We start from the raw sequence: 144179 nt of genomic DNA on the forward strand, positions 1-144179 counted from the left end.
CAAAACATCTCTTGAAGCTAGATTGTGATAATTTAAAGATGTCATCTATAAACCCTGATTCAATCACTAAAATACCAAAACAATGAGTTATAGTTAATGATCCAACAATGGAGATAAAATGGAATTTTTAAAAATGTTCAATTAATTAATCCAAAAGAAGATAGAAAGAAAAGTAAACTAAAAAAGAAAAAGAAAGAAAAAAGTATAGGTGAGACAAGTAGAAAACAAAAAGCAAGAAGATAAATTTAAATATCATGAAAAGGACATGAAGACCACCTGAAAGAAGCCAGGCACAGAAAGACAAATACTGTGTGATTTCACTCACAGGTAGAATCTAAAAAAGTTCACCTCACAGAAGTCAAGAGCAAAATAGTGGCTATCAGAGGCCAGAAAAGAAAGCGGAGAGTGAGGGATGGGGAAAGACTGATTAACAGATACAAAATTATAGGCAGATAAGAGGAATATGTTCTGCTGTTCCATTATAAAGAGAGCAATTAAAACATTATATATCATATATCTCAAAGTAGGAGAGAATCTTTTCAGTGTTCTCATCACAAAGAAATTATAAGTATTTGGGATGATGGATAACCTAAGTATCCTGAGTTGATCATTATTCAATGTATATATATTCTAAATCATTATTAAATGTTGATGGAGAACTAAAATTTTAAAAAATGTGTATATAAGTCCTCAGCTTCCTCCTGCCCGGCGCTGGGGTCAGCGTTTCCTGGGAGCATGGCCCCCAAGCGCCCGTCTTCGCTCCTTCCTCACGCGAAGAAGCCAAGAGCAGCTCCTGGCCCGAGGCCGGCGGACACATCGGCCTCTCGGGGTTTGTTGACCGGAGAAAAAGAACAACAAGAAGCAATTGAACATATTGATGAAGTACAAAATGAAATAGACAGACTTAATGAACAAGCCAGTGAGGAGATTTTGAAAGTAGAACAGAAATATAACAAACTCCGCCAACCATTTTTTCAGAAGAGGTCAGAACTGATCGCCAAAATCCCAAATTTTTGGGTAACAACATTTGTCAACCATCCACAAGTGTCTGCACTGCTTGGGGAGGAGGATGAAGAGGCGCTGCATTATCTGACCAGAGTGGAAGTGACAGAATTTGAAGATATTAAATCAGGTTACAGAATAGATTTTTATTTTGATGAAAATCCTTACTTTGAAAATAAAGTTCTCTCCAAAGAATTCCATCTGAATGAGAGTGGTGACCCGTCTTCGAAGTCCACCGAAATCAAGTGGAAATCTGGGAAGGATTTGACGAAACGTTCAAGTCAAACGCAGAACAAAGCCAGCAGGAAGAGGCAGCACGAGGAGCCAGAGAGCTTCTTCACCTGGTTCACTGACCATTCTGACGCGGGTGCGGATGAGTTAGGAGAGGTCATCAAGGATGATATCTGGCCGAATCCATTACAGTACTACCTGGTTCCTGATATGGATGATGAAGAAGGGGAAGGAGAAGAAGATGATGATGATGATGAAGAAGAAGAAGGGTTGGAAGACATTGATGAGGAAGGCGACGAGGATGAAGGGGAGGAAGACAAGGATGAGGATGAAGGGGAAGAAGGGGAGGAGGATGAAGGAGAAGATGACTAATAGAAAACACTGATGGATTCCAACTTTTTTTTTTTTTTAATTTTCTCCAGTCCCTGGGAGCAAATTGCCGTCTTCTTTTTATTTTTTTCCCTCTTGTGCTCAGTCTCCCTGTTTTTGAGGTCTCTTTTCTCTACACCATGGTTCTCACCTTATTGTGGGGAAAATTCCTGAAGCAGAATACAATGGGAAAAGAATCTCTACCCCTTTCTGTTCCAAATTCATTTTATCCCTCTCGTCTCGACAAAAACTGTATGGAATCAACACCACCGTGCTCTGCAGGAAAAAGAAACCCCCCTGCTCCCGGCTCTGCTGGAAGCTGGAGGGTGCCAGGCCCCTGTGTAGTAGTGCATAGAATTCTAGCTTTTCTCCTCCTTTCTCTGTATATTGGGCTCAGAGATTACACTGTGTCTCTATGTGAATACGGACAGTTAGCATTTACCAACATGTATCTGTCTACTTTCTCTTGTTTAAAAAAAGAAAAAAAAAAAACCTTAAAAAAATGGGGTTATAGAAGGTCAGCAAAGGGTGGGTTTGAGATGTTTGGGTGGGTTAAGTGGGCATTTTGACAACATGGCTTCTCCTTTGGCATGTTTAATTGTGATGTTTAACGGACATCCTTGCAGTTGAAGATGACACTTTTAAATAAAATTCTCTCCTAATGATGAAAAAAAAAAATGTGTATATACATACATACACACATATATATAAACATGTCAACAATCATAGTAAATGTAAATCATCTAGATGACTTAATATAAAAGACAGATTGTCTTACTGATTAAAAGGGAAAACTCAACTAAACACTGCCTTTGGGAAAAGCATTTTACGTATTACAGTACATTTAAATTTCAAAATAGGGGGCTAGTGTTGTGGCGTAGAAGGTTAAACCTCTGCCTTCAGTGCCATTATCCCAAGTCCCAGCTGCTCTACTTCCGATCCAGCTCTCTGCTGTGGCCTGGGAAAGTAGTAGATGATGGCCCAAGTCCTTGGGCCCCTGCACCCATGTGGGAGACCTGGAAAAAGCTCCTGGCTCCTGATTTCTGATCTACCCAGCTGCAGCCGTTCAGGTCATTTGGGGAGTGAGCCAGCAGATGAAGCTTCTCTCTCTCTCCGCCCCCCATATCTCTGCCTTTAAAATAAATAAATAAATAAATCTTTTTTTAAATTTTCAAAATAAGTATGAGGGAAAAGATACCAGCAAGAAAAACACATATTATATGATTTTATATATATAAAAATCTATACAATGTGAAGTAATATATAATATATAATAAGTAATATATGAGTAATATTTTATATATAATATAATGGCAGAAAATAGGTAGTTTCTGGGAATGAAGGTGGGGAGGTATTTGAGATGGAGTATAGAAGGGCAAAAGAGTAAACTTTTTGGAGTGATAGCTATGTTCATTATCTTGACTGTGGTGACGGTTTCACAGGTGAATTTGTATGCCAAAATTACCTAATTTTTCAATTTTACCTCAATAATACAGCCCAAAATGTTAATTAAATGCTTGAAAAATTTGGTAGATCTGCTTTCCAGTTTTCAATTTAATGAAATTGAAATACATATCAAATATTATAGAAAAAAGTTAACATTCAATTTGAGATACATCTTAACTGTAAATACAAATTAATTTGGAAGACTGTAAAAGAATGTTAAATATCTGCTAAAATAATTTGTGTTGAAATGATCATTTCTGGGGCCGGCGCCGTGGCGCAGTGGGTTAATCCTCCACCTGCAGCATAGCCATCCTATATGAGCGCCGGATCTGGTCCCAGCTGCCACTTTTCCAATCCAGCTCTCTGCTATGACCTGAGAAAGCAGTAGAGGGTGGCCTAGGTTCTTGGGCCCCTACACCCGAGTGGGAGACCCAGAGGAGGCTCCTGGCTCCTGGCTTCGGATCAGCACAGTTCTGGCCGAGTGAACCATCAGAGGCGGGACCTTTCTCTCTGTCTCTCCAGCTCACTGTCTCTAACTCTACCTCTCAAATAAATAAATAAAATCTTTAAAAATAAAGAAATGATAATTTCTTTGGTATATTGGGTAAAAGTATGTATAATTAACTTCACTTGTTTCTTTTTACGTGTTTAATGCAGTTCACAAAACTTAAAATTAAAGATGCAGCCCACAATAACTTTCTATTGGACAGTACTGTACTTGAAAGGAAGATTAATTGGAGTACTTAGGAAACATTATATTCTTCATATTTCTGCTCAAAAAAGGGTAGCCATACTATATGTCATAGAAAGATAATGGTCTCTAAAAGATGTCCACATTTAAACCCTACAGCCTATAAATATGCTAACTTACATGACAAACAGACTATGAAGTGATAGATCTTGAGACAAGTCTATTACTCTCATTTATTTCAGTGGACCCATATGGTTACATGGGCCCTGGTAAGGGGTCTTTAAAAAAAAAAAAAAAAGGAGGGGAGGGTAGAAGGTCAGCATCAGAGAAGACAATGTGATGACAGAAGCACAGAGACGAAAGGAAATCTGATAACAGAAACAGACAGGGGAGTGATGAAGCCATAAAACAAGAAATGGAGCAGCTTCTGTCAGCTGTAAAAGACACAGCTCTACCAACACCTTGATCTCAGCCACGTAAAGTTCACTGTAAAACAATGAACTCCAGAACAGTAAGATAATTTGTTCAAGTTACTAAATTTATTACTATCTGCACATATTTTCTGTACCTAGAAGTGGGATGCTGCTGTAACAAACATGCACACCTAAAAATGTGAAAGAGGCTTTGGCACTGAGTAATGTGTGGAGCCTGGAAAAAACTTTAAGGAACATGATACAAAAAGCCTAAATTGTCCTAAACAGACTGTTAGTAGAAATCGGGATGCTAACAACTCTGCTAGTGAAGATTCAGGAGGAAAAGCATGGTAGAGAAAGCCTCCTTTTGCCCAAGAGAATATTTAAATCATTTTTCTTTTTCTTTGTTTTAAGATTTATTTAAGAGGTAGAGTTACAGACAGAGAGGAAGAAATAAAGAAAGGTCTTCCATCTGCTGGTTTACTCCACAAATGGCCGCAATAGCCAGAGCTGGGCCTATCCAAAGCCAGGAGCCAGAAGCTTCTTCTGGGTCTCGCCCAAGGGTACAGGGGCCCAAGCACTTGGGCAATCTTCTGTTGCCTTCTCAGGCCATAAGCAGAGAGCTGGATCAGAAGAAGAGCAGCCAGGACACTAACTGGCATCCATTTGGGATGCTGGCACCTCAGGCGGAAGCTTAGCCTACCATATCACAGCACCAGCCCCCAAAACCAATTTTTAAGCTGAGTCCAATATTGCCTGAGTCTCTGATGTTCTTATTCCAAAGTCCAGTGGTAGCTATCTGTGCATCTCTGCATGTAATAATTCCTTCCACAAGGTAGGAAGAAATGGCTTTGTAATCCACTGCTCACAGTGGATTCTCAGAGAGAACTCCACAGTCACCCACTTACTTTTACTTTAGCCTGGGGAGATCACTGGGGTCTGAGCCATGGCCAACCTTGAAGCAGCGAAACCGCCTTGCTACCTTCCCCTCCCTGACTCCTGCGGAGTGCCATACTTGCCAAGGAAAAGTTAAGTGGTGCTCCCCTTTTCTGCTCCTACCAGCGTGGGAATCAGCATCGAGGAGAGATGCCATCTTCTTAAAGAGAAATGAAAGGAGACTCTGGCAGCCTGTGTTGCTGGTGATATTGCCTGAGGGAGAACCTTGTAGCCTGCACAGATTTTGAGTGCAGCCAGGAATGCTAGTGAGGGGAGGGTGCCCACCTACACCCATGAAGCCAGAGCACATTGCCTGCTTCACATGTCCCCTACAAGGGCTCCCAGAGTTTAGTAGCACCATTTTTTTGTTTTTTGGGGTTTTTTATCTTTTTTTATTTTTATTTATTTTTTATTTAATAAATGCATTTTTTCATAGATACAACTTTAGGAACACAGTGGTTCTTTCCCCTCTACCCCACCCTGCCCCCAACTCCCATCCCACCTCCTTCTTCCTCTCATCTCCTTCTTCATTATGGTTTTTTTTGTTTGTTTGTTTGTTTGTTTGTTTTGTGGCAGGCAGAGTGGACAGTGAGAGAGAGAGACAGAGAGAAAGGTCTTCCTTTTTCTGTTGGTTCACCCCCCAGTGGCCGCTGCAGCCAATGCGCTGCAGCCGGTGCACCACGCTGATCTGAAGCCAGGAGCCAGGTGCTTCTCCTGGTCTCCCATGTGGGTGCAGGGCCCAAGCACTTGAGCCATCCTCCACTGCACTCCCGGGCCACAGCAGAGAGCTGGACAGGAAGAGGAGCGACCGGGACAGAATCCAGCACCCTGACCGGGACTAGAACCCGGTGTGCCGGCACTGCAGGCGGAGGATTAGTTTATTGAGCCGTGGCGCTGGCTATGGTTCATTTTTAGTTTGACTTTATATGCAGAGGACCAATTCCAAGTAGCACCATCTTAAAAGACAAGTACAGACTGCCATGGCTTGCATGCAAGTGATAAGGAGGTTTTATCTGAGGGGTAAATATACAGTCCCCACTGACTTTAAGTCTGACCCAAAGTGTTGGCAGGGGATAGGGTGTCCACTTAAACCTGTGAGGTGTTTCATGGATATTCCATGGTAACAGAAAGCCAAAAAGAGCTGGAGTACCCATACAATATCAGACAAAACAGACTAACACAAAAAGAATATTAAAAGGATAAAGAAAGATATTCTGTAATGATTAAGGGACCAATTCAACAGGAAGATGTGACTATAGGAAAAGTATATGCATCCAATGCATATTTCCTATTTAAAATCAATGAAAATGGCTCTAAAGGGAGATACAAACTCCAATACAACAATAATGAGGAACTTCAACACCTAACTTTTATAAGTAGACAGATCTACTAGACAAAAAAAAAGATCAAGAAAGAAATAATAGAGCTAATCAACAGTACAGATCAAATGGAACTAATTGATATCTACAGAATATTTCACTCCACAGGAGCAGAATACACATTCTTTTCATCAGTGCATGGAACTTTCTCTAGGATAGACCTTAAGTTAGGCCATAAAGCAAGTCTCAACAAATTAAAAAAAAAAAAAAAACTGAAATCATACCATGTATTTTTTTCTGACTACAATGGAATGAAGCTGGAAATTAACAATTTCAGAAACTCCAGAAATATGCAAATACATATAGACTGAACAACAGACTCCTGAATGAACAGTGGGTTACAGAAGAAATCAAAAAGGAAATCAAAAAATTCCTGGAAACAAATGAAGATGACAACACATCAAAACTTATAATAGGATACAGCAATAGCAGTGTGAAGAGGAGAGATTATAGTAATTAGTGTCTACATCCAGAAATTCAAAAGGCATCAACTAGGGGCTGGAAGTGTGGCATAGTGGATAAGGCTGCTGCCTGAGATGCTGGCATCCCATATGGGCACCAGTTTGAGTACTGGTTGCTCTACTTCTGATCCAGCTCCCTGCTAATGCACCTGGGAAAGCAGCAGAAGATGGCCCAAGTGTTTGGGCCTCTGCCAACCATGTGGGAGACCTGAGAGAAACTCATGGCTCCTGGCTTTGGCCTGGCCCAGCCCTATAGCAGCCATTTGGGAATTGAACCAGTGGATGGAAGACCTCTCTCTCTCTTTCTGATTCGGTCTCCCTCCCCACCACCCCACCATGTAACTCAGCCTTTCAAATAAATAAACAAAATAAATCTTTTAAAAAGGCATCAAATAAATTATCTAACAACACATCTCAAGGACTTAGAAAAACAAGAACAAAACAAATCCAAATTTAGTAGGAGGAAAGAATAATTAAAGTTAGAGAATAAATAAAATTGAGACTAAAAAAATGATACAAAAGATCAGTGAAATGTTGAGCTGGTCTTTTGAAAAAAATACACAAAATTGAAACACCACTGGCCCAACTAACAGAAAAAAAAAGGGAGGAGACCCATATTAATAAAATCAGAGATGAAATACAAGATGTCATAATGGATACCACAAAAATAAAAAAGAATCATCAGGAATTGCTATATAAACAGATATATGCCAACAAATTGGAAAATTTAGAAGAAATGGATAAATTTCTGAACACATGAAACCTACCAAAATTGACTTTTGAAGACATAGAAAACCTAAATAGACCAATAACCAAGACAGAGGTTGAACCATTAATAAACAGCCTCCCAACAAAGAAAAGCCCAGAACCAGATGGCTTCACTGCTGAATTCTACCTGACTTTTAAAGAACTAATTCCAATTCTTCTCAAACTATTCAAAATGACTGAAAGGGTGAGAATCCTCTCAAACTCCTTCTGTGATGCCAGTATCGACTTAATCCCAAAACCGGGGAAAAAAAAAATAAAGATGTAGACCAATATCCTTGATGAACACAGATGCAAAAATCCTCAACAAAATACTAGCTAATCAAATCCAACAACACATAGGAAAGATCATTCACCTGAACCATGCAGGATATATCTCTGGTATACAGGGATGGTTCAACATAGGCAAATCAATAAATATGATACATCACATTAACAAATTGAAGAATGAAAATCATATGATTATCTCAATAGATTCAGAGAAAGCATTTGATAAAATACAACATCTTTCTATGATAAAAAACAAAAAAACCTTAACCAAATTGGATACAGAGGGAACATTTCCTTAATACAGTTGAGACAATATATGACAAACCTACAGCCATCATCATTTTGAATAGGAAAAAGTTGATCTGGAACCAAACAAGGATGCCCACCTTCACAATTGTTATTCAATATAGTTTTGGAAGTTTTAGCCAAATCTGTATACAAGAAAAGAAATCAGAGGGATACAAATTGGAAAGGAGGAAGTCAAATTATTCCTACTTGCGGAAGACATGATCCATATAGAGAAAAACCAAAAGATTCCAATAACAGACTATTGGAACTTATAAAAGAGTTTGGAAAAGTTGCAGGATATAAAATCAACACACAAAAATCAATAGCCTTTGTGTACATAGATAATGCTTTGTCTGAGAAAGAACTTATGAGATTAGTCCTGTTCACAGTAGGTGCAAAATCTCTAAACACCTGAATAAATTTAACCAAGGAGGTCAAAGATCTCTACAATGAAAATTAAAAGACATTAAAGAGAAAAATAAAAGGAGACACAAAGAAATAGAAGAGTCTTCCATGTTCATAAATTTGAAGAATTAATACCAACAGAATGTCCATATCACCCAAAGCAAATTACAGATTCAATATGATCCCAATCAAAATACTCAGGAGATTCTTCTTGGATCTAGAAAAAACAATGCTGAAATTCATATGGAAACACAAGAGGCCCTAAAGACCTTAAGTAATCTTAACAAAAACAAAGATGGACACATCACAATACCAAATTTCAAGACACACTACAGTGCAGTTATAATCAAAACAGCCTGGTACTGGCAAAAAATAGACATGTAGGGGGTTGGCACTGTGGCACAGTGGGTTAACACCCTGGCCTGAAGCACCAGCATCCCATATGGGTGCTGGTTCAAGTCCTGGCTGCTCCTCTTCCAATCCAGCTCTCTCTGCTATGGCCTGAGAAAGCAGTGGAAAATAGCCCAAGTCCTTGGGCCCCTGTACCCACGTGGGAGACTCAGAAGATGCTCCTGGCTCCTGGCTTCAGATCGGTGCATCTACAGCCATTGCAGCCAATTGGGGAGTGAACCATTGGATGGAAGACCTCTCTCTCTCTCTCTGCCTTTCCTCTCTCTGTATAACTCTGACTTTCAAATAAATAAATAAATCTTTAAAAAAAATAGACACGTAGACTAATAGAACAGAATAGAATCCCCAGAAATAAACTCATGCATCTACAACCAACAAATTTTGACAAAGGAGCGAAAATAAATCCCTGGATAAAGGACAATCTCCTCAATAGATGATGATAGGAAAATTGTATCTCCATGTGCAAAAGTATGAAACAAGACCCCTACCTTACATTTTATACAAAAATCAGCTCAAAATGAATCAAGAATCTAAATCTCTAACCTGATACCTTCAAATTACTGGAGGAGAACCTTGGGAGAAACTCTGCAAGACATTGACATTGGCAGAGTCTTCTTGGAAAAGACCCCAGAAGCACAGGCAATCAAAGCAAAAATAGACAAATGGTATTACAGCAAGCTAACAAACTTCTGCACTACAAAGGAAACACTTAACAAAGTGAAGAGACAACTGACAGAATAGGAGAAAATATTTACAAAATATACAACTGATAAAGGATTAATATCCAGAATCTATGAATAGCTTAATAAATTCAACAATCAAGTTAAGAATGGGCAAATGACATGAACAGGCATTTTTAAAAGGAAAAAATTCAAATAGCCAACAGATGCCTTAAGAAATGCTCAGGATCACCAGCTCTCAGGGAAATGAAAACAAAAACTACATAAGGTTTCACCTTAGTCCAGTTAGAATGGCTATCATATAGAAATCAAAAAACAATAAATGCTAGTGCAAACATAGGGGGAAAGGTACCCTAATCCACTGTTGGTGGGAATATAATATAGTACAACCATTAAGGAAGATGGTATGGCAATTCCTCAGAAATCTGAAAATAGATCTAACATATGACCCAGCCATCCCACTCCTGAGAATTCACCTAAACAAGATGAAATCAGCATATGAAAGAGTTATCTGTATCCCACATTTATTATAGCTCAATTCACAATTGCTAAGATATGGAATCAACCCAGATGTTCATCAGCCAATGACTGCATAAAGAAAATGTGATATATGTACACTATGGTATAGTACTCAGAAATAAAAAATGAAATCCTATATTTTGTAACAAAATGGATGCAACTGGAAACCACTAGGCTTAGTAAAATAAGCCAGTCTGTAAAAGACAAATACCACATGCTATCTTTGATCTGTAATAACTAATAGAGTACTAAAAAATGTGATGTCTATGAGTGAAATTGACATTTTGAGATTTGATTATTGTTTAGAGCTCTTGTCTATACTGTTGAGGAACAGTGGTATTTTTCATCTTACTCTTTGTTGAATTCTTTCCTTATGGAGAGTTAAGCTTATGATTATAAAATAAACTTAAAGTATGTGATTGTAAAAATTAAAAGGGGCCAGTGCTGTGGCACAGCGGGTTAACACCCTAGCCTGAAGCACCATCATCCCATATGAGCGCCAGCTTGAGACCCAGCTGCTCCACTTCCAATCCAGCTCTCTCTGCTATGGTCTGGGAAAGCAGTGGAAGATGGCCCAAGTCCTTGGGCCCCTACATCCACTCCAGGGAGACCTGAAAGAAGTTCCCGGCTCCCGGCTTTGGATTAGCGCAGCTCCACCCATTGCAGCCAATTGGGAGTGAACTATTACATGGAAGATCGATCTCTCTCTCTCCCTCTCCCTCTCCCTCTCTCTCTCCCTCTCCTTTCTGTGTGTAACTCTTTCAAATAAATAAATAAATATTTAAAAATTAAAAGAAAAAATAAGAAAGTAAGGTAGAGGGAAGGTGGGAATAATAAGTACCAGAAGGTGGATAGGTTGGGATTTATCTCTATGCTCCTATATCTATATATAAAATACATGAAATTTGTTCACATTGTATCAATTTTTTAAAAAATAAAGAAAAAAGTAGGTTAGTAGAGTAACTTTACAGTGGAAAAAAATTAATTAATTAAAAGGATTCTTAAGAGGGTTATTCCAACAGAAACATTGCTAACTTGCACTGAAGGGATGGCAGTGAACAAAATGAAATAGGATTGACAAATTTCCAAAATTCTACAGGCAGAAAGTAAGCTAATAAAACCATTCAAGTGCAAACACAATCCTTCATGAATAAAGAAAGATGTCTCAAAGAAATTAGCTACAAGCCCAAAGGGCAGCAGATTATTCACAAGTCTTGACATCCAAGAGAATTTGTATCACTAGGTGTCAAAATGGACCATTTTCTTCTTTGCATTTTGTCTTCTGAATGTCTATAACTGGAAGCAGAATATTTGTTTTCCAGATTCACAGGTCCACAGATAGAAGAATATTTTTTGCCCAAAAATGGATAATACCCAGAATCTCACCCACCCACTGATTTAGATTTAGATAATGATATTCAGAAATTTTCAACTAAAGATATTAGAAGACATTTTGGATTTTTGACTGATGCTGTGATGAATTAAGACTTTGAGATACTGTGATGTGGAGAAAATAAGTTGCACATGGCACAGAAATGGATGTTTGGGGCCAGAGGGCAGATTTTGAGGGAAGCAGAATAATGCTGCCTCAGGATATCTTGTCTACTCCATTTTCTGTTGCTAATGACATAATGCCACAGACTAGGTAGTTTATGAAGGAAAAGGACTTCATTTTGGCTCATATTTCTGTTCCAAGGTTGAGGGCCTCATCTGGTGATGGCTGACAGAGTCCTGAGGTATACAGGGCATCACATGCAGAGAAGCAGAAAGCACACTAGAGATTTAGCAAACTGGCGTCTATATTAGACCCATTCCTAAGATAACAGCATTAACCCAATAACCTATTAATCTACTAATGACATGAGTGAACCCATTAATCCATACATGACAGTGAATCCAATCACCTCATGGAGGTTACACCTGGTCCCACTTCTTGATATCACATAATGGGAATTAAATTTCAACATCAGTTTCAGTAGGAACAAATCATATTCAAACAATGGCAAGGTCCATGTGCTGATCTCCAGAATCTGTGAATATGCTACCTAAGGTGGCAAAAGGGACTTGCACATACTATTAGAGGTATTTTGCTGGGGAGCTCAGGAGCCAGTGTTGTGGCACAGTAGGTTAAGCCCCTGTCTACAACCAAAGCATTCATAGGAGCACTGGTTTGAGTCCCTACTGCTTCACTTGAAATCCAACTCATGGCCAATGTGCCTGAGAAAGCAGCAAAAGATGGCCCAGGTTCTTGGTCCCCTGCCACTCATGTGGGAGACCTAAATGGAGTTCTAGGCTCCTGGCCTTAGACTGGCACAGTCCTTGTTGTTTTGGTCATTTGAGAAGTAAATCAGTGTATGGAGGATTTGTCTCTCTGTCTCTCACTCTCTCTCTCTGTAACTCTTTCAAATAAATAAATCTTTAAATAAATAAATAAAATGGGCAGATTATGCTGGACTGTGTGGATGAGCCAAATGTAATCATAGTGGATGAAGACATAAGGGAAAGTCCTCCTGAGTCCAATTGTCATAAGGAAATTCTTCTTCCCACCAAAGAAGCTGCCAACCCCTTCATGTTGCTGCAGCCCCATAGACATCCCAGAGACAAGTTGTCCAAACAGAGAACACCCAGAGAGCAGAGTTCCAGCCCAAGGGACCCACACTTGTAAATCAATGAATGAATGATGAATAAAGCAGGCTGTAAGTCTTTCATAGAGCACATAGGACAAGAAAACTTAATTCAATTCAAAATGTTTGTTAATCATCTATTATCTGCCATGCACAATAGGTGGTTCTGGGAATCTATGAGTGTCTAGACAGGCAGGACACCTGTCCTCCTGAAGTCTACAGTCCAGATTTCCACAGTAGTTCCATCCTCAGAGTGTCAACAGCCTTCCTCAGAAAGAGAATGTCCAGGGCGTGCAATAGTAAGCAAGCAGCCCTACACAAAGCAAAGAGAAAAGTCGTCCAGTTTGTATTCTCTTAACCATAGCCAGCTTAACCACTTTACCAACTCCTTAAAAAGGAATTAGTGGAAATTAACACATTTGTAGTCATATATCACAGCATAAAACCTGTAAATATTCTATATATCATTAATAAGCCTATCCACACAGTAGATAGGTAAAACTCATTCCATAATGATGCTTCAGTCATTCTAAAATAATCCTTTTCTCTTTAAAAAAATTTTATTTATATATTTGAGGGGTAGAGTTACAGACAATGAGAGGGAGAGAGAGAGAAAGTTCTTCCATCTACTGGTTCACTCCCCAAATGGCTGCAACAGCTGGAGCTGAGACCATACAAAGCCAGGAGCCAGGAGCTTCTTCTGGGTCTCCCACATGATTGCAGGGGCCTAAGCACTGTGCCATCTTGTACTGCTTTCCCAGGCCATAGCAAAGAGCTGGATCTGAAGAGGAACAGCCAGGACTAGAACCAACGCCCATATCCAATGCCAGAGACACAGAGAATTAACCTACTGCACCCCGGCGCCAGACCCTCTAAGATGATCCTTCTCAGGGCCGATGCTGTGGTGCAGTGGGTTAAAGCCCTGGCCTGAAGTGCTGGCACCCCGTTGGGGCACCAGTTTTAGTCCCAGCTGCTCCACTTCCGATCCAGCTCTCTGCTATGACCTGGGAAAGCAGTAGAAGATGGCTCAAGTCCTTGGACCCCTACACCTATGTGGGAGACCTGGCAGAAGCTCCTGGCTCCTGGCTTCAGATCATTGCAGCTCCAGACATTGCAGTCATCTGGGGAGTGAACCAGCAGGTGGAAGACCTCTCTCTCTGTCTCGACCTCTCTCTGTAACTCTGTCTTTCACATAAGTAAATCTTTAAATAAAAAAGGGGGGAGTCTCTTTACCATCTAGAAAAAAAAAGATAATCCTTCTCTTATCTTCATAAAAGGCTGAGTTAAAAGTATCCTGCTAGGAATTCTCATAGAGGACTATCCAAGTTTGCTCAGTATGGATCTAACCAGTTCTCTCTCCTGCTTTACCCTCTACAAAGACCCCTACTGCTCTAAGAATAAAACACAAAGCCGTTAATGTGGCCTAGGCAGGGGTAATAGAAACAACAGTTAAAAACAAGTAAGCACATGGCTTCCTACCTATAAGAATGGACACTTGTTATAAATCACCAACATATCCAAACACATGCACACTAGCTGAATCAGCTCTGCCCATAGCATCCAGTGAAACCTAGCCCTTTCCCACCTCTCCAGCTACTCACCAACCAACAGATATCTTTCTGTTAATGTCTGCCTTAATACTTAATACATCCAGTTCCCCAGCTCAAAATGCTCAGGATCCTCACCCTTTCTATACCAGGCATTCGGTTGACACGCACTATGTCAAGGTAAGCTCTCTCTGATTGCCACCATCTCCTACCCCAATTAATCAGCTCTCCTTGTGCAAGGGTACTTCCAAAAGCTTGCAGAAAATTGAATTAAAAGCTGTTTATTTTAGTACAAAAAAAATTTGTTGTAGAGAGTTGTATGTTTGTAAGGCATAAAAAGGAGATTTTTTCATTTGAGGTTTCACTTTCCAAATGGCTCCAACAGCCAGGTCTGGGCCATGCAGAAGCCACAAGCCAGAAACTCCATCCTGGTTTCCCCACATGGATGGCAGAAGCCCAAGTTCTTGGGCCAATCCCAGCTACCTTCCGAAGTGCATTAGCAGGAAGCTGGATAAGAAGCAAAGTAGCAGGACTTGAACTAGCTCTCTGATAGGGGATGCTTCCAATTGTAGCAGAGGCTTAATCCACTGGAACACACTGGCAGCCCCTGGAGCATGTCTATGACAAAGTGTTAAGAAGTACATGGAAAATTCATATTATGAAAAACTATGCATCGAGTTCAAAATTCACTCTTGTTTGGCAGCCTACACATCCCTTTCATCATAAGCATGCAATTATAATTCAAAAATTGCTATGCGATTACTATTTTCCTCATATTTTAGAGCGGGGACTGTATCTCATGTACTGGTAACCCTACTATTAGTTGTTGCCTAGGACACAAAGGAATTCCAACATGATAGTATTCATGGAGCATTTATGATGTATCACACACTGTTCTTTTTTTTTTTTTTTTTCTATTTATTCAAGAGACAGGGCAAGGAAAAAAAAGAGAGCAGTCCCCTCTGCTAGTTCACTCCCCAATGGCCACAACAACTAGGGCTTGGCTGAGCCACAGCTAGGAACTGGAAATCAACCAGGGTCTAAAATTTGCATGGCAGGAACCCAATCACTTGAGCCATCACTGCTGCTTTGAAGAATCTGCATTAATAGGAAGTTGGAATCGGAAGCCCGAGCCTAGAATCAAACCCAGGCACTCAGATAAGGGATGTAGACATCTTAACTATCTTAACTGCCCAAACTCCTGCTCCCACACATTGTGTTAATCAGTTTAATAGATGATCTCCTTTAATCCTACAACAGGTCCATGAGGTAACTGTTATTAGGATAGATTATTTTAGATGAGGACCCTGAGATACAATCAAGCTAAGTAATTATCCAAAGTCTCAAAGCCAGTAAGCGCCACAGCCACAAGCAGTAGGGCTCCCTAGCGCACACTTTTTAAGAATGACACCACACTGCCTTCATAAATGCTTGCAGAATGAATCAGTGTCAAGTTTACAGTGGGCAAAACCAAGTAAACTACACCCTGAATAGAAAGCAGCCCAGAGGCATCATCCGAGCTCTGTGTTCTTGGCCTCCCCAACAGGTGACAGCCACGGATATAGCTATAGCTATAGTAAAGATATAGTTAATAGCTAAAGAAATATCCTGTGAAAATAATATGCTTGCCAATAGCTTTCAAAGAGCTTTGCAAAATTCATTCCACTTTAGATCCACACCAAAATCCCCAAGGAAATAGTCTTCTGTCATACAAAACATCTCCCCACTGTACCTCTGGTGCCTCTCTCCTACTCCTGGGACACCTCTTGCCTCTCAGACACCCTGCAGGACAGTAGTAGCACAAAGGAAACAGCAAAGCCGATCCCAACACTCACCAGAAGAGCACTTTCCCAGACAGATCACCGCCCCTTCCCCACCAACCTTCACCCTATGCAAAGGAGGAGGTGCCTTTACCTTGAAATAAAAATGCCTTGCTGGTGTTGTGCAGTCCAGACACCTGGGTGACTCCAAGGGTGGTGTTCACAAGGTCGAGCTCGGTGATGATATCCATCTGAAGGTCAGGGTCCATCCCAAAGCCCAGCACTGGAGAGGAAGAGAGAGCTGTTTCAGCTTAAAAGGCAGACTGGCAGCAGCAGTAGCAGAGCAAAGATTACAGAGGTGTGCTGTGGCAAGAGATACTGGGGAGCCAGTGACAAGTGTTTGGAGACTCTCTCCATGGAGAGAAAAGGAAAGTAACTATGCTCTATCACCCAAGGGTAGTGGAGTTTCTTTCCCCACACCTGTTCCTCATTATAGAGGACTAATCCTTTCTCCAAAACCCTTGTGTCAAATCTATGTCAGAACTCAGAATGCAACATGGATTAGAAAGGCAACATGGCCTACATACCACATGCTAGGCAATATCCCCAATGAAGTCAGAATCAGTACCCCATAACCAATACAGTGTTTCTGGAGTAAAGAGCATGAGGTTTTCCTCAAAATGGCATTAAAACAAAGACTGTAAAGCCACAGCTCAGTTTTGGGTCAAATTTTGCCATCATATGAGTTCAACTCAGGATAGATATGACTGTCAGGTAAATTATGAAAAGATAGTTTTCTAAGCTTTTTTATTTGCAAAATGAGTGTACAGGATTGTGACCTTGATCTCCAAGCCTCAGAGACAGGTACAATAGCAACATCTGACACCCCACCACCACCAGTAAAGACCTCTATGGAACATACCCTATTAATCAGGCACAATCACCTGTAACAAAGTAGAAGGGAGTGGAGAGGGAACCTGTCCTTGTTGGAAAAGGTGGCGGAGGGACAGGCCAGGAAAGAGAATCCCTGGAGTGACAGATGTACATTTCCACCCAGGAGATTCCTGAGTAGAAAGTTAGATACCTTGACAACTCTTGTTGGAGGGAACCTTAACACCGAGAAACATGGCCCTGCGCCGCCTATTTCCTCATCTGAGAAATTCAGATCCCTAAGGATGTCGGTCTCTCACCCAGGGGGTGTTCGGAATGAATGATTCATTCATGACTACAAAGTGATTTCCAATTATATATCTATGGCAGGAGATCACTCTAAGGGACTGTGTTTAAGCTATTCACGGAGGCTGGGTCTATCTGTACTTAGCATCTCAATAGTGCAATTTTGATTGCGCAGTTGGAAATGTTTTAATCAGCAACAGCTGTCAACTTTCGTCTGATGGCAATGCAGTTGCTGAGGCAGGATCGGGAGAGCTTGCACCCAATTTGTCCCACAGCAGCTGCCTGAATATTCATCAGGACACTGGGAGTTATCACAGCCTCACCTGTCCTCCCACCTTCATCCCTGGCCCTACACACTTGGGAAATGAAACCCACCCTCTCCTTCCTCTTTTCCTTTAGGAAACAGGAGCTGTTGTAGCAATCTAGGCTTCTGTCAACAGATTGGTCAGAACGGGCACTTTGGAGCTGAAACCTGTCATTGCCAAGACAGAAAAAAAGGTTAAATTGGAGGGACAGTGCACTTGGCTGCCTTCTAAGCTTTTGTCAGTTTTCTCCTTGCCTCCTGAACTGAAGGTTTAAATTTTCCCCCTCCCAAATGCAGCCAGTAATGGGACCAATTTATCCAAAGACAACTCTTCCCATCATTCACTCTGTACTTATTGCATTTAACGTTTTATCGGGTATTGCTAAGTATTTACTATGGAACACTCATATTGCTAGGAAATGGCCTCAGAGAACTTGCAGGCCTATGGAAAAGGGGAGGTGGAGAAGGATCAAAAAATTAAAAAAAAAAAAACCATACATGCCATGAGGAAAACAGAACAGGGTAATGGCAGAGAAACCAACTTGGGTAGGGGGCATATTCTAGATAAGGGGTTGGAGGAGGTTCTTCTGAGCTGAAACCTGAATGACTAAAAGGGGTAAAATCTGAGGGGGAAACTCTCCATGCCCAGAGAACAGTGAGTGCAAATCAGTAACACACTCAGAGTGCTCACGGAGCAAAGAAATATCTAGTGCAGCTGCAGTGGAACAGGCAGGAAAGGTCAGGAGATAGGCAAATGCCAGATCTTATAAGGTCTTGTGATGCACAACGGAGATGGATGGTGTTCTAATTCCAATGAGGTTTTGAGGTTTATGTTTAAGTAAAGGAAAGGTGATATGCTCTGACACTTTATTGTTATTTTTTATTTTATTTGAGAGATAGACAGAATGTCTCACTGGTTCATTTCCTAAATTCTGCAATGAGTCCACGACTGGGTCAGGTGGAAGCTGGGAGCTAGAAACTCAGTTCAGGTCTCCCACATGGATGGCAGAGACCCAAGTACTTGAGCCATCAACTGCTGCTTTCCAGGGTGCACATTAGCAGGAAGTTGCAATCAAATGCACTGCCAAGACTCGAGCTCACATACTCTAATATGGAATCCAAGTATCCAACTGGGCAGCTCAGGCCAAAGTCCTATCCCTCCAATTTACATTTAAAATATGATCTAACTTTCTTTGTATACCTTCCTCATGCTGATTATCTCATACATAGACTCCGTTCACAAGGACTCACAAAGAGCCTACTCTGTGCATCTGAGCTATAGCAGTCCAAGTCACAGCACCAAGACCCTGTTTCTGAGACTGGTGCTGTTTTCCTCCAACTGAGCTCCCATGCCAGCAGTTCTGTGATCACCTTGAAAAGACAGGAAAGGAAGTAATATTTCAGTTTGATCTATAGTGTTCTACACCTCTATGGCAGAAATTAAATCAAGGGTGATCTCATAGGACCTCCAAGCCAGTCTTTTGCAGGCCAGGAATTTGTAAAGTAGTCTTGGGAATGTGCCCTTAGCTAGCCATGAGGGCAAGGAAGCATTCCCATAGCCACAGTGCCTTGCACAGAATCTGACACATGGTACACCCTGAATTTATGACCCGATTAATTACCTAATAAGTGGACACATGATCACTGCTTTGAATGCAAAGACCTCAGAGCATCATGCAAGTCTGGGGATGCCATGAGAGTATAGGATGGCATGCAGGCCGAGGAAACTTCCTAAAGGGAATGTGGTTGACTGAGTTATCAACCCCAAATTTTTACACACGCACACACACACACACACACACACACCCCATGTTGATACCCTATGCTGTCAGCTTTGCAATTCCTTCCACTAGAGTGAAAGTAAACCTCCCCATCCCTTGACTCTGAGCTTAGCCATATAACTTGTATGGGCCATTAGTATGTTAGTAACATTGCACAAGCTGACACTTGAGCATGTTTGTACAGCAGGGCTGATATTCTTGTACTTCTGCCAAAGGGAAGGAACCTGGCCTTGGTGGCCCACAGGTCTAAGAAGACTGAGACGTACGGGACAGACATCCTACCTGAGTTTAGAACCAAGCCCAGTCAACAGATGAGCCAACACCAAATCAACCTACTTATATGTGAGGCAAAATAGTGATGATTGCTTTAAGCCTTAGACTTTTGGGTGATTTGCTATGCAGCATTGTTGAGGCAATAGTTTAACTTATGCAGAGACTTAAGACTCATTATGATGGCTATTTTTAAGAAGCCCAAATCTGGCCGGCGCCGTGGCTCACTAGGCTAATCCTCCGCCTAGCGGCGCCGGCACACCGGGTTCTAGTCCCGGTTGGGGCGCCGGATTCTGTCCCGGTTGCCCCTCTTCCAGGCCAGCTCTCTGCTGTGGCCAGGGAGTGCGGTGGAGGATGGCCCAGGTGCTTGGGCCCTGCACCCCATGGGAGACCAGGATAAGTACCTGGCTCCTGGCTCCTGCCACCGGATCAGCGCGGTGCGACGGCCGCAGCGCGCCTCCGCGGCGGCCATTGGAGGGTGAACCAACGGCAAAGGAAGACCTTTCTCTCTGTCTCTTTCTCTCACTGTCCACTCTGCCTGTGAAAAAAAAAAAAAAAAAAAAAAAAGAAGCCCAAATCTTCCAGATGAGGACCCCTGCAGCTGGGTAGAGTTAAGGCATCCTAATAGGCTTTGCAGAACTGAGAAAACCCCTCAGTGTTACCATGGGATCCCCATCTCCAAGGAAGAGAACAGTACTCTCAATCCAAGAAGTGTTGGGAGAAGACTGCACTTCAAGGCAGTTTTAGTCCTAACTCTTCCCCATACAAATTCTGTGTTCATGTGTTCTGTGTTCAGCTCCTCACTCCTCAGAGTCAATTTCTTCCTTTGTGAAAGGAGATGGTAATTCCTGCCCCCCAGACTCATGAGTTCTCGGTGACCATGCCACAAGCCCTCTAACAGCTCACCCTGGAACATAGGTGGTACCCAGCTGGGGTTTACTTCATCTGTCTTTCATAAGACTATTTGTCCAAGCCATTCCCACTCCCTGATCCTCATTTCCACTGGAATCATACAAAAGGCACAGATGGCCTCCTTCCTCTCAACCCCTTTCCATGCTCAATTGACCTAGAAGGGCTTTTCTCCCTGGGTTTGATTTATGAAATCTGCATATTCGATCTGTATTCACTTCCCCAGCCCCTCACAAGAGAAGGTGCTCCTCGGGTTTTAAGATAACTCTACTACTCTTGTTATGAAAACACTCCATAAAAACAGACCAAGAAAGAAGAAATCAATTCGGCTTCTAGACACTGTTCTCTTCTCTCTCTCTAATTGGTCCCCTTCAGAATGAAAATGTTGGTGCCAACAGCAAGATGTGTAAAGGATAGCATTTTGCACACTGCCTAGGGAATCGGAAAACCTATTAATAAGGCAGCATTTACATGGCCTCTCCTGAACCTTATGTAATGTGAGAGTATTGGTTCCATTAAAAAATTTTATTTTAATGTTGCTGCTTCTTGTCCAAGCATGGAGCTCCTGCCCTTTCCTAGGAAAGTCCATTAGAGTGTTCTACTTTGCACATAATGGCTCTACAACTCGCCGAAGCTGGGAGTTAGAATTAAGCAGGATAAAAAGCTCCTGGGGAAGATACAGTATAAAATCTGGAAGGCAGCACATCAATGTCACAGACACATCTGAGGCTTGGCTCTGGGATCTAGGAACTCTGTCTTAACCAAAACACCTGCTGCTACTTCTGCTGCTGCCACTGCTGCTGCTGGCCACTCTCTGGCCCCGCCCACAGGCCCAAAGTCCACTCAATCCACCCTCAGGGCCCAGGAGCTAGGATCCCAAGTAAATCCTCCTGGGTCTGGCTCACTTCAAGTCTAATCCGGCTCATCTCCTATCGTGGAAGCTGTTTACCTGGTCCATGCAGAGGAAAATGATGCTGCAAGAATGTTCTAAGACCTCATTTAACAGCAGGATTTCACAACTACTTGATCAGTTCTTAATATCCCAAAAGCAATTTTCCTGAAGATACGCTCTATATCTGTCCAAAGTTGGCCAATATTTCACATGATCTCTGGGAGCTGGGGGCTCATGTTCACAGCTCCATTACTCAAGTCACAATTAATGAATCCCTTGGGAGTTGCTAAAAAAAAAAAAAAAAAAAATCTCCTTTCCAGCAGGAGGCAGAAAAAGGCATTCGCTGGGCACCTAGGGCACCACAAGTACTCCCTTCACCCCCTACCTTGCTGACAAAAACAAACTAGGAAACAATGGGGAAATATTCATTGAGTTTCATATTATTTACAGTTCCCAGCCATTGGAGAAAATTCATAGACATAGTGTGTTATTACTGCTATTATTGTAGCTTTTAAATTTTCATGATTAGTGATGTACCTGGAAATCGCATAATTATATTTCACCCAGAAATAACAAGAATTGCAGAACAGTGCCCCCTGTCTTGACTCCACTTTGCACTCTAAAACAACTTCCCTGAACAATGGGCTATGTAAGCAGCTTCATTATGACACCTATCATTAGATCTTTTCATATGTAACTGCTTCTGCACTGCAGTCTTGCTTTAATTAAAATGTGCCTGATATCATCTATTCATTTCCATTCAAAGGCAGTGATATCTGAGGAGCTTGCTAAGTGAACCACATGTTTATTTCATCTAAGACTGTTAACAGCCCAGACAACAATTGTCTCACTTGACAAATAAACTTTTTTCAAGCAGCTGTTTGGATCCTGATAAACTAATCACCAGCCAGCCTTTGCCACCTAAGAACAGGAGGGGTGTGTGATGTGAGGCACAGGAGGGGTGTGTGATGTGAGGCACAATCAAAAGGCGTGTCCACAGAAAGCTCCTGCTTCTACCCCTGAAAGCGATGAGAAATTTTAAATGTATAAACTGAGAGAAATTTTCCTCTCTCTTTCCCTTTAGGATTGCTCTGATAATTTTTGTAGAAGGGACATATAGCCTCCAGTGTTTACTGCCAAGCAGCATTGAGAACACAAGCTCCCCAGGTAACAGCCACATCCAATGGGTCATCTCCTTCCATAGCTCTCTTACTTGGCACAAGCTGTTCCCTCTGCCTGACATGTTTTCTCACTTTGTCCCTCTGGAAAACTCCCCGGAAAGCCTTCAAGAAACGATTCTGAAATATCACTTCCTGAGTACAGCTTGCCCTGGCCAGCAATGGCCCTGCTCAGAATTAATTCCACCCCTCTTCTCTGTATTTCCTTAACACAAACTTCATATACTCCCTCCTCTCCACCCCCTCTTCCTACAAAACTGCATAATGGAAACCCTTTCCAATCTTTACCTGGATAGAGACAGTCCTAGAAGGCAAGCACCAAGTAACTTGTTCTCTGCAGAAGCAATGCTGGCACCCAGCAAGACATTCAACTGTTTGTTGAATGAATAAATAAATATGAGTGAGTCTTCTCCTACAACCAAAATTTTCCAAGATTTAAAGGAAATGGAGTGTGGGAGCAGGGGAAAGACCCTCTAAAGATCTCCTCCACCAGCAATGTGTCCTGGAACCACTCTGGAGGAGGGCACTTTTTGACGACTTTTCAAAGCAGTGATGAGACAAAGGATTTAGGCACTCAGTCTTGATATGCGCTTAGGGATGTTAAGGGTCTGTCGCCTTTTTCCCTGTCCTCCGTTCCTCTGTAAGATAACAACCAGTACTCGATTTTACGTTGGAAGCCAGTAGCTCTAGCCCTGCACCAGCCTCCTGCACCAACCTGGGGATTCACTCCTCCCAGCATGCTCTAGGTATTAGATCCCTCCCGGTGGGCCTGAACTCAAGAAGCAATTATTCCATGCTAGACTGAGTCTAGGCACCTCAAAGCCTGGGAAACTGCAACAGAGATAAGGAAAGGAATGGAGATTTCTTTTGTCCCTGGAGAAATCTACACCCCAAGTAAAGCAAAGTCACTACCGGCTAGGTCCTGGGGAAAACGCTGGGGAAACGCGGGGTGGGTGGGGTGGGGCGCCACTGAGCACTACTCTGGGATCCTCCGGCAGGCCAGCTGCCAAAGAGGGGGCGCCTGGGGCACAATCTCATCCAACTTTTGAGATCACCAAGGGCCAGGGCCTTTCTCTCGCTCTGAATAAACTTGTTCCCTGGCCTGAGAAGGAAGCTATTCCCTTCAGAGAAGGGAAAGAGGGGAAGAGAAAAGCCACAGGGAAGGGCCACACATCTATTCTGGAGTGCAAAGTCAACAGGGCGCACTCAGGGAGGTTTGCGCCAGCCTGAAGACCAACGACACTCCCCCCAGTCGGAAGCCCCTAATTTTACCGTTTCCTACCCCACCCCTCTCATCCCTGCCTCCTTGTATCTACTACTGAACGCTTGAAGACGGCGGCTGCCAGCCGAACCCCAGAAGACTTGGGGGCAGGGGAGCCGCTGGAGGCGGAAGGAAGCAGGTGCGCTCCGAGTCCTCTCAACTGCGTCTCCCTAGGCAGACGGAGTGAGGACTTAAGAGGATCTCGCCAGTTATCCTTGTTGCCACTCCCCGCCCCGCAACCTGCGATTGCAGCCAGAGAAACATGGTTTGGAGCTTGGGAGATCGCCCCGGATTGTGTCCACTCTTTCAATTTCCCCACAATAATTGTTGGCCCAGGCCGTGGAGACCGGAGGCTGGCGGGGGAGAGACTGCTCCTGGAGCTCCCCTGGGGACAGTCAGGACAGGACCAGCAGGGATCAAGGGATCCAGGGATCCCAGAGCTCTCCCGCAGCCTCTCATCTTGCCGCGCCCTCCCTGGCCCTGACCGCGCCCGCCGGCCGGAAGCGCTCCCTTTGCGGGTTCCACCACTCAGGGAGCGATTTCTACCGCACCTTTCAAGTTCGGGGGTGTGGAGCTCGTGGGCCCGCCCTGCTGCAGGTTTTGATTCCCTGGGACCAGAAAGCTGATTGCTGAGGGTTCTACCGCTGGGCCGCGCCCCTCACTCTTGCATCCGCTGGGTCAGGTCCCCCAGAAAGGAGGCGCGCACCGGGGAGCATCTTCCTGCTCGTGAGTCCCACTTCTCACCCCATTACCCCTAGCAGGACAGAGAGATCCAAGGGACTGATCCAGGAGACCGCCCCTCCCAGAGCAGTGCAGAGCTAGGCTCCAGATCTCCCCCTACGCCGGTGTGGGCATTGGGCACAGCTGCGGGGTTGCCCCCTTTTGCCGGTCCCTCCAACCGCCCCAGCCGTGCTTACCTGTCCTAGCGGAGCACACGCAGAACCACACAACTAAAATCACATCCGTCGGCATCGCTCCGAAGGGTCCCCGCCAACAGGGGCACGCCGAAGCCAGGAGGAAAGAAATGCGCCGGTGTACCGAGGCGCGCCGGGATCGGAGCGGCCAAACTTGCTAGCAGGCGGCTGGGGAGGTGGCTCGGCAGCGCCGGGTGCTGCGCTCGGGGATCGCGCCCGGGAAGGCGGCCCCGGCCGCCCCGCCCCCAGCCCGCCCCCCACCGCGGGCGGCGGCGACTCCAGGCTCGGGCCCCGGCCCCCGCTGCGGCTGCGCTGGCCTCGGAGCTGGAGCGGGAACGCGCGGCTCAGCCACTCCGGCAGGTTGCGCTCGGCGCTGGGGGCTGATCCAATTTGCCTCTTTCGCCCCCAGAGCTGTGAGGGACGCGGCGGCGGCGGCGGCGGCGGCGGCCGCTGCTACCCACAGGAGCAAACCCGAGCCAGAGTCCCGGGACCCTCAGCCGAAAAGGAAGAGCTGGAGGTTCACACGCTCCAGCCCAGCAAAGCTGCCTTCTGTGCCTCGGCGCTGGGGAAGCGGCTGCAAGTTGCCACAGTTCACCCCCCGCCAAGTTCAAAGACCACCGAACCCTCTTGGGTGGGGTTTTTGTCCTCTAGGAACCGCAGCCCAACACGGCGCCACAGGGCGTGTCCAGGTCCTCCTCGAAAAACAATTATCGAGATGCGCTCTGGTGACAAGGTGGCCAGGGACCGGAGAATACCTGAGGGGAACCATGCCCGGGTCCCCGCTCACCACCTGTGCCTTCTGTCCCCTCTCTGCGGGTGGACGCCTATGACTGGGTCTACACTTTGGGGCGAGAACGCTGAGGTGGAGGCTGCAGAAACAGGGTCCCCGAGCCGGAGTGAGCTGCGGCTGGGGTTTGGGGAGTCTATTTGCAAACCTCGTTCCGCAGGGCAAATGCTGCCACACAGGGGAAATTTCGCACCATTTTTTTTTTCCTTGTGCGACTTTCTTGATGATGTTGTCAGACACTCTCACTTCATAGTCACATTTTGGTCTCTCCTGCAAGTCCTCTGGGACACTTTTCTCTGGACAGAAAAGCTGAGCTTTGATTCTGGCCTGTGGGTAAGAGAAGGGTCCTTCCACCTTTTTTATGGCCCCTTCTGGTCCCGGACCCCTCCCATAAAGTTCTCCCAAGTTGGAGACCTCTGGCCCATTTCCTGTTGTCCCACTTCCATTCGGGAATGGTATTTATCAATGGAATGGAAAGTCTGGAAGTTAGAAATGACAGAACCTCCCATTTTGACCAAAGGAGCCCACATGATTGAAAGCTCCCAGCTTGTTCACCCTTCTGCTTTCTGGGAGCCCCCTCCCCCACCCCCACCCGACTCCTCTGACACACACACAGGGACCCCCAGAGGAAAACAAAGGGGAACTTTTCTGAATAGAACCTGTTTCCTGGGAACCAATTCCAACATTTTGGAACCTTCTTCCCGGAGGACCTGCCCTGCTCACTTCTTGCGCCCCCTCTCACTTGCCCTGTCCTTAATCCCTACATAATTTAGAGCGGGGAGCCCCAGGGCAGGTCTCCAGACCAGCAGCACAGCTCCTTAGGACAGAAGGGTTCTGGTCTTTGCCCTATTTTTCTGGATATTTCTGTATGCAAGCCACTGTCCCACTTGGCCCTTTACATTGTGGTCCCCTTGGCAAATGCAAATGCAATTGCAATCCAAGAAACATACCGTACACTCTCTCTTGAGCTGAAAGGTGAAGAGGTAAACTGATGTCAAGGCTCAGCTGATTTCTCCAGCTCTACCAGGATTCAGCTCAGGCCCAGAGGGGATCTGTCTGCCTTGACTCTGTGTTTTCATTACAGTGTCAGGACTTTTTCCTTCTGCCTGGAGCAGGTTACATTTAAAGCTGACATTAAAATCACACACCTTGCAGAAAATAGGATTTCCTCAGTGTAGTTGGGCCCTGTGGACAGGGACACCACACACCACGCTGCATTGTGAGATCCACCTCTCCCTTTCCTCTGCAGCCTTTAGTGGCTTTGTCCTATTGTTTCCAAGGCTCTTTTTTAAAATCTTTTTGATGTATTAGGGAGAGAGAGAGAGAACGTGCACACTCCCACTTACTGGTTCACTCCCCCAGACCCACAAAAGCCAGGGCAAGGCTGGGCTGAGGCCAAATGCAGGAGCCAGGAATTCAATCCTCACACTCGTACCTGGGTGTCAGACCCAGTTACTTGAGACATCACAGCCGCCACCCAGGATCTGCCTTAGCAGGAAGCTAGATCAAATGCAGGCACACTGGTGTGAAACACAGGTGTCTCAATAGCTAGGCTAAATACCCATCTCCACCAAGGCCCTTCTATTGATCTAAGAAACCCTAGGACCCCTAGAAGCCTTAGTGTACCCCCAGAAAAGGGAAAAAGTGGCCTGGGTAAGACCTTTAACTGTCTCTATCTCCATGTCTGTGCGTAATTAGCTGGTCCTGTGGGATGGGGCTTGTAGCTTGTTCCATTAAGAAAGAAAGAAAGAAAGACATATGTACTATTATAGCTTTGCAGCATCACTTCCATTAACAGTAACAAGAGTTAATCTCAGCAAAGTCATAAATCTTTCCTAGATAGCTAAGGACTTCAATCTCTCGTAAGTGCATTTCTTGAGTGGGCATTTGCAGTGTGTAGGCTTGTTAGACTAAGTATAGTAGGCCTAGGAAATTTCTGTAGTTACAACGAAGGAACTACCACGGTTCCATATATGCTTAGTGGTGGGTTGTCAACAAGGAGACTTGGCTTATGCAATGGCATGTCCCAAGTCCACCCTCCCCATCAGGATGGCCTACCTCCATGATTTCTCTGGGACCCGGTGACTTTCTTTGATCACTGGTCTGCCTCTTCTTCCTGACCCCTAACTAGTAGAGAGCACGAGGGAGCAGTCTTCAGCCTTCTTTCCTCCAGCCACACTCACTCCTTGTTATTCTCATCAACCTCGTGGATTTAAAGAATATCTACACCTAGGTGACTCTAGAATGTGCAACTCTACCCCAGCTTCTCACTTCTTTTTCCTAAGATTTATTTAGAAAGGCAGAGTTAGAGAGAGAGAGAGAAAGAGAAGGACGGGGTGGGGGGCGGTCTTCCATCTGCTGGTTCACTCCCCAGATGGCCACAACGACTGGGGCTGTGCCAGGTAGAAACCAAGAGCCAGTAACTTCTTCCAGGTCTCCAACATGGGTACAGAGGCCCAAGCACTTGTGGTGCAGCCAAGACTTGAACTGGCACCAAAATGGGATGCTGGCACTTGGCACAGTGGCTTAACCCACTACACCACAACACCGGCCACCTCAGCCTCTCTTTTGAACTCTAAGCTTACATATACATCTACCTATTAGGCATCTTGGATGTAATATGGCTATATCATTAAATTAAAATTACTTGTGATTCAAAGAAAATCATTAACAATTTTTGCAAGATATATCTAATTTGGATTTAGACCTACTAAAAAACTATTACAACTAAATACTAGAAGACAATTTTTTAAAACCAGTTTTTTTTTAAAGCTTTTATTTAATGAATTCATTTTTCAAAAACCAGTTTTAAAATGCCCAAAGAATCTGAATGGACATTTCTCCAAATAAGAGACACAAGTGGCCAATAAACGTATGAAAAGATGTTCAACAACTTTAGCCACCCAGAAAATAAAAATTAAAAAACTTCACACTCACTAGAATGGCTACAATAAAAAAGATAATGGTGTTGGTGAGGATGGGGAGTAGTGGGCTAAGCCTCCACCTGTAGTGCCAGCATCCCATATGAGCTCCATCTGATTCTAGTCCTGGCTGCTTCTCTCCTGACCCAGCTCTCTGCTATGGCCAGGGAAAGCAGTACATGATGGCCCAAGCACTTGGGCCCGTGCACCTGTGTGGGAGACCTGGAGGAAGCTCCTGGCTCCTGGCTTCGGATCAGCTCAGCTGTGGCCATTGAAGTGAGTGTGTTTCCATAAATCTCTATATGGTTCACTTTTTTTTTTTGAAGATTTAATTATTTATTTGAAAGTTAGAGTTACACAGAGAGAGAAGGAGAGGCAGAGAGAGAGAGAGGTCTTCCATCTGCTGGTTCACTCCCCAATTGGCCGAAATGGCTGGAGCTGAGCTGACCCGAAGCCAGGAGCCAGGAGCTTCTTCCAGGTCTCCCACGTGGGTGCAGGGGTCAAGGACTTGGGCCATCTTCTACTGCTTTCCCAGGCCACAGCAGAGAGCTGGATCAGAAGTGGAGCAGCCAGGAGTCGAACTGGCGCCCATATGGAACTGGAACCAGTGCCCATATGGGATGCCAGCACTGCAGGCGGCGGCTTTACCCACTTTGCAACAGTGCTGGCCCCTATATGGTTCACTTTTAACATGACTCACATCTCTACTCAGTGTTGACTCCTCAGGGAGATTCTTCCCTCAAGATACGTCTAATTTTGCCCCCAGTATTCTCCAGCCCCTTACCCTGAATTATTTTTAAAGTGCTTATTATATCTGCAATAATATGATTTATATTTTTACTAATTACTGTGTCCCTATAATGCAAACTCCCCAAGATTTGGAGTTTTTTCCCTTATCATATATATATAATTATATTGTATATATAAAAATGTACTTATTTATTTGAAAGGCAAAGTGACAGAGAGGGAGAGACAAGGAGGGAACTCTTCCATCTGTTGGTTCACTCCCCAAATGGCCCTGAGGCTTGGGGCTGGACCAGGCCAAAACCAAGAGCCAAGAACTCCATCCATGAGGGTCTCCCACATGGGTGACAGGCATCCAAATACTTGGGCCATATTCTGCTACTTTCCCAGATGCTTTAGCAGGGAGCCAGATCAGAAGTGGAATGATGGGTCTTGAACCGGCATGGGATACTGGCCTCTTAAGCACTGGCTTAAATACTTTAACAAATGCCTACCCAAGATTGGGGCTTTTGTCTTTCTTGATTACCACCGTATTTTTCCACCAAGAACAGTGCTTGGGACATATTGTGTGCTGAATGTCTGAATCGAGATGTTCTGACAGGAAGCAGCAGGAACTGACCCTTCTCACTGGCTTTCACCAAGGCAGCACCCAGGCCACCTCATCCCACAGGCCTCCAGAGCTGCTCAATGGCTGATTCTCCATGGAGCAGAGGGTTCCACAAAGGAAAAGTGAGAAAGATTCCTTTTTAGTTTTCAAACTGAAACCCTATACTACAGACACCCAAACCTAAGAAACTGTCCAATTATTTATTGCCCTCCAAATTCCACCTCCTTAAGTCAGGTTGCTTTGTCCAAATAGTCCTTCAACTACCTTCATGTTCATGGACACAGAACAAGTTTCTTTGTAAAACAGTAAAACTGAAAGGATGGTGCTGGTATGGCTTGCATTGTTGAAATCCAAGCTCCCAGAATCTGTGAACGTAACCTGACACAGAAATGGGATTTTTGCAGATGTAATTAAGTTAAGCTGATGTCATTTGTGTGAACCCTGATTCAGTGTGACTGATGTCCTTGTAAGAACAGAAAAGACCCACAGGGAGAAGGCCATGTGGCAACAGAGGCAGAGCTGGAAGGGCTGCAGCTGCAGTCACGGACTGCCTGGGGCTACCAGGAGCTGGAAGAGGCAAAGCAGCATCCTAACCCAGAGGCTGGGAAGGGAGTGTGGCCCTGCCAACGGCTGAGTTCACACTTTTAATCTCCAAATCTGTGAGAGGCTAAGTTTCTGTTGTCTTCAGTTTTCTCATTTGTAGAGCTTTGTGACAGCACAGCTAGAAAAGGAAAGCAAGTGCCAATTCTCTGGCAGAGCCTAGGAGATTATAAAAACACCCAAGTTTCCTTAAACCTAGCAGCCCCAGTACTCTGTAGAACTGTGCAAGCTACACTTGGATGAGTATTTTCATGTCCTGGTATTCAGGTACCTTCATAAAGTGGGATTGAATGAGAGTATTTGGGCAAGTACCTCTGTTTCTATATAAATACGTGAATTCTGTATGAACAAATGTGTTCTTTAATTACTACAATCAATTTCAATGACAACCAAGTCCTATATTCTGTTAAATTAAGTATTGTCCTTTGGTTTTATAGCTTCACTTTGAACAAAGCTAAGTATAGATCTATAGGAAAATAGGTAAAAAAAAATCAATAGACAGACATATAGGTAAAGGCATCTCATAATTCTTTGAGTGAAACTGTTCCAATTCATCACATAAATCATATTGGATGAGCTTTGGGTGTCTGAAGGTGTGCACATATCTAGGCTTATTAAGTGTTAAGTAAGTACATGTTGTCATAGATCAGATTTTCATCTCAACCCTGCCCAGATTTGGTGCTGGCTATATTTATTAAGTGTTAATAATGTGTTGATGACTGCTGTAAGTGCTTTCCATGGATTAACTCATGTACTTCTCAAAACCACCCACATAGGTAGCTGGGATTAAACTTATTTTGCAAATGTAGAAACTGAGCCATTAGCCAAAGAAGTGGCTAGGTCAAGCTTCAAACCTGTATACTAAAATACCAAGCTGTGCTGTTTCTCTTGGATGAAGCCTGCAAAATTCAGTCTCCTTATTAAGATCTGGTGCATCTTCCCCCACATGAGTTCTGAATCAATTGAGAAATAAGACAAGAGAGTTGGCTAGAAGCCTAATCATCACCTTTATTAAAATAGACAATGTTAGAAGAGCACAAGCTGATAGAAAGCCAAAATGAACTGGCCATCTGCCCTCCCACTGGGCTAGACCTTGCTACAGCCATCTGCTCCCACTGATGTGGACAGAGAAATAAGGACCAATGGCTGCCACCCTCCTTCACAAGAAATGAGAGAGTAGGCAGCAGCATCCAAGGTTTGAGGAAGATCCCGCACCAGGGAAACCAAAAGTGGAGGGAAGAGATGGTCCCCTACACCAACTTTCACATTGTCCTCTATGAAGGCTCTTTCTGTCATCTGGTGGCTCAGGGCCACCAGAAAGCATTCGCCCAGGCCTTCTTTTCCAGGTCTTAAAATGACCCCTTATTGATGTTAGAAAGTCCTATGTGCTCTGTGCTGTTGCCATTGCTCTGCAACAAAATTAGGAGGAGAGCATCCTTTCAACTTACTTACACTGAGTTACATAAAGTGAAGTGTTCCAGAGTAATGCAGATGTCCGAGAGGGATTTCACATCACAGGATGGTGCCGTGGGAGAGAGACTGTTGAGCAGGGAGAGCCTGTGTCGTTTTTTAGACAGCAACCTATCACATTGATTCATGAAACTGGCCAGGCCCTTCTACCTAAAATAGAAGTGGTCTTTCCCAGTGCACAGGGCTGCTTTCCAGACTTACAGCCTAGGAATGCTCCTTGCCAGCAAAGTTACTCAAGTCCCTGTCATTCCTCAGTGGTTCCCTGGGTCTCCTTTTGGTCCTCCCAGTTCATTTTATTCTTGTGTCGGTAAAACTGCCATCTGGCTTCATATGACAGGAAAACTCCCAAGTGATAACAATTTAAATAATAGATGTCTAATACGCTCTGCGGTAAAAGGATTCCAGAATTGGACAGTCTAGGGTTAATTTAGTGGCTCTATGAAGTCCTCAGGGAGCTGCATTCCTTCCACAGCTCATCTGCACCACCCCTAGAATGCAGCTCTTGTCTTCACAGTTCAATATGGCTGTTTGTACACCAGCCATTAAATCCACATTCCAGAAAGAAAAATGTGCAAGACAATGAAGGGGCGAAGAAGAACAGGCCTAGGAATTCACATATCAATTCCACTTATATTTGGGCAAAACCTAGTTACATGGCCGTTCTTTATGTATCCATTAGCTACTGCTGTATAACAAACCACTAAATTTCACTGGCATGCAACATTAAGCATTTTTTTTTCATATATCTTCAGGTGGGCTGGTGTTCAGTTCACCCAGGCTGGTCTCAGATTGCCACTTGAGCTTCAGGCTCCAGTAATGAGATGGGTCCTACTTCTCACTTCAGGTCTGACTTTCAATTGACTGTCTCTGTTCCATGTTCCTTTCAGTTTCCTTGGGCCAGTTGACTAGCCAGGACAAGTTATTCTTGTGGCACAAAGAGGCACCAAAGAGCAAATGGAAATAGATGAGGCCTTTTCAAATCCAGGCTCAATATTGGCACATTGCCACGTCTGCTCATGGGCTACTGGCCAAAGCACAAATGCATGGCAAAGTCCGAAGTCAAGAAACAAGTAGTACAATCCATCCATGATAAAAACACAGCAAGGGTGTGATTCAGTGTAGGGTAAAGAAACAGAACCAAGGCTAGCTACAAAACCTGGCTCCTAGGGAGTATAGAAAAGTCATATTTTGGCTGAGTGGCCTAAATTCAGACAATTACCAGACTCCTCTACACTTCCTCATCTTGTTTTATCTTTGTAAAATACTGAACTGGCCTGGTTCAAGTTCCACCATAATTCTTACCCTCACTTCAAGACCATGGTTATAGAATTAAGAAGAACTCACCAAAAGGCAAGAAAATAGAGGGGTGCACATGGAGACTGTCATGGCTATGCTTCCCAGTGTGCTCTACTTTTGAGCAGGCAGGGCAGGATGGTATTTTAAAATATGGTATACCTCAGGGGCCAGTTCTGTGGCATAGGGGGTAAAACCACCACCTGCGGTGCCAGCATCCCATCTGGGCACTGTTTGAGTCCTGGCAGCTCCATTTCCGATCCAGCTCTCTGCTATGGCCTGGGAAAGCAGTAGAAGACGGCCCAAGTCCTTGGGCCCCTGCACCCACATGGAGACCTGGAGGAAGCTCCTGGGTCCTGGTTTTCAACTGGCACAGCTCCAGCCCTTGTGGCCATCTGGGGAGTGAACCAGTGGATGGAAGGCCTCTCTTTGTATGTGTGTGTGTCTCTCTCTCTGCCTCTGCCTCTCTGAAACTCTGCCTTTCAAATAAACAAATAAATCTTTAAAAAAAAAATATGGTCTATCTCAAAGTCAACACAGATCAAATTCATGCAACCTTAGGAACCTCTCTCTGTGCACCCCTCCAGAACACCAGCGGTGAGTGCCACAGGAAACGGAAATGGCAGGCATCTGGAGGCAATTCATGAAAATAAATATCCTTCACAAAGAATCCCAGAATTCCTCAGCTTGTTTCCTGACCAAAAAAGAGGAGGAGCCAAGATAAGAGATAAAAATATCTAGGTTGTTCTAAGCCCATTTCCAAGACTGCAAGTGCCCCAGCACCTCTCCTGCACTCCCAGACTGCCGTGACCTAGCAACTGGCATGACAATACCTGGCAGAGCACTGTCTTCAGGACAGTGCTCCTGCCTCACAGCCAAATCTGTGCCTACAGATTAGTATCATCTCCATACTGACTGCTTCAGTTTAAAGTTGAACCCCCGATGGTGCCAGGCACAGGAATCAGAGATGATCCCATGTCACAAGACCCTTTGTTGTGTGACCTGGTGTCTTGGTTTCTGAGAGCTGATTTCGTACACTATCACACCACTGTTCTTGCCTCACATCTCTCCCTACTCTGATCCATCGTGATGCTGCAATTGAGTTAATTTTCCAAATACACAAATCAGACTCTCAGGGTAAATATCCCACATTTATGGAAGGTGTTGCTATTTAGAAAACAATTGCATCTACAAATTTTAATTCAATCTCATAGCAGCTTTGTGAGATGACTATAATGATTCCAATTTTACAAATGAGAAAACTGAGATTGCATTAATAAGGGAAACAGCTGATACTCAAACCCCAGACAGTGCTTTGTCTCTGGCATCACAGCGGCCTCTTTCAGGAAATGCCAGCCCGCTCCTCAGCGGCCTCCCATGCTCCCAATGGCCTGCTGGCAACCGTCTTGGACACTCGAGCCCTAAATGACATTTTCTGCCTCAGTTCTTGCTTTCTATCAGCACATGCTGCACTTCCCAAATCTGTCCACCATTTATTCTTTAAGTGGTCGTCTTACAATCACACTGTCACTTACTTGTTTGCACCCACCTAGAAAGATCATGCAGCCACCCTTCTGATGGTCAAACTCTCCCCACACACCAGTACCCCACTTCTTGTTTTAAAAATTTATTTATTTATTTGAAAGGCAGCTACACATAGGCAGAGACTTAGAGAAAGAGAGAGAGAGAGGTCCTCCATCCACTGATTCACTCCCCAGATGACTGCAACGGTTGGAGCTGGGCCAACAAAGCCAGGAGCCACGAGCTTCTTCTGAATCTCCCACGTGGGTGCAGGGGCCCAAGGAATTGGGCCAACTTCTACTGCTTTCCCAGGCCATACCAGAGAGCTGGATCAGAAGTGGAGCAGCCATGACCTGAATTGGCGCATATATGGAATGCTGACACAGCAGGTGGCGGCCCCACTGGCTATGCCACAGCGCCGGCCCCCCTGCTTCTTGAAGAACCAGTCAGAATCCCTCTAGTCAGAAAATTTCCTCCTATTCTCCCCCTCAATATGGTCCTGTCCTAAATGCTTTTGTGGCACTTGATAGTTCCCATAATGTACTGTGGCAATGTGTGTGTGTGTGTGTGTGTGTGTGTGTGTGTTAAATTCCAATCCATAGGGTGTAACCTGGAGGGAGAGGCCTAGTCTTATTCATATTTTCTTGTACATTATAACCCTGATCTCTGTTCCTTGTATAAGGCCAATACTCAATATTTGTCTATTCAATTTTTAAAATGTATGTGTAGTATCTACTATGTGCCAATAAATTGTTAGATATTAGAAATAATTAAGATATTGAGTACAGAGTGAATATAAATAAATGAGACTATGAATCAATGAATGATGAAAATTTGTGCCTTTTCTACTCCTGTATGTGTCCATAGGAGGAGGTATCCTCAAAAATGGGACAGAGATGGTTTAAATGACTTGGAATCTCAAAATTCCCATAAATTACAAAAAGAAAGCAAGGGCCCAAAGCACACACTGTCTCTGCTTCACATAGTAGAATGAGTTGATCATAGAAGTAAATCCAGCTTCTGTTAGGTTGAACCATGGTAAAGGCCTGAGAGGTATTTTCTCTTGTGAAGGACCCCACCATGAACTGGACAGCAACTGTTCGTCCCACTTGCATGGCTTTGTAAATCCAATTACCACAAAGCAGGCGGGCATGGAAGAATCTGTGTCTCAGATATACAAGAAGTGACCTTGGAGTTCTGTGCAACGTGAGACTCTGAGTCTCTGGCTGCAGCAGAAACACCTAGAGAAAGGGGGCAAGAAACATGAACAAAGGCAGAGAACAACCCAAGGGAGCAGGAGGTGAGTTGGGTAAGAAAATAGCAGCAAAGCCCAAGGGGAGGACAACTGCCAAGCAAATGCAGAGAAGATGAAAGATCAGACGGAGCAATCCAGGACAGTTCTCAGCATGCGCACCACCTGAGTTCCGGCCAGACCGGTTCCTGCACTGCTTCTTTCCACCAGCCCAAAGTAGATTGGACCTGCTCTGGATGAATGAACTCTAAGCTTCCCACATTTGTTCTTACCTTCTTTAGGGAAAGACTATGTTTAAATGTTATTAAAATACAACAGAGCATTTCCAGCTGAAATCCCATGATATCTGGAATATGCATTGAAACACTCTGGTTAACATACCACTTGGGACACCTGCATCCCACAGCAAAGTGCCTGGGTTCGAGTCCCGGCTCTGCTCCTGATCCCAGCTTCCTGCTATTGAACACCTAGAATGTAACAGGTGATAGATCAAGTGCTTTGGTCCCTTTCACCTACATTGGGGCCCTAGATTGAGTTCCCAGCTCCTGACTTCCACTTAACCTAGCACTGGCTGCTCTGTTGCAGGCATCTGCATAGTGAACCAGCAAATAGACTTCTCTCTTTCTCTCTCTTTACTTTTTTTTAAAAGATTTATTTGTTTACTTGAAACTCAGAGTTACAGAGAGGCAGAGGCAGAGAGAGAGGTCTTCCATCCACTAGTTCACTCCCCAGATGGCTGCAACGCCAGGAGCTGTGTCAATCTGGAGCCAGGAGCCAGGAGCTTCTAGGTCTCCCACACAGGTGCAGGGATCCAAGGACTTGGGCCATCATCTACTGCTTTCCCAAGCCATAGCAGAGAGCTGGATCGAAAGTGGAGCAGCAGGGGATTGAACCAGCGTCCATATGGGATGCTGGCATTGCAGGCGGCAGCTTTACCCACTATGCTACAGCACCAGCCCCTTCTCTCTCTCTTAAATAACAACATTTTTATAGAACTTTTAAAAGATTTATTTATTTATTTGATAGGTAAAGTGAGAGAGAGAGAGAGAGAGAATTTTCCATTCACTGATTAACTCCCCAAATGCCCACGATAACCCAAGCTGGACCAGGTCAAAGCCAGGAGCCAGGACCTTCTTCTGAGTCTCCCACATGGGTGGCAGGGCCCAGGGATTTGGGCCATCTTCAGCTGCTTTTCCCAGGCCATTAGCAGGGAGCCCGTGTGGGATGGCAGCGCTGCGGGCCATAGCTTAACAATGCTACACCATAGCGCCAGTTCCAACAACCTTTTCTTAAATTCATTTATTTATTTGAAAGCCAGAGTTACATAGAGGCAGAGGCAAAGAAAGAGAGAGGTCTTCCATTCGCTAGTTCACTCCCCAGATAGCTGCAATAGCTGGAACTGTGCCTATCTGAAGCCAGGAGTCAGGAGTTTCCTCCGGGTCTCCCACACAGGTGCAGGGGCCCAAGGACTTGGGTCATCTTCCACTGCTATCCCAGGCCATAGCAGAGAGCTGTATCGGAAGTGGAGCAGCCAGGACTCAAACCAGTGCCCATACGGGATGCCAGCACTGCAAGTGGTGGCTTCACCCACTACACCACAGTGCTGACCCTTTAACAACTATCTTTAATATAATATTTCAAGGTTGAGAGAGGGATAAATGAAATAAACTTGGATATAAGTTGTTAATTGTTGAAACTGAGTGATGTGAACAGTTCACCATTCTATTCTCTCCAACTTAGGCATGTGTGAGAATTTTCAAAATAAAGAGTTACAAGACACAAGGAGCAAGTGAATATCAGGAATGAACTAGAGGGTGATGACCCACACCAAACTCTGATCCCACAGAGCCCTCTTATTATCCTTACAAGACAACAATTACTGGCAAGATAAGACCTTAAACTGAGTTTGGTATTTGCTGCTCTATGTACACACTGAAATGTAGATTTATGGAGCCAGCATTGTGGCATAGCGGGAAAAGCTACCAGCTGCTAGTCCAGCTTCCCATATGGGTGCTCATTCAAATCTCAGCTACTCCACTTCTGATCCAGCTCCCTGCTAATGGCCTGAGAAAAGCCACAGAAGACGGCCCAAGTATTTGGACCCCAATAACCATGTGGAAGATCTTGATGAAGCTCCTGGCTCCTGACTTTGGCCTTGCCCAACCCTGGCTGTTGCGGTCATCTGAGGAGTGAACCAGCAGATGGAAGAACTCAGTCTCCCCCTTTCTCTCTCTGTAACTCTAGCTTTCAAATAAATAAGTCAATCTTTATTTTTAAAAATGCAGTATTATGATCAATCCTGAGTGTGTGTGTAAACCTCTCTACCATCTATCTTTCCCATGCTAGATCTGGACCACCCTCTTGGCATGCGGCTTTTGGCATCAGCTTGTGAAGGGATTTGTTTTCCACCGACAGTGATCCACATCAGCCTCCTAGCACTGAAGCTGGTGATGGAGGCAGAGCATGAGTGTGTCATGCCTTCATCTGAGGAGAACAGAGTCAAGTTTCTGAGTTGACCTGACCAGACAGGAGAGATGGTGACACAAGACCTCCGCACCCCATCTCTGGGCAGACAGCACAGGATTCCAGCCACTGAAAAGTAGACAGGAGTGACATTTACTCATTTGTTTGTTTAATCTGGGTGGTCTTCCTACTGGGCTCTGAGTTTCTTGATATCAGGATTGTTTTAGCCTGGGGCCTTGCACACTACAGAAGATACACAAAAGTCTGCCTAACTGAAGAAGATCAAAATCCGAGAAATAATCATGAAAACACACACAAGGAATTAACTTGCTCAGTCTGTCTGTTCAGACTTCAGACCTCCGCATTCATGCGCACTCTCTTCCTCTTGCTCTCTCTCTCCCTCTTCTTCCCTGCCCCTGGTCTCTTTCTCCCTCCCCACTACGGGGGATAGTAAATAATTCATCAAACAATAGTGCGTTCTGATATTTAAGAATATAACAATTTAATTGATATTTGTTTCCACAGCAGCACAATATCTCATTTTCCCAGGAGGGCAATTTTCCATAGCTGTTCCAAGTTCCTCACAATAAAATAGATCAATCCTGGGCATACCTGAAGGCCATTGTTAAGAAAGAAAGATGGTGGGTAATGGATTTGTAGCAGACACAATACTGTAATCATTATATTTTAAACACTGACATTTATTTAGGGTTTTGTGAACTCAGACATTATTAGGATAAATTCTAATTTATATCAGTATATAATAGGCAAATATATAATACAATAAATTGCATTTATACACATAAATACAAAATTTGAGGTAGGGCCTCAAGAATAATGACTTCTTAAATGAATAATGCACAGGATATAATATGTACTCTATAAGATATATATACGGGTATTATTTATAACATAATATATATTCTTCATGTACAATTAATGAAAAAATATAAGGGCCTGATTAGGGAGCACATCTTTATTCATGGGCAACAGTGCCCACGTAAGATGCCTGCATTTAGGACATCAGCCAAGTATACAATTTAAGAATTAACCTATTCCTTGATAGGTCCATAGTAAAGTGCAAAAAAAGACCAACAAATGACACACAAAGCAGTTCTTAGACAATTACTAAGTATCATCCTAACAATAAATACACCTGTAAGGCAAATGGTTACCTGAAGATGTATTTAACCCATGGCAAGCAAATCAAACCACTGCTTCCTTCTCAGAGGTGATAAATATCCAACCTGAAAGACCTTTCTCTTCAGCTGCAGCCTGCTCAGAAGCGATCTTTCTGGAAAACTGAAGCAAAATCTACGAAACATTGGAAGCTTCCCTTTCACAAATTTTAGGGCTACTTCCCAGGGAAACGAGTATCAAGACTAAGTCACCCGCCTTTGCTCCCTGCATTGAAGTGGTCTGCGTGGAGTCTCCACAGTGACATAGAGGAAGTGCTCACTTGTTGGCCTCTGTCTTTTGTTGCTGCAAGACAACTCACCACGAAGCATGTCCCAACATGAGTCACCAGTCTCAAAGAAGCAGGCAGGAAACCCAAGTCCAGGGCCAAGAGCAGTGGTACAATCTTGCCATCACACATGTGGAGCAACAGTTATTGTGCTGGCCTCTGGGAAGAGGACCACAACCAATTGACAAGAGAACAAAGAAGAAAGAAAAGTCTTAATTTAAGGCATGGGAAAATCACGGTGACAGATGGAGCACAGGAACCTCTGCAGTACAGGTAGATAAGAACAAAACCTTAAAGGAAAAAAACTCCAGTGCAATGTTAGCATAAAGACAACCCAAGTCTCATCCATTTAAAGGTCATGGTATTCCATTCTTTTTAAAGTGCTGCTGAAATATAAGTCAATTACATTTCTTACACAGTAAACACACATTGGAAATTTCAAAGACACAGAGGTCGGTCGTTGAGATTTTGCATTGACCACAGATTTCATGCAGTACATAAATACAAAGGGAAAAGAAACAGTAGCTACTACAAAGAGCCAGAACTGGACACATTGGTATACAACAAACACAGCCCAAAAGAGATCAAAATGTACTGATACACAAGACAAACATTTGCATAAGAAGCCACAACAGTCGTTAAGAAATATACACTTTTTTTCACCTTTAAGGATATTACGGGGTTACTGTTTTTTCACATATGGCTTTTTTTTTCTCTGAATGGGTTTCCAGCATTTGTTGGTATCATGAAATAATCTCGCTAGTGGAAAATGTCCCACCATTCAGCACAGAAAACCAATGGAAGTCTTTCCTAAGCAACACGTTGTTTTTGTTTTTGTTTTTGTTTCTTGGTATGAAGGGAAACTTGGGTGGCAGTTTATGACAATACTACTTGTTTGATTTTTATTCATGCATTTTTCCTCCCCACTGACTGTGCATTTTAATTGCATGGAAGCAATCCATCTGGTTGAATACATCTCAGCTCTCAGCGTCCTGGTCAAGCCCAACAGAGCTGTGCACAGGAGATAGATGATGACTAGAAATAGCTGAGATACTGAACACACCCATGCCATGGAAAGCCACAAAGTTAAACTTGGCTATAGAAGTGGACAAAACGAAATTTTCAAGGTAACTGTTTCCAGGGCAGCTCAGAACCTTTCACCTGAGCATGACACTTCAAGAAAATGTTATAGAAAATTTAGAAATTCTTGAGAAAATGAAAAAAATATCCCATTGCTCAGGGAGCAGCTCCTGAGCCTGCCTTACTTAGATAAAACCTAATTAACACACATGTGGCTGTCCCCACATATGAAACGGACGAGTCTGAGAGGGGGTCTCCATTCTCACCAGTAAGTTAACTTTCACTGTGTACAAAACAAACCTGACAATGTCCATGGGGATTCCCCCGCTTCTTTTCATCAGTACAGCAATGATTAGCAGAAATTTGATTGGCATCCAGCATCAGACTTGAGTTTTAGCCAAGAGGTAAGAGAAAAGCCAAAAACCATTCATTGTGACACAAATTTATCAGTCCCATGAGAGATTGCTAATAGATTTAAGCTCATTTCTTCAACCTTCAAATTGAAAAGGCTGCCAATAATTTTTAAGCCTTACTTATTCCTCCCCACCTCTCTCACTCCACCTGATACCCAATCTAGAGGTTCACTTTTGCTACCACTCTGTGACATCTGCTACAGTAATGGGGATTTCTCATCAGCATGGCTTTCTTGCAGAAATCAGTGTAAATGGCCGACAGGTTGTGACAGCAAACACTGGATTGGTGAGATAGATTCTAGAAAGTTCTAGATTTGGAAACAGGGAAAGAAGGAGAACAAACACAAAGTACAGACAACAGATGTGACAACCTGACATTCAAAATCCATCTTTGCTTCCCTTCCTAAAAGCTTCGACAGGCTACTCTTGAAGACTGGAAGCTCACATCGGTGTTGGCAAGTGGCGATGATGTTTAGTCTAGAAAAGGAAGAGCTCAGTAAAATGAGTCAATGCTTTTCTTACAAATGAAGTCATTTTGTAAAAATGTTACATTAAAGCCTTTTGTTGGGTTTCATAGCTGTTGAACAGGATGAAAATGTCACATCAATATAGGATATTTGAACTTAAAACTTTGCCTGAGACCCTGTAATATGAAGACAAATGGATAAGAAAATGATTGAAATGGTTTCCCCTACAGGAAACACTTTTAGGCTTGGATAGTATTACTGTAAGTAAAAAGAAATCCAGACTACTCTATTCTAAAGTCACCATCTCTACAGTGATTCATAAGATATTTATAAGGACAGAAAACACCACTACTAGTAAACACTACATGAACATATATCACATTTTTAAAATTTCATATATGCATGTTCAGGCTACAGGAAGATAATAAAGGTTACAGCTTTGCCACTCTCTGCAGACATAGGATTTACTCTCATTAGGCTGCAGTTACAGTGAGGACTGTGAATAGGGAACTCTTAAAATTGAATTGGCTAAATGTAGTCTTAAAGGCTATAGTCTTAATTGGCTCACTCACTACTCTACTTACCTAAGCTGTATTTATCAGAAATCTCTGTAAACACAGTGACCTAAAATGTACTGCCAGAGCAGTGAATATTGCGGTTGTTTTCTCCTACGCTCTGCAATTCTTTGATTTCTCTATAACCACAATTGGCATTTACTGTGAATGAAAAAGTTAAGAGTAAAAATTGAGAAGTTACCTCTGTCTTTTAAGAGTTTGTGTCCTACATATAAAATATATACACAGAACCAGGGTTAGCCTTGTTTTCCCAGAGGTTGGAAGATAGGTCTACAGTTTATAGAAAGACATTAAGAGGAGAAGAAACACAAGGCCATGACATTGAACCACTGTGTTCAATGACATGTAGAAACTTGAATGGAGTTCTACTCTGAACATACAAAATCAGGCACAAATTATAAGATGGCTTCTTACACAGAAGAAAATAACCAAAAGGACTCACAAATGTGGCTATTCAACAACAACAAAAAGACAACTGATGGGAGAGAACCCTCAGTTCTCACAGACTTGCAGTGTGCAGAGAGTAAAGCATCTGAATTCATGGTACACTTGAGGCAGTCGGTCCAAATGAAGGAAACAGGTCCCAGTTGTGACTGGGAATATGAATTCAACCATTAAGTGGTTGCTGGATCTGCCAGCCTTGTCTTACATCCAAAACATTTTCTGACTTTTGCTAGCCCACTAAACATACCCTGTCCTGAACTTTTAGTGTCTGAGCAAAAATCCCTACTTTATTCTGCTCAGTTCTACAATGCTGTTGGTTCCAAAGGAATAGTCTTATAGTTCTGTCATTCTATGTGTGCCTTCCTAGCACCCCCCAAAGACAAGACAACACACAGTGGATGCTTCTCTGTTGGTCAAACTACATGTGCCTCTCAGGGCTCTTCTAGTTGATCTGTTCCTGTAGGGTGAAGCACATGCCTAGGAGACCAGCCCTATCAGAAATGCCACCATGGACACAAGCAGACTGCACTCCAAGTGATCTGTCTAGCTCTTCACTGTAGCATGCAACACTAGGTCCTACTTTCCTAGGTAACCACTGTCATGCATGGATGTGAACTGAGATGTAGAGAGAACGAAGAAAAATGGGATGTTAGGGGAAGGCAGAAAAGAAAACCAGGATGGAGTCTGCGCTATCCCACACCGTCGGACTAGCACTGGGTGCCTAGTTCCAAATCTTTCACTGGCAGTTTGAGTCCCAGAGAAGACGTTCCCAAAGGGTCGATCATGTTCTTGTAACGCTCCCCACGGTGTTGAGCTAAGAATGGGCCCCAGTCCGGCTGTGGTGAACACACCAACTTCAGCCTCTGCAAAGAAGCCAAAGACACACATGGTCACAGCAGCAGTGCACCTCCCTCCTGTGCAGACCACCCACCCACCCCTTGAGCTAAGAGGCCCCCTACCAAGAAAGGCAATTAGGATGATCAGCCCCCATTAATTAAGTAGGCCAGACAGATTAAAGAAGAGATGCAGTTTGGTTCACTTGAAATTATTTACCTCACCCTGCAAGCAATATTACAATTGCTCCATGTTTGCCTTGCACAAAATTAATAGAGGATAAAGGGCCCAGATTTTAATTACACAGTTTCCCCCTCCAAATGAAGAGAATCCACAAGCTTCTGTATCCACTGCCAAGTGCAAGGCATAAGAGACATGTGCTCAATTACTTGTTCTGTAGTCTCAACAGTGGGTCGCTACATCAAAATAATTGGATTTTTGTTTAGCATATTTCTCAAATGTATATAAATGACCAGAAAAGAAACTCTCAACCCCAAAGATACATGGCCAAATGTAAGCAAAGACTTTAATTATCTGTTGACAAAAATATATGCTTCTGACTTGGTTCAGCAGTGTGGGTTCTTGCAGGAGAGCTAAAAATAATGGGGATGCCTCTGCCCTTCAACTGAAATTCTTATGGAAAATATAATTTCATCGGAATGTTTTCTAGAAAAAGGAAAAAAACATATTTCTGACTGTATAAGAGGGAACAATTACATGTTTATTACCTATGAAAGTGAAGCGGCTTCTTATAGCTGTTAGTTTAATCTCCCCTTAATCATCAGTGTGCCACCCTTGTGTCTCAAATCAACTATAATAAATTTCTACAGCCAACTCATCAGCTTAGGGAGTCTCAGCCTAGGATTACAGTAGCTGAGGTTATCACAGGTTCTGTTCAGAGGGAAGGAGATTTCTGGGTCAGTTGGTGGGGAGGTTTTCCTAGGTTGGGACTGAAGCATCCCTGGGGGTGATTAGGGCCTCAGTTAGTTCACTTCAAGTGGACAATGAACAGAACTTCCTGAGAGTGAAACCTGGAGAATGGTTTCAGTGAAAGAACACTGTGTTACCTCCCCTTACCAACTCCATTGCATCCTTAATCCAGCAAAAACAAAGCTACCTCCCCTCCAAGTGCACCTTTGTGCTGTGCACCTACTCGTGGGCCTCACCCCCACCCTGCTTCTCCTCTCCTTCGCCTGGCTACCCAACAGCAAAGCCTACACAGCTGTACTCCTGTCCTCTGTCTCAGCAGGCATTTCTTTATCTTCTAGACCACTGCTTCTCAAACTTGTGTGTACGTCAGCATCACCTGGAAGATAGTTAAGCTACATGAGGGTCCTACTTCCCCAAGATTGTGGGTCAATGCAAAAAGCTTGGAGCTTAAAAACCTATATTTAAAGAAAAGGTCCCAGATAAAATGGCATATTGTCCCTGATCCAAACCCTGCGTAGCTCTTTTTTCATCCAACATGTCATTCCCCTGCACCTTAAAGACAGAGGCTGGGGCTGACCAATTTCTCGCACACCTAAGCAAGTGACTTCTTATAAACACCAGAAGCCTGGACCCTCGTCCATGGTAACTGGATAAATGGTGGTCTCCCTCCCATCCACTCTGAAGTGAAGCGGGGGGGGGGGGGGGCCCTTTGCATTCAAAATGGGGCCAGCCAGGGGTAGATTGGGCAAGACAAGTTCTCACCTCACATCGACAAAGCCCTGGCACTCATGACATTCCAGGGCCACAGTGACATTTTAATCAGCTTGATCCCTCAGCCATCCCTAACACAGGCTTCCACAACAGAGGGGAGTCGTGATTTCAAACTGAATATAAGAGGTGTCTGGGAGGGAGAAGCCTTGGACAGAGAGGAATTTCAAGAAAGTGGGAATCTGATGTGTGGTTAAAAACGAAGCACCAGGCTTTGAACTGTGGATGAGGGGAGAGGAGGAGAAACTCCCGGAAAGAGGACACACTGATCATTGATTCCCCAGAGCTGTCACTGCACTGAGGAATAGCATAATAACAGCCCAGCCTCAGACTGGCTGAGCCCCTCCATTAGAGAAACAATACATAATAAAAATAGGTTTAATAGAAACTGTGGCAACTGTAATCACTTAATCACCAAGTCTCCCTCTCGAATAAGTTTACTGAATATTTTGTCTTTTAATGCACACAGCTTTTAGGGGCTCTCCCTTGGGAGAGGAGCTGACAGAATTACCTCAATAAATCTGCCAGGAGCCAGATGCATTTTTATCACAAACATAATTGGGATCCAGATAACAGAACAGGCGAGCATCAGCCATCCAAGTACCATGGACCAGTTCGGGTAGCGGTAAGAGCCGTAGGTCATGGGTTCCCACTGGTAAAAACTGAAGCAAAGGATAAACTGGGAAGAAAAGAGAAATACACGTGTTAGGCCATGAAGGGAATTATTCACTCACTCAATGGGCACGTACTGCACCTGTGTTATTATTCTAACATTTTACACTCATGTTGACCTCAAAAAAAGTTTTCCAGATGAAGACACTGAATTGCAAAGAGATGAAGATGACGCACACTTAGCTGCTGACCCTGCATTTACAATCCCACAGGAACTGAGCAAGGTGCACAGGTCTGTGTGCATGCAGAGAAGGCGAGGTGAAAGGATGTGCAACCAAGTAATGAACAGGAGGGGGTGGGAGGGTGTTTTTAAGGAGTTGTGTGTACTTTCTATAGTGGATAATCAAACGTGTCTATAAGATACAGACCCACAGTATTTATTTTCATTTTTTTAACAATGAATCCATTTTGCTTTCTTCTTGAATGGGGAATGGCCCACATCCAGGAACTACTTCTCCAGCTGGCTGAGTGAGAGCCAGAGTGGTCCCCAAGCAGTGACAGAGCCAGGAGCTCAGTCCTATAATTAGCTGTGGGACAAAGATAGTGGATGCACAGCGCCGCCCACCACCCTTGCCCCCAACTGACTCAAGGTGAACAAGGATCATTACCAATCATGAGCCAAGAACCAGAGCCAGCAGGCTGACCTCGGCTTCACCACTTTCTCAGTGGATGGGACTCACATGTCAGGCTTATCTACTATACAATGGGTAGATTCACATCCTGTAAACAACACCAGGTTTCTGGACACAACAGCCTTGCATTTACTCAAAAGTCTCCCCATTTCTCCTATCACTGCACACTCTGGCTGGCAGTGACTGTGAGAACTCGGATGAGTTGGCCAGTGCAGCTGAAGAGAAACAAGGTTTGCTGATGACAGAGGCACCTGGGAAGATGCCACAAGGGCCTCCATGCCAGCCAAGCTTCCAGGGGACATTTCCATGAGCAAATTGTGTGGCTGCCTGAACTCCTTGTGCCTGTGACAGCTTTAGCTTAGAATAATTTACACCCCAGGGCTGGCCCTGTGGTGTACCCCGTAGAGCTGTCGCCTGCAGCACCAGCACCCCAACTGGGTGTCGGTTCTAGTCCCAGCTACTCCACTTCTGATCCAGCTCTCTGCTAATGTCCCTGAGAAAGCAGTGGAAGATGGCCCAAGTGCTTAGGCCCCTGCACCCACATGGGAGACCTGGGAAAAGCTCCTGGCTTTGGATTGGAGCCCTGCTCCAGCCATTGCAGCCATTTGGGGAGTGAAAAAGCAGATGAAAGAACTGTGTCTCCTCTCTCTGTAAACTCTGCCTTTCAAATAAATAAATAAATCTTTTAAAAAAGAGAATAATTCACACCCCTGCATCCCTTTCCCCTCCCCATTTCTCTCATCCTGTCTTAAACTATAAAATAACTGCCCAAAAATGAATGGATTGAATTACATCAGGAGAGATAATCCAGAAGTGTCTTTGGAAAAGCATGAAGCACTATACAAATGGAAGGCATCTATATTTTTACTGCAAAGCCCAGGCTGCTGGGCCAAGTCATGATTTCAATGCAACAATAATTCAATATATTGATTCAAAGCAATATAAGCCTGAAGACAACTATTGAAAAAAAAAATGTTCCCATGGAAAGAGATGTCTACCGAGGGCCCCCTTTTAAACATTTGCCCCTAGAGTTATAAGCCTTATTAACCAGTCTATTGGAAGTATGGCCTAATGTAATTACGGCAAGCTGCTCCATTTCATTTACTATATAAATAGCAATACATCTGCTTATGTGTGTGCATAACTCAGTAACGTGATCTGACTGTGTATACAATAATTGCATGGAGAATATTTATAGCTCTATAAATCCACACAGGCACATATAAAAATGATCAATTTTATTTTAGGGGCTCTGAAGTAATTTAAACTCATAATCTTAACCTATTCCAGCACATCACAAAAATACATTTTACAGAAGGGCAAATGGCAAAAAGTAAGTGTTGGACTTGGTCCTTTGATGCCCATTTCCAGTCACACAAATATCATACTAACCTTCTCAGTGCAACTTGTTCTGTGCCATAAATTTCCCTCTGCCAGGTCGGCTTTGATAAAACCCTCTCATGGGCCCAATCAACAGAGATAATAATTTGCCACTGAAGCAGGTGCACCCTGACCATTTGTTGATGACAGCCAAAGAAAAGTCTGTGAACTCAGTGGTTCATAACAATGGAATTGGCCGGTTTTGATCACCCCTAGCTCCTGAACAATGCGGAAAGGGAATGCGGTTCAGGATATGTTCTACAACTTCTACACAACTACCTGATGTGACATATATAATCTAAGTCAATGAAAGCACAGCAGAAGGGTGAAGCCTGGACAGCCCCAGATTCAAATTTTGGCTCTGCCACCTACAAGCCTTGTGGCCTTGGGCAAGTTCCTTCACCTTTACAAGCCTCAGCGCACACATCTGTAAAATGGGGGGAAGAATTATCCACCAGGCAGCGTGGTCCTAAACTTGAGAGACAACAGTCACAAAAAGTGCCTGCCTCATGGCACCACTCAACAAACAGTAGTGCTGATTATCACTAGTGATAGGACTCTCTAAAACAGGATAAAATTCTTCCACACTTAGTCTCTTCTAGGACAGGAAGAAAAGAAGGTAGAATCTAGAATTCATTCTAGCTTTGATTTCAGACAAGCATAAATCATGTGTAGCAGTAACTGGGATTAAATGAAAGGTGAGGCAGAGATGGGGACCGTTCCAGGTCAGTCTCTGCTAACAGAACGTCTCTTCCCACCAATTGGCTAAATCCGAATTCTTCGTAAACATTTCAGCCTTGAACTGAGTAGACCGGTGCTTATCTTCATCCTTTTCAAAAACGCTCATGCCCCAAATCTAGTGAGGCTTCTCAGACAAATTGCAACCTCTACAATTAGGGATCCAGCTGCTGTTGGAGATGCAGCGGCAGATCAATGAAGAATGGTTTGTCTGTCAGAACCTCCAGCTTCTCATAAAGAAACGGAGCCATTTTGATTAAAATTATTTCTATGGCTGTTTTTAAAAACAAGAAGAGAATACAGTTTTTCTTTGAAATTGTACTTTCACCCTGTCTTCCTTTAGCAAAGCTGGTACCAGGTAGCAAAACAGGGGTGTTAATCTGGTTTCTAGTGCCACCTACTGGGTCCATCAGGAATTACTGTCACCTTCCTCCAGCCTTGCCAACATGATACCCACAAACCAGAAGGCATGAGAGGAAGGCAAGATCCTCATCAATTACTGTGCTTGAAGGGGGAGAGGGGTAAAACTAGCAGCTTTTGGCACAATGATAAAGGAAGCAAGATGTGATTGTAAGTCCCTGTGCGGGTCTACTGGCACATGAAAGGCTCCAGTTGTTAAAAAGATGAATGACAGGTGCTCCTAAAATGTCATCATCACTCTTGAGAATAACAAGATAGTTCTCAAAAGCAATAAAAATGAATATTAAATGTCCAATTAATGTAATATTAGTTGCTGAGTCCCTAGATTGAGTAGTGTTTAAGAGCATGGGTTCTAGAGTTCTGGAGTGCCTGAGCTCAAATCCAGGCTAATCATTAGGGGTGCGACAGCAGCAAGCCACAAAATCCCTGGGCTTCAGTTTCCTCATTGGTACAGTGGAGACGGTCGCAATGCCAGCCTTGCAGAGCTGCTGTGAAAGAGCCATGAGGGGACACACAAACACACTACAAACAGGCCGGCAATGTGGTCAGCACACGAGAACCATGGGCTGATTTTTACCCATTTTCAGTACATGAGACAGACAGATACAATAGAAACACTCCAAAGACCTATGTGTGAGTCCCAGCTCTGCATCTGGCCAGCTAGACACCGTTCAGCAAATCATTTCTGTTCTCTGAACCTGTTTCTTCATCTGAAAGACAAAAACAATACTCACCCCCACCTACCTCCCCAGCTCACATTCACGCACACACTGTGTTCAAATGTAAAGCATACACATCCCAGGTGTTATGTGCACAAGAAAGCATGCTTTCCTTACGGTCAGAATTGTTGGAGTTACAAACGCCCAGCAGACTTTCCAGAAAATGTTGGGCTGGAATCCAATCATCATCTCTATATCCTCACAAAATCTTTGCAAGCCTGCAAAGAGACAAGCAGAGTATGAGATGAAGTGGCAGGGGCTGAGGGCAGGGCAGGGGGCAGGCTCTAAAACTCCTCATTCAAGCGCCATTGGCCAGGGATGGCCCCAGCCTGGTGTCAACACGACCCCTATTATGCAGGAACCCATCAGACAAATGACTTGCTGCCAGGAAGAGTAGGGCAAATTGAACATTTAAATAGTTATTAAATACTCTCTGCAGTGAGGTTCAGAAATGTCAGCCTGTGGTGACATCTAAAAAGCTCAGTTCCAGCCAAACCCCTTGTGTGAACTCTGCTGCAGCCTGGCATATTCACAGACACAGCTGTCTTCTGACATGGACTCACACGCTTAGAGACAGCTCTGCAAAACCAGTAAAGATGGAGGTCAACACTCTTTGAGACGCAATGGTTTTGAACATCATCTTGTCTCGATTGTTAAGGAACAGTATTTTTTTCCCTTTATACTATTTGTTGAACTCTTTCCTTAGTGTAGGATTAACCTTATGAGCATAAAGTTAACTGAAGATAGGTCTCTGTAAAAAAATAAGAATGGGAATAGGAGAGGGAGGACATAGAAGGGAGGGGGTATGGGCAAGAGGTAGGGGAAGATGGGAAGAATCACTATGTTCCTAAATTTGTACATATGAAATGCATGAAGTTTGGAAACTTTAAATAACATTTTTTTAAAAAAAGGTGAAAAAGAGGAGGTCACAGCAGAGAATATTACAAAGTCCTTGTGACACAGAGCAAGAGCCACTGTACATTGGTGTCTCCCAAAGACACTCTTCAGTGAGTCCATTGATCTCCAATTCACGTAAGATAACAATGGCAGGCAAAAATGAGCATAAATTCCAAGTGTGCACTGCACACTTTTTGGAACTCAAAGGATGATAGTATTCGAGGACACTCATCAAGTCACTAAAGTAAAATGCAGAGGAGATAGTTACGTAGCTACCATTCCTGCACTCAGTTCATCTAGGGAGGTCTGGAAACCTCTCTTTGAAAGGAAAGGAGGAATGCTTTAGAGCCAGGCAGCTTTTGTATTCTTTCCTGAGCTTATCAGAAGTGTGGCCTTCTCAGAATGATGGGATATCGACCCCTTAAGTCCAAGCTCCTTTGTAGTCAGCAATTCTGAGTTAAACACAGACTCAGCTTAAATTTTCATCATTCCTTCATGCTCTGAGTGGTTAATGTGAAAAGTGGCACCCTGCCGGTCCAGGGGGTCTGAGGTACCTCCAGGGAAAGCTGCCATTCCTCTGACAGCTCCTCTATTGCACACATCCTCAGGCTTTCTGTCTACACCTGGGCCTTTTGCTCCTCTTGCTCCTCCCATTCTCCGGCTCTCTCAGCCCCTTGGGTTTCTGGGTTTTTTGCTCTTTGACCCACGAGCAGCAGGTATATTCATTCCTTAGGTGCTCCTCGTCATGCCTTCAGTTACCACCTCTGACCTTTCTGCTCTCACCTCCTTGTCCACCTTCACCTGAGAAGTGGCCCTTCACCACCCCACCCGGGTCCAGACGATCTGTCTCCTGGTCCTGTGTTCTCATGTGGAAGTGGGGAAGGATGGATGCAATGTGAAAAGACAATCTCATACAGAGTAAGACTCAGAGATTGTGGTATTCCCGCCAGGAAGGAGAATAAACAATTCAGTCCTTTAAAAAAAAAAAAATGGCCCTGTAAAGGTTCTATACATTGACCCCGGTGCTCATTTTTTGGGAAGTGAAAACTCATAGAGCTGTGTACTCCAGACATGTGCTTCTTGTAGAAAAATGGAAGCCCTAGGACCCTGCTGGCTGGAATGTAAATCAATGCACCATCATGGGAAATAGAATGGAGATGCCTTGAAAAACTAAAAATAGTTACCTTATGACACAGCAATCCCATTGGGTATGTATCCAAAGGATTTGAAATCAATATTTCCAAGGGATAATCTATACTCCCATGTTTATTGCAGCATTATTCATAATGGCCAAGTTAAGGAGTCAATCTAAGCAGTCACCAATTGATGAACAATAAAGAAAATATGGATTTATACACAATGAACGCTATACTTAGCTTTATAAGAGGGAAATCATGTCGCCTGCAACAACATTGATGGACCTGGAGGGCATTATGCTAAGTGAAATGCTAAGCACAGAAATGACAAATCCTGCATGTGCTCTCTTATGTGTGGAATCTTAAAAAGTCACTCAGAAAAGCAGAGGGCAGAATGGCAGTCCCAGAGGCTGGGGAGTGGGAGCACAAGTGAAGCTGGGCAGAGGGTGGAATGTTGCAGTTAGGCAGGAGAAATAAACAGCAAGTATTTGAGGTGATAGATACACTAAATAGCTTAATTTAGTCATTCTACATTCTATACATCCATTGTAGCATCATTGTATACATATATATACACACATACACATTTATAATCTTTCACTATCCAATACAAATTTATAATAAAAAGACATATGCTCCTTGTGTATATGTTAAGCCTCAATTTTAAAATTCACCTTGAAAATTCACTCAGCCACTGCTATCAAAATAAAGGATCCTGAGAACCTTCATGGGCCTCAGCTCCTGACATTGGCTTCTACTTCCTCCAAGCTCAGTGCAAGAGCATCAGCCAAGTCTCATTACTATGCACCTCCAGACCACCTCAACGACATCATAGAGAACAGTCAAGATTCATAGCCACAGCAGTATTGTGGCACAGTGGGTAACGCCTACGCTTGCCGAACCAGCATCCCATATGGGAGTGCCAGTTGAGTCCCGGCTGCTCCACTTCCAATCCAGCTCCCTGCTAAAGTGTCTGGGTAGACAACAGAAGATGGCCCAAGTGTCTGGAACCCTGCCACTCACAAAGAAGACCAAGGTGGCGTTCCAGGCTCCTGGCTGTTGCAGCCATTTGGGGAGTGTATCAGTGGATGGAAGAGCTCTCTCTTGCTCGCACTCTCTGCTGCATGCTGTTTTTCAAATAAATAAGTAAACAAACAATTTTTTAAAAAGACTCAGTAGCCTGTGCTGGGAATAAGTCATAGATTCACTAAGGACTTTTCTCAGCTCACTCTAAAATTTCTCTGCGGCGGGCATTGTGGCATAGTAGGTTAGGCCTCTGCCTGATGAGCCAGCACCCCATTTGGGCACCAATTCCTGTCCCACTGTTCCTCTTCCAATCCAGCTCACTGCTATGGCCTGGGAAAGCAGCAGAAGATGGCCCAAGTGATTGGGCCCCTGCACCCACATGGGAGATCCAGAAGAAGTTCCTCACTTCAGATCAGCCCAGCTCCAGCCATTGTGGCCATTTGGGGAGTGAACCAGTGGATGGAAGACCTTCCTCTCTGTCTTTCCCTCTCTGTGTGTCTGTAACTCATAAATAAATAAATAAAATATTTTTAAAAATTAGAACATTTCTCAGGCTACAACTCTAATTTAATTCTATTAGTGGTCAGTCACAGATGTGCAGTGAAAACAGCATAGCACCAGAAGTTAGGATGCAAGAGTTAAACCCTGTTCTGCCTCTAACTCCCTGGGTGATCTCAGGTAAAGTGTTCTCCCTGAGCCTTTGTTGGTTTATTGGGGCTGCTGAGCCATATGAGCTCCACGAACGGTCCCAGAGAAATGAATCCATGACATAAGCAGGTTCCCAGTTGGTTCTCTGGGTCTACAAGCAAGAACTGCATGCTTTGAGCAGGAGACTTCCCCATCTTTCCATTGTTTTCCTTGTGTTTTTTTTTTTTTTTCCTTTAGTATCTTATCAAATACTTTCAAATGAATGACCTCTGGAAATTGCATTGCCTGGGGCATAAGTTAGGAGCCCAAACCAAAGAAATAGAAGTCAGTGGCCAGCATCCCATATGGGCACTGATTCAAGTCCTGGATGCTCCTCTTCTGATCCACCACCCTGCTTATGGCCTGGGAAAGCAGTAGAAAATGGCCCAAGTCCTTGGGTCCCTGCACCCACGTGGGAGATCTGGAAGAAGCTCCTGGCTCCTGGCTTTGGATGGTCCCAGCTCTGGCCATTTGCAGCCATTTGAGGAGTGAACCAGTGCATGGGAGATCTCTCTCTCTCTCTCTCTCTCTCTCTGCCTCTGCCTCTGCCTCTCCTTCTCTGTAACTTTGACTTTCAAATAAATAAATAAATCTTAAAAAAAATAGAAGTCAAAGCCGACTCCCTTAAAAACATATCAAAACAATGAGAACAGGCCTCAGTTCTTTTTTAAAAAAGGAAATCTAAGAACTTCCGTTATCAGGATCAATCTTGTTGTCAAGCTGTTCCTCTCCACCAAGCCAACTACAAGACACAGGAGTGTCTAGGTTGACTGGGGGCACTGATATGATAGGACTCAAGGTCAGACCTGGTGAATCCACAGAGACAGGCTCCACTATGAGAAGAGGGATCACATTCTAAGTGCCAACCTTCCCCAGAACAATGAGCTGGACCTCCAGATTTGGGAAGGTATGGATGGCACACATTCAGTTTCCAGCAAGAGCCAGCCTAAATCAGATGAGCAGTCCTGGGATTCACTATGAAAAGACTTGGCTTACAGGGCCAGTTCAGGCTCTGCAAAGTCATCTCCCTCCCTGGACCTTACACAAAGTCTCAGGGCACAGGTCTCTGCCTAGATAGGCTCCAGATCCTATTACTGCTGTGTGTGTTTCGCCAACTTGCAGGTTGGTCCTGTAGATGCACCTCAGAAGCACCAGGTGGGAGCCACTGGGCAACCCTCCTGCTCCCTGAGTTCTCCAATCCCTTGAGTCTCTAGCCTGCTCCAGCTCCCAGTCAGCCCCAGCCTTGCAATTCCCCAGCTCACCTCCAAGTCACCCTCTGAGTCCCTTCCTAGTCAATGGTTATTATCCCTGGCTTTTGTTGACATGGCTTCCCTTGCCTGTTCTGTGCTTTCCACTGATCCAAATCCTTCTTGTGTCCAATGCCTAATTTATGAGAAAAGAAATGTTCAGGGAGTTTTGAGCATGTGCAAGAGACTTGCCTATTTTATGACCTTTAGATTGGAGAAGTAAGACAGCAAGACGTGAGGCCCCAAATAGGATCTGAACATCTGCATCTCAAAGACTAGTCTGAACAAGAAGAAAAACAGCAAGGTAAGGGAAAGACTAAAATGGTGAACGCATGGCTACTCTGCTAGACGCAACAAACACATCTGAGTCTCAGAAAACAGCCTGCGACAATCCCCATATAGCCAGCTGATCCTGAATTAGGCATTCAAGGACTTGCTTCAACCAACCAATCACTGTGCCCGGGCAACTTTGGCTGTTTCCTTTGCAAATCACATGCTTGCCCTTGGTCTGGACATAGTCCTTATAGAGACTGCTCTCCCTCCTTGTGTGTCCAGCCAGGGCTTGCATCCTGGCCATGTGAGCAGTGAAGACACACAGGGTCCCGTGCTCAGAAGAGAAACCAGACTTAATGCTCTCTGGCCATCAACTCGAAATTCTTAATCATTTTTTAACAAGGGACTCAACATTTTCATTTTGTTCTAAATCCTATAAAGTATATCTCCAATTCTGTATGTACCTATTTACAAGTAAATCACCAAGTTATTCTTTTACATTTCATGTAAAGGCCAGTCCCTGAGAGCCAGATCCTCTGTGTAGACAGGTTTTCCTGCTTTTGGTTGGCAATCAACTCAGTTTAACAAACCCTAGATCTGAGTGTCTGTCTCCTTTATACATTTTTATCTTTGAGATGCCACCTTCTTGAGATTTTCCTAACTACCTTGGCTCTCCTTATCTGTGAGCTGCAAAAGGGCTTATAGCCAGGGATACACAGCTTAGCACTGACCTTCTTCTCTGTGTTTTAAATGTGTTTGCTCTTCCTTGGTAGCCACTTGGCAAGCTCTGTGGCTGCAGGAAAACAATCCTACCGTCTGCACATCCCGGTAAGTGTGTTTAGCTCACATAGCAATGGCTTTCACATGATGGAATATGTCTGTCTTGAGCTCTTGTTGCCTATCTTGCTCACTAAACCCAGCAAAGATTTTTAAATCAAAAGAAAAATAAAACAACAAAAATCAAACAAAATAAACAAAAACTTCCCCCCCCCCAGAACCCTACAAATTCAAGCTTAATTTTTCCATCAGGAGTACACAGGGCATAAAGTAAGCACTTAATAAATTATTGTCCATTTATTTACACATGTTCATATGTGTGTGTTATAAAAGGTCTTCAAAAAGTTCATGGAAAATGTGTACTATGAAAAAGTTATGCATAGAATGAAACATTTTTTTTGTACCAAAATACATTAACCTTTTAGTTCCATCTTCCACAAACTGTTTAAAGCACCCTTGTAGGGATGGAGTGGAGCTTCTTACTCCTAATGTTTAGTGAGCTAGGAAACTCTACACCCAGAAAAGGGAGCAAAAAAAAAAAAAAAGTAAAAATGGAACTCAGGAATAGGGGTCATGGAGGAAAAAGTAAGCCTGAATATATAGAATTCTGCAGGAACCTTTTGTTTTCTTGCTTGCTTTGCTTTTCTATTTTGTTTTATACTTATGAAAACTTGCCAAGTTCAGCCAGCAGGATGACAAGAACTGGAGACAGACATACGCCATCAAGTAAAGCCATCGCCTGGTGTCCATCTGACATCCCTCCCAAGGATGTGGAGGTCATCTAGGGAGTGGGAGATGAAACAAGCAGCTGCCTGAACTGGAAAATACAGCAAGACCACATCACATAGCAAGATCTTGGGGAAACGTGCAACACAAAGCCAGGAAGTTAGCCAGCAGGAGAGTTCAGTGGTGGCTGTACAATCTCATCTTTTCCCCAGCCAGAAGGCCCCTGCATTGGCTCCCAGGGAAAGGAAAATCACTTTTTCAAAGTGACTCTGCCTAGGAAAAATGTCTCCTAAAGGAATTTCTCCTGCACTACAGTGACCCCCACTTTTAAACCTACATGCCTCAAACCCAGCTATTGACCTTTGGGGCATGCTGACCTGAGAACTTCAATCTGCTATTTCAGTCTACTGGTAAACTTGAAACTGTACCCAACCCATTGCAAATGTTTGAATGACATCATCTAGAATCTACAGATTATTAGAAACAAGAAGAACACACAATCCATTTGCTTTTTTATATATTCAGGAAGGTAACACACAAAATCAATCAGGTTCATTTTCATTCTTCACAGGTTCAAAGTTGTCTTTAACCAACTTTACACTGGTTTGGGGCAACATCAACTCAATAAAGAATGCACTGTCCTCTGGGGTATAATTTACATATCTGTCTAAGCTTTTCTTTTCCTTTGTAGCAACTATGTTAGCTTAGCTCAACTATTTCTTCCTGAGATCTACTTAGAATTCCAGCCAGATCCAACTCAGAGGTTCAAATTCACATCTGACAGTGCAGAAGTCAAGTTCAACCTGGGCCCCTCACAGAGTCAGACGGATGATTCCGGAGGCTGGCCCAACACCAGCACTCCTAGAGACCAAATTTTCTGGACAGTCTCAGGAAGATTAGAATAGCCCAGGTAGTGAAGCACTCAAAATTTATTTTTTCCTTTAAAAAAGAGACATCTACTACTGGATTTACATGGAGGAGTAGTAATAGAGAAGCTGTTTAAGTTTTAAAAATAGAAATGTTAAAAAGCTTCTGTATTAATGACCTTTTAAACCGCAGTGGACAGCCCTGTTTTACAGCAAAGAACTGTGCAAATATATCTTTCGTGGCAATCAGCAGTTAGGACAGAAGTAACAGAGGAGATAAATGATAACAGCTACCTGCATTTGGGCCAGTGTGAAAAAGAAGCACATCCCTCACTTTGTGCCAATATACCATCTGCAGACCTCAACTTCCATGTGAACCCAGCAGGGGCTGAGTTTTTCTTAGAGACTGCTCCTTGCCTCTCCTTGCAAGGCCTTGGGTACCTGGGCAGGAAGTTAAGACTCGCTGTGGTGGATTTCTGCCGTTCTCTGCTCAGGTAGAAAGTACTTTGAAGCCTCACTCTTACTCTGACATCAGATCTTCAGTCGCAACATCACCGCAGGGTCCAGGCTGTTACCAGCCAACAGTGCTGACAGCTTGGTCTTTGATCTCAATGGGGAATCTGGCATGGCTGCCCACTCCTCTTGCCAGGAACTAAACTCTCCCTCCAACAGGAATGTGATCTCCAACCTGATACAAATTCCTCTTTCACAAACACTCAAAAATGACTGGTATTTTGCTGCTTCTGGGTGCTCAAGTTTTCACAGGTGATTTCCTTCTTACACCATGATTCCTGCCAATTGCCTTCCACTTTCATGAGGTTTCCAGGAAAGTAAGAAGCCATTGTGAATATGTTGAGTGAGAGGCTAACAACCACACTGGAGTCAAGACATGTGTATCAAGGATACCTGGCAGTCAGGGTAAGCTATGTTGGCCCCAAGTTTAAATGAAAGAGCTTTGAAGATCCCTCTGGCCTGAACCTTCTTTTGGGTTCCAGAAATTGCATGCATTTGCCACTCTAATATTCTGAATTCCAAGGGATAGTCCACATTCCTTTTTAGCATAGAGCATGTTGCTATCTCTTTTGTGTTTGAAGTTCAGTTAGATCACCTGAATTGGAAATGTTCACTTCTCTGATATTTGCTATGGTGGTCCTTAGACTCAGCACAGTCCTGAGTAGACCTCAAGATACAAAGAAGTCAGAAGTGCCTTAAATCCAGTAAGGTTCCCCTGTGCTGAATGGTAGGGCATACTAGGAGCCAGGAGCTCCCCTGGTAAACCTCATCACAAACACATCTGCACAGTGGGCAAAGATGGCATCACCATTCCTGGTGTACTTGAAAATGGACCTGCTGATTATAGGACGCAAGTTGCTATAGTGAAGGTAGGAAGATTAACTTGTAAGGGAACTGGAAGTTTATTACTGAGAAAATCTGAGGTTGAGATATTATATCACAGGTTTCCTTAGTGATAGTAAAGTTTCCTAAGCATCTGTGAGCCAAGTGGTTTCTGTTACACTCTAGCACCCAAAGACCAGGTGCAAAGGAACCCCTCACCTCAGGCGACATGGAACTGCAGCTATGAAGACCATGAAGCCACTTCAGGTAGCCTTCTTCCCCGCCTCCTCCCTCCCTCCCCCGGCCACTGTCCACAGGCATTACCTGTCCCCAAGACAGACCCAACCCGAAGGTGTGCCACTAGGACTTTCTCGTATTCACCATCAGCCTCTTGTCCCTGTGTCGAATCTGGGCAAGAGTCCTGAGACAAGCTCGGAAGTCCAAGTGCAGCTCTCTCGTGCTTCCTAAGTCACTGCAGTTAAATTCTCTCAGTGTCTCATTAAAATGGGAAATCTGCTTCCCATGAAACTGTTACCAACGTGAAAGTTCTACTCAGCAGCAGCCATGGAGACTCCCTTACCGTACACATAGGAGATTCCCACGAGCTCAAAAATGGCGATGATGACGAGTGCGTAGGAGGCAGCATAGGTGTCCACAAGCTGAAACATGTAAATTCCACCCTAGCGGGAGGGAGAAACAACCAGCAGCACGTGACCCTGGATGCTCAACAGGTACACTGAGTGGGAAAAAGTACTTCTACATTCTGCAGCACAATCAGCTAACTGTGAATGACAACAATTAGTTGCACTTCCAAATAGCTAGTGGAGAGGATTTTGAAAGTTGCCATAAAGGGACTGGCATTGTAGTGTAGCAGGTTAAGCCACTGCCTATGACACCAACATCTCATATGGGCGCTGGTTCAAGACTGACTGTACCACTTCCTATCCAGCTCCCTGCTAATGCACCTGGGAAGGCAGGGGAGGATGGCCCAAGGACTTGGGCCCTGCACCCACACCGGAGACCCAGAAAAGGTTTCGGGCTCCTGGCTTCAGCCTGGCTCGCTTGCTCTCTCTCTCTCTCTCCTCCTTCCCTGCCTGTCTCTCTCTCTCTCTGTGTAACTCTGCCTTTCAAATAAATTTAAAATTTTTTAAACAGAGGAGAAGCAGAGAGAGAGGGGTCTTCCATCCACTGGTTCACTCCCCAAATGGCCTCAACAGCTGGAGCTGCGCCAATCCGAAACCAGGAGCCAGGAGCTTCTTCTGGGTCTCCAACATGGGTGCAGGGGCCCAAGGATTTGGGCCATCTTCTACTGCTTTCCCAGGCCATAGTACAGAGCTGGATAGGAAGTGGAGCAGCCAGGTCTTGAACTGGTGCCCATATGGAATGCTGGCTTAACCCGCTACACTACAGCACCAGCCCCTAAATTCAAATTTTTAAAAAAGTTTCTACATAAAGAAACAACAAAAGTTTGAGATGATGGCTATGCCAATTAACCTGATCTGATTATTACACATCATATGTGTGTGTGTCACACTGAACCCCATAAATTTGTATTTTGTATGAATTAAATATTTTTAAATGAAGCAAACAACAAAGCAGCTCCAACAAAAGCCCTGGAGCTGGGCTTGTCTTCCCACTCCAAACAGCCAATCCTCCCATGTCAACAAGACTCAGGTGCAAACAGGAGCCAAAGGGTCTCCTGTGCTGTCAGCAGCAGCAACATACACCTGGTCCTTGTCATGTTAGCAAAGCAGCCTTTGACAGACTCTGAATTAATCAATAGGACAAACACAAAAGTGATTTAACATCTTATTCTTCTAAGGCAAAAGTCGACATCAGAAGATGTATATCTGAAAGCAACCAGGTTTCTTTGTATCCCTTTAAAGAAGGGGAAATTCACCCATGTGTCTGCATTTAACTGACTTTTATATGACCTTTAGATATGTCTGGACATTCCCCACACGTCCCCATGTATCTCTACCTTACGTTGTAAGTCTCCCTACAATAGATGAGGCTTAGAGGCCATCTCAGTCCAATCCCTCATTTTACAGATGAAGAAACCATGACCCAGAGTGGTGAACTAGCTGAAGGTCACAGAGCAAACAATGTATATACTAAGAGAGTGAACATTCGATTTACCAAGTCACTTAGGACTAGCAGGAACTCAAGTGGCCTAGACATATGTGGCAAGTAATCACCTGGGAATCTGTCTGGTTAGTTCACTTGGACTTTAACAGTTTCCACATGCTTAAAGTAGGACACATCTGCCTTGTTGGCTCGGGAAGACTACAACTCAATTATGAAGTTGCTAGAAGCATCTACCAGTAGCCAGCTGACATAGTTCCCTCTGTGGTCAAAATCCCTAATGAACTGGTGTCATGCACGTGGAAATGACAGTGATCTGTTGACATTATGAGTTCTGGGAACTAAGGGTAAAGGACAGACGGCCATGCGCCTCCCACCCGCTCCCACTCACACCTGCACGCAGTAGGCAGCTTACCTGTGTGATCATTGGAAAGCCCATGATGAAGAAACAAATACAACAGCCCAGCGTAAAGACTGGCTTGTGTGTGCGCAGGTACTTGGGGAACTCGTCGGAGATGGAAGTCACTATGGTCTCAATGGTGGCAAACTGGAATGATGTCAGGAAACAGACCGCTGAGTCAAACAGTCCCACCCAGGAGGCAGGAGAAATCCCTTTACTTGTCCCCCCATGGAAAGCTGTATTTGTATTTGACTTTGGGGTTAGAGTGACATTGCCAGGATGGGTCTGAACTGCCTCCCAGTGATCCAACCCAAGCAGGATGTGAGCTTTAGAAACGGTACTGCCAGCCCCCAGAGACGGCACTCATGTTCCTCCATCAAGACATTTTAAGCTTCACTTTGTATTCATGAGATGTAAATTCCTCCCCTCCCGTTTACCTCACATTTGATCTTCTACTTCAGGAAAAGCCTTCTTTACACCCAACGACTAAACTCTGCGCACCTGTCAGCATGATTTGTGGTAGTGTCAGCTCCACAGCAATTTCCCTCAAATTGACTTCATATTATTCTGCCTTATCCAGCCCCAAAGAAGTTGCTTTGCAAAAATGACACCAAAGCAGAAAGCACTAAACCATGACCCAAAGAACACGAGGGAAGGACAGAGAGCATGGCTCCTCTGCTCCATCTCACGAGCCCCCAGAAATGCAAGGTTATCCCGAGTCCTAGGCATGACACTCATCATCCCAGCACCATTCAGGGGCAATGTGGAAATGTTTGGTTACCTCTAAGCCCACCCTTCTGCTGCATGCTGGACCCAGGACCCAGGGAAGGAAGTCTTCAGAAGACTCCTGGGACAGGGATTGAGGGGGGGAGGGGCTCACCATAGTGTCAAGTCCAAGAGTGAGGAGCATCAGGAAAAAGATGATGGCCCAGAATGGAGAGAGGGGCAGCCTGGTTAGGGCCTCTGGGTAAACCACAAATGCAATGCCTGGCCCTGGAAGGAATGAGACAAGAGTTTGCAGACAAGCTCAGGTCAAGGCCTCTCTTCCCAGAGCCCACAAAGCCTTCACTGTACTGAGTTCCTGGGTTATCACATAGTCTATGTTGCTTCCACTGTTTGTTAGTTTTTTTCCTTATCTCCACTCATTTCCCCAATCAGATCTTCAGCTCTGTGAAGGGAAAGGCCAGAAGAATCAGGTCTACACCTAGAGTAACTTAGAAGAAAGGCACAGAAACAGACTCAGCACCAACTCAACTCAACTCAGGCCAGGCTGCACCCCGTGCTGATAATATGAGAAGCTCCATTTTTTATTGGATGAGCTGAGGTAGAACAGAATTCCCCTCCAGAGCAGTGGTTCTCGGCCAAGGTTAACTTTGGCGCCCAGGGATAATTGGCACTGCCTGCAGACATTCTGATCTGCAAAGCTGGGGCAGGGTTGTGTGGTTGCTGGTGCCCAGTGAGCAGAGCCCAGGGCCACTGGTAAACACCCAACAGTGCCTCTTGCAGCAAAGAATGATCCAGAATGTCAACAGTGTGGAGGCTGAGAACCTCTGCTCTAAGGGTGAGAAGACCAGAACGGCATTATGCCTCCCCGTCCTCCTCCTACTCAGCTCTCCAGGAGAAGCCAGTCACACCAAACACGGATCTCCTCAACACTTCCAGGATCTCGCCCTGCCTGCTAAACATAAAGCTGTATCAGTCCCCTGGTAATTAGTTGGGTGAGAAAGGGCAAACATGGTGGGAGGTTAAGATGGCTTAAGCCCCAAGAGTCAGACGGATCTGGCCTAAATCCAGACTTCATTAGCTACCAGCTGTGCAACCCTAGATGTGCTGTTTAATTTTGGTAGGCCTCGATTTCGCCCCTCTGTCCAATGGAGATTACATCATTCTTTACCATGTGGTTAGGAGGAAGACGTGAGAAAACACAGGTGAAACACTGAGTCCTGTGCCTCACATACCATCAGCTCCCACAGAACGTTGGCTTTTATTGTGAGTGGACTTGGATGTTGGAGGTTGGAGCCAGGTTTTCCTAAGGAATATGGCATGTTGTCTTGGTAGGGGCTTCAGAGCTGCAGGTGTCTCTGGTATGAGCCAGCCACTCCAACCTGCCTCACAGACTCACAGCCTCACAGGGAAGGCTGCTACAACCAAAGATGATTAAAGGTGGCAGATGTGAATTTCCTTGTAAGTAGACAACTAAATGGTAATGGGCAGAGACAAGTGAATGTGGGCACAAGAGTAATCCACAGCTGGTGCACGTGTGGAAACCAGAAATCTCAGCACCTGGAGCTTTCATGACTCAAGCATAACAGCACCTTTTAAAACCTGAATTCATCAGGCTGTTAGTTCCTAATGTTGCCTGGGGCCTTGGGGTATTTAAAATGTAAAGCCTAGAATTCCTAAGATGCCCCTGCTTTTGCATTTATTGAACAGAGTGTAGAGACAGCCTCTGAAGGTTCCCTATGTGAGCCATAAAGAGAAAAGTCTGTACTAAACCACAGTTCGAATGGGTCTCCAATGCAGAACAACAAGAAAGCCGGTTCAGAGTTCTGGCGAGAGTCGGGCCCATAAAGCTGACAGGAAGGTCTTGAATGGCTAATACCAGAGGACCGCAGCTGCTCACTTTAACTGCAGCTGACACTTCGGGCTTTTTTGCTTTTTTAGAGGAGAAGAGTAATTTCAAAATATTTTCCCTGCTTCGATTTTAGCCGCCTCCCTCAAGTGCCCAGGTGGAAGTGTCATTTCAAGCTATGTTACCGCTGACTCTGCCTTAGCCAAGGAGGCTGGGGAGTCAAATCATCAGCGAATAATACTGTGGAATATTGAAAAGAATACGTGGTCTGTCTGATGGAAGCCAACTCCCGTCTCTTCTCCCACTGGGAGGCAGCACAGTCCAGGGCTAGAGTACAGGCTCCATTCCCCAACAAACTGCCTCCTACTAGCTATGGGACCATAAGTGAGTCACTTGTTCTCTTTGGCAAACCTTAGCTTCCGTATGCCTGCAACAGGGGTAATAACAGGTAGCTACATTCCTGGAATTCCTATGAGAATTAAGTGTGCTAGTGCAAGTAAAGGGCTTAGAGTGTGCCTGGACTACTAGGAACCGTTATCACTCCTTCCATGCAAGAGCTCCACATGTCAGCAACGTGGGCAGGACCACCAGAGAGTCCATAGTGAGGGCCTCCCCTATGCTATGCACCACTAAAGACATGGCAAGGGGCTCTGATGAATGCAATATGTAGGTGGGGCAGCCACTCTGCTGAGATACCTATTACAAATGGGATGAGTTCTCTGAGAATACTTGACCTGAATTCCTGTGCTTTGGGGAAGAACAGTTGGGATCCAGGTGATTGGTGGCTGCAAGGAGGTAGGCGGTCGGTCTTGATAGAAAGTGTTCATTTTGCTCTGCAGAGTCCCTAACTATTAGGGTGCAAGGGAACCAGGGCAGTACTCCCTAGTGGCCTGATTCATTGAGTTACCAACCTGTACCTTGGAACTCTAAATAACAAACACACATTTGTGTTGATATACCCCTGATCTAAGCCACTCCACCTGCTATTAGGAAAGCAACTTTCCCAAGAAGTCATCACCTACACCAACAGCTTGAAGTGTTTCCCCTATGTTTTCTTCTAGCAAGTCCATACTTCTCAGTCTTTCATTTAGGTCTTTGATCTATCTTGAGTTGATTTGTTTTAAAGATTTATTTATTTATTTGAAAGTCAGAGTTACACAGAGAGAGGAGAGGCAGAGAGAGAGAGAGGTCTTCCATCTGATGGTTCACTCCCAGGATGGCCGCAATGGCCAGAGCTGTGCCGATCCGAAGCCAGGAGCTTCTTCCGGGTCTCCCACGTGGGTGCAGGGGCCCAAGGACTTGGGCCACCTTCTACTGCTTTCCCAGGTCACAGCAGAGAGCTGGGTTGGAAGAGGAGCAGCCGGGACTAGAACCAGCGCCCATATGGGATGCCAGTGCTTCAGGCCAGGGCATTAACCTGCTGGGCCACAGTGCCGGCCCCTTGAGTTGATTTTTGTAAATGGAGACAAGTAGGGATCTAATTTCATTCTTCTACATATTTACATCCAGTTTTACCAGAACCATTATTGAAAAGACTATCCTTTCCCCAATGTATGTTCTTGGCATCTTTGCCAAAATTCAGTTGGCTCTAAAATACATGGGTTAATTTCTGGGCTCTCTATTCTGTTCTATTGATGAATGTGCTGGTTTTTATGCCAGTACCATGGGTTTGGTTTTTTTTTTTTCCTTTTTTGACAGGCAGAGTGGACAGTGAGAGAGAGAGAGACAGAGAGAAAGACCTTCCTTTTCCATTGGTTCACCCCCCAATGGCTGCCGTGGCCGGCACACCACACAGCTCCAAAACCAGGAGCCAGGTGCTTCTCCTGGTCTCCCATGCAGGCGCAGGGCCCAAGCACTTGGGCCATCTTCCACTGCACTCCTGGGCCACAGCAGAGAGCTGGCCTGGAAGAGGAGCAACCGGGACAGAATCCGGCGCCCTGACCGGGGCTAGAACCCAGGGTGCCAATGCCACAGGCAGAGGATTAGCCTATTGAGCTGCGGCGCCGGCCACCATGGTTTAATTACTATAGCTTTGTAATAGGGAAAATCAGGTGAGGGATATATGGGAATTTTTGTATTACCAGCTCAAAATTTTTGTTCTGTAAATTTAAAACTGAAATGTTATTCAGCTGTTATTGTATCTCAGTATATTTTTGTGTTCAGTATATTTTGTACTACTACTTCACAATTTTGTTTCATAAATCTAAAACTGAAATATTATTCCGAAAAAAATTTTTTAAATAAAGAAAAACATCTTTTTAAGGCTTCAGATCAAGTTTTGAAAATGAGCCAGTGATCTAGAGATAGCAATACAGATGTTTGGGAAATAGTTCTGAAGACAGATTTCCCGGGAAGCTACATTTCTGAAGTAGATCTGTGAGAACACCTCACCTTCCCCAAGCCTATTGAAAAAGCAGAGGACAGCTAGCCGCTTCTCCAATCCTACCTCAGCCCCTACAAACTCTGATATGGCCAACGGTTGGGGCGATAATTCTGACAGAAATGCTTCCCTAGAAGGAGTGGCACACTAAATAGAACAGGCATAGGTCATGAAATAGAACCTCTTTTTGACTAAAGGTCAAACTTTAATTACCAACGTTGGGTCATCAAAATGTACTGTACGTCTGGGGTGGGCATTTTGTAGTCTAAGACAGTACTTGGGATGCCCTCCTCCCATATGGGAGTACCTGCGTCCAAGTCCTGGCTCTGCTTTTGCCTCCAACTTCCTGCTAATGTAGACCCTGAGGGACAGCAGATGTTGGCTCAAGTACTCAGGACCCTGGCACCCAAGGGGAGACCTGGGTTGAGCCCTGGCTGCTTTGGGCATTTGGAAAGTAAACCAGCAGATGAACAATCTCTGTCTCTCCACCTCAATATCTACTCTGTCTCTCTGTCTCTCTGTCTCTCTCTCTCTCTCTCTCTCTCTTTTTGCTTGCTGTGTGTCCCTGTCTCTTTGCCTTTAAATTAAAAAAATTAAATGTAATGTACTATATGATTATGTGTTAATGTTGCAAGGAGGAGATGGGCCTGGGATTTAATGCAAGCCTGACCCCAAATCTCTATCCTCTATTCTGCAGAGCCTCTATTAGACAGAAAGAAACAAGACTATGAAGCTCATATAAGAACATACGTGGGGCCAGCGCTGTGGCACAGCAGGTTAATGCCCTGGCCTGCAGTGCTGGCATCCCTTATGGGCACCGGTTCAAGACCCAGCTGCCCTACTTCCAATCCAGCTCTTTGCTACAGCCTGGGAAAGCAGCAAAAGATGGCCTAAGTCCTTGGGCCCCTGCACCCACATGGGAGACCCGGAAAAAAATCCTGGCTCCTGGCTTCAGATCAGCGCAGCTCCAGCAGTTGTGGCCAATTGGAGAGTGAACCAGCAGATTAAAGACTCTCTCTCTCTCTCTCTCTCTCTCTGCCTCTCCTCTGTGTAACTCTGATTTTCAAATAAATAAATAAATATTTTTAAAAATGTGTGTTAAGTAAAAACTCTGGATTTAAAAAACTTAAAAAAAAAAGAAAAAGAAAAAGAAAAAGGGGCCAGCACTGTGGTGTAGTGGGTAAAGCCGCCACCTTTGGTGCTGGCATCCCATATGGGTGCCAGTTCAAGACCTGGCTGTTCCACTTCCAATCCAGCTGTCTACTATGGCCTGGGAGAGCAGTAGAGGATGGTCCAAGTCCTTGGGCCCCTGCACCCGCGTGGGAGACCCGGAAGAAGCTCCTGGCTCCTGGCTTTGGATCTGCACAGCTCTGGCCATTGCGACCATCTGGGGAATGAACCAGCAGGTAGACGACTCCCTCCCCTTTCTCTCTCTTTGCCTCTTCTCTCTCCATGTAACTCTGACTTTCAAGCAAAATAAATAAATCTTTTTTTAAAAAAAAAAAAAAAAAGAACATACGTGAGGGGTGGGCATTGTGGCACAGTGGGTTAAGAAGCAGCTGTATCACCTGAATCCCACCTCAGATTGCCAGTTCAAGTTCCAGCTACTTTGCTTTTGATCCAGCTTCCTGCTAATGCATCCTGGGAGGTAGGGAATGATGGCTCAGAAACTTGGGCCTCTGCCACCCACAATGGAGACCTGGATGGGGTTCCAGGCTCCTGGCTTAAGCCTGGTCCAGCCCTGGCCTTTCAAATATATGAAATATAGACAAGCATTTATTTTTTAAAAAAGGAATATATGTGAGTTTAGATGAGCAAGAGAACCTTTCCCCAGGTTCTACAAAGTCTCCTGGGCCAGGCTCTCTCTCCTTGGGGAAAGGAGCCTAGTGTCCCTGTGCCAAGGCCAATATTAAGCAGTTGGAACCTGTGAGGTATACTCTTCTGTTAAATCAAAGAAAGAGAAAGAAATACTGGACAAGGGAAATTTCAGAGCGAATCCCAGGCAATCGGTGGCTGCTTTTTACATACAAAATAAACAAAATTCTGTTTACATTTCAGCCCCTGAAGCCCCCTCCTGGGGCAGGAAGGCGTTCAGAGCAGTCACCTACGTGACCTGCTCTCAGGAATCCCTGTCCCTGGCAGCTTGGCCACTGGTCCCCAACATGTCAGGAACATTACGAAAAGCAGCGGGCGCCTCCCATCTGCTGGAAAGTAGGGCAGAACCTGCGTGCTTCAGCTACCGCCCTGGAGAAAACCAGGTTACAGGACACCTGGAGGTGGCTGGGGCACCCAGAGGACAAAGTCTTCTCAACCTCTCTTTCCCTCGCTGCCTCCCAGGGAGTTGAGAATTCTCAACCAGGGAAAAACATTCGCTCAGCTCCCGGGCTCTCTAATTTAGTGCACTGCTGCAGAACCAAACCTCCCTCAGGGCTTCGCACTCTCTCCAGGGAGAGATAATTACACCCCTGGAACATGCTGGCTCTTTAACTCTTTGGGGTCCTATCTGCACAAGCTGCAGCAGCAATTAATTATCCCTGGGGAGATCGGCAGTCCACTAAAAGGTGACATTTCTAGGGCTCAATTCTCTCAGCCATTATCTGAATGAGCTCCTTAAAGGAAGATACATTCCAGACAAGCCCTTCCCAGATAGACTTCTGGGCGTCTAGGGCCCACCGTCACGTCCCACGGTACCTGGCTCAGTCCCCGCACCCCGGCATCCCAGAAATGTCAGATTAGAGAATGAGATTATAATGATAAGCCATGATCACAACGAAGACCCTCGGTCAGCAAACCAGGCTGGGTGGAAATCAAGACTGCAGTAAAAATCTCGAAAACTCTCCCTGCCGATGCTGTTCCGGCAGTGTGGATTAAATGAGATAAAAATGAAAGCCCTTTTTAACAGAAAAGGACCCTACAAGTGGTAGCCAGTAATACAGGGATCACTGGGTAGAGAGTAAACATTTACTGCATGTGCCCCCTCCCATCCACCAACCTCCAAGCTTTCCCCCCACTGGAGAGAAAACTGCAGGTTGGCACTGCTAAGTAAGCAGAAGGCCCTGCGCACATTTGACCTAACAATCAAGAAAGTGCTTTGCAAGGAAAACGCCTCGCTGAAGTCGGTGCTCATTAAGCAGTTGTGCTCGGTTTCTACAGGGTCTTCTGTGAGGACTGCCGTCCCCCAGCAGGCTGTGCCGACATCAGCTCCACCGGCACTGGCTTGCCTAATGAATCCTCCACTCACACCTAACAGGAGTAGTGGGTATAGACCTTTCTCGGGCTGGAGCAGAATTAAGAGGAGCAAGGAGAGAGGAAGAAAAGAAGGAAGAAGAAAGGGAACTTTCAAAGGGCTCCGTCTGGCTAGGGAAGGGCCGTCTCTAACCCTGCAGTGAGCTTTCCACCTGAGCCGTCCTGGGCCCCCTCTGTAAAGGGGCAGCTGGGCTCCTGCCTCCCCCATCCTGTTCCGAAGACCAACTTCCCACCGAAACATAAATTAGGAACTTGGCAGACGAGCCCAAGCCTGCCTGGCAACAGCAGGTGACAACTGCCCCATACCTTGGTCTGCCACGTTCTCAATGTTGACTTTGCGTTCGTTGGCCATGAAGCCGATAACGGAAAAGATGACGAAGCCAGCAAAAATGCTCGTGGCACTGTTGGTGCAGGTGACAATCAGAGTGTCCCTGCAAGAAAAGACCAGAATTTGCTATTAGATGCATTTTATATGAGCAGGAAGGAACAAGGGGAAGGACAGCCAGGCGTGCTCGTGTGTATCCAAGTACAAAGATGTATACCCCCCCAAAAAAGATGTGTACCTCCATTTCTTTATTTTTTTTTCAGATTTTATTCCACCCTTTTATTTTTTTTTCCTAAAGAACCTTTTATTTAAGGAATATAAACTTCATGTGTTTCATAAGTACAACTTTAGGAATACAGTGTTTCTTCCCACCATACCCACCCTCCCACCCACACTCCCACCCCTCCTCCTCTTCCCTCTCCCATTCCCAGTCCCATTCTCCACTAAGATCCATTTTTCAATTAACTGCACACAGAAGACTAACTCCATACTAAGTAAAGAGTTCAACAATTTGCACACACACACACAAAAACTGTTCAACAGTGGAGACAAGGGCTGTTCAAAGTCATTGCATCTTGAAATTAATTTCACTTTTTTTTTTTAGAAACTTAATTAACTTTAAAAAAGCACCCAAGAATGATACATCTTTTGCGAGCACTTAGACATAATTATAATACAACTCTTTGAGGACAGAGGTCCTGCATGGGAGGTTAGTGCACAGTAACTCTTGTTGTTAATTTAACAATTAACACTCTTATGTATGTCATCAGTGATCCATAGGCTCTTGACATGAGCTGTCTAGGCTATGGAAGCCTTTGGAATCCACAAACTCTGTCAGTACTTAGACAAGGCCATAAACAAAGTGGGAGTTCACTCCTCCCTTCAGAGAAAAGTACCTCCTTCTTTGATGACCACTTCTTTCCACTAAACACCTCCATTTCTAAACGTATGTCCACCCAAGGGAAGAAACAGCAGTCCTAACCACAGATGTCCCTGGGCTTTTACAAAGCACCAAAAGGCTCAAAAACCTTTCCTAAATGTCCTGATCCAGGGCCACTGGATCCAAGCTCTGGCACCAATGCTACTGAAATGGTTCCCCACTCATCCACTATGGTCTGAATGTGTCCCCCAAAATTCACATGCTGAAACATAATCCCCATCTGTCCTCATGAGTGGGATCAGTGCCCTTCTAAGAGCGGCTAAGTGAACAAGCTCGCCTCTTCCAGCACCTGAAGACACAGCAACACAGCACCAAGGTATCACTGTGTCTTTTTCTGAGACAGACAGAGTCAGAGAACTGCCATGTACTAGTTCACTCCCACAATGGCCAGGGCTGGGCCAGGCTGAAACTGAGAGCCAGGAACTCAATCCAGGTCTCCTAAGTGGGTGGCAGTGACCTAACTACTTGAGCCATTACCACTGACTCTCGGTGTGCACATTAGCAGGAAGCTGGAGGTGCAAGCAGAGCCAGGACTCCAAGCCAGGCACTCTGATATGGGATGCCAGTGTCCCGGAGGGAGTCTTAGCACCAGGCCAAACGCACATCCCGTTTTTAATTCTGTTTATTTGCAAGACACAGAGATAGACAGAGAAGGCACTATCTTTGAAGCAAAGTGAGGCCTCACCAGACACTGAGCACGCTGGCACCTCTATCTTGGGCTTCCCAGCCTCCAGAGCTGTGAGCAATGCACTTCTGTTGTTTATAGCTTACCCAGTCTAAAGAAAGTTTTTTATAGCAACCCAGAGGGACTAAGTCATCATCAAGAACTGGGGAAAATCTGTCTCTCAGAGCAGAAATTAAGAAGATGGGGTCTGAAGGTGCATGTGAGAGGAACCATGTGTAGGGACAGGGAAATGCCACCAAGGTATGAGGGCAGCCTAAGGTTAAGGCTGGAATCTCCCAGGCTGGCCCTGAACAGCCATCCTGGACTCAGATGTGAGGTCACAGCTGGGTGGGGGGCTGCAGGTCTACACAGAGTCCTGGTTTTCTCCTCCTGGTTAGCAGCACAACCCTGAGCAGGTCATTTCCTCTGCACTGTGGTTTAAAATGGCTACAACAGCCCTACCTGCCTCACAGGTTGTTGTGAGGACAGAGGAGCTGGTGCCTGCAAGCCCAGGGCCCAGCACACAGCAAATCCGCAGTGAACGACCCACCCTGTCTGACTCCCTAGTTTACTGACAAGGAAACTGTGGCCCAGAGAAGGTGCATGCTAATAAGGGGTCAGAACGGCTTCTCTCTGCCATGCTACACAGCCTCATTTCGGATAAAGCACGTGGCAAAGCTTCACCTTTGGACAGCATTCACAATGATTCAGGTCAACAGTTAATGAGCAGCTGGGATCAAGAATTCAAAAAATACCTTTTCCTGGCACTCAAGGTTGTTAATAGCTGAACAGTGGGTCTTCTCCCAACACTTGCGCCCCCTAAAAATTCATGTGCTGAAGTTCTAATTCCTAGTATTTCAGGGTATATTTGGAAATCAGGTATTTTTAAAGGCAATTAAGTTAAAACAAGGCCATTAGTTTGGGTTCTAATCCAACATAATTGGTGTCTTTTATAAGAGGAGGAGATCAGGATACAGCTACCTACAGAGAGATGACCACGTGAGACACATGGAGAAGGCAACACCTTGAGCTTGGACCTGTGGCCTGAATTGTGAAACGATGAATTTCCACTACTGAAAGCAGCCAGTTTGTGTACTTGTTAGGGCAGCCAGCGAAAACTAATACAAAGACTCTTTCCCGTCGGGTATCCGTGGGTCCATTTCCACCCAGCCCCACATGCACACACCTTCTGCTCCAATCCCACCCACCTGTTCCTTCCACATACGCCTACCACACTCATCCCCACTCATCCCCGCCTGCAGCTCTGTCTGCCACCTGAACCATGCTCCCTTCTCCACTGCACCTCCTGGCGTATGGCCCAGGACCACTGTCCCCCGGAGGCCACCCAGACACCCCGGGTCATAGCTAACTGAGTCTCTTCCTCAGTTGCAGAGATGTGTGAGGAAAGTTTGAGCCTTAGTCCAAGTTCCTTGAATACCAAGTAAATAAACAGATTCTTGTGTGGCGACTACAGTCACATTGACTCAAGCATGACCCTGAGCTCACTTTATATGCATGACCTGTAACGTATGAGCAACTGTGACCCTGAAAATAGTAGCTGGGCTGACCCCTTCTAGCTTCCAGGTGACCAGAGGTACGAAGCCAAGGGGCTTCTCCCGCTAGGATATGAGCAGCACCCACAGTGGCCCTCAGCACCAGGCTTTAGTCCCCACTGGGCAACGTGAAGAGCTCGGGTCCCAGGTGAGTTTAGGTGACAGACGTCTCCACTGCCCTATTGCTGTGTTTGGGTCTCTGCTCCCTTTCCCATATCCTTTCTTAAAGGGGAGTACATTTGTGTTCACTAAGCCTATAGTGCTTTGTGAGGGTGACTGACAACCTGAACCAGAAACCACCCCAGGGATCCTATACCTCTTCACCTCCATTCTAAGTAACTGAGGACAGGGGTGGGTTTTGAATCTTTCTGTCTCTCCCTTTGTTCACAAAATATTTCACTCACTTTCAATAATAATTAATAATAATAATGGCATCTGCCATTGTTGAGTAATAAATGTGCAAAATATCTCTCTGAGGACCTCGCATACATCCTCTCTTACCCCTCACAAAATATCATAATCTGCATTTTACAGATTAGAAAACAGAGGCTCAGAGAACTGAAATATCTTGCCTATGTCTGGGTTTCAGGAAATAGTAAGGTCACGATCAAATGCAAGTGTAGCTAAATCTAAGGTGCTGTTTGCACTGTACTACTCGGCCTTAATTACAAACTATCTCTTGAAAAATGTGTCAAGTGACAGATGACCACACTTTATAAATGACTGCCAGGTGATGGCATCCATGGAGTAGGTGGCTCACAAGTGACCCCCTGGAGGATTCAGATGGCTGCACAGTGATCTTCAGAGAGTCTCAAGTCCATCCTGGAAACATCCCTGAGTCCCCACCATGTGCCAGAGTCAGCAGCATATGGGGGGGCCAGAAGCCAGTGGCTGGTCCTTAACAGGTGACATCTCCTAGGCCAGGGGCAAATCCCTACTCTTCCTTGGGAGAAGTCTGGATCTGACCTCAGATATCTGATAATTCAGTTCTCTGTCCTCTGACCAAGTTTCTGCTCACCAGCGACCTCTGGGTCTTGGAAATGCCTCCGCATACCTGTAACAGTTGTTGTGGAATTTGTTGTAAGAGGAAAGAGTGATCAGACCTCCCCAGGCAGCAGATAAGGAGAAGAAAATCTGAGTGGCAGCATCTTTCCACACCTAAGAGGAGAAAGGAGGAGAGTCAAGGTTACTGAAGGAGACGGAAAGGGGCGTGTCACCTGTCCATCATCTTCCCAGGTGAATGACAGGGCAAGGTGACTATGGGCACCCAGAGAAATCAGAGACACACCTCACTTGTGCTAAAGAGGCAGTACCTGAAGATTCCTTCATTCCCTCTAACCACAGGTGCAGAACTTGATAAACTGTACACACACCTCATGCTTACACTTCCTCACATGTAAAACCAAACAGGCTGATATAGTCTAAAGAAAAATGTACAACAGCAAAATAAATTCGTGGATACAAAATTAAAACCACATTTTAGCTGACATCCTAGGGACTCCAACAATGCTATGAAAAATCTGAAATTCTTTAGCCCCTGAAATCCTTTAGCTCCAGCAGCAGGGACCAGCACCACATCCTGATTTTTTTAGGTGACTCCTTTTGATTGGCTTTTTTAAAAAAGATTTATTTATTTATTTGAGAGTCAAAGTTACACAGAGAGAGGAGAAGCAGAGAAAGAGATAGAGAGAGAGAGGACTTCTATCCGCTGGTTCACCCCCCAACTAGCCACAATGGCCGGAGCTGCGCCAATCCGAAGCCAAGAGCCAGGAGCTTCTTCTGGGTCTCCCATATGGGTATAGAGGCCCAAGAACTTGGGCCATCTTCTACTGCTTTCCCAGGCCATAGCAGAGAGCTGGATTGGAAGTGGAGCAGCCAGGACCTGAACAGGCGTCCATATGGAATGCTGGAACTGCAGGCGGCAGCTTTACCTGCTATGCCACAGCACCGACCCCTTGATTGGGCTATAGTCTGATATGATTTATGTGGTAGATCTCCCATCCCCTTTACAAATTAAATCTTGTGTTCAAATTGTGCTTAGCATTTGCAGAGAAAAGCTTCAAGTGTGTACTAGAAAAGTCTGTGCCGGGCTCAACATTAAAACAGGCATCTAGGGGGTGACACTATGGTACAGAAGGTTAAAACCAGGCCTGCAGTGTCAGCATCCCATATGGGTGCCCACTTGAGTCCTGGCTGCTCCACTTCCGATCCAGCTCCCTGCTGGTATGCCTGGGAAAGCAGCAGAGGATGGGGCCCAAATCCTTGGGCCCCTAAACCCACGTGGGAAACCCAGAGGGGGCTTCTGGCTCCTGACTTTGGATCAGCTCAGCTCCAGCCATTGCGGCCATTTGGGGAGTGAACCAGCAGATGGAAGACCTCTCTGTCTCTACCTCTTTAAAACTCTTTCAAATAAATAAAATAAATCTAAAAAAAAAAAAAAAAAAAGGCAGCCACCTCCAGGGGAGATACAGCTAAGGGAAGATAATCATATGACTTCATTTCTGGCTGACTGTGTGAAAATAAAATGTTACATACTACATACTACTTCTGATGTTTCTCCTTTTTAAAAGGGAGTAAGGGTGGATGGTGTTGTGGCTCAGTGGATCCAGCCTGGGCCAACATCCCATACTGGAGCACTGGTTTCAGTCCTGGCTACTCCACTTCCAACATAGCTCCCCTGCTAATACACCTGGAAGATATAGGCCCTGAAAGATGACCCAAGTATTAGGGCCCCTGCTACCCATGTGGGAGACCTAGACAGAGTTCCTGGCTCCTGGCTTTGGATTGGCCGGGCCACAGGCATTGCAGGCATTTGAGGAGTAAACCAGTAAGTGAAAATCTCTCTCTCTCTCTCTCTCTCTCTCTCTCTGTCTCTCCTTTCCTCCCTTCCTCCTTCCCTCTCCCCCCCATCACACTACCTTTCAAATAAATCAAATAATTTTTTAAAAAAAGAGGTGGGGTGTGTGCCTAGATCTGCCTCCACCCTCACATCTTTGTGCCACCTGGAATACGGGTGTGATGGCTAGAGCTCCAGGAGCTATTTGAGAGCTATTCCTTGACAATGTCAGACAGAAGCCTGGGTCACGATGACATTATCAGGCCACTCAGCTGGTTTTTGACTGAGTAAAATAACTTATCTTTTTTTTTTTTAAGGTGCTGTTATCTGAAAATTGTAATGTACAATCAAACTCAATCCTACATATTCTTAAATGTCCTGGAAAGTTTGTTTTCTTTACAATGAGAAAATTTACTTCTCATTAAATAATGATCCCCGCATTGGAAGGTTGTTGGATTGTGGATTTCAGAGTAAGATATAACAGGGGCAGAATCTGCAAAGACAAAGCCCACGTGTGTGCTGGGGCTCTGTGGGTGTGCAAGAAGTATTCAAATGCATCCGAGCCTTTTAAAGTGAGCTTGCTTGTGGTTTATCTGAGTACTGTCATTTTCCAACCAGCAAAACTCCACTTCCGACGCTCTATAACTTGTAACGGATAAGTGGGGTGAGATGGCCAAAAGCTATTGGAGGGATTTCATCCTTCATTCTCAGTCTTCCTGAGACAATTATTCCAGGAATCTGAAAACCCTCAGCTACTCCCTTCTCATTCTATGTTTCCTGAGTGCTTCACGAACTGAGGCCACCAGGACCCTATAGAAGCAAACAGAGAGTCTCCCTGGGGAGGAGGTCTCACCCCTCCTGCTGAACAATGTTCCAGTGTGGGGCCCACCCCTGAGAGCTGACAAACCAGCTCCACCCCCATCACATGAGGCCCATCACAAACGCAATAATAAGCCCACCGTGGCATCCGTGAGTTTCTCCCACTTGGGTGTGATGAAGTACCAGATCCCAGCTCCAGCTCCGGGCAGGGTGACTCCTCGGATGAGCAGTATCACGAGCACGACGTACGGGAATGTGGCCGTGAAGTACACCACCTAGGAAGCCATAGGCAGAAGGCTGAGTGAGCAGACCTGCGGGACAGGCCTGTGCCAGAGAGAGTCACTCGGAGCGGGGCAGGGGGAGGGCAGGGGGGATTGTCCCCTGCACCTGCTCTTGATGGTGAGCCCATCAAGCTGCCAGGCCTGGAGACACAGACAGGGCTCTGGGTCCAAAGGCAAGACTGAGAGAGCAAGAAATAAAACTCTGAGGAGGAGATCTGCAGTTGTGGAACAAGTCAGCCTACAGCCAGAGGGCTGGAGGAGATGCCACCTTCCCCATCACTGCAAGGACAAGTCCTGGAGGAACCACAGGGTGGGGGAGGCTTCATGCCGCTCTCCTCCCCCCCAACTCCCACCCCGATGGATACCCCATGTCCCACCACTAGAAATTAATCTTTTTAGCTTAAGCTCCCATCCTTGCTTATACAGACACCCTAAGTGAGGATGCGGGATGACATAAAAAGGCCATGATGTTCAATACATTTGAATTCAAATAACACTGAACCCCTGGCACTGAGTAACTGTGTGACCTTGGACAGCACTTATACTCTCAGAACAGAAATTTCTGCATCTGTGACCTGGGGACAAAGGCACTCTTCTTATAAACAAATCATGAAGATTAAATGAGCTAATGTATGGACAACACCTAGCACAGTTGCCATATATGCTGCTATGTTCACTAAGCATTTTTCAAAGGCCTCCAGTGAGCTGGGTGCTATGCCAGGCAATAAATAGATAAAGATGAAGGGAACCCATAGTCTAGAATACCCAGAGATGATGCTGAATAGTGGGCCAAGCACAATCACACACAGAATACAGCCAAAGTCCCAGGAGGGGCATTGTGCCCAACCTGAGAGCTTCCTAAGAGATTCATGCAGATGGCATGTGGGCTAAATCTTAAGGGACAAGTACAATGTAAAGGAGGTGAAACAAAGTGGGAATGAAGGAATAAGGTGAATAACAGAGGTACACTCACTGAAACAGAGGAGTGCCTTCTGCCTCTAAGCCCTAACACTCAACACCAAACCCCTTCTTTCTGGTGGCATCCTCAAGGATGGGCTTGCCTCCTTTCCTCTCCATGGACCAGGGTGCTGCTTCCCTGCCCTGGGGGGCCAGCAGCCTCTCCTCTCTCCTGGTCCCAAAGAACTTGCCTCTGCAGAGACTGCAGGAAGAGGAGGGATAACCAGCTGCCTCCTATTTCTGCCCTGTCTGCTTCTCTCTTTCCCTTAAAACCTGAAGGGAAAATTCAGCCCCACCACGGAGAGCCAAGGTCATCTGACATCTCTGGGGAAAATCATTTCACTCTGGGCTGGCCTCTCAGCTGTGGGCTGGAGCAGAGAGACAGGCATGCTACAAGGGCAGAGCGTGACCTAAACATTCGACTTCCCCACTAAGATAGCAGGAGGTGGGGGAGACTAAGGAACAGCCTTGCTCACCCCTGACCATCGGAGCTTTCTCACTCCAAAGCCATTCAATCTATGAATACTGAATCTATGGGCTGAACAATCAAAAACGTTTGTGGGAAGGCCAGAATGAGGGTGAGGCAAATGAAGCACCAAGGGTGCAAAATTTAAGGAGACACCCACTTTCACGTACTGCTCCTTCACTCATAGGGACGTGAGAGTGAGTGTCTCCTTAAATTTTGTACCTTAAACACTTGCTTGTGCTGGCCCCAGTGTGCAGCTGATGCATTCACTTTGTAGACGGTGACTCTGGTGAACTGAGAGGGCTGACAGTTTGGTTCATAAATCCTGGTGAGGCCTCAAATGTCAGTCAGGAGTGCACCGAGGCTCCCTGCACAGCTAGTCCCCCTATGTCAGGAAAGCTTCAGAATGCCCCTGTTTCAGAATTTACTGTCAGAAGAATTAAACTTGAACAGTAATGAATTATACTTGGCAGGAGTGACAATGACTAGCTGATCTGAGCCTCTTGGCCTGACACCTCGCAGCATCTTCCTCACAACAGGAGACCTGAACAGGTGGCAGTGCCCCGCCAGCCCGTGCTAGCTAATTAGGTTAGCTTTGCTTTGTCGCCATAACTCTCAGGCAGAGCAGTCCCTGCGGTCAGGTGAGCTACATCTGACCTTAAGGCTGCCTGCTGGTCCCCCTACTTCTGGAATTCTAGCTGCTCAAAAGCCTCAGTCTCAGACGAAGCTACAGGGCATTCTGTGTCCTTGGGACCTAAACAAGAGGAGGTACTCTATTGCATGGAAAGCAGTGTTCCCGGAATCTCAATCACCACGGCGTTTGTCATAACAATCAACTTTAGTTATGCCTTCACCTTGGCTCCCAAATAATGTTCCATGATTACGACCTATACAGCCCAGGGCAGGATAATAAATTGTGATTTATTATTTATGGTGGTATTCTTCATTTTAAAAAATTGATTTCTGATTGAAAACTGTTCTCAATGAAGCCAAGAGCTAAGTGAGCAGAAGGGCTACTCAAAACTTTGATTTCAGAAAGCCTGTAAAATCGAGCTGCAAGGATTCAATTCTAATTCTAAATCAGAGGAAAGAACTGGATATAATGCCATTCCAAAAAGTATAGACTAATAGTGCTAAACGGAATCTTAAAGAATATTTATTCTAACACCTGATTTTGCAAACGAGGAAAACAAATCTCTGAAGCATCTTGTGACTTGCTCCAAGTCATGCAGCTAAAGACAGCAGAGACCCAGCAGGAGGGCAGGAGTCCGAAGTCACTATCCACATGATGTATGAGTGATGACTCAGCAATTCCGCATTCCCATCTATTCCTGAGAGCCGCTCCTTAGCTAATTATGAATTAAGAATGTCATGGAGTGGAAAGAGTCTAGACTTTAAAGCAAGACAGACCTGGGATAGAATCCCACCACTGCCAGCTAAAAGCTTTGTGATGTCAGGCAGTTTACTCTACTGTAAGGAGCCTCAGCTCTCAGTCTGTAAAAGGAAAGTAAATGTTACTATCTATCCTGTGCTGGTGAAGATTAAATGACCTAACGTCCTGTGAAAGCAATTAGTACAGTGTCTGGCACAACATATTCAACAAAGCTTCCTTTCTCTTCACATCTCCCCAACAAAGTCAATGCCTTTAAAATGTCAGAGTGGCACAATACCCACTCAACACATCAGGCATTCCTTATAATGAGAATTAAAAGTTATTAGTAATTAAGAACTGATCATAGGCCATGTATTTTACATGCATCGCCTAATCCTTGTAGCAACCCTATAAGGTATTTATTATTACCCAAATTTACAGATTAAAAAATAAGAGTCAAGGTTAAATAGCTTGGTCAGAGTTGCACAATTAGAAAGTGACAAAGCTAAAATTTAAGCTCAGATCGGTCCAACTCTGAAACCATCAGGGCATTCTTCCTTTGTCATCAACAAGGCTGCATTCTCACCCTCCATGCTTGCCTCTTCCCCTGCCTGTCACACCCCCTAGCCTGTCCACCAGATCACAGTTGAAGTCACCTCTTCTCCAACCCTAGCCATAGGGAACAGTCCTGCCAGTGAGATTTAGCTGAGCAAACACCTAACTCATCTTGCTAAGCAATGACTTAGCTGGGCCTCATGAAGACAATGCAATGTCCATCCAGGATGAGTTCCAAGTCATAGAAGGCAGGAACTCCAGAAAACCTCAGGCCACACTAGCCATCAACGTAAGTCACATTAACAGTTTCCTATCTCCCTATGAACCTAGAGAAACAGTTGATCCAGGAGCAAGCATTTGGCGCAGTGCTTAAGATACTGCTTAGGACACCTGCATCCCATATTGAAGAGTCTGGGTTTGAGGCCCTCCTCCATTTATGCTCCAGCCTCTTCCAATGCACATTCTGAGATACCAGGTAATGACTCAAGAACTTGGATCCCTGCCACCCACATGGGAAGTCCAGAGCTCCAGGCTCCTGATTTCATCCTGGGCGGGCCCTCACTGTTGTGGACACTTGGTGGAATGAACCAGCAGGTGAAAGATATCTGTGTGTGTGTGTGTGTGTGTGCCTGCTTTTCAAATAATAAATAAAATCTAAAAAAATAAGAAAAACAATCATTGCAGTCTCACAGTACTCATTCTGAGCCAGCAAAATTGTTGGGGGGGGGGGGTCACTTAAACCCAGCTTTCATTTTAGAGAAGGGGAAACTTGGATCAGAGAGTGAAAGCAAACCCCCAGCTCTCCCAGCGAGTGCTCCAACAGAATAAAGCTGGAAGCTGACGGCCTCAATACGATACAGCCGCCCTCCCTTTAGAAGTGCAGGAGCTGAGGACTCCCGAAATAGCTAAGAGAAGAAAATCGACTGTTCATTTATCACCCAAAAACAAGTAAAAGCTAAGAGAAAACCAGATGCTCGGCCAAATTCCATGGCCCAAGTAGAGATGGATGTCCTTCTACCGCAAACCCCGTGACAGGTCCCCTCAGTCAAGAATCCAGGTGTCCCAGCTCCCAGTCTGGCTCTCTCTATATGGCTGCTCCTGCTCACATGGTATGACTTAAGGTGCGTACTAATCCTGACAGCTCTGCAGAGGCCACCATCCAAGTCCCCGTGGCATCAGATGACATGGATAGACAGAAATAGCTGCAACCGAAAGGCATCCATGAGCACCCCCAGGTGCCCGCAGAGAAAACAGATTGGTCTCTGTGGCTAACGGGTGCCAGATTTGGGTGCCTTGTGGGGGATGGGCAGCACGCCGGGATGGGAGGTACACAGATAAGCCTCCTCAGGGGACCAGATCCTTCTGAAGTTGGGTGGTAGCAATGTAACCCCCAGGAAGCCCTGGCTGGAACACCTGGACCAGACCTCAACTCCATAGCCTACGGCCTCAGAGTCCACCATTACATCCTCTTCCTAATTTTTACCCTGAAACATGCAAAATGCCTGTTGCCATGATGACATAGCCTAGGTCATCATCACAGTGTTTGGTTAGCTCTTCAGTGGGTTTTTCCCTAAGGCAGCAGGAGACAGGGACAAGTCAGCAAGACCCTTTCAACCATGCCCAGTGTGGCGTGACACTTCCTGGACCCCTTGCTTTCTGAGGCTTGGATCTGGGCATGGAGAGGGAGTCCCATCGTCCCCACAGGGCCCAGCTGAATGATGGCTCCGCAAGAGGAGCCAAGTATGCTCTCAGCCAAAGTCTCACTGGCAGGAGCCGGCTTCCTTTAGTGCCAGGAGTTCCTGGGATGGAAGAATGTTGGACTGGGGGCTGGAAGAGGGCCACAGATGGCCAAGAACATCGTAATCAGGAGTGAGAAGAAATCCACTTCAAACTTTTGATCCTTATCCAGCTCCATGGCAGAAGCCAGAACTGACCTGGTAGCCAGAACAGGAGGCAAAAGTCAGCAAGCCTCTGGGAGGAAAAGAGAGAAAGTGACCCCAGAACAGCACTCCCACCACATCTCAGGAGCTCTGCTTACATTTGCGTCACTCAGTCCTTAAAACAGCCCTGTAGGGAAGGCATGCTTATCCCCATTTTACAGATAAGACTAAAGGCACTCGCTCACGGCTCCACAGCTACGGGGAGCAGATCGGAATTAGCACCCACGGCCCCTGGCTCTCTTCCAGGTGCTCTTTTTGCCTGCTCCACGATTTAGCCGCGTGTCCCAGAGCTTCCTCTTCCAAGTGCTTACTTTTCCCGAAGTCTTGATTCCTTTAGCCAGGGACGCGTACACAATGACCCATGCCAGGAACAAGCAGAAGGCTAGTGGCCACCTGATCTCGCCGGGGTATTCAATGCCTGCAGAAATCTTCAGCACAAAGTACCTAAGAACGTGGAAAGAGAGGGAGGGAGAGGGGAGGAAAACAAGGAAGGAGACATACAGACAGACAGGTTTCACTCTGCAGGCTTCATCTCCCAGCAGAGCCAGGAGCCTTGAACAAACCATCCCCTCCGCACGCCATCAGGGACCTACTCAGATGAGGTTGCTAGCAATGTGCGATCTGCACTCTCCACAACAGCTGTCTTCAGAGACACCAGCTGGATCTACTCGGCTCTTAATGAAGCGCTGGGGGCCACTCAGAGCCCTGCACAGGGTTCCAGGCAAGGCTCCACCCCTGCCTGGAGCTGCTCCCTAAGAAGGGCCACAGAATCCTAAAGCGGCAGGATGATGTCTGTGTGCTTTCCAGGGTCTGAGTCTTTCTTGAGGATGCATTCTGATCGGGTCTGCCTAATTCTACACTTAGCAAATTAGTACATAGCAGAAACTGCTTCTGCTAGGAGACCTAGAATGCTGCCCTGCATTTCAGTTCCAGTTGCACTGAGTATGTCCTGGAGCAGCAGCTCACTACAAGGTGAAAATGGGGCTGGCTAGATTTTATTCAAGGAATGCATCCAAAGACAGAGACATAGCTGCAAGCAAAGGGGGCAATGGTCACCGGCAGCCCCTTCTTCTAAAGGACAAAGCCACAGCCTAACTGACCACCCCCAACTCCTCTCCCTTGCAGGCAAATAAATGGTGGGAGGCAAACAATCCCTTGAACTCAGCACCAACCTAGCTGCTTCGGATCAGCTCAGCTCCAGCCACTGTGGCCATTTGGGGAGCGAACCAGCAGATGGAAGACCTCTCTCTCTCTCTCTCTCTCTCTGCCTCTGTAACTCCATCTTTCAAATAAATAAAATAAATCTTTAAAGAAAAACTTATCCTGCTATAGGTTAATTGCATTTAGAATCCCACCTGTGGTTGCCTGGGCCTGCCAGACCAAATGATTTTGTAGGCCTTATATGGCCCCTGGGCCAGATGTTGCCCAATCCTGGGAAAGGCTATAAGCTGGGAGGCCACTGACAGGTGCATTTTTTTGGCACCAGTGTTTTATTTGAATTATTTTGCTAACATTTACAATGGGAGAGATCACATTTAAAACTCCTGTCATTATGTTCAACACCCCTTGTGGGATGGACGCTCTCCACACTGCCCCCTATTCCCGCAAGGCAGTCACCAGCCAGAGCTGAGCATCACCAGCCTCCCTTACACACAGCAGGAAGCTCTTGAGTTTGCCACAGTCCCCACCATTCTCTATCGCATCACTGGTTTAGACTCACCCCTCTGAAGGCCCTGAGTGAACCTGAGTCTACAGCCCCTGACTTAAAGCCAGGCTAGAGCTGTTCTTCACACACCCTCCCTTGAACTCTGTGTGCACTGACCTCTCTTCAGAAATAACTTCATGAACATCACTAAATCTTCCTATAGGAACTGAGGATGCCCCATTATCCTTATACTTCCATCTTGAAGGTACAGACACATAAACATGGAAAGTACAAAACTAAAGTGAAGCTGTAAAATGAAAATAGTTCTTATCTAAACTAAAACGTTAACCACGGTTTTTTTTTTTCTTTTCTCTATTTATTTGAGAAGCAGAGAGACAGAAGCAGACAGACAGTCTCTGAAAGTCAAATAAAGATGGGAAAAAGGATTTGGTGAACTGAAGGCCTGCTTGGATCCCACTAGGCCAAGGCTTTGAAACATTTTTCTTCACCATCATGTCCTACGCTGGCCCTGATTCTGTTCCACTGGCCATCATTCAGCCAACCCTCCTCTCCAGGCCCACAGGCTCCTGGAGGAAATTTCAGAGAACAAGCCTCCTCTGTGATCACTCAAGCAGGAGGAGGATGGGGAGGGAGTGGAGGGAGGTACCCCCCTCCAGGCACCCACCCAGACCTCCGCTCTGCCCATGGGGTGTTGGTGAATTCCCTGAGTTTCCCTTAGAATGCTCAAGCCCTCTTACTTGAAATATTCTTCACTGCCACTGACGAAAGTCTTGTTGGCCTGGCTGGTGAAGTTAACCATCGTCAGGTTGGGGTAGGCAGTCATGCAGAATGTCGAGTTCTTGATCTGTATTTTGGGGTGGTCACTGATAACACAGGAATCTGTTGAAGTGAGGACAGAACAGAAACGTGGTGAACTCTGAACAGAAAACGTACACAAGTCTCCCTCTCTGGCAGTTTAAAAAGAAAAGCCAAAATCATTTGCCAAAGATTTGCCAGTAACTTGGAAAAAGAATGAACTAAGCACATTCTGCAATGTGGAAAGAGGCTTAAAGAAGTTAGATAACTCTACTGAAGTCACACGACCGGTGAACATAATCAGGCTTCAAACCCAAATCTTCACGACGTTACAGAAAACAAGTAAACGGCAGGACTGAATGCATCAGAGATATACAAACCTCTTGATGGGCTACTGCCAGAGAAAGTTTACAAACACTCGTGAGTCTGCCCTGGGCCCTGAGTCAGCCTGGCACACGGCTGATGCACACATGTAAGAGCTCCAAGATACCTATGCATGTGCTTTTCCCTCTCACATGGCTTAGCAGTGGCCATACCATCCACCAGTGAGTGGGCACCAAGATTTAACACAAGGATTCTCAACTAGAGACAAACTGTCTCCCCAGGAGGCATTTGGCAATGGCTGGAGACATTTGTAGTTGTCACATCTGGGTGCCACTGGCATCGAATGGGTAAAAGCAAGGAGTGCTGCTAAATATCCTACAACGCACAGGCCAACCCCTTACAACAAAGAGTTATCCAGTCCAAAATGTCATTTGTGCCAAGGTTGAGAAGACCTGGTCTAGGGCAGGATAGGGAGGGACTTGACCATGTGGGTCTTGGTTTGTCAGGCAGTATGCTTAGGTAACATCATGAAATCCTCATATGACCCATGCTGTTTTCATTCTAAATAGGGTGAATCTGCAGTATTTCTGACATATTACAAAGCCTCCTTAATGCTTTATCAATACAGATAAATTGACAGATATTGTAAACAAAGAATCCACTGGAACCAATCCCAAAGGACATAATTTTGTAAAGAAGCAAAGAGTAAAACTATCAACAGAACATGTATATGGCCTTTCCCATGTCTCAAGTTCTGTAATAAAAGCTTTATATGCACTGACTTACATACAGCTCTCTCACCCCTCCATGAGACAGGCTCTGTTGGTCACTCTAGGTTACAGGTAAAGAATAGGGCACATGGAGAGGAGCAGTTGCTTGCCAAGGTCATGCATCAAGCCAGGAGGCAAATGGGCATTGTCTCTTTGGAGTCCATGCTCTTAATCACTCCATGGTGAAACAGAGAGCAGGGAACATGAACACAAGCACCCACAGGGCCTGACTGGTGACACAATGAAGAAGGCAGACAGTGGGGAATAACTGGGAGAAGTGGAAACCGTGGCCAACCAGAGAGTACCTGTCAGTCAGAGCCACACTTTCCCAGATGTCCTGGCAAAAGATGCAGAAAATCTGGATATTTACATGAGACCCTTCCATTTTAAAAAGCTAGAAATAGGCTCAAACTGTTTTTAAATACTGTGGACAACAACAGAAAAACAAATGCAGCACAGATGCAGTGCATGGACTTCCAACTGATGCCCTCTGTGGAAGGCAAAGTGGGCAAGAGGACAGGCTCGGGAGTCCCCCCTGGCCCTGAGAGCTTGGATCTGCCCAAGCCCCCATCTTCTGGCAATAGCATTATCTAGTGCACAGGGTCACTCCAAGGACCAAATTAAATGAGATCATAAATCAGAAAATGTCACACCATGCCCGGCCCTCCAGTCTTAGCCATTACCCAATCCTCGTCTTTGTGCCTTTTCATGGGTTGAGTTTCCCGGTCCTCAGCATTATCTCCTACAGCCCACTTGCCTGCCATAAATTCCCTGCTGCCTCCCATACACCCCCAGAATATGGAGCAAAGATTAAAACAACCATGGAAAGAGCCCCTTCCCTCTGATGAGTTCTTTAGACCTGGGCTTTCCAACAGTTGTGCAAATGATGTTTGAGGTCAGCTAATTCTCTGTGGGGGGAGGCTGTCCTGTGCATTGCAGGATGCCCAGTGGTATCTCTGGCCTCCACGCAGAGTGCCAGGAGCACCCACCCCATTCCTAGCTACAACTAAAAACACTGGGAGCACTGCCATGGAACACGGCCCCCATGGGAGCTGCCCTGCGTGAAAACGTCTGCCTTAGAGTCCTTGAAGGATCTTCCCACTCAGTATTATCTTCTTCGGTCACATAACAGAGGTTCAGAACGGTTCTCATGTACTAACTCTGAGAGATTTACAGGGCAAACTGTTCTCTCCCGCAGCAGCAACCTGAACGAAAGCAACTAAGGCATCACCCAGATCCCTTTTTAATTCCGTAAGTAAGCGCAGAAGGTATTTCTCCGCCTGCTGCCAAAACAGTGCCTCCATTCCCTAAGACTGGAGAGATCACCAGCACGCGGGCAAGTGCCAAATCCTTGGTTTCCAAAACCGCCGCCACTGGGAAGCAGGCAGGCAGCTTCCCTAGAGAGCGTCTCGCGATGTCTGTGGATCGCTGCCCGCCGCAGCCGCACAAGGTCATGGTTCCTGCGGCAATGCAGCAGGGCTCACGGGTTCTCCAGGCTCTCGCTGCAGGCAGCCTCCGGCCTCCTGCCATATCGCTTCCCACCACTGGGCGGCAGGAGCACGCTTCTCAGCGCCGCAGCCCGCGGGTCTGCACGCGAAGGAATAATGGGCCGTCTCATCGGAGAGCTCCGCGGCCCAGCAACCCCGAACAAAGAACAGCGATAATGATCGCGCTAAATTGGAAGCTGTTGGAATGGGATTCTCTTTACTCAGGCAATTATTAATAAATGAAAGCACATGGAAGGCCAGGGAGAAAAGGAATCATTTAATTAAAGTTCTAATGAAAATTAAGCCATTCCCGAAATAGAAATGGTATTTATGTTGTTCCCATTCGAAGTGACCCAGCTAGCTCCTATTTTCACAAAACTGTCGCTGGTCTCACTTGGCAGGGCACAGCCTACTGGTTCTGCATTACAGACGCCTGGAGGTCGTTACCCTAGAAAAACAGCCTCTGCTACCCCCTGCACCTTAGAATCCCCCAAAGACGCGGCCTCCACACACAAGCAAGAGCCAGGACTTTTCTCGGGGGCTAGAGTGGGTACAGTGCCCTGGCATCCTCACGGGGAATCAGGCACCCCAGAGCGCATGTCCCTAGCAGCACAAAGAGGGGAGAGGGACGAACATCTCCCCACCGTGGCTGAAGGTCACGATGGAGGGCTGCTCATCCTCCCTCTCCTGAAACGAGTCCCTTTGCCCGGTTGCCACAGGATGCGTGTAGCTACGGCGGCGGCGTTGTAGGGGAGAGGGTGAGCCTGGGAGGTCATCTGGGGGACAGTGCTGGGGGAAGGAGTTTTTCCATCTCCTAAAATAGCCTTGCTCAGCATGGCCACTTGGGATTCAGCCTGGGCTACCCATTATCTGGGCTCCTGGTCTGGCCAGCAGAGCGGGAAGGCTCCAGAGCCACCCATGTCTCTGCAAGTCAGGTCACCACCACCTTCCGCAAGTTACTCTAGAATCTGAAGGGACCAAGACTCTCGCGAAGGGGAGAGCCTGGCCCCAGGAACAGCACACATTCAAGTACAGAGAACATAGAGAATGACAGATGGAAGGGCTGTATGAAGAGACTGGATACTGACACTTTGTTTCTTTGACCAAAAAATGAAAGAAAGAAAAGGAAATCACTGGCTAAGGAGGAGATAGGATCTGGCCAACCTGTCCACATGCTCACAGGGAGTAATCAGAGTGAGAGATGTCCATTGGCTCCCTGTGCTGAGAGCGTGCATAGCATTTATGGTTTGCACCAGTCTAAAGGAGCTTAGCTGTGGGAGGTCTTCATTCTGCCCTTCCTGTGCCCTGGGTTATTGTGAGCCAGACTGGAAATGCCACAACACCAGCCCAGAGGCAGGGTCTTCTCTACCACATGGGCCCCCATCCATGTGCCTGGCCCATTCAGCCAGCCTGGTGTGCTTTAAAAAACACATACATACAGACTATGCAATAAATACACATCCATGCTAGAAAATGCAGAAAAGTGTGGCTCCCAATTCACCATTGTTAATATTTTCCTGTCACTTTCCTATGTTTTATACCCCTTCACATACTGCAAGTAAAGATAACATTATACTATAAATCTATATCCTGCTTTTGCAATTAACATGCTATGATATGGATATTCCTGTGTTTTATGATGATTCACTTTGAGTGACAATAGAATACTTAATTCTTTGAATGAACCATAATTTACTGGCACTGTGGAATGAACAATGACATGGGTTTTGGTCACATGTTTAAATGCTTCTGGTGTGCGCCAGTATTGTAAATACAGCTGCATTTAATAACCTGGTATGTTCCTTACTTCCATCTCTAATTTCTCCCTTAAGATAGATTTCAGAAGTAAAAGTACTAAATTTAACCACTGTTCACACAAGCTTACTTTTTATTCCATAGAATCACAACCATAAACATCAGCTAGGGAACACCTAGAATGACATCATTGTTCGGGAACTGACGGTATAGAATCTATTGTAGGAAGACTCTAAGAACTCTGGGTGAGCAGAGGCTCTTGGGTCATGAGACCCAAATTCCAGGAATGGCTCTACCTTACAACATACAGCTTGAGCCTTAGAGTCCACTTTGTCACCTGCAAAATAGCAATTGTGTCACCTGGCATTTGGCACACACAGCATTCTCGCTAAGAATAACAGAAATATTATTTATAAAGCTGCTTCATAGGTTGGAAAGCAATTTAGAATGGTGGCTAGGATCATGGCCTTGAGAGGCAGGCAAACCTGGCTCAAATCTCAAGTCTACAAGTGAGCTAACTGTAACTTTGAGCTGCAGATTTTCACACCTGTTCATTGGTGATACAATGAAAGGGCTCAACATGGTGCTTGTTGTGAGGTCAGCTATTCTACACTACCACAGTGCTGCACAAGAGTGGGTATTGTTGGTAGAGGAGAACAATGTTTCTCTCCTGATGATGCTATCTCTCCTAAAGATCAGCAAGCTCCCTGAGAAGCAACCCTTGGAATGCCAATCAAAGAAACAGCCCTCCTCCAACAGCACTCCCCTGGAAAGTGACTTCCCTCCCCCGACCCGCCTACAATCCAGAAAGGACAAACCGAGCTCTAGGATGACCTATGACCTTCAGGTATTTCTTCATTCTGGACCCTATACCCTACATGGCAACCACCTTCAGGAAGTCATTCTGGCAGGGATTGTTGGTTGTGAATCTAACAGCCACCCGGGTTGGATTCTTTCAGATGGCAGCTTTGCAGACCTGACCACTGGATAAGGGGACAGCAGGGCAAAAAAGGTAGGCCTCTCCATCCCAAAGCTGGATAAGGGCAGCCTAACTAAGGGAGGTGGGCAATCTCCAGCCTAGTGGTTCCCACCCTGGGTTAACCTGAGGAAGATTCTGAGGCTCCACACCCATAGCCTGATTTTCTTGGTCTGGGGCAGAAGCTAATGATGTTTTTGATTCTTTAATTCCCCTGGATGTTCTAATGTACAGCAGCTGGACTTGAGAACCATTGTTCTAACCTAAGGAACCATTAATGAGAAAATTGTAGAAATACGGACACCATGGCCCAGAGGCTAAGGGACTATGACTCTTGTGTCCCTTATAACACTAGTATACCACTAATGAACCACACACCTAGGGACCTCCACAAATCCTCATTCCCTACCACTGAGCACTTCCAAGTACACAGGGTTTGAACTGAATGAGCAAGTGTCTCTAGGTTGAGTTCCCCTGCAGTCTCATTCAACGTCTCTAGGTGGAGGCTGAACATGGCATTTATGTATAGGCATGCATATGGAAAAACACCCCAGCATGAACTACCTACCGTCTTTAGGTATATGCATCTCTCTTGGGGTGGTAAGAGGATAGAAAATCATATTTTTGCTCTTAATGGACTCAACAAGTTAAATAATGTCCTCATTCTGTAATGCACAGATTATAAGGGCGAAAGAGTGGATTGTACCTGTACAGCAATCACAGGACACTGTCCTCAGCACAGACCGAGGGAACGGAGAAGCTCCTTGCTCATACATTCCCGTTAAAAGTGACTGATACTACCACCTTCTATGTGGAGAGTTTTACCCTGTTATACAGCACTTACCTCTCCCAAATCTTTTCTCCCAACAGCAATCCCAGAAGGTAGGTGGGGTGAAGAATGGTATTATTATTTCCATCTTTCAGATGGGCAAAGTGAGTCCAGAGAGAAATTATCTGACCCAGACATGCACAGTCAGTGGGGGAGATGTCTGGCAGGTCACAAGCCTTTTTGACACATCTGTCTTGCTCCTCCTCAAATCTACTCTTGCCCTTAATCCAAAAGGCTGGCATTTCCCTCAAGTCCTCACATCCCAGGCAATCTCACATCTGCAATGGTCTTCCAAGAACACTCCCCCGCAGACCTGCCCTCATCTAGGTCCTACAGCAGGCATGTTTCCATTGGAGGGCTAAGTCAAAGGCTCTGCTCTCACATTCACCTTGCGACCCGGGCCGTATTTTGTGAAGAGTGACCGGGGGTTGCTTCTATCACCCCTCTCCTCGACTTTAGGACCTTCAGCATTGCTTTTCAAATTGTGCCATACAGACGAGTCACCTGGGCATTAGGCAGGCAAGGGTGGGGCTTCTAATCACCCTCGAAGTGCTGTTACCAGCCTGACAGATGCACTTTGGGACATAAGATCCTGGAAGACCTTGTAAAACTGCAAATTACATGACTCCACCAAAATCTAATGAGCCAGACTATTTGGCAGGCCTATGGAGTTGCATTTTTTTAATGTTCTTGCTTTCGAATATTTAAATTGGGGAATCGCCACCAGATGGTCAAGATTAGGGTATTTAATAAAGTAACTCATATGGAGCCGGCGCCGTGGCTCAATAGGCTAATCCTCCACCTTGCGGCGCCGGCACACCGGGTTCTAGTCCCGGTCGGGGCGCCGGATTCTGTCCCGGTTGCCCCTCTTCCAGGCCAGCTCTCTGCTATGGCCAGGGAGTGCAGTGGAGGATGGCCCAGGTGCTTGGGCCCTGCACCCCATGGGAGACCAGGAAAAGCACCTGGATCCTGGCTCCTGCCATCGGATCAGCACGGTGCGCCGGCTGCAGCGGCGGCCATTGGAGGGTGAACCAACGGCAAAAGGAAGACCTTTCTCTCTCTGTCTCTCTCTCTCACTGTCCACTCTGCCTGTCAAAAATAAAAAAAAAATAAAAAAATAAAAAAGTAACTCATATGGAAATTGGTACCTGAGGTTCACCAGGCCTGAATTACAGCAGCGGCTGTTTGAGCTGCAACAGTGGGTCTCAAACTAGCACCAGAACCACCCGGAGGGCTTTTTAAATCACAACACTGGCCCCTCCCCCAACTTTCTGATTCCCTGTGTTTGAGGATGTGTGCTTGCTGATTTCCCAGGTGATGCTTATCCTCTGGTCCAGAGACCACACTCTGAGAACCACTAAGTTGAAGTACAGACTAGGCAGGGATACAATTCATGGAAAGAAATGTACTATGTTTTAAGATACGGTTAATAATGTGAAGGCAGAGCAAACTTTTATAATGACTACTACAATGGATTATGCACCTGACCCAAATCCATGGCTTTGAATAAATCACCACAGATAATTGGCATTGAGTTTGAAGTACAATACAGAAACAGGGCTAGCTCTGTACCTGGTTACTAGGTATCTGCCTATAGGAAACTGGTAAGCATCACCTCACTGTTGAGACAGATTTGGACACATAACTTTAAGCCTCATTGTTGAAGTGAGTCTGCATTTTTAAAACTATTCATGAGCAAAGAGGAATTTGACTATCCCACCCCTGAGCCATGAGCTCCTTAAATGTTAGAACTAAACATGTTTAGTTGTTTGATTTAATCTCTGTGTCCCCAGCACCTAGTACAGAGGCTGACAAACATGTGTTCAATTAATCTCTTTTGAATGACCACATAATAGTTCAAACCACACACAGCTAAAGCAGGTATATCCAAACTTACCTAATAAAAGTTTGGTTTTATCTTTGCATTCTGGCGTGTTCCAAGGGTTGTTGCAGGAACCCCAGGGCAGCACAGACACAAAGGAGGCAAACAGGTAGAAAAGTGTGTAGCAAATAATCACATTGTAGTATATGGCTATTAGGACAGAGATGATCAGCATTGCGATGCCACAACCTGCAGAAGCAAAAGTTCTAGAGTTCATTCTTATCCCAATTCCCATGGAATTCTCAGAGTTGACTACAGGGTCATGATCTAGTACAGAGGGATGTCCCAAGTCGGGTGGACTCAATGTCTACCAGGGACACCGAGGCACCCTGCCAGGAACTCAACACCGTCAGAGAGGATCTTTGACTATCCTCCAGAAAGAGTCAGTAAATGAAGGAAGGAGTGGGGGCTACTGATCACAGTTCTACTGGAGCCAGAGAGGGCAGTGTAAGGGCCCGGAGAGGCTGGGAGGCAGGTGGGACTCACCTTGTAGGGCTGGGATGGCCTTCCACACAGACACTGGCCCTTGACTGGCAAACTGGCCCAGCGACACCTCCAGGAAGAAGATGGGTAACCCAGCCAGAGCCAGCATCATCAGGTAAGGGATGAGGAAAGCACCTTGGAAAGAGAGAGTGGGAAGTGAGAGCTCTGGGAGGGAAAGGCAGGGCTCTGGGCCACCTTAACCCTCTGGGTTGGGGTGGGGCTCCCTTTTAATGAGCTAAAGGACAATTAAGCTCCTTTTCCAAAGAAGCTTTTGACATCCTGGCTCAATAACAGGTAACCCCAGTTCATTTAAAAGCCCTCCTCCAATAGTGTAAGGGAACTTATACAAATTCACTCCTTGTCTCAAAGCTCCATCAAACAGAATGTCTGGGGTGATGTGCGGTTTTGCAGTTTCATTTTTGGTAGCACTTTAATGTCTCCAAATTAAGTCCCTCTAGGGATCAGCAAATCCATGCCTTTGGCTGAAAGCAAACTGGGTGAAATCGCATCAGAGTCCCAGCCTTCCCAGGATCTAAAACCTGCTAAGCTAATCCTGGGGAGCCATTTTCCACAATGACCCAGGTACACCTTGTGCCAACCAGGGTTGTGTCTGCTCTGTGGGACAGGCAGCCAGCGTGAGAATCCCTCCCCCACAACCACCACCCCCATCACACACTATTCACCCTCCTTTTCCATAAGAGAATTCCCTTGCAGCCTTCAAGGTCAATGCAAATGGTTCATCCTCAGAAAGGCTCCCTGCTCTGTCTTCCCACAGCACCTTGCCCCAGGCTCTGATCCTTGGCTAACGTTGATGTGGGGTGTCTGGACAGGGTGGTGAGCCGCCTAAGTCAGTTACTGCCATCTCTCCATTCCCCAGAATGCCCACCCTAGTGCAGTGCCTGGGAGCCTCACAGGCTTGCTGAGGGTGGTCTGGGCTTCTTCCCTCTAAGGATTCTTTGAGGTTGTGTGGGAGGGGCTTGGGGAATTGCCACGATGTTTTAGGAAGTTTCAACCAGGAAGCACTCTCCCATGATCAATCTGAGGGGTAGAAATTCCATAGCCCAGAACACTATTCAGCAAAGAGAAAGCTGATCTTTCTCTGATGCGGCAGTGGTCCCTCTCCCGGCCCGTGTTCCACGGAAGGGCCTTTCCAGCCAGAGGCTCTCCCGGGAGCAACCGTGGGCCGCCGGGGAGACAACCGGGGGACCCTGCTTTGTCCTCCTCTCGTAACAGCTTTGAGAAAGGAGAGGATGTGCGAGGAGAAGGAGGGACCGGGCTCTGCACCCTGCGCTAGGGTTTGCGGGCCCCGGGCGCCTTCGCAGTGCGGGAGAAGTCTGCCTTCCCGCTCCCGACACCTGGCTCCGCCCGCATCCCCGGTTACCTCGTGGCCGGGCGCCCGCAGCCCCGCACTCCACGGATCTCGGGCCAGCAAAGCGCAGGCACTTGTGTCCCTAAACTCCCTTGGCTGAATTCCCTCTCCACTCCCTTCCCGGGTCCCGGGACCTTCCCGGGTCCCTGCTGGGAGCCTATCTATCTCCGTGAGGCCAGCGCTGGTCCTTTTCTTTCCAGGACACTCCTGATTACAAAAGCTCTGCGGGCCTCATGAGTACTTGTCCACGTGTTCTAATCTGGAACCGGTCGAGGGCAGGAGGTCACCCATTTTTGCCGTTTTAGCCGTCCCGTGTTGGCCCACCTGTCCGTCTCACAGCGCCAGACTCCGCCTGGTGCGGAACCAAGAGGCAAATGCAAAATGAAACCACCTTGAAGCTGCTCTCTGGGGAGCGGGAGGGCGCGCCTCGTCCCTTTGACCGCAGCTGCGACGATGCGGGAAAGGAGCAAACTCCTATTTATTCTTAGAGGGCGCCTGGTTCGCGGACGTGGGAACGAACGTCTGGTCCGCGGCGCCTGAGCGTCGCGTGGCGAGGGGGAAGCAAATGGGACCCTGCACGCGTCGGTTCCCTCCCCGCGGAGATGGAAGTGCTGGATTGTGGTGGCCCTGCAGCTGGCGCGGGCCTATCCCGTGTTCTCGCCATCTCCGCTCTTCAGAGGCAGTTAGGACAATGGAAAGAAAACTACGATTGCTCATCGATTTTACCAAAATCGAAATATAGCCGGTGTCTGCCCGAGAGGGGCTGTGTGGGAGGCTGGAGAAGGGGACTTCTGCTGGGGGTTCAAAGGGCAGCCCCTCCCCCCTCGCGCCTTCCGGGCAACCTGCGTGCTGCGTTCCTCCGCGCGCATTCTTAGTCTGTCCTAGAAGCTTAGATTTCCTCGTTATCGTCTTAGAATGTTCTTAATTCAGACCTCCAGGACTGCACAGCATCTGGCTGTAAAATCGATTAGGTTCGCGTCACTGCCCAGATACGCGACGGCTACACTACAGTCTGCACTCCCATGCGTCGATGCTCTCTTGGGTCGCGACCCAAGGTCCGCCAGACTGGATCGGGCGCAGGTGCGGGGGCCTCTCTGGCTCTCCATCTCCAGGTAAAAGCCTCCTGGATGCAGCGCACACCGCCTACTGTTGCTTTTGCCCTCCAGCTCTACGCAGCAGCTTCCAGGGGATGAGGCTGGGGACTGCCGAGGCTGCCCTGAGCCTCCCACCTCGGACCCTGCCCGAGGGCTCTGCGTACCCCCCACGCCCCTCAAGAGCCCGCCCCGCCGCGCCGCAGGCGGAAAGAGCGGAAAAGCCATACCTCCCCCGTTCTGGAAGGCCAGGTAGGGAAACCTCCAGACATTGCCCAGCCCCACTGCATACCCCACCATGGACAGGATGAAGTCCAGTTTGCTGGACCAGTTCCCTCGGGCCTTATTCTCATCCCCTTGCTCGTCCTCCTGGGGGCGGAAAAGCACATGGTCGGATAACAGCCCCTGCTAGGTCGCAAGCAGGTCCCACTCCACCCCGCCCTCCGGCCGAGGGTCCTTCCCAGCAAGCAGACCCGCAGTTTCAACCGAGGATGCATCGGCAAGCAGGACCCCAATTCTAAAGAACGAATGCATCTACAAGCAAGGACATCACCCTTCAACCTGGCCCTGCGAGTCTTTCAACAAGCAGGCCCCGACTTCTTATCTGAAGATCCACCTTAAACAGATCCCAGAATCCCCTTTGCCAAATCCTGCAGTCCGAACCCACTGGCAAGCAGCTGTCCCCAAACCTTGAAACTAGAGGTTGGTTGCAAGCAGATCCCTCCATCCCCAAGAATTTATTTGGCAAGCAGGCTCCCAACATCATGCCCAAAGTTCCCAGCAAGCAGATTCCTAACCAATCCCTCCCTCTCCTCCCGAAGTGCCCTCACCACACCACCCCTTCCCCTGCCTGCCCTTTCTGTGGATTGTGTGCAAAGGCCAGAAAGAGAGCTGCAATGCCTGAAGCCAGCCAGAGCCTTTGCCTCACCAAAGCCTACAGGAAACCTGCCTGGTCAGCTAATTTAAATTAGGGGAAGGGGAAATGAATTTAGGGGAAGGGGAGGCTACTTCTGCCCTGGGGCAAAGGAGAAATGCAGGAGGGGGGTGGGTGAAAATAAAAAGCTGGCAAACGGAAAAGGTACATATGGTAAGAGACAGAGTGTATAAAACTTTGGGTTCTGGTCTAAATTTTACTGCTGATCAGCTAGATTACCCCAAGCAACCACTTGCACTCTCTGAACCTCTGTGTCCACATCTGTAAAACAAGGGGCTTGAAATAACTGTCCCTTGAGGCACTGGCCAGCTCCAGCAATCTATGTATCTTTCATGGCTCACTTCTCCAAGCTCCCACTACGATGCTTTCTTGGGGCTGAACCCGGTTCTGGAATGCCTGACTGCTCACCAGGAAAAGCTGTGGGATGAGGTCACATAAGGTGCACTCTGAACATGTTCAGGACACTTGGACTCTGCACAAAGCTTCCAGAGACTCGGGCCACTGCCATCCTCAGTCACCCTCCTCCTCCCATTGTAGTAACCTGGTGAGCCTTGTACTATTCCCCCCACCACCACACACACACACACCCAGAGGGTAAAACAGAAGTCCTGGGGAGGAGCAGGGTGAGTGTCGGAAAACCACAATCAGCAAGATGGGCGGGGCTGAAAAAAGTACTTGCAAGAACGGGAACATCCTCCCTGTACTCCTCCCACCCACACACCACCCCCACCTCTAACCCCACCTCCCAGGCTTCCAGGCTGTAAAGGCGGGGGAGATGGGGAGCTCCAGTCCCTCTTGCCGCAGTGCAGAGGTTAAGCAAGGCATGTGAAATGAATTTTCTTCCACATTCAGGGTCACACTATGGGGTTCATGCTGTCATAGACAGCTAATACACATAGACAGAGGTGAACCCCCCAAATCAAGGGTGAGTGGGAAAGTCCAAGTTCATGTCCATTTCTACTTACTCTAGCAGCTGGGTGTAGGTCTATGGATAAATGTGAGAGTATGTGTGTGTGTGTGTGTGTGTGTGTGGTGCAAACACTGAAGTGACTAAGGACAGAAGGGCTCTATAAACCCTGCATTGCACACAGGCAGATATTCTGGTCTGAGAGCCCTATTGCTGAACAAAAACCTAGCTCCTGAGCCCAGAAGAGGAGAGGAAACAGCAGAAAGGCAGGCAATGGGAGAGCTGCAGTAGGTGAAACAGGACTCACACAGAAGATGAGAGAAGGGAAATTGACTGGAGGGAAATGGCAGAAAACAAAAGCTTACATGGAAGAAAGAGAGCTGCCTCTGTCCTTAACCAGGGGCAGAGATTAGCTCAGTGGGTTTTTCTACCATTCTGAGTGGTAAGGGGGCAAATGCAGGGACAGATCCAGTTTGGTGGGGCCTGAAGCTTACAAAATTGATGAAAGTTTGTTTTGGGAGTTGAGGAGCAAAATTATGATAAGAATATTGGATACCAGGTTTTGGAAGGGTCAGGGCAAAAGATGGGCCCCAAAGCTTGAAGCTTCAGTAGCCTCATGCAAACCCACCTTGCATCCAATGAATCCTCATTTGATATTAAACCATTAGCCACCACCACCACAGAGTTTACTCCGTGTTTTTGTTTTTTAATTTAAGGAAAACAAATAAAGAGGTAAGAGGCAGGAGAGGAATTGTGTCTGAACAAAGCAGGTAATCTGTCGGATCTGCACCCCAATCCCTGGTCCTACCACCGTCCTGGGCTGACAAGTGGCAAGTTGTGGCCCCTCTGGCATGGTCACTGCAGCCCTCGTGCCCTAAACCGGCCACCTCAGCGCAGTGCGAGCTTCTGAAGCCACAAAGCCGTGTCCCACATCCATCACTTGGCACTGCCAATCGGTATCCCCATCAGCACACGTGCACCCGCCACGGCCTGGCTCGCCTTGTCTCGCCCCGTGCGCGGCTGGAGAGCAGAAGGCGGCGCGGGCCCCACGCGACTTGCTTACCTGGGTATCAGTGGTGGCCACGCTTCCCGGGAGCACTGACGCGATTCCATCCGTGCCCAGCACCACGGTGCTCTGGCTCATGTTCAACCAGCCCACGGCCGGAGTATTGTTCCGCTCCAGGGTGCCCTTGCCCACACTCACGTTCGCATCCCCCTCCGGACCTCGCAGAGCCGGGATCTTACAGTGCAGTGCGTTGCCTGGCCCGGCGCCCGCCGAAGCCGAGACCGCCTGCGCGCGGTGCGCTTCGCTCAAGTCCGGCAGAGCAGCCGAGGCTGCCTGAGCCCGAGGGCTACTGAGTTTGCACGACCCCATTCCAGACCGATCGGCCTCACAGGCCCGCGCGTCGGCTGAGTGGAAAGTTTGGGCGCCGGTTGAAGCTGACCTGGGCACACGTGGCAGCGGCGCGGCGGTGGCCGCGGGCAGCTCCTGCTCAGGGCTGGTCCTGGGCGCACACCGGCCATCCGAGTGGCCTGGCACCGCCGCCGCCTCCAGGCTGTTGGCCGGTTGCTTATTCATTTCCTTGGGGGCACTGCAATCCTGCAAACACAACGTTAAATTCGTGCAAAAAAATTTAAGTCGCGGCAGCGTTAAAAATACCTGTATCTACACATGGAGACTTCACAGCTCACGTCCAGACGCATTATCTGGGGGCGCAAATCGGAATTTGGATTTTTCCCTTTCCCCAAGAAAAATTGCAGTCAGTATTTCTCAACTCTGCAGTCTCTGAGTAACCCGATGACAGAAGCAAGCTGATATGCCCTTCCCGATGGAGGACGAAGTAAGAAAAGAGGGAGAAGTGGTTTTTGGAGGGGGCAAACTGGGAGGGTGTAAATAGCCCTACAGCCCAGAGCTCCCCGCCTGTTCTGGATTTCACATCACAGCTGTGGGGTGTGGGCGCCCCCGTCACCATTGTAGAAAGATTCTTTAATTTTCCGCCCCATTTCCTTTGTCATTCAACAATGCACATTGCCTTTTTTTTTTCTTTCCCATAGACAAGCTGTGGCCACAAAGCTGATGCCTTGGCACCAGTGAGCGCTTGAGGCCAAATTGGTTGTGCAAATCCCAGCGCCCCCAAACTCACCCCAGCCTGCTGGGTAGCAGAGGCAAAGATAAAGATCTCGATCAAAACACCACCACCAATAGCAAAATCCCACAACAACAATAATTAACCAGGCTTAAAACACAGGTAGTAACATGGTCTATCTCCCACAATCTACATTCACCTTCAGATTTCCAGAAATGTAAACGAACCTGAAAATTTTTTTGTATTGTATTCGTTTTGTAGGCATTGACTGTTCACAGGAATCTAATATCCTTCACACCCGTACCCTTGCGTGAAGACCAAAACTCACAATTAATTTATAATGCTTCCTCCCAATTGGATTTCATAGGAGAACAACTGTCAGTTGTGCTCCTTTGGGCTTCTTATGCCCCTCGTCTTAGCTTTGGGGCTTCCTAAATATTAGCATCAATAGTTATTGCTATATTGTAAGAATAATCAGAACACCTTCGCCTCAATCACCTGTCCCCCCGCCCAGCTCCCTTTCACAAAATGCATAGATCAAAACTCCTTAATTGGCGTCCAGTCTAAGCGCCTTTACCCCAGCCAGCCTTGCTGTCTCAATAGCCTCTAGGACCCAGGGCAACGCGCCTGTGTAGCGGCATCTGGTTTTTCAGCACCGAGGACAGCGCTCAGAATCCCGCCTTGGAGAGCCACCCGCCACCGACCCCCTCAGCCCTACAGTATAGCAAACCTCTTTCCGACTGCAGGTGCTGTTCACCAATACAAATACCTATGGTTGCAATAATTGCTCACCCTCCTCCTGCCCAACGCACAGGTCTTTCAAAAGGAAATATCCAAAACGAATCTGCCTTCCTATCCCCTCAGACCACTTTCCTACGAAAAGAACAAAAGGAACACTCACCATGTCGGACACAGGCAACAGATTGAACCGGTAGAGAGCAAAGCCCGCTATTAACTGGGTTTGGCTCCGCAGGAGAAGCGTTTCTATATCTCCTTGGGAAAGGCCAGGTTTGCGTCAGTGCAAAGCAAGGTGCCCTTCGTTTGACATCTTCTTGATAATACAAGTTTGATAAATCATTACCCCCTTGGATTCCAATTTTAAAGGGACAACAGCCTAGAGTACGCTTGCTAGTTGTCAGTCGGGCAGGAGGGGGCTGTGGGTTTGGCGTGACTCATGTGGGTCTGATTACTAAACCAAAGCCGGTGGGAGGGGAAGACAGAAGTTTGCCTCCTCCTAATTAATGGAAACATGGGAGGGACACGTCCCACTGCACCCAAAGCCAGGCGCAGCCGCCAGCAGAGTGGAGTGGGCTGTCGAGGTAGGAGCGGGGGAGGGGTTCAACCACTATGGTGTTTTTATCTTCCAGCAGATTCCAGGAGCAGAGCTGTCTCTCTGAACCTTCAGCAGGCTCCATAACACTAGCCAGAAAGCGATAGAAGGTCTGCTCCTAGTCTCACAGCTGTGCCGTGGCTGATACAGACACAGGTTCTGCATTCCCTTGGGTGCACCCACCTTGCCTGCACGCAGACTTCAGATTCCCGCATCCCTACCATCCCAGATAAAGGTTCTTGGAGGGATCCTGGGTTTTCGAATTGAGGTCCTATTATAACACAATGAAGAGAAAATGCTGAGCAATTGATTGTACTCAATGTACTTTTTAAAGTTCTTTCGAAAATGTTTTAGAGAAATAAAAAGGATTTCATTTTCACCACTGACCTGGGTCTCAGACCACTTTCAAAGGACACCCGTTTGGTTTTTTTGTTTGTTTGTTTTTTTGTCTTTTTTTTCCCATATTCCTTTCAGGAAAAAAACAACCAGAGCCAGGCCTGATTTGTAAGCGAGCGAAGTCTTAGAGACACCCCCCCCCAAAAAAAAAAAAAAAAAAAAACTCGATCCCCAGCAACCGGGGTCAGCACAGACCCCAGGAAGCCAAGTCCGTTGGAGAGGATAGGAGGGGAGGGGCAGTGGCCGCGGCAATTAAATGGACTTTCCAAGGCAGGGGTTACTATCATAAGAAAGAGGAAACGCTTTCACAAAGAGGTAGTTTGCAAACTAGAGGGGGATGCTCAGCAAAAAGACTTCTCTTCTCTCCACCCCTGCCAGCCTCACTCAGGGAACTCCTGGCCTCGGGGTTGGAGAGCTGTGGACAGCACTTCCCTTCCGTGCTGCCCGCCGCCCGGCCCACTGCCTCGGGTCCTCACCGTCGCACTCGGCTGGGCAGCCCCCTTGCGATTGGAGGATAACGCCGAGGCGGCCGCAGGCAGAGGCTGCGGCGGCAGATTGCGGCGGGCGCCGGGGGCACTGCAGGGCTGCCCCCTCCCGAGATGCCCACCGCCCTCCGACGCCTCGGTTGCTGGGTTCTCCCACCTGGGCCCTCGGAGGGCGGCCAGCTGGAGCCCACAGCCTGCATTTCTTGTACTTTAGGTTCCCTAAGAGCTTCCGTTGGTTTCAGGGCGCTTTTTACTGTAGTCTGAGTTAACATTTATCGAGGTCTCAGTACTGAATTTTGTGCTCTCCATGAATGGTCCCACTAAGCCTTGGCAGCAGTCTTCGAGAAACTCTGCCAATTTTAAAAAGCTGGGAAAGCTGAGGCTCAGAACATCTTTGTCGAATCCCGGAGAAACCCCCTACCACCTCCTAGAGGGCGGTCGCTGGCGCCACACGCGCTCTCTCCCCAGGGCCCGCTCAGAGGGAACCCGGCAAGGCCCGGGAGGACGCTAAGGAGCCAGATGTGAGCCCCTGTGAACTCAGGCTGGAAGAGGGTCGGGCGAGGCTGCGAGCCAAGAATCCTGCAAGGGCCGGTCCATTCTCCCGCCTTGGCTGGCGCTGGGAAACATCTTAGGTTCTTGGTGCCACGAGGGAAGTTTAGGGGGGAACCTGCCTGGCGCTTATTCCAAAACAACCCCAATTTCCAAGAAGGACCCAGACTGGGATGCCGGGATGTAGAGGACAGGCCAGATAAGCGCTGGTGCGCGGCCGGTAGCTTGCGTAAGCCTCCCTCTGCAGTCTGGACTGACTTCCATGAGGGACAATCACGACTTGGAAAAGTTCGGGTCAGTTTCGCAATTTGCATTTGAGCAGCCTCCGCACAGGGCCACGAGTGAGTGAAGCCTCCACCCGGTACGAGACGCTCCAGGGCGCACGAGGTTCCTGGCTCCAGGAGGAGCAGGAGGGCGGCGCAACGGCGCGGGAGCTCTGCCGGCCTTCTCGCCTCCCCTAGTCGCGGCCCTGGGCGTGAGTGACGCCTGCGCCCCTGCTCAGCCCCCTGCCCTGACGCGTCGCCCGCCGGCCCTCCCCGGCCAAGTGCGCACTCGGGTTCCCGCGTGGGGCCCGCCGCGCGTCAGCACCTGCAGAGGCGGGTGACGCGCAGGCAAAGCTGCGGGTGTTGAGGGGATGGGGAGGGTGGTGGAGGCGCTGCTAGGGCTTCCCACCCCTCCCCCTTTAGCCGCAAGATTCTGGAGAGGAGGGGCCTTGTGGCGGGTGGAGGGGCAGTCCAGAACCCAGGGGCCTAGAGGGGTCGCTCTGAGGCCAGCGCGGGGGTGGAGTGGCGGGGAACTAGCCGGGCAGGAAGGTTTGGGTGCGAAGGCGGGAGAGAGCGTGCGGGGAGGGGCGGGAGGCCAGGCCCCGGGGCAGCTTGTGCGTCCTGGCGTGTATCATTGCCTGCGAAACGCAGAGAATGGATCCACTGTGGTTTTGTAAATTTATTTATGTATTTATTTTTACGGCGCGGGGGGGGGGTGGGGAATAAAAAGAGGTAAAGGCTCACGTCCTCTGGACACGGGCCTCTGCCCCCGCCCTCCGCAGCCGCCTGTTTGGAGTGATAATCTGACCCGCGCCGCAGCCAAGGAGCCCATAAATCCGCATCCATCATCGCGCAGCCATTCGGTCGGAATTAGCCAGTCACTACGGCCTTAATTACTTTGTCAAAGATGAAAAATAGTAATTGATTTTGTCCTCGATCACTTTGTTCCCACCCTCCTTCCATGCAGATAAGCAAATAAATAGCTATTTTTGCAAATCCGTGTCCACCCAACTGTATGGCGGTAGCCTGCTGAAAGAGACCTCAGGTGACTGCCCTGACGCCAGTGTTTGTGCCAAGACCAGGGCACTAGCCTTCGCTGCTCTTCAGGGCAGTGTGCTGGAAAAAGCTGCCAGTGCGCTTAGCCAGGAGGACGGAGAAAGTGGCCCAGCTCAGCGGGCAGAGGCAGGATTTGAACCCAGGCCCGTGTGGCTTCCTGGCCACCCCCATAACACTGGGAAATACAATGTGAGCACTGTGATTTTAAAATGAGAGCTATGACACCTGAAGCTGCTATAGATGATAGATGTTAGGGCCAGGGTGGATTTCCAGTGGCCCTACTGGTAGGGGCGAAGCCATGAGATATTTTTGTCCCCCTTGTCTGCCATCACCCAGCTGCATTGCAGTGTTGTTTGGTGCCAGGGACGTGGGTTCTGCCGACACACTGCACTACCTCCTAGCTCTGGACCTTGGAGAGTCCTGATGGCAAAAATAAAGATAAGAAGAATGAACCTACCTCAAGGTGGTTGAGGATTAAATGATAATGTGCATGTGAGGTACCTAAACGGAAACTCCACAGATTTAGCAAATAAGACAGTTTTCTCTACCCAGCCCAGAAGGTTTCATGTGGGTAGATAGACCCAAATTGGAAAGTCTGACAAAGTAGCTCATCATCGTGCCACATTTGCCTCTCCTCATTCAGTGGTTCAGTTAACCGATAATCAAGTATTTTTCTTTACGAAAAGAAAATTATTGGAAAGGTGCTCAAACACAGAGACATTTTGCTTAGACTAAGGTAAATCTCAACATAAATAGCAGAAGCCTGGAGTCCTTGCAGTCAGCCTCCTTGTCTTCTCCATTCTCATGGGACTCCAGGTGTCAGGGAGACACAGACTACTCCAGGCAAACTTCCCTCAGCACAGCATTGCAAAGGAGTCCAGATTTAGAAGTGAGTGGTCAGCTAAGGGACCAGTCCCTGCAGAGTGTAGGTCCTGTCTCCAAACCGAGAGAGAGGCAGCACGCTTGCTTCTGATTCAGCAGAAGTGAGGATTCCCGCGTCACTGCAGCACAACACAAGGCTGAAGCAGAGAAGTTCAGAACAAACCGAGGACACTCAAGGTCATCTGTGATTCCACACGCCTGCTACACCACGGAGAAAACCAGGCATGCTCAAGGTCACTTAGCAAATTAGAAACAAAAGCTGAAAGCATCTCTCCTTTAAATAGCAAAACACAGTTGAACCATTTTTTTTTTTTTTGATCCAGCAATCACACACTTAGGGAGATTCCAAAGGGGGAAAAAGCCACAATGCAAAAATGTCAATTATAGCATAGATCTGTAAAGTAAAAACTGAAAAAAAATCTGCAGTAGATCATTAGTATATTTGCAATATAGAATGATACATAGCTGTTAAATGAATTAGAACCATGCAAGGGTATTCAAAAAGTGCTTAGAAAATAGAATCAAAAGTTTATGAAGTACTAAAAAACTTTAAATTCATGCATAAAAAGGCTCTTCAAAAAGTTAGTGGAAATGCATAATATATTAAAAATGGATTTCAATTTTTTTGCAACAAAATAAACTTATGGTTTAATTCCATTGCCCACAAGCTTTTTGAAGTATCATCACACAGATATTGGAAAGATTTCCATGAGGTATTTAGAAAAGCCAGGTACATTAAAGTATATATAATATGATCCAACTTTTGTAAGATGAACAGTACCTAAAGCCGTGTGTGTGTGTGTGTGTGTGTGTGTGTTCAGTAAAATGTGGAAACTCTAGGATTACATAGGCAATCTGGGCATTGATGTGAGTGGAGTGGAGAGGTGATGGGGAGAGAACCAAGCTAAAAGGGAAAAAAGAAGAAAAGACTACACTTTCTAAAATGGCTGTATTAGTCATATTTTATATTTATATGGAAGTATGTACAAAATTTTTCAAAGAAAAAAATTCAGCACTAGAATTTACTGCCTTCATTAATGAGAATTAATATTCACTAAACTGACTACTTTCATTTGGAAATATTAACCCTACATCTATTTTACTGTCTTTCTCTGAGGAGTACAGCTCAGAAAAATGAATTCAGTTAATTAAGGATCCCAGCTACCAATATTTGGCTAATCCTCCTTCCTAAAGTCCTTGTGTCTCTATCTCCTAGCTCTGCTGAGGTGGAACCAGGATATAATTAAGACCTTCAGAGGACAGAGTCTTGGAAAATATCATGGTGTTCTGTTCACCCCACCCCCACCCTTGAAACATACACTAAACTATAAAATGACTTAAATTAAAATCACACCAAGCTGAACATTTCTGATTTCTAATTTTTCCATAATGACAGCATTAATGCATATATATATATATATATACATACATATATATATATATGCTGCCTCTTCTTATTATTCTGGTAGCCTTGCTTTCCTCCATGCCTATGATATAAACAACTTAGTGACCTCCTCCAGGTGTTAAGTCTGTTTATTCATCTGCTCAAATTTCCCAAACCCAGAAATGGGAGACACCAGACTGGTAATACAGGGAAGGTCTCAAATATATTCATTATTGGAAATAGGAGGTTTCTGATACATGGAATACAAGAAAATTAATGATTTGTGTCTGCAATGTTGCAGTGTTGGTAAGATTCTCTTTTCTTTCCTCCTTCTCTCTTCTCTTGCTGTCCTAGTTAGCAGGGGGGAAAATTGAGTTCAACATCAAGCAAACCTAGTAGGAATTCCTACAAGTAGAGCAGAACAGATGTATAGGCAGTTTATGGTGTGAACCAAGGCTATTGAGTGGACTCTGAAGAGGGTTCAGAAAAGTAGAGTGGTGAGGACCACGGTTTGAAGCAGGGCCTGGGCAATTCGAGATACTTTACACCAGTAGAAACTCCCAGCATTGATTAAGCACTAAAACCTTGTGATTTTTGTCAATGGGTGGCACCCTTGTAAATTGGGCCCAGGGGTCATAGAAATTTAGAGCTATAGGTTCTAGTAATTTGCAGCATTCAAATATAGAATGAAACTATAACAGAACAACAGCCTAGACGGACGGGTCCAGCTCGGTCTACCATGGTGGACATATAACCCATAGTCAGGGAGCAGTGATGGTAGTTGTCTCCTGGTATGTCACCACTAGATCCCAGAAATGATCTATGAAATCTTTTGTTGTGGTTGGGTTTTAGAAAAACACTTTTTAAAATTTGTTTGTTTGAGAGAGAGAAAGAGAGACACACAGAACTCGCATCTGTTGGTTCACTCCCAAAATGCCCACAATGGCTGGGGCTTGGCTGGGCTGAAATTGGGAGTCAGGAACTCAATCCAAGCCTCCCATCTGGGCGGCAGGAACCAACTCTGTGTATCATCACCACTGCCTCCCAGGAACTGCATTAGCAGGAAGCTGGAATCAGGAGCCAGAATCAGGAAACAAACCCAGGTTAGTGTGTGGGTCTGGGGTAGGCAGGGAATGGAGTCAGGGGGTATACATCTTAAATACTAAGCTAAATGCCCAGTCTGATCCCGGAAATCTTTTCTTTAAGATTTATTTATTTATTTCAAAGACAGAGTTACAGAGAGAGGGAGAGAGAGAGATCTATCTTCTGGTTCGCTCCCCAAATGGCTGCAACAGCCAGAGCTGGGCCAATCCAAAGCCAAGAGCCAGGAGCTTCTTCCAGGTCTCCTACATGGGTGTGGGGGCCCGAGGACTTGGGCCATCCTCCACTCTGCTCCCCCAGGTGCATTAGCAGGGAGCTGGATTAGATGTGGAGCAGCTGGGACTCAAAGCGGCACCCATATGGGATGCTGGCCACAGATTTACCTCCTATGCCACAGAGCGGGCCCCCCTGACATCTTTTTAAATGATTTCGTAGTGTATGCATTCTATTTTGAGTGCCCCTATTTCAGTCTAAACATCTTTGGAAGGTAAGATAATACAGTGAAAACGGGGCTTTAGATATGAGTGATGGGTTTTTTAAATCAAATTCATCCACTGATTTACCTGTATATTCTTGGGCAATTATTTATCCTTAGAGCTTCACTCTTATTTCCCATAAAATGGGGTCTTTGTGGGTATTACATAAGATCACGTGTACAAAATCCTTTAGCACAGTGCTTGGTACAGCAAGAGCTCATACTGCCTCAAGACCCTGGATTTGCAAGTTACTGCTAGAGTCTGGAGCTATCCCTTACAACTGCATCCAAATGACTCCTTTCTACACATCATATTCCTGGGTTTTTTGGCCATGTCTTTATTTTTTCTGCACCTATTTCTTGATGGGATGTGAGCCTTGCTTCTTTTGAGTGTGCGTGTGGAGGGAGAGGGTTGGGTCATTTTTTCCACCTGAAAACGCCTGGCCCCATCATAACTCCATATGTTTGCACCTACAATGCCCTCTCCTGACATGGCCTTTCCTCCACACTGACTTCCTAGCTGCTCCTTAAGACTTATTGCCGAAAACATGTCTCTTCAGAGACTTACACAGAGTTAACGTATCTATCCTCTATGCTTCCTTATCACTTAGTCCTTTATAATTATTTCTATGTGTGTCTTCTCTCTTTGCAGTAGTCACTAGCCACTACTACATTTGGCTGCTGAGACATGGCTGCTTATGTTTAAATTAATTAAAATAAAGTTAAATATAAAATGTCATTCTTAGTGCCCAACAGTCGCTTACTTTGGATGCTACAGAGGGCATTTCCATCACTTTGAAACTGTGAGCTCTTCAAAGGCAGAGGGCATGCTTTATCTTTAAGACTTTGCATTTCCAACTTGCACCGACACATAATAGTCCCTTAGTATTTTTGAATGTGTGACATAAAAATCATAGAATAGCTTCTTGGTTTCTTATTTAAGTCCCCATACTGCTTTCTCTTAACCATGTTTTTGTGTTTTTATTGGTTTTAATTTTTAAATTTTGTTTTTCTGATCATAAAAGTATTGCATATTTGTCACAGAAAATTTGGGAAACCCTAAAGAAGAACATAAAAATATACATTACATTCTTCTCCAAAATATATACATTTTGGTGTAAGGCCTTCTAAATGTTCAAATGTATTGAAATATAACTGAGATACTGTTATTCATAATCTTTTGTAACCTGCCTTTTTTCACCTATGATATATTGTTAATTAAAGCTCTGTTACATTGCCATGAAGTCTAAATTATCATTATTTATTGCTGCATGGGTTTTCACGATATGAATGCACCATAATTTAACTAATAAATAATTGTTGTGCATTTGAATTGCTTCTGATGTCTTTATAAATAGAACTTATTAGATATATGTATCTTTCTGTCTATAAATATCTTTGATAATATCTCTAATTTGGATTTTAATGTAGGTTCCTAAAAATGGAATTATTATGGAAAGGAATTCCATAGTTTTGAGAATTGGATCCATTTTATCTGGACCAGTGTCTGTGATGTCTGGCTCAAGGTGCAGACAGAGCTGTTTAGGAAGAGGTATCCAAGCTCTGAGCAGGGAGTGACAGCACTCTGTGGTTTGTCTCCATTCCTCTTCCCAGTGATACCCAGCGTTCTGTGAATACCCCTGCCTCTTCAAAGCCATGGGAATAAGAAGCCATGGCATGATTCTGCAAAGAATAAATCAATTTCCTCTTCAGCATAAGGGAATTTTTAGTGGAAACAATATTATTTGGTAAATACAAATATTTGTAATTGTCAGCATGCTCAATATCCAAATTTTACAACTATTAAGTTCAAACAAATAAGCCCATCTGTTTACACAGGATTTAATTAAACAGTTGTGAGAAATAAGGCAAACACTGTCAAAATGTGCAGGATTTGTGAACACTCCCTCTTCAGTGGAAATGTCTGGTTGCAGGCTGCCTCTGGTTTCTGCAGATTATATGGATGATGATATGTTTTTCCAAGTCATTAACTTGGGCACAGCTTTGGGGCCAAATTAGGAGCTACAGCCAAACCATTCTAGGGTTTGGGTGATTGGTGGATCTGACAAAGGAAAGACCCTGTGTCATTCACCACTGTGGGAGCATTTGTGGAGAGTGATTGCCTGGGAGGACACATGGTTCAATGATTCCATTGTTTCAGGAAGGCCTGGTTTCACTGATACTAAGAGCGAAAGGTGCACTGTGCCCCAATGTGGGCTATTCAAGGGAACACTGTCAAAGATGTTTCAAATGGTATTTTTTCCTTAGAGCTCCATTCCTTCAATTTTGGCATTATGGTATCTTTTGTATTATATTATACAAGAAAATAAACAAAAAGAAGAAAATAAATTTCATTTCACCAGCACTTTTTCCTTCACAAGGGACAGAAACCCAACTTAAAGCTAGTTGAAGCTCAAGGAGCCAAGTACTGGATAGGTCAAAGTCAAAATGAAGCTGACATGAAGAATGGCAAGTTTCCAGGCTGCCAACAGCCCCAAGAGTCTTTCTGTGAGTCCTGGCATCTGTTGGTCCATCTGTCATGTGCTGTCAGACCCTCATGCCCTGGAAGTCATGCCACTCAGAGTTCCGAATTCCTGTGCTCATGGATTGTAACCCAAGGGAAAATGGATAGTAAATCTCTATTCCAGTTGGGGCCAGTTTTAGGAGGACCTTGAGAGAGGGCCTTTGATGTAGGTAAATTATTAGAGGGGGATGGAGGGGTCTCAGAAAGCACTGGTGAAGGAGCAGGTGAAATGAGGAATCAATAAAGAGCGCTTTGATGGGCGTCAGCATCGTGGTGCAGTGGGGTAAGCAGCAGCTTGTGATGCCAGCATCCAGTGTCAGACAGAGCACTGCCTCAATCCAGGCTGCTCCACTTCTGATCCAGCTTCCTGTTAATACACACCCTGGGAAAGCAGTGGAAGGTGTGGAAAACCAGGCTCGACTGACTGATCTAACTAGGTCTCTCTCTCTCTCTCTCTCTCTCTCTCTCTCTCTCTTTCTCTCTTTCTCTCTTTCTCTCTTTCTCTCTCTCCTGTATGCCTTTCAAACAAAAACAAATTAAAAAATTTAAAGAGTGTTTCAGTGAGTAAGTTATCTGTGTGAACAATTGGGGTTCAGGATATCCTAGGCTATGATTTATCCCCAGATTCTTTTCCCTTACCGGCTGAGGATTGTCCGTGGAGGTGATAAGCGCTCTGTAGCTGGGCTGAGCAAGTTTCCACAGCACTGGAGAGAAGAGAAATAGGGACATGGTGATTAAGGTAGGAAGCTAGCAGTGTGCCAGAAGTCACCAAACACGGCTGCTGGGCAACTCGGAAGGGTGGAGAAAGCGCTGCTCACTCGTTTTTTCCCTGAGACCAGTCACATGGGACCTGAATCAGCCCAAGCTTAGTGCCAAGCTTCGTGTCTGTCTCTTGGGCGTGGTAGGTCGGTATTCTAGGAGTGGAGGTTCCATCAGAACCGCAGAAAGGGGAAGCAGCTTCCCGAATAAAGGGTGAACTAGTAAACCGTAGTTATCAGAAGTACAGGAGGGATATTAGACAAATTAATAATATATAATAACAAACATAATATTCACTTCTGAGCTTTAATCCTATTATAAGGTTATAACTACTGAATACTTTGGTAAATATCTTTTCAAACTATATTTATGTATGTTTCCTTGTCTACTGGGATCCACATATTTTGCACCTTCATTGTTAATGCAACAATATTTTGTAAAAAGTTAATATAGAATGAACACTTTACTATATGAACATTTATGTATCATAAAACATAAAATATGTCATCAATATGTTTTTCATCTTTTGTTTGAAAGAGTCACTAAGTGACTTTTTTAAAAACATTTATTTATTTACTTGAAAGGCAGAATCACAGAGAGGCGGAGGCAGAGAGAGACAGATCTGCCACCTGCTGGTTCACTCCCCAGGTGACCACAGTGGCCAGAGATCTGCCAATCTGAAGCCAGGAACCAGGAGCTTCTTCTAGGTCTCCCATGCAGGAGCCCAAGGACTTGGCCCATCTTCTACTGCTTTCCCAGGCCACAGCAGAGAGCCGGATTAGAAGTGGAGCTGCCAGGACTTGAACCAGCGCCCATATGGGATGTTGGCCCAGCAGGTGGTGGCTTTACCCGCTACACCACAGCACAGGTCCCCAACTAAGTGACTATTGACTGAAAGGGGGATGGATGGATACATGAAATCCCAGCAGTGCCTCTATCCAGAGGGAAAGATTTTAGGGGATTATATATTTCAGCTACAAAGGAAAGCTAGGTTAAAAAAAAAGCACCTATTTTGAAGTCATATACCTCAGGGCTATAATTCAATTCCTTCTTATTAAATATGTGATCTTGGTCATTTTATTCAATCTTGCATCTCATCTTACACATAATCAATGCTAAATGTAGTGTCAGTTTTTATTATTATTTGTAAAATGAAGACCACATGACTCTTCACCGATAACATTGTTACCAGGCTTGAATTAGGTCATGCAGGTAATATTCCCAGGAGAGAGCCTGAGACATAGTAGATGCTCAATTAAAGGCAGCCCGCTACTATGATTCCTTAACTTTATTTTAAGGCATACCTTGCTGCCCGGCAAGGCAGGTAAGCACCACAGCAATGGAAGGAGTGCCATATGCTAAAAGAAACTCCCAAAGATTTTTACTCTGCCATAGTCACCTAAAAATTTCACCAAAATTCCTTTAGTATTATAACCAAGATTTTAAAAATTTAATCTACTCCTATGATAACTAATTACAGTGTTTGTTACATCATGGTGTCCACTCTATTATGTTGCTTTCTTCTTACACCTCTTTGCAGTATCTATAAGTGAAAAGTCTAGTGAGTGAAGATAGAATTGGAGAGGCAGCTTTGTATCACAGGGCACTTGACTGAAACCTCCAGCAGCAGAGAGACTTAGGCTACAAGAAGAGGACATACTATTCCCAGGCTTCAGAGGGGATCAGGAAATAAGAAGGTGCCTGAGACTCACTTTCTTTCCTGGTTTTCAGCTGCATCCCCCCTTCCTTACAGTCACTGATAAGAATGGATGGCTTTGGGGCTGACACTGGCCTAGTGGGTAAATCTGCTGCCTGCAGTGCTGGCATCCTATTTGGGTACCAGTTCGAGTCCCAGCTGCTCCACTTCTGATCCAGCTCTCTGCCATAGCCTTGGAAGGCATTGGAAGGTGGCCCGAGTCCTTGGGCCCTTGCACCTGCATGGGAGACTCAGAAGAAGCTCCTGGCTCCTGGCTTCGGATAGGCCCAGCTCCAGCCCTTGCAGCCATTTGGAGAGTGAACCAGTGGATAGAAGATTTCTCTCTCTCTCTCTCTCTCTCTCTCTCTCTCTCTCTGCCTCTCTGTAACTCTAACTTTCAAATAAATAAATATATTTTTTTTAAATAAATGGCTTTGGCCAGCGCCACGGCTCACTAGGCTAATCCTCCGCCTGTGGCGCTGGCACACCAGGTTCTAGTCCCGGTTGGGGTGCCGGTTCTGTCCCGGTTGCCCCTCTTTCAGTCCAGCTCTCTGCTGTGGCCTGGGAAGGCAGTGGAGGATGGCTCAAGTGCTTGGGCCCCACACCCACATGGGAGACCAGGAGGAAGCACCTGGTTCCTGGCTTTGGATCGGCGCGGCCCGCCGGCCACAGCGGCCATTTAGGGGGTGAACCAGAGGAAGGAAGACCTTTCTCTCTGTCTCTCTCTCTCTCACTGTCTAAACTCTGCCTGTCAAAAAAAAAAAAAAAAAAGAATGGCTTTGTTCCAATTAGGTTCCAATTTCCAGTCTCTTTCCTGGGCTTTGATGGAAACAGCCCTAAATTAGGTATCAAGGCCCTGAGTCTAGCACTGAGTGACTATGTGACCGCGGACAAATCCCTGACTCCTCTGAGACTCAGTTTCTGCAGCTGTAAAACATAAAGGATAGATTTTGTTGTGTCCAAGGCTCAAAGATGAGGTGAAGATGAAATAAGATACTGGGGTGGAGAGACCTAGGTAAGTTGCGAAATGCCCCATAATCATAAGAACCCAGATCTCTGCTGTCTTACTGTTCACAGATCTGAGAACTGTGAAGCATTCAGGTGTGTTTGGAAGCATTCAGGTGTGTGAATGTGTGCACGTTTGTGTGTGTGTTGGGAAACAGAAGTGTTTTTTGAAAATGAGCGTAATCAAAAATGTCACTTGCCTAAAGATAGGGACTTAGAAAGACCCAGAACGAGAAAAGAAAAAAAAAAAAAGATCCCTTGAGTTGGAAGTAGCGGTCTGCTAACTGTATTTCCACCATTTGTTCTCTTCTTTTTCGATAGAAACTGAATGTAGCTGGGCACATGGCAAGCCAGAGAAAGACAATACATCTAACCCTTCCTCACAGCCGGGGAAGCCTGGTCACTAAGTCCTGGCCAATGGGATGTGAATGCACGTGATGTGTGCTCTCATGGCCTGGCCCTTGAAAAGCTTGAGCATAGCATCTCTGTCTCCTGTTAAGTATGTCTCTCCCTCTTCCTGTTGGCTGAGGGATGATGGAAGCTGAAGAGTGCCAGGCGTTGAAAATGGCAAGATGCCTCCAGACTGGCGCATCTAACCTATTTTTTATTATTATTATTATGTTAGTATCTGAGTTTTTATTTCTCCTTCATCTTTTTTGTATTTTTTAAGATTTATTTATTTATTTTAAATTCAGAGTTACACAGAGAGAGGAGAGGCAGAGAGTGAGAGAGAGAGAGAGAGATCTTCCATCTGCTGGTTCACTCCCCAGATGGCTGCAATGGCCAGAGCTGTGCCGATCCGAAGCCAGGAGCCAGGAGCTTCCTCCAGGTCTCCCACATGGGTGCAGGGGCCCAAGGGCTTGGGCCATTTTCTGCTGCATTCCCAGGCCATAGCAGAGAGCTGGATCAGAAGTGGAGCAGCCAGGTCTCTGAACCAGCGCCCATATGGGATACCAGCACTTCAGGCCAGGGTGTTAACCCACTGTGCCACAGCACCAGCTCCAACATCTAACCTCTTAGCTGTGACATGAACTTACTCAGTTTGAGCTCCTGTCATCTGGGGCCTCTTTTTCTTTTTTTCCAAAGAAACCTTTTATTTAAGGAATACAAACTTCATGCATTTTGTAAGTACAACTTTAGGAATATAGTGATTCTTCCCACCATACCTACCCTCCCACCCCTCCTCCTCCTCCCTCTCCCATTCCCAGTCCATTCTCCACTAAGATTCATTTTCAATTATCTTTATATACAGAAAAATTTAGACAAGTTGGTCTTATATACAGAAGACCAACTCTATACTATGTAAAGATTTCAACAATTTGCATACACACACACACAAAACTTTTGAGAACTAGTTTTATCATTAACTCTCATAATACAACTTACTGAGGACAGAGGTCCTGCATGGGGAGTTAGTGCACTGTAGCTGTTGTTAATTTAACAAGTAACACTCTTATATATGACACCAGTGACCACCCAAGGCTCTTGGCACAAGCTGCCTAGGCTATGGAAGCCTTTTAAGTCCACAAACTCTGTAAGTATTTGGACAAGATCATAAGCAAAGTAGAAGTTCTCTACTCCCCTTAGAGAAAAAGAACATCCTTCTTTGATGGCCATTTCTTTTTGCTGGGGTCTCACTCACAGAGATCCTTCATGTAGAACATTTTTTGCCAAAGTACCTTGGTTTTCCATGCCTGAAATTCTCTCACAGGCTTTTCAGCCAGACCAGGAAGACTTAAGGGCTGAATCTGTGGTCAGAGTGTTATCTGCCTTTGGCATCCAAAAATTCACATTTACTGCACATGCAAAGTAATTTTCATGTATCTCACCCCAATGTTCCCCAAAATTTCAATTATTTTAATTAATTAATTTGAGAGGTAGAGTTACAGACAGACAGAAAGAAACGTCTCCCACCTACTGGCTCATTCCCCAAATGGCTGCAATAGCTGGAGCTGGGATGAATTGAAGTCAGGAGCCAGGAGCTTCTTCTGAGTTTCCCATATTGGTATAGGGACCCAAGAACTTAGGCCATCTTCTACTGCTTTCCCAGGCCATAGAACATAACTGGATGGGAAGAGGAGCAGCCAGGTCTCAAATCAGCACTAATATGGCATGCTGGTACCACAGGTTGAAGCTTTACCTGTCATGCCACAGTCCCGGCCCCCAAAATTTTGATATTTTATAACATCAACTCTAGTTCCCAAATCTCATCTAAATATCATCAGCTTGAAAGTTATGTCTTTTTTAAAATAGAGTTCATGGAATAGTTTTGAGTGACAGATGGCTAAGAAACCTGGACTGGAATCTCCAACACATCCCCTTGGAATGGAAGGATTGTAGGTATATAGAAAAGGAAAAGTGGGGACTGACTCCTTTGACTAGCTCTGCACCTAAGGTCCAAGAACTATTCCCCACCTTACTCCAACCATTAAATTGTGGGCCCTGAGGCCTGGAGGACAATGTAACTTAATTTAGAAACCTTTAGCACTTTGGCAACATCTTGGAAGATGCCATTGGCCACATGGCATCCATACCACCACCATAATATCCTAGACCAGGTCAGACGGTATTCATATAGATATTCTAAACCTCAAATTGCATCAGCTTCTTAGGTTACCTTCCGCCAAGGTCATGCCCCTCTCAACTCAGCACACAGCAACTCACGTCCACGTGATGGAGGTGAGCAGTGTTCTGGAGAATCATTGCTTGCCCTGTGTGATGGTTAATTTTATTTGTCAATTTGACTGGTCTAAGGGATGCCCAGATAGCGAATAAAGTATTATTTCTGGGTGCTTCTGTTGGTATTTCCAGAAGAGATTAGCATTTGAAGATCACTCTCATCCATGGAGTGGGCATCATCCAGGTCACTGAGGGCCTGAGTAGAAAGACAGAGGGACAAGGGGTGATTTTCCCTTTGTCTGCTCGAGCAGAGTCATCCCTCTCCTGCCCTCACACGAGGAGACTGCTGGTTCTCAGCCTTCAGGTTTGGGAATTACTTCATTGACTTTCCCAGGCCTCTGACTTGCAGAAGATGGATCACAGGACTTCTCAGCCTCCATGATCATGTGAGCTGCTCTCTCATAAGAAATCCCTTCCTCCATCTCTCTACATGTCCTGTCGGTTCCGTCTCACTGGAGAACTCTAATATATTCTGAGAGTTTTATATTGTCTTTAATATTCCAAATAAGCCATCACATTGACCCCTTCAGGCAAAACCTAAAATCTCTTTAAAAGAAGATTTCATATTCCAAAAACACCACAGTGAGAAACTAGACTTTCTTTACTTTTTCTTCTGAGGGGCTGTACCTGAGTTCAGGGCCTAGAAGCATATTTGTTTGTTGAGGAAGTTAGAACTCAATTATTTTGGAAGTTTAGGAATGAGAATAATCAGGCGTGAAGAGAAATTTAAGGTATAGAGATATAGAGTGAAATATTATAAAGTCATTTTTAATGGTGTAGGAAAATACTTAAGACTCAAGGAAAATGAAAACCTACAGTTTGACCTTAAGTAGAAGTATGTAAAGAAAAAACAAACTTAAATAAGGACTGGAAAGAAATGTGTGAATATTAATAAGAGTTGCCTGTGAAGGTAAGGGATAGACTAAATTTTGTTTTATCTCTTTACAAGTTCTCTACCACTGCATTTTTTATAATGTACTAAATAATCAGGAAAAACAATAACACTTTCCTAAAAAGACCAGAAGGACATACATTCAGAAATCATTTGACTTGTTTAAACTCTTAGCTGTCCTTCCACAGGCCTTCCTGCCTCTGGAGAATGATAGGCCATATATCACTGACACCCAGCTTGGCTGTTTTCTTTGTCCAATAAAATGTAACTGGAAGCAGTAACTCTGAGGTAACAAAGGCATTGCAAGGCATCAAATCATTCTTCCATCTCTCCTTTCCTTCTGCCATGAGACCACATGTCCCACACAGAGGCTCCCCCTTTATCCTAAACTCCCACATGAAAGAGGACACGGAGCAGGGTCACGGTCAACCCACAAGGGAAATGTAATCTAAGCAAAAAATAAATGTGTCCCGTTGGCTACTAAAACTAAGGGTTGCTTGTTCTTGAAGTAAAATTTAGGGAAAGCTAGCTGATACATAGACACTCAAATGCAAAACGTACAAGAAAGCAATAGTAAGCCATATAAATAAGCCAACAAATAAACACTAACGAAATGAAAATATTAGCCTGAAGGATCTCTATATTTTCCATCCAGCTCTGAAATAGGAGCTACAAATCAAAATGTCTACATGGGAACAGATGGGAAAAATAAATGCACGGAGCATCCCCCAAACAAGTGCTGGGAAGTATCATACCCCTCTGATTCTACTGTTTATAAAAATACTTCTGGGGCAAGCATAGTGCATGGGCCTGTTGAGCTCCATACCCCCTGCCTGTACTCTGTGTGACCATCTCTTGGATCAAAAGTGGATTTCTCAACTCCTGAGCACTTAGATGAGAGAAGCCCTGAGAAAATTGAAGGCAGTTTCGAAATGGGTCCAGATCACTGCTCAAGGCTTCACACAGGTCCCGTGAGCTGCCACTATGGTGAAGAGTGTGGACGTTGTGGTCAGACCTAGTGTGGAGTACTAGCTCCTCCACTTACTAGTTCCATGATCTTGGGGCAAGTTGGTTTTAATCACTCTCAGCTTCAGTTTCCTCTTTACGAAAATGAGACGATAAAAGAACCTAACCATGGAAATAAAATAACATGCTTAGCATATCCTTAATAAATATGAGCTGTTACTAATATTATTACTGTTTTTATTGTTATTCTTTCTCTTTGTTATGGTGTGATCTCTGAAGCTGATTTCATCCCACAAAGATATTTTAAAATCAATACTTGGGCTTAGTATGTTAAGCCTCCGCCTGCAGTGCTGGCATCCCATATGGGAGCCAGTTTGAGTCCCAGCTGCTCCACTTCCAGTCCAGTTCCCTGCTGATGCACCTGAGAAAGCAGTGGATTATGGCCCCGGCCCCATGAGGGAGATCTGGAAGAAGCTCCCGGCTTCCGGCTTCAGATCAGCCCAGCTCTGGCCATTGTGGCCACTTGGGGAGTGAACCAGAGGATGGAAGACCTCTCTCTCTGTCTCTCCCTCTTTCCATCTGTAACTCTTCCTCTCAAATAAATAAATATTTTTTAAAAAATCAACACAGATGCTACAAGTCTTTTTAAAGGACATTTGAAAAGGAGAATCACTAATGTGGCTTCAGCCCCATATTATCCCTGTGCCCTTCCTCAAGTTCTTCTTGAAATGTATTAAGTAGGAATAGTAAATAAATTCCATCTTCATCTTTCTGGATATCATTAAAATGCATACTTTTTTCCTCTTTCTCTTCTATTTCTCTCTGTTCTGTGTGAGATGAGAGAAAAAAAAAAAAAAAAAGGAAAGAAAGAGTTCCCAGATTCATAAGCCAGTTTTCCAATTACTGAGAGCCTGCAAAGAAAGATGCTGTAATTGCTCAAGGTGAAGGGAGAGGAAGAGATAAGAAAGTAAATTATCGAGAAGATCAATGGAGACTTCTGAGGACCCAGGGAGCATCCTCTGCTGTCCTACCTGTCCGGCGTGAGGGATAAAACTGCACATCACCAGAAAATCTATGCGTGCAATGACTTGTGGGCTACTTGCCCTCCCCCCCTCATCTCCCTTCCACACACACACACACACACTGCAAAGAATAACTTTGTCATGAGATTCCAGCCAACTAAGGAATAGAGGAGTTGAAAGTCCAGAGAGGGGAACTTGCTCTGCTGACTGTGAGCACAGTAAATCAAAACAGAGCAAGAGGCCACTGGAGGAAAGTTATCTGGCGTCAGTTCTCTGTGATTCATTGTTATTTCCCAATCCTCGCCTTGATTGCAGACTCTGTCATTAGAAGGCCAGATTTGGACAAGGCCAAGGTGAAACACTTACAGACAATTGGCCCAACACTAACTGTTGAATATCTTTTTGCTGATCTGGTGATGTTTTCTTTTTTTCCTAATCAAGTGAAATTCCCTTGCCTGGGACCATCTGAACACTGGAGTATCCTGTCCTTTGAGCCAACATGGGGATTGTCCCTCGAGTAACCTCCAAGGACTCACTAAATTGCACTAAATTTTTACTCCATTCAGTGGCCACATGTGGAAAAAAAAAAATGCTTTCCTAAGTGGGTTAACTTGGTTTGCTCTTGATATACTGCTCACATTATTGGATAATCTATTTATTTATCTAATACACATCTACTGGGCCGTATCTCTAGGCCAGGTTTCTCTGAGGATACAGCAAAGAACTAGACAGATGCAGCCTCTGCTTCATTATGTTTCTGATCTCCCAGGGGAAAGGATTATCAAGCTATTGCACTAAGAATATGATGAAGCTTGTGTTAAAATAGCTAACATTCACTGAAGGGTAATTGCGAGCCAGGTACAAAGTACATTACATACATTAAACCACCTAATCCCTATAACAATGAGATAAGGATGCTAATGTCCTTATCTCCATTTAAAAGATGAGCAAATCAAGGCACAGAGAGTGCAGAAACTTGCCCCAGATCACTAAGTAGCAGTAGTAGAGTTGGCTGTGAACCTAAGTCACCCGGCTTCCAAGCTGGTGCTTTTAGCTATTCTGCTACAACTGAACCAGCTCTAGGTACAAAGGGCGGAAGGATAGAGTTGATCCATGAGTGCAGGTGGTGCAAGCGGTGATCTTGTCATTCCTACAGGACAAGGAATTTAGCTTGGAAGGGCGGTGTATCCAGCATAAATGCTTACAGCTGCAAGCAAAGGAACCCAGCCAACAGAGTTCTTTTGTAAAGAGTGGGTTATCTTCCTACACAGCAAAATGTCTGGGGATAAGTGATTTTAAAAAAATCATTTATTTGAAAGGCAGAGTTAGAGAGAAAGGGAGAGAAAGAATGAATCTCCCATCTGCTGGCTCATCCCCCAGATGGCCACAACAGCCAGGGCTGGGCTAGGCCGAACCCAGGAGCCAGGAACTCCATCTGGTTCTCCTACATGGGTGGCAGGGGCACAAGTGCATGGGCCATCCTCTGATGCTTTCCCAGGTGCATTAGCAAGGAGCCAGTCTGGAAATGGAGCCGCTAGGACTCGAACCAACACTTCAACACGGGAAGTCATTGTCAGAGGCAGTTTAACCTGCTGAGCCACAATGCCATCCCCAAGGTACATGTTTCTTAATGGTGGTTCAGAGGACCTAGGAAATCAGAGTTCTGGTTGGAAACATTTTCCTTTCTTCTACTGATTTATCACAGATCTAGGTCCCACAACAAATTACTGGGGATAAAGCTAGGGGTTGGGAGTTTTGCTCTCATAACTTCCTCTGTAAGAGGAAGGAGAAATCTTCCCATATGTCCCATGAAGAGTTTCTTTTACAAATCATTAGCCACATTGACATAATATGCCCACCTCTAGATCAGGGTTTGTGCCCACCTTTCTTGAGACCAAAGAATTTCCAGGATTCTGTTGGCAAAAAAAAGTGAATTTTGAGTAGGCAAGCCATAGTGTCAACCAGAAAAGAGAACTATGTTTTAGCTAGAAAATCATACATGCAAAAACTTGGCGAAAACCAGAGCATGACAAAAAATGAGGAATGGGGAGAGGCTCAGTATGGCTGGAGACGAGCTTAACAGATGGCAAGAGATTAGGCTGGAATGGGACAAAAGTACAGAGCACGAAGAGCTGTCCGGCCATCCTAAAGGGTTTACACTGAAGACAAAAGGAAACCACTAAAGGATTTTAGGTAGGGCAATGGCCAGAGATGACTTGTTCAGAAAAAATTATTCTGCAGCTCTGTGAAAAATGTTTGAAGGGACCAAGAAAGATGAGAGGCAGGGAAACTAGCTGGGAAGATGGTCCAAGTGAAGAATAATGGTGCCTTGAACTGTGAGAGGGGTGTGGTGATAGAGAGAGGGGACTGCCATTTCAAGAGACAGAACCAAAGACCTGACTGGATTTGAAACCAAGAGGCCAAGCAACTTGATGAGAATTGCTGAAGGAGAACTGTTTGCGTTTCCACTGCTACAAATAGCTTCATGGAGAGACACGACTGCTGAAATCAAGCTTTTGGGTTTAAGTTCACAATAGCAATTACTACTGAAGGAAATCCATATAGTCCATTCAATTCTTGAAATTTGCTTTATATTTCTGTTTGTTATATATGTTCAGATATTCTGAGAGTTACAAGTTCCCCATAAACCCATTTTAAGATGAAAATGTAATTAAATAGAAAGGGCATTAGGTACCTAAATTACTGAACGTCATAGCTGAGCAACCCAGTAAACTAGATTGATCACATATATCATACCACATATTGCTATTCCAGGAAAAGATAAAAATTCAAAATTTGAAATATGGTTTCTACTTAGAGTATAGCATTTGCATACTACTGTAAAGTTAAAACATTGTCAGGTAGAGCCATCCTAGGTCAGGGACCACCTGTACATAGGTCACACTAGGCTTACAATAAGAATCCGCTATTCTTTGCTCCAACACACTCCAAGGACAATTACTACTCCACAGAGCCATCTACTTAACCTTTTAGCTGTTCTTTTCTGATGTGTGTCTTCATATCTCCAACATGGCTATTCTGCTGTTTCTTGACTTTTAGTTACAGAGATAGAATTTAAGATTTTCTTGTTTCACTATTTCACCTGAACACACAAGTCCCTTCCTCTGAGCCCCCTCATACCATTATTTGGGGTGAAAATATTTGGTGTTTCCTTCAGTATGGCAATGTGAATATTACTTGTTGATGAGACATTTAGTATAATATATTTTCATTCTTAAACAACTTTATGATAACAAATTGTCTAGCTTTCTGTGAATCTAAAAGCAAATTATGACTTTGCTCTTCAGTAGAAATATAAATATTCTTTCAATATACTCAAACACATGTTTTGATAGGAGAATCTGAAAGTCACTTTGCAGGAACATGGATAATAGGAGTATCACCAACTGGAGCTATCAGTGCAAACAGTCTACCAGTAGGGTGCACACAACCGCCCTGGCTCTCTTCTCACCAGCATCCTTGGAGATGCCAAATTGAATCCCCTACAAGTCAGCTCTCAGAAGCCATGCCACTTATTTTAATAGACCAGAGGGTGGAAAGTGGCTCAGCTGATCTCTCTGATAGACACAAGAAGTGAACTGCAAGCTGGACTCAACTGTTTCTATGGGAAGGCAGCATTTCCGCCAGGTGAAGGAGAGTTGCCAGTGTGACGCTCTCAGGAAACCAAGTAGACAGGATGCAAACCGGGAAGAGCAAGTCCCTCTTCCTTCTCCAGCCCCTATTCTCTCCCTAGCAATCCTCCTTCCCATGAGCAGGGCTTAGCAGGGAGCCAGCTGGCCCAGGCGACAGGTAGTTTTAGAGTCTCTGCCCCAGCATCTCAAAGCAGAGCACAGAAGTGTTCGTTTGCAGCTGCAAGACAGTAACTGACCCTTGCTATTTCTTGGTTTCTACATATTCCTATTTTGGGGCATTTGTTAACCTTCTAAGGATCATACAAAGCAAACTTCTCCAGATATTTAATGTCTGATAAATGCTCAGACTACCATCACGATTATAGTTTGGCTGAGTATGGCTTTCCCATATGGAAATCATTTCCCTTCGTTATTTGGAAGGCATCGCTCCAGCATCCAGTGTGGCTGCTAAGTCTGAGGCCGTGGGAGTTTCTGAACCTTTGCAGCATCCCTATTTTTGCTGTTTTCTATTTGTTTGATTCCCACCACCACCACCACCACCCCCCCCCCGAGATGCTTTTCTCTTTATCCACATTAACCTTAACTTTCACAATGAATTGTCCTATGTCTGTTTTTCTTCTTTTAAAAAATTTGTTCTGCAAAGTACACAGTGGGTTCTTTTCAGTCTGGAAACTCATCTTCCTTCAGGTGTAAGAAGTTTTATTGGAATTTGTTGACATCTTTGGGGATTTTTTTTTTCCCTCCTTTCTTTTGGGGAATTCCTATTAGTCATGGACGCATCTCATTTCCTCACCATTATCCTCTTCCCCTCAGTTGTGTGACCTGCCTGTTCTCAGTGTGGTGCCCCACATTTAGCAGTGCCTGGTATCTCCAGGAAAGAGTAAAGATGTGAAGATTGGTCTAGCCGCTCCACAGAATATAATTCCAGGTGCTGGGAAAGAAGAATGTATTTCCTTGGGGCTGGCGCTGTGGCACAGCTGGTTAGGGCCCCAGCCTGCAGCACCCGCATCCCACATGGGCGCCGGTTCAAGTCCCGGCTGCTCCTCTTCCTATCCAGCTCTCTGCTGTTGCCTGGGAAAGCAGTAGAGGATAGCCTAAGTGTGGGAGAACTGAGGAACCAGAGGAATGGAAGACCTTTCTCTCTTTCACTCTCTCTGGCTCTACTTCTCTCTGTAACTCCTCTGTCTTTTAAATAAATAAAATAATTCTTTTAAAAAATCATGGAAAATAAAAAAAAGAATGTATTTCCTTAATTGTGTGGGGCAGGAGCAAATATGCAGAAGGTCTCTATTTTAAACAGATTTTCAGCCCAATCTTCTGTTTTAGCATACACATCCCACATGGCAGCCATACCCTGAATTATAATGTTCTTCATTCCTTCAGTTTTCAGTCTATAGGGCTCCATAGCATGAACCAGCTTCTTCCTTGGTGCCCCACCCCTTTGGCTTTGGTTTCTATTTTCCTGTCTGCTAAGCGGCTTGCACTTGTCCATCTGCTTTTATCTCTTTTGATCTAACTTTGATCCTATCAGCATAGCTAGAAAGCTTCTCAATCAGTAAGAGGCCACAGAGATGGCCATCTTCACATGGAAAGATGGTAAAATTGGAAAATGCGCTTCAGAGGTTGAGATAAATTGGTGCAGTCCCCCATGTCCCCCAAAGTGCTAAAATTGGGATGGATATAAGACCCATCAGAGGGGCTGGTGCTGTGGCGTAGTGGGTGAAGCTGCCACCTGTGGTGCCGGCATCCCACATGGGTGCCAATTCGAGTCCCGGTTGCTCCACTTCCAATCCAGCTTCCTGGTAATGTGCCTGGAAAAGCAACAAAAGATGGCCTAAGTGCTTGGGTCCCTATACCCACGTGGGAGATCTTGCTTTGGCCTGGCCCAGCCCTGGCTGTTGCAGGAGTGAACCAGCAATGGAAGATTTCTCTCTCTCTCTCTCTCTCTCTCTCTCTCTCCCTCTCCCTCTCTGTAACTCTGCCTTTCAAATAAATAAATAAATCTTAAAAAAAGACCCATTAGAATAGATCTGACTTGACAGTTGGTCTGCCCTTGACCCCATGATTGCTAATGGACACCACCACTGGCAAAAGGAAAACTGACATTAAAGGAGTGGAGAACTTAATCAGGAAAGTCAGAAAATTTGCTTACAAGGGACTTTACTGCATCTTTCTCTTCTTCTCATCTGCATCTACAGATCAAGATTCTGCAGAGCTCAATTAGCATTGCTTGCAGTCTGCTTTTATTGGGGAAGATTGGTTGGTGCTACTTACAGGACATTGTACCAGGGTAAATGGTGGCTCTGATTGGACTCCTCAGGGGTGGGTGGGGAGCTGAGCCCTGTAAGACTCAATATGGTTAATGGATGTCGAATGGTAAAACTCCAGGCATTACTTGGGAAGTATTCCCTCAAGGCTTTTTGTTCCTTGTGTAAAGGAAATTAAGTGCAGAGAAAAGTGTATTCAATTTAGATCCATCTGGCCTGTGTTGCTTCTTTGCCTTCCTTTACTCTGGGAGAGAAGACTATTCAAATATAAGCACTTCGTGGTCACTGTGACCCTGTAGGAAGTGTTGCCAACCAAGTATGTTGTAAAGCAGAAAGAAAAATTACTCTAGTTCTAGTTAGTAGTAAGCTCAGCTCAGAGAATAGGTAATTATCTAGAGTGCTGAGTACCTGGGACACAGAACTTGGGAGGAAAGCAAGGTTTCCTGGTTCGAGAACATTATATCTAGAAGAATGAAGAAGTGAAACTTGTTAGAAAATTGTCTTTTAAGATACCTTCTGGCCAGGATATGGACACTTGGAATCTTTAATGAGCAATGGATTCCAAATAAGCAAACCAAATCTATTCAGTCTTGTTTTTCCACATGGCTCCAATTTCAAATACTCATTTTGGATCACGAGTTGAAGTAGCTGGCCAATGAATATACAAACCATATAGGTTATAAGTAAGAAATATCCCTCCAATGGGAACACTATATCGCTATAAAGACAATAATTTTTTACTTTCATTAAACATTTAACTGTGCCCATCACTATTCTAAGTACTTGACTTGAAACTTTTCATTTTTCCCTCCCAGTGACTCCTTGAGGAGAGCTTATTATTTATCCTATTTTTAGAGACAAATATACTAAGACATATAGAGGTTGCCTAAACTGTTAAAAGTCTACAGCTAATAAATGGTAGAGCTGGGATTTGAACTTAGGTGTCCAACAATTAGAGCCTATGTGGAAGTTGGAGGCTACACAGTCAGCTAGTAACATGGTTGTCTCTGGAGAGAGGGGCTGAGAGAGAGCAAATGCAAGGTATTTACTTTCTACTTTAGCAAATGCTGTACTGTTTGACTTTTCCCCTTAAGCATACTTTATTTGTTTGCTTTAAATTTCTCTGTATATAACAAAACAAAAAGCAAGGCTGGAGAAGATGAGACAGCAATGTAGCATTTTTTTTTTTTTACTGTTTTGCAATGAAGATTTTGAGGGAAGAGAAGGCATCCTCTCCATTATGCTAATAGTAGAAATGTATTTAGGTACCAGGTGAGTCTAGGCTATGGGCCAAGAACTAACTGAATTTCATTTAGAAACCCTATAAGCCACCTGTGGGCAAGTGGGACCATGGGCAGGTATAAAGTGGGCCCTTAGGATAAAGTACTGCATTAGGAATCCTGGAAGTAAATACAAACTACAGCATCTCCAGGCCTAGAGAGCAAGAGGATAGTCAGCTGGAAGAGGTGGTAGTTGGAAAACAGTAGACCCAGAGAAATTAAAGGAGTAGAACAAGGTGAGTTATAGAGAAAACAGTTGTGATGTCCTAGAAGGAAGAAAGTAAACGTTTACCTTGGCCAAAGAGCCTCTTAAGTAGTATCTTGTAGATGAAGAAGAGGTAGACAGAGGTAAAGAAGGTACACTTGCCTGAAGTGGAGTGTGTGGAAGCAAAAGAAAGAATAAGCATGCATCCTGACAGCCCCACACTGAGAACCTGATGGCTTTTGCTGCATTATCAAGTTGCAAGCTTTCCCATGGTTATGAGAGAGGGTGCAGACCTCCCCTTCAGCTCCAGGAGTAAACCCCTCAAAGGGCAGAGAAGGAGTGAAGTTTCTGGGCAGTGGGCCCACATATGCAGCCACTGCTGATAGAATTCCCTGTGTGAACATTTATATTTGTTTTTTTTTCAAAGATGTATTTATTTATTTGAAAGGCAGAGTTAGAGAGAGAGAGAGAGAGAATTTCCATCCACTGGTTCAAATGACCACAATCGCCAGGGCTGGGCCAGACCAAAGCCAGGAGCTTTTTCTGGGTTTCCCATGTGGGTGTAGAAGCCCAAGCACTTGGATCATCTTCTGCTGCTTTCCCCAGACCATTAGTAGGAGCTGGATTGGAAGCAGAGTAGCTAGGACTTGAACCGGCACCCATCTGGGATGCCAGCACTACAGGCCATGGCTTTAACCTGCTGTACCACAGCACAGGCCCTGAACATTTTTTTTTTTTCCACAGGCAGAGTGGACAGTGAGACAGACAGAGAGAAAGGTCTTCCTTTGCCGTTGGTTCACCCTCCAATGGCCGCCACGGCCGGCACGCTGCGGCCGGCGCACTACGCTGATCCGAAGGCAGGAGCCAGGTACTTATCCTGGTCTCCCATGGGGTGCAGGGCCCAATTGCTTGGGTCATCCTCCACTGCACTCCCTGGCCACAGCAGAGAGCTGACCTGGAAGAGGGGCAACCGGGACAGAATCCGGCGCCCGGACCGGGACTAGAACCTGGTGTGCCAGCACCGCAAGGCGGAGGATTAGCCTAGTGAACCATGGTGCTGGCCTGAACATTTATACTTGACTTTAAATACATTCCTAATTTCTGGATGAGGAACTGAGGGGGCAGCATCATGTCCATCTTGTTCGCCACTGTAACCCTTCACCTAGCAACAAGCTGATCACATGGTAGAAGCTCAATAATTTGTTTAATTCGTGCAATAGATTTGTCAAATAAATGTTTACTACTGGGAAAATTGTTGCTGTATCATGTGCTGAAAATGTCAAATGCTTTTGGCAGCTTCAATAAGTAATCCTTTTGAGTATAGTACTAACAATTTTGATTTCGAGCATTCATTGAACATTTGTATGTACTAACCCTGTTTTAAGCAAGAAGAAGCACAGCTCAAGTTTTGCTTAAAATAAAAAAGTGCAGGTACAGGATAAAATTTGATCAGTGCTCATGGCCATGTCCAAATACCGATGGAGTCTGTGGTCACAAAAGGCTTCCATAGCCTTGGCAGCCCATGACAAGAGCTTCGGATGATCACTGATGTCATAAAAAAGAGTGTTAATTGTTAAAGGAACAACAGTAGTCACTGTGCACTTGCTCCCCAGGTAGGACCTCTGTCCCTATTGAATTATGATATGAGAATCGACTGCAAATTCTCTCACCAAACTGTACTCTATATGTTGTGTGTGGGTGTGGGGGCAAATTGTTGAAGTCTATGATTAGCATAGAGCTGGTCGTCTGTATATAAAGTCATACTAAAAATGATGCATAATGAAGAAGGAGATGGAAGAGAGAATGGGAGGTGGTTTGGGAGCAGGGGTTGGGGATGGGGGAAAGAACCACTATATTCCTAAAGTTGTATCTATGTAAAAATGTATTCATTAAATAAAAATTTAAAAAATGAAAAAGATTTGACCAGTGCTCTTGATACAGGTGGTAGGAGAAAGCAAGCTAGGTTAGATTAGATGTAGGCAGTTAGCTAAGCATTGGGGGAGCTACATGGTCAGAACAGCCCCTGGTTACTAAGTAACACAAGGACAGGACACTTAGGAGACACATTTTGCAAAACTCAATAAGGAACTTAAAAAGCAAAAGCCTAGCGACTAAAAGCTAACAGGATAAGAGAGAAAAACCTGTACTTGTAAGCTAATGAGCCTGGACCATGAACAGCAAGAGAAGCAAATCAGCTAACCCGCAGATAACTCACCTGGGACCAGCGACGCCTAACTAGGAGCAATGGGAGATAAGAAGGCAGGTTGAGCTCACCATATAATGAACACTTTTCTTAAAGGACCTGTCCAAACTTTCCAGAGGATATAAAACCCCAGATCACTTCCTTTGAACAGCTTTCTTCTCTCTGAAAAAATCCCCTCCCAGCTGCTTTCCCAGAAGTCTTCTCTCTGCTCACGTCAATAAGGTCTTTCTATTTCAAAAGACCCCTTTGCTGAGCCACTTGACTGCAAGAGCTATCCCTGTTCTTTCAAAAGAACTTTGCTAAAAAAAATCGCCCTTTCATTTCGGCCATCAGCCCCAGACTTCGTCCTGGTTAGAACAAGTTCCCTGGGGTCACTCTCAGTTGTAACACTGTGGCTTGGCTCTGTTCCACGCTCTGGTCTCTCTCCGGCCAGACTTACTCACGGATGCAAACTGGCTGCTGCAGAATCTGGGACCACATATTCCGTCATTGAGAAAGAGCAGAGAAACAGAAAAAAGAGTGTGTATTTTGCCATCAAACAGAATTTCTGAGCTTTTCCGTGACCGAATGAAGCTGAACTAACCAGGAGAAATTCACATGTTGATTGGCATAGCCAAGGTAACTCATCCCTGAGCAGGAATTAATCCTGACTGATTGGATCAACCATGGACTAGCTCTGGAATTTGGGATGCAGCTCATTGTAACTATTTGGATATTTTATTTTTTTATATTTATATTTTATTTTATTTAATGAACATAAATTTCCAAAGTACAGCTTATGGATTACAATAGCTTCTCCCCCCAAAACTTCCCTCCCACCCACAACACTCCCCTCTCCCACTTCCTCTCCCCTTCCATTCACATCAAGATTAATTTTCAATTATCTTTATATACAGAAGATCAATTTAGCATATATTAAGTAAAGATTTCAACAGTTTGCACCCACACAGAAACACAAAGTGTAAAATACTATTTGAGTACTAGTTATAGCATTAATTAAACACCTAAGAGTAATTGTGTATTAATTACAGAGTTCATCCAAGTTTTAAGTAGAACATAAAAAATACTAAAAGGGTAAAGTATTAAGTTTTTTTCTGTTTCTTTTTTTTGTTTGTTATATAGTTTTTTTTATTTAATAAATGTGAATTTACAAAGTGCAGCTTTGTATTGTTGTGGCTTTCCCCCCACCAACCTCCCTCCCTCCTGTGGCCCTCCCTTCTCCCACTCCTTCTCCCATCCCGCCCTTCATCGAGTTTCATTTTCAATTACCTTCATATACTGAAGATCAACTTAGTATATACTAGGCAAGGATTTCAACAGGCTGCACTCACACAACCACACAAGGTATAGGGTATTGTTCGACTAGTAGTGTTGTTTTTAAGTTTCATAGTAGAACACATTAAGGACAGAGATCCTACGTGGGGAGCATGTACCCAGTGACTCCTGTTGCTGATTTAACAATTGGCACTCTTATTTATGACGTCAGCAATCACCCGAGACTCTTGCTATGAGCTGTCTAGGCTATGGAAGCCCCTTGAGTTCACCAACTCTGAACTTGTTTAGTCAAGGCCGTATCACAGTGGAGGTTCCTTCCTCCCTTCAGAGAAAGGTGCCTCTCTTCTTGATGGCCTGTTCCTTCTGCTGGGGTCTTGTTCACCAGGATCTTTCAGTTAGATTGTTTTTTGCCACCGTGTCATGGCTTTCCATGCCTGTGAGACTCTCATGGACCTTTTAGCCAGATCCGAATGTCCCAAGGGTTGATTCCGAGGCAGGAGTGCTCCCATTCTATGAGTCTGCTGTGTGTCCTGTTTCCCCCGCAGGATCATTCTCTCCCTTTTAATTCTGTCCTTCATTAGTTGCTTACACTGGTCTTATTTGTGAAATCTCATCGACACATACCCTATCTTTTTGATCGGTGTGTATTTATACTTATCACTTTACCAAGTGCGCTGGCATTGGTACCTGCCTCTTGGTAAGATTGAGTTGAAATCCCCTGGCACATTTCTAGTTCCACCATTGGAGGTAAGTCCGAGTGAGCATGTGCCAACCTATATATCACCTCCCTCTCTTATTCCCACTCCTATGTTTCACAGAGATCACTTTTCTGTTAATTTTAAATGCCTAAGAATGATTGTGCATTGATTACAGAGTTCAACCAGTGGTCTTGTGTAGAGCAAACCGAGCAATTTGGGATGCAGCTCATTGTAACTATTTGGCTATTTTCAAATGGAAAAATTGACGAATGGACATTGAAGAGCCATTTCATCCATATAACACCTTGTGAGTTAGATCCTCTGGAGAGATGAGGGGAAAAAATGACCTTGGAGTAAACTTCTCAAGACCACAAGGTACTAGTTGACAACACTGGGGTTTACACCTAGATCTGATTCCATGTACTTAACCACTAGACTCTACAGCCCCAAATGCTGGACACTGTATGAGTCTCTCTGGGTGGTCTCAGAAAAACCTGTTCCTGTGGTCATTGAAGCTGTGGGGTGGGGGCCAGAATGAACTCCTTCCACGAGGGCTGAGGACTTCCCAGACAGCACAAGCTGTGCCGATTACCTTCAGAGGCATGAATTCCAGTCTCACTTTGGGGAGCAGCATACACCTGCTTCAGCCCTGACCAAGAAGTTGCTGTAAAAACAGGACAGACGGTCCCTGTTCTTCTGTAGCGGTCATTCATCAAGCACTTACTGAGCATCTGCTCTCTAAGGGCCCATCTGTCTAAACCCAAGCCTGAAACTCTGGATCCAGTGTCCTTGTCTGGTCTTTCATTTTTGTCTGCTCCTGTGTTTATCACACCCAGACGCCTTCTCCTCTCCTTTGAACTTCCTGAACTGATGTTGGTTCTTTGTCTCTGACCTACACTCAGCACGTATTCTTTCTTTGGATGCATCACTTCAGGATAGTAACTTGGCCTCTTCTGCAAATTTCAGTTAATTGACAATGGCTACCTTGAGAAGGATGGGAGTCTGCTTCTAGCCTCAGAAGGAAAATGTACCATCATTAATTATCAGCGTCTTCCACGGGTGAGGGACCGGAGCTGTGGTATGCATGCTAGAAATTTGACATCCCTGGACTCATTCGCTCACCACCGCTGCTTCTTACTGGACTCATAGAACCAGTTGCCCTGGTTAAATTCCCTGAGAGTGACTTTCAAGCATCAGCATAATACCCACAAGTTCTGGCCCCCTGCCTGCCTTCCGGAACTCTGAGTGAGATTGAGCTGTTTACATGTTAGGTACCAGAATGATGGAAAAGTCTGGAGAGAGAAAAAAGCAAGAGTGAAAAGACCGAGTGTAGACCCAGGAGCTCTGAACTGTGATTTAAGATGTCTGGGCTCACTGCAGATAAACAAACACTAAGCCACTCTGCAACCCTGAGCAAGTGTCTGCCCCTCCCTTGGCCTCAGTTTCCTCCTGTGATGTTGGTCTACACCAGGGATTCTCAGCAGAGGAGAAACCACTTCCTGGCAGATGATTTGCAAGTCTCTGGGGACATTTTCAGTGTCTCATTGAGTGGAGGTTGCTTCTGGCATTTAGTGGGTAGAAGACAAAGATGTTAGATATTCAATACACAGGATAGTCCCTCACATTGCAGAACTACACCCCGTACTGCACAAGTCATGCAGACAAGGAACTTGCTCACAATTACCTGGCTCTGGAAGTGAGTTCTGTCCTAAACATGAACACAAGTCATTTCTGCACAGTACAGTGTACATTGAATTTTTTTCCATTTTTACTTAAAACATATTTACTACTCCTCTCAGTACATCTTTGAGAACCTTTGCTTGGAGGGTATGTGTAGACCTCCCTCCCCCTTGCTCCACACCCTCCCTTGATGATGAGGCCCCTCATGGTTTATATCCTTGTCAATGCAGACTGGCCTCCTTGTCAATGCCAGATGTCTTCCTGCTTCTTGGCCAACAGCCAAGTGATGACAGTGACACCAGGCTCACCTTCTATGGCAACGGGCACTTCCTCTCCTGTGCCACCTTCTTAATAGTGGCCCTCCACTGTGGGATTCCTTCCCTTGGTAGCATAGGCACTGTCAGGAATGAGCTTCCTGTCTAGAGACTTCTACAGCAGTTCATCAGTGGCTGAAACCCCATGCAGCATCACTTAAGCCTTGATCATGGTCACCTGGTTATCTTTGCGCCCCAGGACCACTGCGGCTTGGCCACCCTATGTAGCCTCATTGTTACTATAGATGATGGAATTTTCCAGGCAGCTGGTCTGGTTGAAGCAGATGATTTCCATATTGGCTGCTGATCTCACCCCCTTCTCTGTAGCAACTGCCTTACCTGGATAAAAGAGAGTTCACATGAGGATTGATCGAAACATGGGCAGATCTACCTGATGGTCACACAGCAGTGGGAGCCACAGAGGTTGATGACGTTGCTCTCAGAGATGGCTGCCTTGTATATGTGGTCTGAGGTACAAATGAGGAAGGCCACAGGAGTGCTGAGGAGGGCACTATGCTGTTGCATGTGGCGCAGTCTGTGGCAACGCTCACCATGTTAGGCTTGCAATGAAATCCTCAATGAAGTGACCTAGGCACTCCTTTTTGAAGGTCTCCAAGAAGGTAGACTTCTCAGTGCCCCAATTCAGGGTGATGATATGGTCCCTGGCAAGGCCCAGCTCAGCTATGGACCTGTGCATAGGCCTTGCAGGTAGTTATCTTGTCTCTAACTTTGTAGTTGGGCAGGGTGGGGATGTTGATATTGGCCATGTCCACCAAGGGGGCATCATCCCTTGGAGGAGTCACCAAAACCTTTTCATGTGGATCTGGCTGTAGATTTCCTGAATGATCTGATCCAACAAATTTCTGGAGAGGGGCTCTCCATCAAGACTCCTTATCTTACATCCCTGAAATCCCTCAGCCCTTGAAGATTTGGGAATGGTGGCTGCTGGCTGATTCTTGGTCCGGTCTAAGCCTTGCACAGCTCCTCTGTGCTTCATCCACCCACAATGGTGATGTGCCAGCAAAAGCCACCCAGCATTTCCGATAGACATCCTCCTGCTACTGCTGTGGGGCTGCTTCACTCTGGCCCCGGTCATTGATGGCATCAAGGTCGTCCAGCTTGTAGAAGCTGATGCATGCCATGATCTCACCTGGAACCCTGGAACCCTTGGACAGTTCCCTGTCCCCAGCATGCATAGACTCAGTAGCTGGTTTTGTTGAAGCATTTGCCTGTGTAGGCCATGCCACAGGCAGGCCCAAGGTCTGAGCACAGGGGACCAGTGGCCACATCACGAAACCCTGGTTCAGAATAGAGTACTTGTTCAATTCAGACTGATCTTCCTCAAGTTCAGCAGTTCTGTTTCAGGCAAGAAGCCAACTTCAGCCTGGATTTCCTACAGGATGTGAGCTTCTTGACCCTTGGAGAGCACTAAGAGGTGGTTGTGAGGGCTCCGTGTATTCAGGGCCTTTGTGGCACATGGTGTAGAACAAGATAGTAGCCACAATGCCATTGACACTGCAGCATGGTGTGGGGTGGCCTGGATGGAGCTTCTTCAGGCCAGGCTTGTGGTAGCCCCTCCCTGGGTGCGTTGGCAAGGGGAAGATGCAGATGGTCAGATACCGAGAGATGGCTGTGTTGAATGTTTGATGATGGAATTACCACATAAAGCAAGGGCAAACTACATATTTCAAAAATAGGTTTATTGAGGTCTGATGTGCATCCCATGAAACCCACTCCATTTTAAGTGTTTTCAATTCATTTAAATGTGTAATCAACTCAATGATTTTGGTAAATTTGATGGAGTTGGGCAACTGTCACCAGAATCCAGTTTAAGAATTTATCCATCATCATCCTAAGAAGTTGCCCCTAGTCTTCTTTGCAATCAATTCCTGCTCTCAACTCAGTCCCAGGCAGCCTCTCCCCTGCTTGCTGTCTCTCTAGATTTGTCTTTTCCAGAAATTTGACATAAATCAAGTCATTTGGTTTAGAGTCTTTTGAATTTCTCTTCTTTCACTGTTTTTTTTTTTTTTTGATTCATTCCTGTTGCACTGTGGATCATTAGTTTGTTCTTTTATTCCTGAATATCATCTCACAGCAGTGTTTCACATTTTGTCAATTTACCAGTTGATGGACATTTGAATTGTTTCCAGGTTTGGGCTCTTAGGAATAATACTGCTGTGAACACTCCTACACAAGTCTTTGCGTGACTAGGATTTTATTTCCCTTTGGCAAATGCCTAGGGGTGAAATTGCTGCATTACTTAATTTATCCTTTTTAATTCAAGAGTTGTTTAAACTCTTTTAGAATTGATTTTGGAAAAACACCACTGCTAATGAGATCTGAGACATAAAAACAGCATCCCTATATATCTGAAATTTTAGCTCTTGTAGTCACAGTGGTATATATAAAATCAAGAATATACATATAACACATACATGATTCAATGTATAGGTATGTTATGCATATGATTCTATGTATAGAAAAATAAATGATGCTATGTGTAGGTGTAGTTTCTGACTATTTCATTATGTATCCAATTGGATTGTACTAAAATATTTCATATTATATATCATTATAATAAATTTCTTTTATGTCTCCAAGATAAGATCATTGTAATGACTTTTCAAATCCTGTGCTTATGTGGCTTATATTACTTTTGAATTTAATTTCAGGATGATAAAAAGGATGTTATGAAATATTTTTTATAGATTGAGATTATTTTTTTGTTTGTTTGTTTTTTACAGGCAGAGTGGACAGTGAGAGAGAGAGACAGAGAGAAAGGTCTTCCTTTGCCGTTGGTTCACCCTCCAATGGCCGCCGCAGCCGGCGTGCTGCGGCTGGCGCACCGCACTGATCCAATGGCAGGAGCCAGGTACTTATCCTGCTCCCCCATGGGGTGCAGGGCCCAAGCACCTGGGCCATTCTCCACTGCACTCCCTGGCCACAGCAGAGAGCTGGCCTGGAAGAGAGGCAACCGGAACAGAATCCGGCGCCCCAACCGGGACTAGAACCCCATGTGCCAGTGCCACAAGGTGGAGGATTAGCCTAGTGAGCCGTGGTGCCGGCCTTAGATTGAGATTCTTGAGATGGATTGGGAAGCGCTGGTGATTTTAAGGCCATTGATACCCATGAGTTCTTAAAGCTTGTGCTCAGAGAGGTTTATCTGGAAAAGGCAATTGGCAATGCAAAGTTGAAGCCAACAGCAAATCAAAGCACCAGTCTTGCACCAATAGTTTTGATCATGGCCCAGTTCTTTCAGGCAACAGAGAGTGCAAAGGAAAAAAACGAACCCAAGAGAACGATCATGACAATGTTCAGGGAGAGCTTTCAGTTCTGTTACTCAGCCTTGGCTTCAGGGTGAATCACAGCACTAACTCACAGACTGACCACGCAGGCTGGGCCTTGGGAGACTCCTAGAGTTCAGCTGCACATTTGTCAACTGCAGAAAGGGGAGGGCAGGAAATCCAGCCAGACTAGGTCTGGGGGAGCCTGGGAGCCAGATAATTAGATGCCTCCTTCATCAGACATTCTGTAGTCATTTGGAAAGAAGAGAGAGTCCTGCGAGAAAGGCTGGAAAGGAGAACAGAAGGCGTCATTTGACTTTCCACCTCCCTTGCCCAAACTGTCGGCTGCAGTCCAGACTTGGCTCCCTCCCATTAGCCTGACCCACCTCCCGGTGAGGCAGCAGCACCTGTTGTTACTCCAGGGAATGTGTCTGGGTGGTCTCACCCCCTGCACCCACTTCAAGTGGTTCATCAGAGTTCACCCGTGTTTCTTTCACCCAGGGGAGTCCTGGCCAAAGAAATGATCTCAAGCCCCTTACACGTCACGTGTTTTCTTGCCCCTCCTTATAAGATTTGGACTCCTCCCACCTCTGTGAACCTCTGAGTCTCGCAGACATGATTTCAGGATTCAATGAGATGCATGGGAAGTGCTAAGAACAGGACCAGCAGTGCACGCTCAATAGTCCATTTGCCCCTTGGTCTGGTCTGGTTCCACGCAAGTCAGGTTCTTCCCACCCTCCGGCTTGCCTGGCAGTAAAGGAAGACAGGAACATTTCCTGGAGTGGATCTGAGCCTGGGAGATCCGGCCCTGCTGGTAGGTGTGGTGTGTTGGCCCAGCGTGGCCCTGGGGCCCTCAGTTAAACATCTGTGAATTGTATGTGGCCAGGGAACCCCAAGGTTGCACCCAGCACTCCCCATGTGGCCCCTGTGGGAGACAAAGAATGCGTGTTGGAGAACAAGGTGGGAGTCAGTACTGGGGCTGGCGTGTTGCCACCCCAGGGGAGGTTATCCTACGATTCTGATGTTTAGGTTTGAATCTCTCACTCACTCTGTTTAGACCCTGGAAATTCTGTCATGCAAGTGCTAGTTATCTGCAAAGGAACTATCTAAAGCAGTTGCTGGAGCTCCCAGGAATCCCCGGAGCTCTAGTGACTGGTGACAGTGCCACTGGCTCCAAGCAGGGACTGGGGTAGGACGGCAGGCTTTTCTCACTGGGGTTGCTCCAAGCTCAAGTGGCCAAGTGAACAGGTCCTGTGTGTGCTCTTGGGCCTGGTGGGCAGCCCTGAGAGTAGCCCCCATAGGTGTGAAAGGAGGTAGGCTTAGAGAAAGAGAGAGGGACCCAGGAGGGAAAAGAGACGAAAGGGGAAAGCAGAGACCAGAAGACACAGAAATCAAGGAAAGACACAGAGAACGGAGTAAAGCCAGGACTGAAGAGAAGGAGCAGGAGAGGAAAGACAAGACAGGGGAGGGGAAGCCGATGGAGAAGGCTGAGCGGCAGGGTGGAGGCGCAGGGCGCAGGGCAGTGGAACAGAAAGGGCTGCTTTGCTGAGGCCTGGGCCCCTGTAGAAAAGGCCACCTTTCTAGAAAAGAAAGCTGAGTTGGCCCTGTGCAAATCCCATCCTCGGCCTGCCTCCAAGTGCCGGGCCATCCGTCCTCCCAAGACCGGACAATCTGAGGGCTGGGAGGCACATTCTTCCCTAGCACTGTGGAAATTGAAGGCCTTGGGAAGCGGGAGCCCAGACTGAGGCCCCAGGTTCCTCTTGCTGACTCAGGGGTTATCGGGAGGGACATGGAGACCCAGTGTGCCCTGCAGCCAATGTGTCCATACCAAGGTCAAATGCATGAGCCCAGGTGGCCACACAGGACTCCAGAGGCTACCTGGCCGTCTTCAGGGCCCCAGGTGCCTCTGTGGAGACAGTCCTAGTCCAGGGCTGGGCACTGACCCCTATCTCCACGGCACGCGCAGAAGCTGGGCTGAGGTTCCTGTATTATCAGCAGACGTTTGGGTGTTGGTATGCGGCGTCTGCTGGATTTGGGCTTCTGCCTGGTCCCTGCTTGACTGTATGATAAAGGCCAGACCTCCAGCGTGGGCAGAAAGAGAAGGGTTGTGCAGAGGCTCTGACCATCAGGGCCAGCTTGCAGCAAAGGCCACGCCTGAATAATTTGCCATCGCCCACAGCTTGCAACATTCTCAGAGTGGTGTTCTCCTATTTATGATAGAGGAGTCACTGGCTGTGAATAATTGCCGGTTGCAGACAAAGCATTATGGCTGAAGGTGAGAGAAAAAAACAAGTAACAGGCCCTTTGAAATCTGGCTCCTGCAGGCTTCTTGTAGCAAACCTCTCTGGTGCAGAGCAATGCACAGCTTCAGGGACCTGCTGGGAAGCTGCTGGATTCCAGACATCTCCTAAAGAAGAAGAAAAAAGCCAGTCAGTGTGGCTTAGATAAGAGGAGCACACCTAGCCCCAGGAAGCCAGAAGGATGTGCCTTGCAAGCAAATGACAGTGCCTGCCTGAGCGCTCAGAAAGGCCCGAATTTGGGGAGTTTAAAAAAATGAAACGATCACACCCCCTGCTTTTACGAAATAGAGCAAGAAGCGATGAGGCTATTTTTAACTTGGTTATTTGCTCGGTGCTGATGAAGCACATAGTGCCTGCACCCAGGTAGCAGTACAGAGAAAGCAGTGGAGTACAAAGGAAGGCAAGCAGTACAGAGGCTGTGCGCAGTGGCCTTGGAGTCTAGCTGCCTGCATTGGCATCTGGCCTCCCACCTCTGTGAACCTCTGAGTCTCGCAGACATGATTTCAGGATTCAATGAGATGCATGGGAAGTGCTAAGAACAGGACCAGCAGTGCACGCTCAATAGTCCATCAAACACAGGTTGGTCTTAGAGACTGAAAAGGGAAAGCAGGATCAGAACAAAAAAATAGATGCATTCAAATTCCTTTTCTTATAGGGTAAAGCAGAGGCAACTTCTTTGTTGTGCCAGCTCAGGCTAAGGGTGTAAGGCCGCCACAAAACACACCAAACACCTGAGTTAGAGGGAAGTTTTATTGTCGGGTGGGGAAAGGCTGAGGGGCTGGTGGGGAGAAAGTGAGAGAATAAGAGAGTAAGAGAATCAGGAGGGAGAGAGCACCTGTGCTGGAAGCAGGTCCTGTTAAACCTTTGCCCGTGGGCAGGGAAGTAGGGGCAGCGAATCCCGTTAGGGTGGGAGTGGAGCCGACACCTGTGGTTGGGCCATCTGGGCACCTGGCGTCCAGCAATGGTGGTGGGGTCTAGAGCCTTGGATGATGTCCAGGGCATAGATCAAGCCACAGATAAGACTGCTCCATTTTACTAAGAAAGGGGGCCCCCTCCGACTGGCTGCTATGAATCTCCTACTTGGCTTTTATTTTGTTTTCCAGCCAACGTGTTTCAGAGTTCAGTTTAAGTAGCTCCCAGTCTGAGTGGTTCCTCTGGTTTAATCTAGTCTGCTGGGGCCTAAAACAGATGTGCAGTGCCAGTCAGGCTTCTATAAATGTTATTGCATACTGTAGACTGACAAGGGTGTCTACCTCCTTCCCCTGCCCTGCGCACACAATGTGGACAGAGCCCTTCTAGCCCTGTACAGCCCAGCTGCATTTCAAGATGCACACCTGTCTTATAAAAGATGAAATCTAGCAAGATCCAAATAAATCAGCTGGAACAGACCCTTCACAGTAAGCCTACAATGTGCGGCTTTTTAAAAACACATTGACCAACCATCACCACAATCTAATTTTAAGGCTTCTCCTTACGCCAAAAGGAAATCCTGTCATTCCCCATTTCTCCACAGTCTTTCCTCTCCATCCTTAGGGAACTACTGGTCTACTCTCAGGCTCCATGGATCTGCCAATTCTGAACATTTTGCAAACATGTAATCGCGTACCATGTCCCAGTGTGTGGTGGGCCGTCTTACTCAGCCCAGTGTCTTCAAAGTTCATCAAAATCTGGCATAGCTTTGGGTTGTCGGTATTTTTTGCATTAGGAATCCTGTTCCCCTGAACAATGATATACACGTACAAGCTTTTTCAGGAACATGTTTTCAATTCTCTCGGTTACCTGCAGTGGAATTTCTGGATTATATGGTAACTGTTTGTCCTTGATGAGCTGTCAGCTGTCAACACAGAATGTGCCTCATTTTATTTGCACTACCAATGTATGAGGGTTCCAAGTGCTCTGTGTCCTCACAAACACTTGTCATTGTCTTTTTTTTATTATTATTAGAGCCATTCCAGTGAGTGTAAAGTGTGATTTCATTATGGTTCTGATTTGTTTTTTTTTTTTTTTTTTTTGCTGATAATAACGTCAAGCATTTTTCATGTACTTATTAGCTATTTGTGTATCTTCTGTGGTGAAATATCTATTCAAATCTGTTGTCCATTTTCATTCTTTTGTTGTAAGTATTCTTCATGCATTCTAGGTTCAAGTTCCTTAGGGGGTCTTCAAAAAGTTCGTGGAAAATGCATATCAGGAAAAAACAATGCATAGATTTCAAAAAACTTTTTGGAGCAAAACAGACTTAAATTTAAAAAATTATTTATTAAAATTTTATTTGAAAGGCAGAAACACACACATGCATACACACACACACACACACACAGATATCTTCCATCTACTGGTTCATTCCCCAAATGCCTACAACAGCTAGGGCTGGGTCAGGCCAAAAGCCAAGAGCCCAGAACTCTATCTAGTTCTTGTGGCTGGCAAGGATTCAAGTACTTGAGCTCTCACTCGGTTCCTCCAAGAAGGCACATTAACAGGAAGCTAGGCTGGACTTGAACCAGGGACACCAATATGGGATGCAAGTATCCCATGTGGTGACTTAAGCTGCTGCACCAAACGCCCATCCCTAAACTTAGCTTTTTAAGTCCATATCTCCATGAACTTTCTGAAGTAACCTCATTTGATTTTCAAACATTTTCTACTATCACATGGATTTTTTGACAGTCCTTTGAAACATAACATTGTAAATTCTGACAAAGTCCAACGGATCAATTTTCTTTTATCACTCACATGTGTTTGCTGTCATGTGTAAAATCATTGGCTAATTAATGACTTGCTCCTTTTGTGAGGAGTCAGATGGGTTCATAGGCAAGGTGAGCCCAGTGGAAATCTGGGGCGTAGGGTACTTGCTCTCCCCCAAGGGTTGTCTTAACAAGATCAAAAGTGCATGCCTGCACACGCCTTGAAAGCTTCCACTTTTACCCTAAGAATAGCAAGGAAGTGGCAATTGCATCCTCCTGAGCTCACAGTTTACTGTAAACAAATTAGGCATCCCACCCTCCTGAAGGAGCGAGCCGGACAGGATAAAGGATCGCAAATCGCCTGGTAACTGCACGTCAATCAAAACTGTGCTTAAAAACTGCCAGGAACCACTTCAGGTTTTTCCTCTCTTGGAAGCCCCCTCTACGCCACTCTGCCTGGAGGTCTTTAACTCTGATAAATCTTTTTAAATCTCTCTGCTTGTGCTCTTGGAAATTCTTATTCCATGTGAGACAAAGAGTGGAGGTAATAGTAATAATCTCGCCACTGTCATTTTCCCATAATGCTTTGTTTTCTTTTGATAGTCTTAAAGTTTTAGCTCAGACTACTTAATTTACAGCAACAAAGAAACTGACTCAGTGAAGGTAGGATTTGCTTCAAATTACACTGCTAGTAAGTGGGAGAAAAGTAATTTTTTTTCAACACCAAATGAATTTTATACAACCTAAAATCAATATGAGTCTGAGATCAAAGAGGGTCTCGAGTCCTATTTAGAAAATCAGAGTCTGGCTAGCAGTCAAGGTACCAGCTGAGACGCGTGTGTCCCACACTGGAGTGCCTGGCTTCTTTCCCTGGGTGCAGCTCCTGATTCGTTTGCCAGCAGTGCAGACCCCGGGAGGCAGTGGTGATAGAGCAGGTAGTTAGTTAGGTCTCTGACACCCGTGTGGCAGACCTGAGTTAAGTTTTCAGCCCTAACCCCGGCCATAGTGGACATTTGGGGAGTGAACCCAAAGATGAAAGATTCTCTCTCTCCCTCCCTCTGCCTCTCCACCCCCCTCACCCCTCCATCTCCAGAACTCTGCCTTTCAAATAAATAAATCTTAAAAAATAAATAAATAAAGAGGACATTGGTGGTCAGAAAGCGTTTTAAATAACACATTCCCAAAACATCCAGTTAATATGAGGCAAAGGCTGGGATGCAGCTTGGTGGTACAGCAAGTTAAGCTGCCACCTGTGATGGCACAGCTGGCATCCCATTTGAGAATTCTAGTTTGAGTCTCTGCTGTCCAGCTTCCAATCCAGCTCCTTGCTAATGCCCCTGGGAAGGCAACAGAAGATGGTCCAAGTGCTGTGCTCTTTCTACCCATGTGGGAAACCCGGATGGAGTGCCAGGCTCCTGACCAGCTTGGCACAAACCTGGCATTCAGCCATTTAAGGAGTGAACCAGCAAATGGAATCTCTCTCCCTGTCCCTCTCCCTCTAATGCTCTGCCTTTCAAATAATAAATAATTCTGTTTTTGTTTTTAATGGAGCAAAGCTAGGTTTCAAACTCGGGCTGTCAAGCTCTTTGTAGGGTATTGTATTAGAAAAACTGATTGTCTCCAAACCCCTAAGAGAGGGCTTCTGGCCAGACAAGAAGCTGATGTGTGCTGGACCCCTGGGCTGTTTCTTGTCACATCTGTTGGTAATTTCCCTCGGTGAGGTTGGGCTGAGCTGTGGTGGTCAGAATCCGACACCACAAAGCCTCCAGGTTGTAATGAAGTCCTGATTCTTTGTCTTTCGATCCAATTTTCCACTTGGTTTGGCGAGGGCAGGAGGGTGTCAGAGTCTGTGGCAGAGGTCAGTGCTATAAGGTGTCTGTCTCTGTTTGCATCACTCATCACGGGGCCATGACACAGGGGACATTCATCTTCATGGACGCCAGCCTGGGGATGCGCTACCTGGGATCAGAGGGGAACCAGCTCTGGCTTAGGTTTCCGTGCTCCTCACATGGGAGTTTGCATTTTCAATCAGCCGTGTTTATTTCCACGTGGAAATTCTCGGGGGAAGCTGGAGAACGCAACTTAGGAGGAGCCCCCAAGTGGGAAATTGAGCAGTACACTGGGCTCTTTTTATTTCCATTTAATTTACCGTTGGTACCATTACCATTATTTTGTTAATCATTTCACCAGCAATGATGTAACTGGGGACCAAGGTAATTGCCGACGAATGGGGAAGATGCTTATCTTCAGTATTTAGTAAGCAAAGACTTTTTCATTCACCTTTTTAAGGCTTGGTGTGAGTTCTTTTCCTCCAACTCAGGGAGCATAGCGTCTCCCTGAAATACTGAAGATATTAAGAGCTCCCTGCAGCTTAATGAGTTCCACACTTGGTTGAAGAGAGAGGGCTCTGCAATTTTCAGCTCGAAGCTGCCTGAAAGTATCATTGCACAGAGTGAAGCGACTTCCTGAGATTCTACCAGGACTGTGCCTTGTCTGTGACCTGCTCACTAGGGAGTGAGTGATGAGGGCTATGAGCTCAGAGCCCTGCCCTCACTCTTGCAGAGCTATGTGACTTTGGGCAAATGACTTGTGCTCTCTGAGTCTCTGTTAATTATCCAACAGAAAGCAGTTACTACTTACCTCGTAGGTTGTTGGGCAGTAAATGAAGTAAGATGGGTAAAAGGCTCAGGACATTACTGGCCCATAATAGGTGTTCAGTGAATACTGTGGATTTTTTTTTCTGACAAAAGTGCTGATACAAAGGACTTTTTCTCTGAGTCTAAAGATTGGAGCCAAGTTCAAGGATGGTGTTAAGGAACTACTAAGTGGAAGAGAAGCACTTTTTTGTTGTTTTAAAAAAATTTATTTATTTGAAAGTCAGAGTTACATAGAGAGAAGGAGAGGCAGAGAGAGAGGGAGAGAGAGGGAGGGGGAAAGAAGAAGGGAGAGAGAGAGAGGAGGAGAGAGGGAGGGGGAGAAAGAGAGAGAGAGATCTTCCATCTGCTGGTTCATTCCCCAATTGGCTGCAATGGCCAGAGCTGTGCCAATCCGAAGCCAGGAGCCTCCTCTGGGTCTTCTC

General features: G+C 45.6%; 3 protein-coding genes across 4 annotated transcripts in view; 1 reads left to right on the plus strand and 2 right to left on the minus strand.

The window, feature by feature from the left end:
* NELL1 (neural EGFL like 1) overlaps positions 1 to 25085 on the minus strand; it is a 1050155-nt gene extending 1025070 nt beyond the window's left edge. For both annotated transcript variants that reach the window (XM_002708986.6, XM_002708985.6), the window contains exons 1-2: positions 24886 to 25085; positions 16352 to 16480 (exon numbers count right to left, since the gene is read on the minus strand). In XM_002708986.6, the coding sequence (XP_002709032.4) occupies positions 16352 to 16480; positions 24886 to 24940 (184 nt within the window). In that variant the 5' untranslated portion in view covers positions 24941 to 25085. The remainder of the gene's footprint in view (positions 1 to 16351; positions 16481 to 24885) is intronic.
* On the plus strand, positions 685 to 2280 carry LOC149128372 (protein SET-like). The gene has a single exon (XM_089310583.1). The coding sequence runs from the start codon at positions 736 to 738 to the stop codon at positions 1603 to 1605; it is 870 nt and encodes a 289-aa protein (XP_089166709.1). The 5' UTR covers positions 685 to 735; the 3' UTR covers positions 1606 to 2280.
* A 13935-nt stretch (positions 25086 to 39020) lies between the features above and the next one.
* On the minus strand, positions 39021 to 100985 carry SLC6A5 (solute carrier family 6 member 5). The gene is made up of 16 exons (XM_017345563.4): positions 100695 to 100985; positions 98770 to 99306; positions 96096 to 96234; positions 93409 to 93540; positions 92938 to 93111; positions 84842 to 84983; positions 82750 to 82882; positions 77008 to 77142; positions 74267 to 74370; positions 70037 to 70161; positions 62413 to 62525; positions 61548 to 61679; positions 59628 to 59727; positions 50195 to 50295; positions 46028 to 46195; positions 39021 to 43847 (listed from the first exon to the last, which is right to left on the minus strand). Exons 1-16 carry the CDS (start codon positions 100695 to 100697, stop codon positions 43692 to 43694), a joined length of 2394 nt encoding a protein of 797 aa, XP_017201052.3. The 5' UTR covers positions 100698 to 100985; the 3' UTR covers positions 39021 to 43691.
* Positions 100986 to 144179: the final 43194 nt, after the last annotated feature.

The sequence above is a fragment of the Oryctolagus cuniculus genome, chromosome 1 (genome assembly GCF_051225735.1).
Source record: "Oryctolagus cuniculus isolate XC-2025 breed Fujian yellow rabbit chromosome 1, ASM5122573v1, whole genome shotgun sequence".
Classification (NCBI taxonomy): domain Eukaryota; kingdom Metazoa; phylum Chordata; class Mammalia; order Lagomorpha; family Leporidae; genus Oryctolagus; species Oryctolagus cuniculus.

Excerpts from the sequence above, each read along its gene's own strand:
- SLC6A5 (XM_017345563.4), bottom strand. Across the intron at positions 96,235-98,769 it reads TGGCCACCACTGATACCCAG|GAGGACGAGCAAGGGGATGA; the intron begins GTAAGCAAGTCG and ends TTCCGCCCCCAG. Across the intron at positions 77,143-82,749 it reads GAATCAAGACTTCGGGAAAA|GTGGTGTACTTCACGGCCAC; the intron begins GTAAGCACTTGG and ends ATGGCTTCCTAG.
- LOC149128372 (XM_089310583.1), top strand. The coding sequence starts at position 736 with ATGGCCCCCAAGCGCCCGTCTTCGCTCCTTCCTCACGCGAAGAAGCCA.